Source organism: Poecile atricapillus, chromosome 9 (genome assembly GCF_030490865.1).
Source record: "Poecile atricapillus isolate bPoeAtr1 chromosome 9, bPoeAtr1.hap1, whole genome shotgun sequence".
NCBI classification, from domain to species: Eukaryota; Metazoa; Chordata; class Aves; order Passeriformes; family Paridae; genus Poecile; species Poecile atricapillus.
The window spans coordinates 5305650-5449297 of NC_081257.1; the positions used below are offsets into that span (position 1 = coordinate 5305650).

The 143648-nt window shown below is 41.5% G+C and overlaps 2 protein-coding genes and 1 non-coding gene across 4 annotated transcripts in view; all 3 read left to right on the forward strand.

The window, feature by feature from the left end:
- Positions 1-11290: 11290 nt before the first annotated feature.
- On the forward strand, positions 11291-102349 carry IARS1 (isoleucyl-tRNA synthetase 1). Of its 2 annotated transcripts, none has more exons than XM_058845512.1 (35): positions 11291-11398; positions 13042-13131; positions 15425-15544; positions 16045-16201; positions 16677-16796; positions 19503-19585; positions 27176-27293; positions 29846-29993; positions 31173-31260; positions 35124-35184; positions 36773-36868; positions 41258-41380; positions 42855-42946; positions 46934-47032; positions 57228-57354; positions 62100-62173; positions 62551-62745; positions 66815-66901; positions 67571-67654; positions 71096-71243; positions 74009-74129; positions 77815-77906; positions 78255-78332; positions 78723-78844; positions 81432-81534; positions 81654-81737; positions 85588-85762; positions 86669-86772; positions 87051-87146; positions 87933-88109; positions 91037-91148; positions 92081-92206; positions 96598-96741; positions 97598-97750; positions 101751-102349. In XM_058845512.1, the coding sequence occupies exons 3-35, from the start codon at positions 15426-15428 to the stop codon at positions 101831-101833; spliced, it is 3789 nt and encodes a 1262-aa protein (XP_058701495.1). In that variant the 5' UTR covers positions 11291-11398; positions 13042-13131; position 15425; the 3' UTR covers positions 101834-102349. The 2 variants fall into 2 exon arrangements, with proteins under 2 accessions (XP_058701495.1, XP_058701496.1); XM_058845513.1 differs by lacking the exon at positions 11291-11398 and adding an exon at positions 11960-12078.
- LOC131582380 (small nucleolar RNA SNORA84) lies at positions 13663-13796 on the forward strand. The gene has a single exon (XR_009278327.1). It is a non-coding gene; the product is annotated as a small nucleolar RNA SNORA84 (small nucleolar RNA).
- Positions 102350-119357: 17008 nt separating the features above from the next.
- ATP2B2 (ATPase plasma membrane Ca2+ transporting 2) overlaps positions 119358-143648 on the forward strand; it is a 398648-nt gene continuing 374357 nt past the window's right edge. The window contains exon 1 of the mRNA XM_058845506.1: positions 119358-119475. The gene's annotated coding sequence lies outside the window, so the exon portion shown is untranslated. The remainder of the gene's footprint in view (positions 119476-143648) is intronic.

Here is a 143648-nt window from a genome sequence, read left to right on the forward strand (position 1 = left end):
TTTGTGCTTAAGCTTGGCTGGCTTGTGATTATTTTTGATCCTCACTTCCCAAACAGTGGGAAGGGAAAGCTGTTTCTTGTTCTGATGATCACCCTCTCTTACAGTCCCACTGAGAGAAGGGTTTAGTGTGTAGGAACTGTAAGGAGAACAAGACAATGAGAGATGTAAAGGAAAGGGGAGAAATGGGATCTTTAGGAATTGAAGGGAAAGGAGAAGGCTGGAGCAGGAGGGTGCTAAAGCAAATGGAGTAATGTGAACACAAGAAATTATTTCCAGAAAACAGAGATGTGAGGAATCCCTTCTGATCACTGGTGAGAAGGCTTGCTTCGGCTTTTTAAGGCTGGATTTGTACCCCTATAATGACACACATTTAGGCAGTTATCCCTCAAAAGAGCCCTGAAAGGGGAACAATTTTACTTCTAAGCTTCCTCTTCAAGTGTACCCCAAAATAATCAATGAGTATAAAATCAGTACTAAAAGGAAATCTGATTTTGTCAGTGTCCAGCTTTGTTTTTTTTGTAATTAATAGAATTTTGATTGACACTCTGAATCCTGGCCTATGAAGGGATCATGAGAACACAGCAACACTTGCATTGTCTGAGTGGCAAAGGTAGAGTAAATCTATGGCTCTATTACTTTTCCAAGCCCTTTAGGACCAACTTTCCTCATGTAAGTGTTAGCAAAGAAATAATCCATGCATGCTTATTGCTTCTTTCATGCTTGTGTGATTTTAATGATAATTAAATAGTACATGTCTGAGATCCAAAGGCAAGCCAGAGTCAAGTGTGCCTGACTCATTTCTCCTCTCTGAACAAAAAAGAGAAACATCAAACCTCTGTGTGAGGCTGTCTGATGTTCTGGAAGGCTCCTAGCTTTACCTTGCTTTCTCATGTAGATATCCTTAGGTAGATACCTGATACTTGCTGAATTTTGTAGTAATTGGTTACAGGAGGGGAAAAAATGTGTTCTCTTGTGCACAGAGAGAATTTCTTGATGGTCTGAAATGTGCAACTGCGTTTTTTCTTATCTGCAAAATGCATTGAAGCAGGTCTGGAAATATGATTTGCCTTTTCTCATAACATGGGTCAATGAAATAGGGATGCAGGAAAACTGATGTAAGCAGCATAAAAGAATTTCATTTAGTCTAACATTTCCTTGGTATTTTTGAGACCTGCTCAGAATGTTTCTTTACTCCTGTATGTAGTGTCCCTCTATACATGCAGCTGCTCTGGTACTGAGTAATGGTATAGATGGATCAGGACTAAATAATGAAATAATCCATGGCAAAAACAGGTTTCAGTAGGGATGGCACCTTCTTGTGTGTGCTTATAAAGCTGAATACTGGAAGTACTTTAACACAAACTACAGGATAATAACACTTGTGAAAATGTTTTGAAATATGTGTTATTATTTTTCGTTTCTAGCTTTGTCTCTTGGGGATTATGCTGGTTTATGTGTCCTTTCTTCTGTCCCTTATATTAATTTGTGAAGCCAAATGTAGAGATCTCAAAAGCAGGACACACCAGTAGTTTCTGTTCTGTACAGAGAAATACACAGACTGATGCTGCATTAAAGAATTCAATATGAGCTCAGCCTGTGCATCAAAGAACCCACATGAGAGACCCCCAGATTCACCTCTCAGTTAAAGTTTTTCTTCTCTGTCAGTTTTCAGACAGTCACAGAGAGGGATGAACTCATGATGCTGAACTGTGATAAAGACAAGGGAAATAATTCAGTCAACAACCAGGCACAAGCCTGCTGGAAAGCAGGCTTCAGTGGCTGCTGCTTCCAGGGGTGAATTTTAACTGGAACTCTGGTCAGCCCTGAATTTCGTCCAGCAGCTGAGGCTGGGGTGATGTGACCCTAGGACTGTAGTGTGACAGGGAAGTGTTGCTCTCTCTTCCGCATTCCCCCTCTGGCTTCTCAAATCATTATAAACAGGTTTTCTCTCTATATTGGGTATTGATAAGGACTACCACCTGCGAATTGTGATTTTACTTTCCTTCCTGCTTTTTTTCCCATTGGGAAGCAAGTACTTTCTGTTTGTTTGCAAACTGCTGGATCCACTTCCACGGTCTTACATAGGAGATGGTAAATCCAACTGGGCACCTACATTCAGTTAATCATAAGTTCTTCGCCTGGCAAGCATGCAACATTTGAAATATTCCTTTCTTCCTGATGCTGAACCAAAATTCTCTCTGTTTAGAATCACATTTAGTTGCATTTTCGTCAGAGACATCTTGTTGGAAGCTCTTTTTTTAAAAAAAGGGAAGCATTTATTCATTGCAATTGATCTATGGTAAAAATAATTTACCAACCAAGTAACTTTTTTGGTTGTAATGAAGTGATTTCAGTTTTAAAAGATAGCCTTCCTAGGAACAAGAGATTTTCAGGTACAAATCACCTGTGATTTTACAAGACAAAACACAAAGATTGCATTTGTAGATAATGAATTTTTAGATAGCATTGGTGACTCAGAGAGAAACTGATTAGAAAGTCTGCAAGAGGACATGCAACCCTTGCAACACTCCTGTGTGGATCCCAGAGCTGATCAGTGTGAGAAAGAGATGATTATGCCAGAAGCCTTCAGTTCAGCAAAGAGACAGTTTGGAATGCAGGAGAGGTTATAAAACCATCGGTGAGGTGAGATAAAGACTGGCTGTTCAGCAGCTCCTCTAATACAAGAACTCTGCAGGGATTGCACAAGCCTGATGGAGTCAGCACATGTATCCAGGGTGAACTTGGGGAGCTTATTCCCAAAGGGTATCAAAGTCCCCTTGTTTTGTGGGAATGAAGTGTTACAGGGAACAGAAATGCTGAGGACACAGCTGATTTTGAGCATGGTTTTGTTGGTTTTGCTGTGCAGGAAGACTGCTGGGCATTTGAACCAGAGTAAACACAGTGAGACTTCAAGTAGGTGCCACATAGCTGGGCTGTGATCATCCATCTTCCTGTTCCTCTGACAGATTCCATGATCAAGGGTGGGCACTGTGGACAGGCCAAGGGTGACAAGGATGATTTCACTGTGCCTGGCAGGGGAACAGCAGAATCTTTCACTGATCTGCTAAATGGGCTCAACTGACAGCCCTGCTCCATTCAAAGTTGGGCTGAGGATCCTGTGGCAACAAGTTGTGTAAACACAGGAGGCAAAGAATGTTCTCTGTGGTTCCCAAGGTGGGAAGGGGCACACCTCGCTGGAGATGGCACAAGGGGCACTCAGGGAGCAGGCCTGGGGCTGGAAGCAGCACACTTTGTCTGCAGGATTCCTGCTTTGGGGCTGATAAGGACAGGAACTGCACAACAGAGTTTATTTATGGAGGGAAAAGGGGTGGAGCAAGATAAATGGGAACTGCTGGCCTGGACAAGTGTCTGTGGTGGCAGCCAGGAGGAAACTCTCTACTTTGCCCCATTCTGGCAGCAGCAGCACTGCCCTGACTCACTTGAGAGGATCGATGACTGGTACATTTTTTACCCCTGACTTCACTCTTGCAGGAACCCTGGAAGTTCTGCTAATCAGAATTAGCACATTTCCTTGATATTCTGTGGCCTTCAACACTTACTGAAGCAAAGATCATTGACTCAGTTTCCAGCTGGGCTGGGCTCTCGAGGGATACTGGTAGGACAGAGCTTCTCTAGCACTTCCCTGTTTGAGTCTCCTCACCCTGACTGAAGTGCTCAGGCAGGCCAGAAGGAAGCTCTTTTTATTTTCTTGGCAGAAGTTGCTGGTTTATATTTAAAAATAACTATTCTGGAGCTTGGAATTTTAATTATTTTGAATCAACTTTTGATTAAATTGTTGCTATTAAATAAAGGATTCATCATCTGGAAAAGCCCTTTAACTGGCTGGGAATAACTGCCAGACTGTGTTTATTTATTTCAGTTTAAACCTGCTGCTGTTAGAATTTGGGTTTCTTTTCGTGAAGAAACACAGGGAGGAGGGGCACATAAATCAAAATTTCATTCTGAACTAATTGCCTTGCTCTGAATTGCATAAAACATTTGATCTTTTTTCACTATAAAATTTCAGGATAGAAGGATCATTAACATTAAAGATAATATGAAATGCAAAAGTGTTTGTTGAACAGGAGATGAAAGCTTCTCTTCATATGATACTTTGCTTTTCTTGTTTCACAGCTAAAACTGGCCTGTTGTGGCTGGGTGTGATGTAGCAGCACTACAGCCAGGAGTGGTGGTGAGCTGCACCCAGTTTGATTGAAGTTTGTTTTTTTTCTGGATGGTGAAAAAGGGTATTCTCGCCCAGCAAAAATAAATTACACCTAACGTGAATTTTATTAGCCATCAGTTTTTGCTTGGAAAAGAATAGAAGAGCTAAGAAAAAGTAATCAGAGACATTTTAATGCAATTGGAACATATGACAACAAAATGGTCACTCCTATTACAGCAGACAGTTAAAAATATATATATTTTTCTTGCCCCATGTTGAACTGAACATCCTCAGATCCATGGCAAATGCACAGCTGGAATGGAGGGGTGACAAGCTGACCATTTTCTTCCAGTCATGGTTATTTTTCTTCTAGGAATGTGGCTGAAGACCTTTCAGGAACTGTGCAGCATGTCTGTTCCTCAGCAAAAGCAGCATTTCTGCCGTGCTGGAGACTTCAAACAACCCCACAAACTGCTAATGCACCTGCTCAGCAGTGTGCTGAAATGGCAGGAATGAATAATAAATGCTTCTGCCTCCTTCATAACATTACCAAACCCTTCTTTTCTCTGGGAAAGTACAAAATCCTAAGTCATCCTGTGCCCAGTCTGGCCATAAAAATACCTTTCACAGGTTACAACAGAACCCTTTGTGTTGTGTTAACAAAGGCCTTAATTTTTCTTCCTGTTTGCTTTGGACTTCCCAGTCATTTGGCTTTATTTATAAGTGACTTCCAGCTGTACCCCTAACAAAAATTTACTGATGTAAAGACTTGATATATAAGGTTGTGGTAATCACATTTGCTTAAATTTGTAAAGCTCAGCTGTATGAGAAGTGTGTCTATAAAGGAAAAATCCTAGGAATGTATAAAACTTGGTTTTGTAAAGTTTGAGTTGAGCAAGTTTGTTGGCCACTGGGCTGATAAGTGATCTTCTGGAGCAACAGCTTTTGGTTTCTTTTCCCAGCCTAGATGTTGAGGCCCTTGGTTATATTTTGAATTTCAGCTTTGTTAAGTGTTTGTTAAGTGTTTTTTGTGGCTGCACTCATTACAAGGCAGATACTTTCCAAACATTCAGGAAATTCCTAATTTGAGTGAGAAAGGAAGGAAACAGGAAAAAAAAAAAAATTACAATTAAGCCAGATCTAAGTAACACAAGTAACATACCAAGGAAAGGTCTGTAAGAGAATTCCCTCTGGGAGGGGAGCAAGGCTGGTGCCTGGCTGTACTTCCAGGGCTTCAACATGAATGGATCATTCATGGGAAATCTATGGTGGAGAGAACACAGGGCTCCCTTCCCCAGTGGAAAATCTCTGTAATTCTGTCAGGCACTGTGTGACCTGTAATTATGGCCCTGTGCTCTTTTATTAATTTATACTTCTGCTTTACTATTATTAATTTACACTTCTGCTTTACTTTGCTTGTGTCCAAGCACATCCATATTATGATGCAAATTCACCAGCAGCATGAAGGCCAAGTTCCAAGTAAGTGTTCCTAAGGGAGTTTTTGTCATACCTGTTCAAATCACGAGTCAGGGAAAAACAAAACAAAACAAAACATGCATTCAAACCATTAATTTAACATGTTAGCACAGATCTGGATTCATTAATAAAATACAATCTTGCTGATGACCAAACTGATGCAAGCTTAGGTTTCATTTACTTGTGTGAGAGGTTTATTTCTCCCCGTGCCTCTCCTGGAACTTCCCATGGAGTAAAATTCCCAGAATAAGCACGGCTCTAATGCAACCCTACATCAAACAAACTGAAATTTGTATGTATAGATTACTTGGCTATTTAAAAAAAAATAAACTTGATGTTGGTCTTAACATATTCAGCAGCTTTATTTCTTAAGAAGTGTGAATAAAATGGTGTCTTTGGACATTTCCTTTCATAGGATTGGAACTGAGGTACTACAAAGTTTGAATATTTTGTCTTAAAATGCTGTTTCTTTTGTAAGGATAACAGTTAACTCTCATCTCTGTGTCTGTAATTGCAAGAAACATTCCAGAGAACCCCAGGTTTGGGTCGGAAGTGTCCTTAAAGATCATCCAGTTCAAATCCCCTGCCACGGGCAGGGACAACTCTATGTGCAAATCGACATCACACCTTCCATTTGTCCTTCTGGCACACTCCGATTTCACCGTGTCTGCACGTGGGGGAAAGCAAAAGGCCCCTGACAGCGAGCCGAGGGAGCAGGAGGCACCACGAGAAATGATCCAAATACGGTCCTGCATCTCCTGTTTCAGACTGTTAAAATAATGTCCCTCTTCTCCCCTGGCAGCAAGTTCCAGGAATGTTACCTGTTGTAGTTTTTAACTGTTTGTAGCTAGAATTGATGCCTCCTCGTTCCCTTTTCAGGGAGGTGGTGAGTTTAATATTGAACACATCTGCTCCCTGCATTCAACTTAATCCTAACTGGCTCTGGCGAAGTTGTTTCAGCCCTTCAAATCTCTTTCTAGACATTTCTCCCTCTGCTGTAGTTGGTAAAAGAGGAATAAACCTGCTGTAAGGAGCACGGGGCAGCCATGGACGCTACTCCCAGGGGAGCGGCGCGGGGGTGCGGGCAGGAGCTCCGGCCAAAGCGCCCTCAGCATTCCCCGGCGAGGGAGGGTCAATGAAGACCTGCAGGGCCGATCCATGGCTTTGGCGTTTCCTTTCCCCGCTGTGCCCGAGCCGGGCCGGGGGGGCCGGGCAGGGCTCGCACCCCGGACCGCTCGGAGCTGCTGAGGTTCGCGTTGTTATCGCTCCCCGCCTCCTGCCGCTCCCTCCGTCTCCGTGTGTCAAGGGCCGCTTCCTTGGCCGCTCGCCGCGATAATTAAACGACTTTGCCGTCGTAAACCAGAATCGGGGCGAGTGCCAGAGAGGCGTTAAACTTTTCCGCCGTGACTTTGGCCGTCACCGCCCCCCGCCCGGTCACTCCCCGTCCCCTCCCTCCCTCCCGGTCTCTCCACTGCCCCCGACGGTGGCTCTGGCTGTCCCTACGGTCCCCCCTCTCCCCCCTAAAACCCAAAAAGCGCGACCCACTTTGATCTCGCCTTCTGAAAAGTTCACTTTATTTACAAGGGGGGCGCCGGGGGTTCCCCCCTGTTTACACACACACATTTGTAAATTTAGCCAACCCCCCTGACAAAAACGCAAAGGAATGGCTGAGAAATAAATAAACCTCTCCCACCCTCCGAGGCGGAAAGGCTCCAAGCCAGCGGGGTTCTGCTCCCCCCCTCCCCGGCCCGGGGCTCAGGCGATCCTGCTGCAGAACTCGTCGAAGTCTCTCTCCATGAAAAGCTCGCTCTTGATCACATCGTCCTCCGAGGGGAAGTACTGCTGGCTCTCCTCCTGCGGGGAACCCGCGGCCGCACCGTCCCCGGCCCCAGCCCCGGCCCCGGCCCGGGCCGGCGGGGAGCGGGCAGCGGGTCCGGGTTCCCCCGCGCACTCCATCAGCGCCCCGCGGGCGTTCTCCAGCACCCCCAGGTACGAGTCCATGTCCAGCGGGTCCATCTCGCAGTCCGACCCGCCGCTCTCGGTGCCCACCGAGTCCGAGCGCAGGTGCATGAGCTGATACTTCTCCCGCATCAGGAACTGGTTGGTGTTGCGGGGCGCCCGCATGCCCGGCGCCCGCCGGCCCAGCACATTGACGGGCCGCAGGGAGAGCAGCACCCGCGGCCGCGCCGGGCGGTGGCAGCGGCGGAAGGCGCGGCAGTGCTGCTGCTGCAGATGCTGGTAGTGCTGGAAGTGGCTGTACGTGCGGCTGCCCAGCAGCTTCCGCGCCCCGCCGGGGACCCTCTCGCGCCGCCCGGGCGGCCAACGGGAGCGGCTGCCGCCCCGCCGGGGCTCGCCGCCCTTCAGCGGCGTCGGGGAGGCGCTCCCCGGCAACCCCTCGCCGCGGGCGGGCTCCCAGGGCGGGCACACGATGAACTCCGCGCGTCGCAGCATCGCGGCCCCCCGGCCTCTCACATGCTCCGAGCCGCCGGGACGCCCCCGCCGCGCTGCTCCTGCGCCGTCGCCTCTCCGGCGCGTCCTCCGCTTCTCTCCGGGCTGAGCGGCCGCTTCCCAAGAGCCCTTCGGGGGCCTCTGCGGGCGCCTCTACCTTTTCACGATCCGCTCTGTTTTTTTCTTGAGCGGAGCCCGTTGGCAGCGCATAGCCTGGCTGAACGGCTGCGGGCTGCGGGGCAGCTTGACGGGTTACAAGCCGCCGCTTCGGAGATGGTCTCGCCTACTCCCCGTCCGGGCGCTGCCGGGCTGTCAGCGCTGCGCTGGGCACGACGGGCCGGGGCAGGGCCCGGGAGCGAAGCGAGCAACGGGAGGGGAGGGCGCCGAGGCTCAGGGACCGCACAGGGAGTGAGCGCACCGCCCGCCGCCCCGCGCCCACTGGCGGCGCGCTCCCTCGCAACCCCTACTTATGACCTCCGGCGCAGTCCAACTGCCGCCGCGCCGCGGGGGGGTTCCGGAGCAGTACAGCCCCTCCTCAGCCGGCCTGTCCCCTCCAAACTTCGCCCTTCTCGTCCGAGGAGCGCGGGGGTCCCGCGTCACCGCAACCCGCGCGCTCGTATCTCCCGTGTTATCCCGAGTTATCCCGGCATCTTTCCCCCATGGGCGCGCTTTGGCTTGGCTCAGAGCTGCGGGCGCATTTTGTTCATCCCCTATTCACGAAGGCCGTTTACGCTCAGCTCCCCGCGCAAGCACCGTTGCCCTCCCGCCCCTTGCAGCGGCGCCGCGCAAAGCGCGTACGGCGCCCGTCCCTCGCAGCGACTCTACGTAAACCGCTACGCAAAGCGCGTACGGCGCCCGTCCCTCGCGGCGACTCTACGTAAACCGCTACGCAAAGCGCGTACGGCGCCCGTGAGGGGCGCTGCGGGGATGGCGGTGAAATGGCCGCGGGGCCAGCGGAAAGGGAGAAAGGGAGGCTTGAAGCCGGCATTGGGTGCTGGAGATGCCGCGACGCTCGGTGCCAGTGCCCGCGGCCGCTTTTCCTCTGTAGCTTCAGGCTGCGGCCGGCGCCACCGCTGGGGAGCAGTGACCTTCCCGCGGGTCCCACAAAATGGTGCCCATGCTTTTCCCCTCAGCCGCTTCATGCCAGGGGAGTCCCGTCCTGATATTTCACGGGGGTTTGTTTTTTTTTTTTTCCTCTTTAACCTCTTCATCTGAATCGGTGCTTTTTCACCAGTATAGAGCGAAAAATGAGAGCAGAGACATTCATTCTTGTAGTTTAGGGAATGCTCCAATTACTTGTGCTGGGCCTTGGTCTCTACTACAAATTTCCTCTGATTTTCCAGTCTGTTCTGGGTGGGGGATTTTTTGCCCTCTATGTAACTAATCTGACAGTGACTTCCCTGTCCACCCCTTCCCCATGGCTAACATTTTCATGAAAAAAAAACCTCAGTGTTGCCCAAATAAAGGCTGTGCATGAACAAGGGACAGCAACTCCCATGCAGGTAACATTTTATTACAATTTAACACTGAAGGGCAAAGAAGTACAAAATATACAGGGGGAGACAAGGTAAAAATCCGGATTTGGGGTAACTACAGAGTTAACGTTGCCAAAAACAAATTGGCAACATTTGTCTGTTTCACTGCTTTAGAGTGTGTATTTCTAAGCAATATATGTTTCAAATTCCATTCAGAAAGTATATGGTATTCCATTTAAACTCAGCTGGTGTTATCACCTGCATGTTTTACAAACTAAAGGCCAAGATGGAAGGAATTGGTACTGGAGCAAGTAGTAGCTGTTTAAAGTTGTCTAAAATCTGCAGCATCTGAGATCTGAGGGAATGTGAGAGCAGGGGGAGGCTGCAGCTCTTTCAGAGTTCATGAGGGTGTTTATAAAGAAATGCCACGTCATGTGGTAGAATCCATGTCCCGAGTTGTCACAGGCTTTTTCATAGATGTATTAGGCAGCAGCATGGCTTGAATAAACTTCTGTCATTCCAAACTTCCCTCCTGGATACAGAACATCCCAGAACTCTGTGTTTGTACGAGTGACTCTGCCCTGGCAACCACATGCACCCAGTCTCTCCTGTCCAGCCGGCCAACCCAGCTTAGTCTGGCCTCAGTTCCCTTTTTCTCTTCTGTTTCTCTGAGTTTGGTGCAGATTGAGTCTGCATTTCTTTTAGCTGTTCTAAAAGGATGTAGGAAATTTTGTGTAGAAAGGAGATTGTGTAGGCGAGAATTCCAGTTAATATGCCTCCCTTCACATCTGGATTATCTCTAATCCATACACTGACACTGCCCTGCACAGACCAGTGAATTCATCCTGTACTCAGTACTGCAAATCAAAATCTAAAGCTTTTACTGAAAACTTTAAAGGTTCCTACATCTCTACTAGTAAATAAGTTTTTATAGCAATTTGAAATCATTACCTGGAGGCAGATGAACTGTTTATGCCATTATTGACCCGGCTTTCATCTCCCAAGCTCTGTTCTGGTCAGGGTTCAGGTGTGCAGGCTGGGAAGAGCATCATCCATCTCCCTCCCTCACCTTCCTGGCACACTTCTGTTTTTCTCTTTTCACAGCTGTTTTCAGCTCTGGAAAAGTGGGGAAATGTTTTGTAATTTCTCAGTGGTTGTCAGTCAGCAATAATATTTTTTTGAACCCTAAAGTTTCCTTTGATATGGGGGAACCCATCTAAAAGTTCTTTGGATTTTTTTGTTGGTGTTTTTTTTTTTTTTCTTTTTTTAAAGAAAAAACCAAAAAGCAGTGGAGGGACTTCTGTTGTAGTTATAGCCTTAGAAATTGCTTGAGATATTTAAGAGTATCCCTTTAATGGAGGTAAGGTCGAGCTCCCGAGAAGAGTCTGGCAGAGGCCCTTGGTATCCAGTTACTGGGAGAAGCCCAGCGTGCTGGTGTCTCTGGGTTAGAGCCGGATGGGGTTATCCAGGACACACAGCACAGCTCCTGCCCGGATTTGGGTTCGGGGCCCGCAGCTGAAGCCTGTCCCCAGCCCATGAATGGGGCTCTTTTCCCCCCGTCCCCTCACGAGTTTTGCCCGTGAGGGAAACGCCCGGCCCCGCCCCCCCCCCCCCCCCCCAAATCAGGGGCCGCGGGGCGGGCGCGCGGGAAGAGTTTCCCGAACTGCCCCGCGCCGCCGTGACGCACCGCCCCGGGAGAGCTTGCGCCCAATGAGCGGCCGCATTACAAAACTCCTTTGTGCGGGCGTAGAGAGCCGTGCGCTGATTGGCCGTGGCGCCGGCGGTGTTTCCGGCCATGCTGCGCCGGGCGCGATTGCATCATGGCGGGACGGAGGTGAGCGTGGGGGGGCACGGCCCGGGCCGGACTCTCGGCCCCTCACGGCGCCCTCACGGCCCTGCCGGCCGCGGTTAGCTCAGGCGGACGGCGGGCGGCTCCGAGACGCGAGGGCGGGGCGGCTCCGGCGGCGTGTCGGGGCGCTTGGCGGAGGAGCCGGTGCTGGGCGGCACCTTTAGGGTGCCCCAGGAAAGCGGCGGCTCGTGGCCCCGCAGGAGCCTGGGCTGTCAGCGCCGTAACGGGGTCCGGCCTGGCTGGCAGCTCCCCTGCGGCGTTTGACATTATTAGCTCGTGTTTTGTGTGTAGAACGTCACGTTCATGTGTGTGTTTCACTCCCGGCGTGCTGTGCACATTCTTTGCTTTTTCGGGGTTACTTACAGCACGTGCTTATTACAGGTTAGCCAGCTGTCTTATTGCAGGGCTTAATACTTAGCAAGTCTTGTTTTCATTATTTGTACAAAGAACTTAAGGTCCCTTCCAACGTGTAGTATGTCTCAGGTGTTCCCTTCAGCATCCTTTTAATGGGGAGGGTTGATGAATGCACCCTTTTTATTGCTGCAGCTGCGGTGGCTTTGATATCTCCAGCAAACGTTGGCTTCCACACCTCGGGAGCCTTTTGGAAACTGCAGAAAGCATTTTTATTCGGTTTGGTGGTGACATGATTAGAAAGCAGCTGTCAGGTAACAGAATTTAGTTGTCACATAAAAGCAGTGTTCAGTAACTCAGCTGACACTAGTTTCTGAGTTTTTATTAAAAAGACGTAGTTCAAAGTGTTTTCAAGATAATCTAGATTTATTTTTTCCACAATGATATGTTCCATTTTTAATCAAGGTAGTATGATGATGACAAAAATTTTTTAAGCCATAACAAGATACAGTGTAAAACTGGGTTCTTGCATAGCATGACGTTTTTGTATCTAAAGACAGTATTAATTGATGAGTCTGCTTGTTGCTTTAGCATTGTTTTAATTGGCTTTTCAGTATTAAAGGAACACCTTGCAGGGGAACAGCTGGGGTAATGTTGCAGTTTTATTCCCCATATAAGACACTAGCACAAGATTTTCAGAAGCACTTTTCGTTCTGTAGTTCAGCATTCTGTTCCTGACCATTGTTCCTTTTGCTTTAAACTTGGTTGTTTCCATCCCTTCTAGAAATGGAGAGTTTTGATTATCAGGTGAGCAGTTTAGACTGATGTCACCCCAGAATAGTACCTAAAATGGCAGAAATGGGATGCCAGGTGTGTATAGAAAACAGCATTGTTCAGCTTTGGAGAAGGCATCTGTAAGTAGAGAAAGGAGGCTCCTTGTCTTTGGAGGGAGCTTTGGTCTCTTTTACAGAATAGTTTGGGGAGAAGGTGACTGGAACGAGAGTAAGAGACTGATCATAAACCCCTGAAAATCATAAACCTTTTGTACACCTTCAGCTCATCTCAGTCAACAAAATAATTAAAACTCTGAGATCCACTTTATTTTTCTTTAATCATACATCTAATGCATGAAAAGTACAACGGTATTTTTCAAATATGGGTTCACTTTATTCATGGTGTTTTAATTGAATTTTTATTGATTTAAAAAAAATATTGGTATTTGAAAAAGCACATGTGAACTTGATTTATGATTTTAATGCATGTTTTTTTTCTTGTAGATAAGAAGCCCAGCTTAAGTCTCAGACTGCTGTAGTACAATCTCCAAACTTCAACACCTTTGCTAGTGAATGTTGTTATCCTCTAGAAAAGTGAGTGTATTTAATAAAAACTTGCTTAATGGTGCATTGTCTTAAACTCTAACACTTCTTGTCAGCAGAAAATGAATAGAGAACCATCCTTGTGTTACCAATCTCTGTAAATGTGTTGTCTGAAAATGTGGTTTTATTAGATGCGTTTGTATAATTTCTGCAATATGGTTTGTGATGTTTTCTCTCAGTCTGTGTTCGAAGTAATGAAGTTATCCTTGATTATTTTGTGATTTAAAACACCTATATTGCTTATAATGAGCTTTTTTCTGTGCTGTAGAGATATTCATACCTCTGTCTATAAAATGATTTTTATATCTTGGCCTTTTTTCTCAGCTGAGGTTGAGCTATGGCAAAATTTTCAATGTGCCTTTTTATCTTTTACGTCAGTCTGTTTAAAATTCTGCTTTGTAACTTGGAAAAAAGAACCGGTAGTGATTGTTGTGTATTAATTTCCAGCAGCGTTTCTCCCCCCGCCCCCTTGCTTCTGATGCAATAAACTTGTGATGTTGCTGAGAGTGTGGATGGATTTGTGCCCTGTGGTTACTGGACACTGCTGTGCCCGTGCAGTGCTTCAGTTGGGAGGATGGGCCCACAGTGACTCTGTGATTTACGCAGGGAGTCTGTGATCCGTGAGCAGCCTCCACAGCCCGGTCACAGGCACACCCCAAAGCCCCAGCCTGCCTCTGGTTTGTTCAGTTATGCAGACCTGACATCTGGCCAGTCTCCAAACCCTTTGCAGTTATCACTGATTTGGGGCGGCTGAGCTTGAGCTGAGTAGAACATGCAGATCCTTAAACCTCAGGTCAGCTGGCTTGTGGGAGATAAAAGCTTTAAAGCTGAATTCTTTTATCAATTTCATTGTCTCTGTGATCAAATCACTGAGAAATGACACAGCCTAATCAGTGCTTTGAGGCAGAATGGTGAAAACTTTCCTACAGGTTGTGTGTAGAGTAACTCACTGTGCTCAGGCTGGTTGTTACCTTTCTAGAATACATCCAGGCCATGTCCATGTGTTCCTTGTCAGCCCCTGATTTCCCCTCCACATGCTGTGTTGCGTGTGCACCACGTTGTGGGATTCTCAATTATAACAATATAATAATTTGAAAGGATAATTTGGGTTTATTAGTGGAGAGAATGATTTGTCATGAATACAAAAGTGGTGGAATTGATCTGTAGCACATTTTTTCATAGGGGTTCAAGCCTTCAGCTGGCAATTTTTGTGGTGTTCTGGGTTCTATTTAAGCAAATGTTTTGCAACTTCAGCTGTAACTGGAAGAATTGTCTTCATGCATTTGCCTTTGTTGCTGCTTTATGGTTAGTATTTATAAACCTGAGTAAATCACAAGACTCAGGCCTTGTGCCATTACTTGTAATTCTCTCATGCTGAGTGAAGCTCAAGGCTGTAGTAGCTACGTCTGGTGTAAGTGTGCTCAGGAGCAGCAGCACTAAAGTGAGAGGTGGAAGAACCCATTTATTCTGTAGCATCATTTCTGACAAACCTCATAACCAATTTTCTGTTGGAAGCTGCTATCTTAAAACACCCTTATTCCCCAGAGCTTTGTTCAGTTCTTGCTATGGCATTTGATTGAAATCTGACCCTTTTCTATCTCATAGCAGGTCTGGAACCAGGCAATTGTTGTGTGCTCCTAATTATGTTGAGAATTCCTCTTCCCTGTGTTGCTTGTACAGCATGGAAGTGGCCTGTTGGGGCTTTGTTTTAATATACCTCAAAAACTCGTGTTCATCTTTGCAGTGTTTTTCAACTCTGTGCACTGTGGCTGCTTTTAGGGGCATCTGAGATGAGCATCATGAGGAATAGCCTGATGGAAAATGCTATTTTAAACATTTAAACAGTGTGAATAAATGTACAGTGAAAAGGAGCCCCTTCTTCAGTACTTTCAAGGGAAACTCTCTGATACAAACTGGTGCCAGAGGGTCAGTTTGAACTTGGAAGCTTTTCCTGAAGAAAAAATCCCAAACCTGTGACCAAAGAATAATTTACCCTTTGACTGTTTTCTCTGGGAAACAGAAATAAAAATATGATAAAAGAGGGAACAATCATAGTTGAATGAATGGAGAATCCTTTTACTGTTCCAAAATTTTGGTGCCAGTCAAAATTAGGCTTTTTTTAGAATGGAATGGTTGCTTCCATGCTTGCAGTGAATCAGGCTCTTTGGAAAACTGAGCTTTGGATTGGTGATATGGATTTGAAAGATATAAGTTGTATTTGTGGAGTTATTTTTTTCTCACTTCTGTTCAATATATATTCTCTTCTTGATCCTTGTTGGGAAAGAATGGTTCAACAAGTTCCAGAAAACATAAATTTTCCAAATGAAGAAGAGAAGATATTGACGCTCTGGAAAAATCTTAATTGTTTCAAGGAATGCCTAAAGCAATCAAAGAACAGACCTAGGTAAGAATCTGTTAAAAGCTGTAGCAACTCCGTGTGGCAGTGCAGGGTTGGCTTGGCTGTAATTACTCTTTGTTTTTCCTTGGTTCTGTAAACAGTAGCTGTTCCCTTTGCCAGCAGCAGGCCTGGCTCATGCTGCTGTCCCTTTATATTCCACTTGGTGGAGAATCAGCAGTGTTCAAACAGTTGTAATGAACCTGTAATTTCCTGCCTGGTGGATTTGTAAGAGAAATGAGTAGGTAAGCAAAGAACTCTTCCAGGTGCAGGCCTGTGGAGCACCATGCTGGGGTGTGCCATGGGAATCCTGGTACAATTGGCAGTGGCAGGAACTGAGCAAGTTGGAATGTTCCCCTCAGTCCCACTGCCACCTGTGCTGACTGATCATGGAAGAGGAAGGAATGGGTATTTTCCTAGTGAAACACAAGTAATATAAGCATAGAGTCACCATGGCTGAAGGCCTGCTGCTCAGTTTTTGCTTTAATGAGGAATGTTTTGTGTTGTAGGTTTAATTTCTACGATGGCCCCCCGTTTGCCACGGGGCTCCCCCACTATGGCCATATTCTTGCAGGAACCATCAAAGACATCGTGACCAGATTTGCTCATCAGAGTGGTTTTCATGTTGACAGAAGGTTTGGCTGGGATTGCCATGGCTTACCTGTGGTATGTGTCATGAATTTACCTGCAGATGCTTCTGTTGGTTCCTCTTTCCCTGTTCCCTGCTGATCACTCATATTTCTATTGCTTTTATACCTGACATTGTTGCTAAAAGAGAAATGGAAGTTGTCCAGTGTGTTTCTCTGGCTTTTTGGGTTTTTTTTGGTGAGTTCAGGAGCTTCCTAGTGATCACCTGCACTCTCTTCAGTGCTGTGAACCTTTATTTAGTTGGTACGTTTTTCAGAAACTGTTTTTTTTTTTCATTTTTCTAAAGATGCTAAAGAAACAGTCATGCCAGGGTGAGCCTTTGAAATCCCTGCCTAGTTCATGTGCAGCTCTCATGAAATCTCAAAAGGTTAAAAGAGGCCCCTGAACTTCATTAGAATGTATAGGACATAAATAAACTATCCAGGGAAATCCTGAAAGCTTTTAATAACAGGATGTTTGTTTTGTTTTTTTTTTTCATTTTCCATGCTCCCAGGAATATGAGATTGACAAGACTTTAGGCATTAAAGGGCCAGAGGATGTGGCAAAGATGGGGATTGAAGCTTACAACAAAGAGTGCAGAGGGATTGTGATGAGATATGCCAAAGAGTGGGAGGTGAGTGAAGGCTCAGTCCATGTTCTGCTGAGCATTTCTAAATGCATTTGTGCAGAAGTGTTTCAGGTGGGGTGAACTTCATCCTTTTGTCTGATTATGTGCATAAATCTGATGTCTTTAAGCTCCTGTTTCACCCTGTGCTCCTGAAAGGAGAACAAAAAGAGCACCATTGTGGCTTGGAACAGAGATTGCTGTGCTGTCGAGAGAAGGTTACTTGCAGGTTACCTGGAGCTCAAAGTGTCTAATGAGATACACTGAACAAATAATAGATATGTTGAGCATTGCCTCTTTCTTTGTGTCTTTTCTTGTATAGAAAATGGAAAGATCTGTCTTTGGTTTTCAAATGGAGCCATTAAAGAAAATTAACATTAACCTCACTGCTTTTCTGCTCCTCCTTCCCCACAGTCTTTTCATTGCCAGAGTGCAGGGCAGCAGCTTCTATTTTTGGAAGAACAGAAATTCTCACATCTGGTTTTGTCACAAGAGGTGTGGGTAGACCCTCAGTCTTCCTGGAGAATATTGGTGTCAGCTTTGCATCCCAGGAATACAGGGAGAGTGTTAGTGTGTGCAAGTTTGAAGAAAATGATTTTAAGTTAATGATATTTTTTTTTTTTTTTCCTAGACAGAACAGTCCTAATTATTTTAATTTTTCCTTGTGCAAAAGCTCTTCTACTTTATCACACTCCTCTGCATGTTTCTAGTTATTCTGTATTTCTTTTCATGGAAATAGCAGTTTCTTACTTGAGTATCACTTGCCTCAAAATGCCCTTGGGAGCATTTTGAAGTTATGACCAGTGTCTGAAGAAACCAAGTCAGAGCTGCTTTGGGTAGAGTAACCTCAGTGAGTGGCTGGATGAAAAACAGTTTGGTTTTTTTTTTTTTGAAATTCTACTCTGAAATGTTGTATTTCAAACCCATCATTGATAATTTTGTTGCTTTTAGAAATAAAAATAGCATGATTCATTCTGGTTTGTTGTGGTTTAACCCCAGCTGGCAGCCAAGCACCAATGAATGGACATAAGAACAGTTTAACTGAAGCAAAATAAAATGTTATAGTGATGCTAACAATAATAGTAAAAGAGGAGGAATAAAATCCAGGAGAACCAAGTGATGCCCAGTCTGGCTGCTGAGTGATGCCCAGCCTGTCTCTGCCCAGTGACTCACAGCTCCTGGCCAAGTGCCCCCAGTTTCTCTGCTGGGCACGATGTCCTGTGCTATGGAGTGTCCCTTTGGCCAGTTTGGATCAGCTGTCCTGGCTGTTCTCCCACCCAGCTCCTTGTGCAGCTCCTGGCTGCCACAGCCTGGGAAACTGAGAACTCCTTGCTTAGGGCAAGCACTACTCAGCACCTAAACCAGCAGTGGGTTAACAACATTATTCCCATCCTAAATCCAGAACACAGCACTGTGCCAGATATGAAGAAAAATAACTCTATCTCAGACAAATCTGGAATATTTTGTGTTCATTTCCCATACCTTTTAACTTGCTGTACTTCAGCAACTGGTGTTTTTGCAGTGCTGGTTAGACCCAGCACTTGATCTTCTGAGTGGTGAATGGATTTTGTATTTTTTTTTGTTCATAAACTTGTACATATATGTGTCTATTTTAGATTATAAATAAAAATAATGACATTTGTTTAATTATCTTTTGACTTGTAATAAATTCAAATATTTTGGAATAGTGCTAGGAGAGGAATTACCAACATTCCTGTTAGATAGTGTTTATTTTCTGCCTGGAGTGGTTAGCAAATATTTGAGCCTTATGAAAAAACAGAAAAGGTTCCTTGGCTGTGTGAGATCTTACAATGCTGAGACCAAACATAATGGTCCAACTTTGTGGATCCTTGTGCTATGGAACTTACTAGTGGAGTGTCAGAGTGGCTTAAAGGTCAGGATGGAAACTGACCCATGTCAGGAGCTGAATCAGGTGTTGAATGAAAATGTAGAGGTGAAAGAATGAATGTGTTTTGCGTTCACTTTGCTGGTTCGGCATTCAGAGGGGGCTGTGTGTGACAGTGTCAGGACAGGTGTCCCTGGCTTGGCTGTCTGCAGAGCTGGGGCTTTGGGTGGCTGGGAAATCCCACTTGTCCCAGTGAATCCCACAGCTGGCTCGTTCCTCATTAGTGTGTGGATGTGACCATGATGTGTCCTGGGACAGGGGCTGGCCCCTGTCACTCCGATGGCCTTGACAGCTCTCATGTCTCTGGGAAGGCAGCTGGCCCTGGAATAGTTTGATAACTTGTCACGTATCAGTTTCTTTCAGCATTTCTTTGTCTTCAAGTTACATCATGTTTTCATGGAGCTGAAAGCTGATAGACTACGTCTTCTGGGTTTTCACTGTCTCTGCAACAAGTAGTCTTAAAAATAGAAGTGAGATCACTGTAATGAAAAGCATTTTTCAGGCTTTTGAACATTGGCTGAACCTTGAGTGATCCACCATTTCTATTTGATGAATGATCCAAATGATCTACCATTTTTGCTGTGTTGAACACATTTGCCTGTTGTGTGACCTTGATTCGAAATAACTGTGCTCATGGTTTCATTCCTACCTTATTTTTGCCTGTTTGAAACTGTTATCAGGCTAAAATATTTTATAGATGTATTTCACTGAGATGGGACAAATGCTGCACTTAAAATCCCAGCTGATTTTTTTTTTTTACAAAATAAATACTAAGATGCCTTTCAATCTCTGTGTTTGTGTCTTAACAGTTCAGTGTTACCAGATTAGGACGCTGGATTGACTTTGAAAATGACTATAAAACTCTTTACCCTGAGTTCATGGAGTCTGTGTGGTAAGTGAATGTGCATTGCTTTATGGATTTGAAATGTGAAAAAGGTTTTACTCATTGCAAACATATGTTGGTCCATGTATCACCAGAACTGTTCTGAAAATGTTAAATGCAGATAAAACATCAGGCAGAGTAATTAAAGTGATGTGTAATCTCTTGATGTCCAAGTGATGGAATTAATTGTCCCATTTTTTCCTTCTCCAGGATAGCAGGGCTTTGCAAAATAAAGCTCACCAACACTGCCTTTAGTGAGCCCTGAAAGTTTACTGCTCAATGTCAACTTAAAAGCAGTTCTGAACATCTATTAATATGTTCCTTGGTTGGTTTAGGAAATTACATTCTATCTCTGCATTCTTGATGTTCTTCACACTGTCAGCTGTAAATGGGCAAACTGTCCAAGCTCAGTTTAGCTCCAAACCTCTTCTTCAAGCCTGAATTTAGAGGCTGTGAATCTGCTGTTATCTTTTTCTTGGCAGCGCAGTTTGACATCTGTCTTGGACTCCTGGTGTAGAGCTTAATAAAGTTTGGGTGTTTTGGCAGTGCATTCAGGGTGCCTGTTGGGATTTCAAAAGACAAGACAACTTTACAGGTTGAGGATAATCAGATTGGTTTAACACAGTAAAGAAATGGCAGCTGTGAGTCCTTTGGGTGATAGAATGACAAGGTTAATTGCAGGGAGAGGTTTAACAGAATGTATGCTGACAAAAAGCCATTGCAAAGCAAATTATGTGCATAATAAAGTATTATTGAGTATTCGGTATATTAGCTTTACTGATCAGTTTTAATTGTATAGTTAATTTCATAAAGTTATGACAATGGATTGACAGACCTTTTAGACATCCCTGAAGCCACTGCAGAGGGCTGAAGTGCCAGTGAGATTTCAGTGAGCATTGGAAAAATGGTGGGAAGGCAGCAGATGTTTAACTCACTCAGCTGAAGAAACCCTGCATAATTATAAAGTCAAAACTGACAAGAAACCTTCATTTTGTAAATTACAAAAATACTTAGTGGCACCTCAAATCCTGTTTAACTGTCAGCTTAAAAACCAAACCTGCCTTGAGCTAGCTGCAGGGTCTCTCTTTCAGCAGCCCAAGCCCTTTTTTTGTGGTTTGTTTCTCCCCCTGCCTCTTTAAAAGGTATTTTCTTTCACCTGGGTTACAGAGAATACCTCCTTTAATGCTTGCTTTGATACAAACTCCAAATTATTTTGGATCTGAAAACTCAGTGAGATTTCAGGAAGTATGTAGGCAGACAGCCTCTTAAATTTGTACTTTTTCTTCCTTATACTGTTAAGTTTCTGTTAAATTAAGTAATGAAAAGCATTTTCTGTTTTTAAAAATTGGGGTTTTTTTTTTGGAAAGTCTTATAGGACTGTCTCAGGGCTGTAGGAGACAATGCTTGAAGAGAGCCCTGTCACTGCAGTTGGTGCTTTTTTGGCAGGGTTATTTCCTAAAAATTAAATAAATTGGATGGTTACCTAGGCAATCATCAGACCCACTAAGTCTTACTGAAGTTACTTTTCATGTCTGTCAGGGGTGTGAATTTGAGCTGTAGGTTCTAGCATGCTTCTCTCACAATTGATTACATGTTTTCTGAGCTCCATTTGAAATACTTTAAAAGAATTTTAAAATTTAGTGTCCAGCTATGTACGAAAGGGAAACTGCAGCTTAATTTCTGCATTGAGTGCCATGGAGACCATATTGGCCTGTCCAGTGGTTTTACCTTGTTCCTGTTCTGTCTGTGGGAGTACAATGTTGATTTTAGGCCCAGAAAAAAACCCCTTGTTATGAAAATGGTAGTGGGCATGGCAGCTGTAGGTTTTGTGGTTAAAATATGGTAAGGAGTTTGTCTTTAGTCATATAATCAGATAAACCAGTCTGTTTAGGTTATTTTTTTCTCTGGTCTGTAGCTCTTCCTGCAGCTCTGGAGTGGCCTCACTGGAATTTCTTTCTGACATGTGGTGTTTTCTTCCTTGTTTCTGTTGAGTTCAGTGATATAATCTAGTACTTGTGATAAATGTTGTTTTCAGTGGTGGCTGATTTGATCAAAATCATTTAGATTTGAAGTATTTAGGACTCAGACACCAAATACATCTGTTGTACAGTTTCTCTACAAAACAGTATTAATAAGCTCAGAAGGCTAGAGAGCATTTCTTTTTCATCTTTATAATTGTTCTGGTGGAAATGACTACTTTGTTGGCATTTTGATGCTATGTCATATGATGACTGACTAAACTGAATTTTCAGCCTGCTAAATTTTGACTTACAATGAAATATTCATTGGTAGAATTGTGGTGTCCTGGCAGAATTTTTCAGGGAGGATTGAAACTTGGTGTCAGTAAGAGGTGACACTGCACTGGTTTTGCATGTTAAGATCAGTCACCTCTGCACATATTAAATAACTTAAACAGAACTTTTAAGTTCTAATTCTGTACAATTTGTCCTGCAGCCAGCTTTGATCTCAATTAAAAAGTGCCCTTCCCTGGAACAGTGCAACGAGAGTGATGTTCTTGAGCTGGCATGGCATAAACATGAAATATCTTCTTGCTTTTTTTTTTTTGTGCAGTCACAAGACATATCCAGTGAAATGGAGAGGAGTTTGATGGGAGCTTAAACTTCTTACTGAGGTGGTCTGAAAGAAACCTTTGGGAGTTGGAATAACTATAGATTACTGTCTTCACTGCTGGGTTGTTGCATAAGTGTGGGCTGGGTGTGAGTTTGCCCTAGGGGAGCTCTCCCAGGGCTCCAGGGAAGCTGCCGGTGGGATGAGAGGATGGCTCTGCTGTTTCTGGGGTGATGCCAGGGCTTGGCCTCTCCTCCTGCTCCTCTGAAGGGCGGCTTGAACAGATTCTTGTCACCATCTAGTGCCCAAACGAGCAACTGCGGGCTGAGCCTGTTGCAGACGGTGCTGAGCTCCCCTTGGTGGCAGAGCTCTGGGACGAGGTGGCAGGGAGAGCTTGGCTTGCACCTGACCTGCCCTGAAACAGGCCCCAGCACTCAGTACTAAACCAGAATGATCTCAGAACAACAGAGCTCTTAGAATAGAAATTCTCCTAATAGATTTCTCCTAATAAGAATCACTATTGTGTTCTGTATTTTCCAAGGCTAATGATTCTCTAGAGAGATACTGGTGATAAAAAATTGTAGTTTGTCCATTTTTTAATGAGCTACCTGTATTTTTTCCCTCATTCATGTATTTCTTTTGTGCAGTAAATTCTCTTGGTTGTTTTTGTGCATAAAGTTCTCTTGTTGTTACCTTCTCACTGTTGCAGTCCTTGTTGTATCTCCTTACCTGTGTTTTGGAGGAGGAACACACTGCACTCCTATGGATGATCTTGGGATAAACTTAGCATCAGTTTTAGATATTCATATTTTCTGTTATACAGGTATTTTGCATTTCTGGCTTGATCTAGAATCTCTCAACAAACACACTGTTCAGAAAATTACATCTTGGAAGGTAGACCTGGAGCAGGACAATCTCTGTATGCCAGGATTTTAAAGTAGTTGAACACAGAATTTGACAACTTCTGTACTCAACAATTCCTAGGCCCTGGAACAAAGAAATAGTTTTACTGATTTTCTTAAGGAGCTGTCTTTCCAAGATGCTGTTCTAAAGATAGGCTGTGTTTTCTATTGGAATTCATGCTTCACTTAGGTTTATGCTTATTTTGATTCACATCCAGTGTTTTTTGAGTACTTTTTTAGGTTGTTTTTTTTTTTGTCCCTAAGCATCTGTTTTTGATTCCTGCTTTCATTTTTATTTCCTCATGTTTTTCAAGTGATGTCCATGAGTTGTAGGAAAACCTTTTCCTCAGAAGCTCTGCTTCCCATAGTGCTGTTGGGGTGCAGTGTTTGCTGAACTTTTAAATGACAGAGCTTCTTACTTAGCATGATGTTTGTGCCTGGATTTGTTTGGTAGGTCTACAGAGGCTATAAAATTGTCCTTTTACCTTGATACAAACTGATGTGAGGTCACACAGTAACAATTTTATACATTTTACTTAAAGTATCATGGATATGTTGAAATCATAGACCTCTAGATCCTGCTGTCATAATGCCCACAGAACTGTTTACAGTTCCTGCTGTTTTTTCTTTAAAGAGGAAAAAAGGGGGGGAAAACAGTTTATATATGTTTGAAAATAAATCTCTGTGTTAGTTATGAGTTAGTTCTCTGGAAAGGTTGGAGTTCTCAAACCCTTAGAAAACCCTTAGATACTGATCATTGCAAACAGAGCTCCTTTATCCCTCAAAGGAATGGCATTAAGAACTTGGGAAGCTCCAAGATCAAATCCTTCTCTTTGATGTGAACTGGATGTACATGTTCCAGAAGTGCACTTGCTTTTGCATAGTGAGAGATACTGGATTCTGTGTGGGATGCCAGGGGTGTTTGGAGCGCTGCATTGACTGATTCAATATCTTTTGGAAGAAAAAGCTCCCTTTGCAGGAGTTTGATTATATCCATGTGGTGTTTGTGTGCTGTGTGTGTGACTTGGATGAACAAATACTGCAGGAAGGTTCTGGTTTTTTGGGAGTTCTGGAGAGAGCAAGGCTTTGTTATTGACTGAGTTTGAACCTCATGACACTTCAGGAGCAACAAACTCTTGTCACTTCAGAAGTTAAACATTCGTTGCACCTTTGGGGACCAGATTCTCTCTTAACAAGAAGCTGAAATATGCATCTTGAATTTCACCTTTTCCCAAACTGCATTTTTCTTCAGTAAAGGTCTGAGTGCTGCTCCCACAGCCAAGAGGATGCAACTAAATTTATTTATGTTTGAGGAGAAATGTAGCAGAATTAAATGAACAATTTCTTACTTCTGTGAGTAAATGTTTTGTTTGCCACTAGAAAGAAGCTCTGTGGTTTCCTTAGAGTACCATTTTTTTTCAGAAAGCACTGCATTTTCAATTTTGGTGTACAAACCTGCGGCCTCTTTCTTGCAAAATATCAACATTTTCCAAACATAAGGGTTAAACCACGTTCTCTGAGGTTATTGTCTAAAATACTGTGATGAATTTTTAATCAAAACATGACCTCCACTTGTAAGTGACTCTTACTGCTAGAACCATCGCCTCTTTGGCGGGTGCTGTGTTTCAGGTGGGCACTGCTGCAGGGAGCTCTTTGGGAATCATCTCTGCAGCTCTGGTGATCACACACCAGCAGCTCCCAGCAGCTTTTTCTTGTTAAGGAGACTATTTTAGGTGCTTTTTAAGGCAACAAAAGAGTTTGTGTAGTGGTAATGAGGGCTATGGCATCAAACAGCAGTGTTGACTCAATTATAATTCTATTTATTCTGCTGGAATGGCCGTGTGAGGGGACAGGTTGTGGGAAACTCCAGATGAGTGCTCGGTGTGAGGAGCTCAGGGGAGGGAATGTGGTCTGAAGCCCAGCCCTGCTCTGCAGGGCACAGCTGGAGCTGGGCTGTGCAGTGGGATGGGATTGCCACAGGAGGGAGATGCTGGCCTGGATTAGGAGTTTGGCAGCTCCATGTACTACTCACCTTTCCTGAGCAGCTCCCTGACTTTACAGTTATATTTACAGCTGAATTAAAGATTCAGTGTTTCTCTGAGTAGTTTTTGTGTGCTGTTAGTAGGCAGTGTTCTATAGAAAGTAAAGTAGAGCCTTTTTCTATAGGTATTTTAGTTACTGTTTTTGAAAGGCAAATAGAACACCTTCAGTAGGAATGCTGTCACTTGTCACAGGCTGCATTAATTGTGCTCTGAGGGGGTAAGCATACATTTAAAGTTATTTTAACTCCCACAAAAACTTGTGCAGTTAGCCAGCTCAAATTGATATGCTGAAAGCTGGTGAAACTATATTCAGGGATCATTTTTGTAAAAGACGGATCTAGGTTTATACAAGTCTAAGTTGATAAACTTAAAATCTCCACTGTAAAATAGTCATTCACTGCTATGTTTCACATTTGGGTTGGGTGTCAGGCAGCCAGATCTTGCCTGTGGGTGACATTTCTTGGTTGAACAAGGTTTATTTGGAGTTGTGTGTAAGGTAAGGCACCTTTGTAGGAGTGCACAGCCCTGAGAGACTCCTGGGTTTGGCTCCTCTGTGGCAGAGCTTGATGCTGCTGAGGGTCTTGGAGGCTTTTTCTATCTCAGACTTTGGATTATATAACTTTTCTGATGTTAGTGACCACTCATAGGAGAGTTTTGGACTTTTACTGGAGGCCCGTGGATGAATCTGAGTGGACTGCACATCTTTTCCATTTGACATTCTGTATTTTCTCCAGCTGCCTAATCTGCAGCATAATAATTATTCTGATTAAGGCACCACAGGACTTCCATGTCAGCAAGCCAGGGCATGTCTTTTGATATTCTTATTTTGGGCCACAGATAAAATCAGTGCAATAGTCTACTTGTGTTTTTTGTTGAAGATGATAATTACAAGCATAGAAGACAAGACAGTGACTGAAACACAAGTCCAGATTCTCAAGCACAAAATGACAGCCTGCAGAAAAAAGTGCTGCTTGCCAGGATTGGGTTGGTTGCTTAGCAATGAGCTATTTATCTGCAAAGGGACCCAGAAAAGGGATCAGGATGGTTTGAAAACATAGTTTGAATAAAGGAGCTTTTAAAGTCAGCAGAGTTTAACAGTTTTTCTGTGAAATTCGAAAGGATGAGGCTCTGCAGCAGCTCTGGTTTGTGAGTTGAAGTTGGCAGGATTATTTAAGGCTTGCCCTCTCTTGCCTTGCAGCCTGCAGGCTGTGCCACTGAGTGTGCAAGTCAGCGAGACATGAGAAGCTGATAAATGTTGATGATCCTTGAGGAAACCCTGGAGTATTCAGGCTTTGTCCATCACCTGGACACCTTGAGTTGTTGTGTGAAGTGTTTCTCTTCCAGCTTCCATTCATTTTGAGCATTGACTTGATTTGTCACTTGTAATATTAAGTTCTGTCTTGCTTATTTCAAGAAAACATAAGGATCCAGTCTATGCTACAGGCTGTACTGATGATTTCCTGGGCAGAGTTAGACCTTGGTGTGAGACTGTGATCTTGGAGAGGATCTAAGTTCAAAGGAGAACATTAAATTGCAGCACTATAAAACTGAGTTCATTATTTTTCATGGTTAACTGTGTTCTCCTGTGGAAAATGCTCTCAGATTATTGGGATTTACTTGGGGTGGGTTGCAGGTGGCTCTGATCTGTGTGTCTCTGCTGCAGCAGAAACTTAAGATCATGTGAGAAGTGAGCAGCCATGTCACTACAGCTCTTCTCTAAATTATGACTGATTTTAGCCCTGTTAATTGTTCAAATTTCAGGTGATCTTTGTATTCAAGAAATCTGAGAAGGTATTTAGATGGACCCAAATCCATATTGCTGATTAATCTCTGTGCTGTGCAGCCAGTACATGGAATACCAAGCTGGTAGAACCAGCTAAAGCTACAAATCTGCCAGAAATGCAGTTGCAATCAATTACCTCTTTGCCTTTTGACTTGCAAATATTGTCTTTAGTTTATGGGGGACTTCTTTATAAAAAAGAGGTGTCATTCAGAAAGAAACTCCAGCTAGAACAGAAACCCCATTTTGCAGTTTATTTACTAAATGTGAAACACCAAATTATTCCTTGTTCCTTGTGTACTTCCAGGTGGGTTTTCAAGCAGCTCTATGACAAGGGACTGGTGTATAGAGGGGTTAAGGTTATGCCTTTTTCAACTGCATGCAACACGCCCCTGTCCAACTTTGAGTCCCACCAGAACTACAAGGTAAGTTGCAATTGGATTTCTCTATTTTCTTCTGTTTGGATTTGAAAAGCTTTGGTACTTTTTGCTTGGTGGTACCTAAACATATCATTACACTCCAAATTGCTAGTAAAAGTCTAGGTAAATGGATTAATTTTGATCATGTTTTGCTGTATTTGTTTGGATCACTTGATTGTAGACTTCTTCCTTGGTTACTACTTATAGATGTTTAAAGTGGTAATATAGATGTTTTGTTGTGGTAAATTGCTCCTTCTCTGGGCTCTCCAGGTTTTATTCCAGTGGTGGATTTTTATGCTGAATTTTCAGAGGAGAGCTGCAGTTGTCCCTGTCTGTGCACATCTGAAAAGAAGAGGGTCTTTGGCAGAGTTTGAATCTTCTGTGCAGGGATTCACAAGTTATGTCAAAGACTCTGTAGCTAGAGGATAATGGTTCTTCTGAGACTCATTAATTTAAATTGGGAGACACCAGAAAATGTTTTACCTTATATAATGCAGGGTTTACTGTGGTTTATAAAATATTCCTTTTAAAATGAGTGACAAGATAAAGCAAGTGCAGCTTCTCACTTGCAACAAGCTCATGTTCACATACGTGAATGCAGAACTTGTGTCCCAATTTTCCAAATTCCATGTTAGTTTGCAGATAGAGATTTTGTATCCTTTCCAATCCTGACCCAGGCCTCCATATCCTTATACTGTAAATCTCTCACTTGCATTGTGAGAGCAGAGAGCTAGCACAGATTGTACATCTGGTCTCTACATCTTGCCTAAAAAAGGATGGTTTTCTGGCCAAAAATAGTGTTTTTAAAACAAATGTTTAAATAGACTTGGAGTACAATGCAGCTTACAGATACCAGAGAGATACCAGGGCTTTCAGTATTGCTGAGGGGTATTTATACTGAAGAAAAAATGATTTGTGATTTATGGAAGAGAGATTTGCAGATATCTTGATATTTGTGACTGTCTGACAGCTGAAATAATTACTTCTCTTGTCCTTACTGACTGTCATTTCACACATGCTCAGATAAATGAGCTTTCTTTAGAACAAAGACCATTTTGGAGGTTTTGTGTGCATTTGTATCTGTGTTCTCTTTTTTCACAAAGCCGAAGTTCTTTTCTCTTCTTGAGTCTTAATGAAATATTTAGATGCTGTTTCTTACTCTAGAACCAGAGGTGTGTGTGGGTGGGTTCTGCTCTGCCACTCCAAGCAAAAATTATCTTTCTCATCTGCTAGAAATGGTGTTTGCAAGTTGTGAGTCTGTGAGCTGATAGGATTTATTCTTGGTAAGCACACTCATTTCTGGGTGTGAGGCAGCTGCTGGCTTTCTCACAGTGGAAAGCAGCCTTTGGCTGCTGTTTATTGATCCTCTGAGAATTGGGACACAGATCAGGAGCAATAGGACACAAGGAGCACGTTCGGAGCTGGGTGTCCGATGCACACCTGAGTTAACAATGCCAGCAGCTGGCACTGCATTAAACTGAAGAAGCAGTGTCTGCAGGTGAAATTTGAACAGCTACAACACTACACAGTGCCATTACCTGTCAGCCTGGATGGTATTTTTTATGCTTTGCTAGTTGTTTTTATCTACTTGGTGAGCTCAGTGCTTCAGAAAGCAAAGTGAGTAGCCTGCAGTGCTGCCTCGCACTTGGTACAGACAGAACCAAGAGCTCAATCTCTGCCTGGTATTGAGCACAGGCCATGGGTTATGTAATATTTTTGTTTTACTGTTGACTGCACCAGATGTTCACAGAAAACTCCCTCTGGAGCAGCCCTCAGCTCAGACATAAATAGCTGCCTGTCCCATGATACCATTAACTGTTCCATGATGCTGGATGGAAACCAGAATGCCTCGCACGAGACATTTCTGGGCTTCGGGTCGGTGTGCACGGCACCCTCTGAGCTGGCATTTAAAATTTCCTAGTGAAAATTTCACATTTGCAGGGTTAGACTTGCTTTTACAAGCAGCTTTTCATCATATGTGAAATGTGAAGTGACTGAATAGGGTTGTAGTTGGCTGAAAGAAAATCTTGTTTTCAGGGGATTTTTTGGACTCGTTTGAAGGTGAAGTTTTGTCGAGCAGCTGACAAAGGTCTTCCTTCCCTGAGGTTTTTTTTGCTCTTAAATAGTGTCATATTCTTGTTTTTAAGTACCCCAAACAGTTTCACCCCCTCGTTAACAACAGCTTAATTAGAGCTGAATCATTTTATGTGATAGCTGTTCTTTGTAATCCCTGGCTGCAGAAGAAAATGTGGAAAAGGCTTTGTTTAGCAGTATCTGAGAAACTGCTGATTTTCCTGACCTTTGAGATTGGTTCTAAACTTTGAAAATGGGGTTATGAGAGGTACCAAAGGAGCTGCACTTGCCTTTCTTTGGTGTTTTGGCAGCAAATCCCCCAAATCTCCCTGCTAATGGGAGATTTTCTCCCTGTGGCCTTGTTGGACTGACGGACTGTACTGGTGTAATGAGGAACTCAGTGACTGGGGCTCTATTCCAGCTTTAATGCTGCCACTTCACCTTTTACATTGCAGACAAACATGGCATGTTAAATTGTTTTTCAGGATGTTCAGGATCCTTCAGTGACCGTGAGCTTCCCACTGGAAGAAGATCCAAGTGTTTCTCTTGTTGCCTGGACCACAACTCCCTGGACCTTGCCCAGCAATCTGGCCCTTTGTGTTAACCCAGAACTGCAATATGTAAAACTGAGAGGCAAGTGTTGAACACCTCTTCCTTCAGTGCCTGTGAATATGTACCTATGTTTTGTATTTTAGACTGGTTTATGTTAAATTTACAGAACTTTTCTGGGGTTGAACCAGTGGTAGTTTGAAGGATGAGATCCACTTTGGATGTGGCTGATGATTTCCAGCTGCTCTGCTCTTGTTATTTAACATGAATTGAGAGGACTATTCCTTAAAAAATACTAATAGATGAAATAAAGAATAATAAAAGAAAGGTGTGTGTGTGTTTGTAGTCTTTAATTATACCTTCATCTACAACCACCTCCCTCCCTTTTTTTTAAAAATAAAATCGTGAGTAGGATTTTCCAGTTTCAACATAACCACGTTAATCTGTTGTGTGTTAAGCGTGAAGTCATGCAGGCCTTTGCAGTGAGCACCACGTGTTGGGGTTTCCTTTCTTTGAAGAAAACTAAGTATGTTTCAGTTTTCAAAAGTTTTAACATAAACTTGGTCATCTTAAAAAGAAATATTGGGTATTTTCAGAAATAACCTCACTTGCCTGAGGTGCTGAGTTGGGTTTGGATGTCTCTGGCTCAGTGCTGTGGGACAGTGATCCTGAGTTGGCAGGGTAGCAACCTGAATAAAATTTGTCATTGAAGTTAGGAAATCGGGTGGTTTGGGGTAGAAAATGAATTTTCTTCATATCTTTTCACTTTTTTTTGATGTTAACTTCCTTTGTTGGTATATACTTCTTCTATAAAGAAATCCAAGCATGTAATTGAAATAGCAAATTTCATGAAGGCTGCATAAAGTGCAATCATTACCTTACAACTTAATAATATTGATTTTATGTAGTCATTGTCCATCTTCCAATTGTTTCCCTCTGTTTCAGATACAATTTACTGAAACTTCTCAATTACTTTTTTATTTTACTCAGCAGTAATAGACAAGGTATTTCTGCCTCTGCAACAACAAAACACACTGAAGATCAGTGGCCTGGGTTTCATCCTGTGGTTTCTGTTTAAACTTAGCCTTTGGAAAGTGTTCCTTAGCTGGCTGTGTGGGGAAAAAGTAGCTGGAAAGTAGTAAAGGATTATTCTGGGCAGTTTTACTGTTACAATATCTTGCATGTATTGAAAGGTTTCATAATGGTGCATACAAGAGGATTAAACTGAGATTTGTGAAACTCCTGTTTTATTTTATATTCTAGATAAAGCCACAGGGAAGATTTATATTTTGATGGAGTCCAGGCTGGTGGCACTGTACAAATCTGACAGTGAATATCAGATACTTGACAGGCAAGTACATAAATTATTATACTTGCTAGCTTTCAGTGTTTTTCTAGATCAGAAGTTAAATGTTTTTAAGAAGATGGATTTCTCTGTGCCTGTGTTAATATTGCAAAAATCTATAAAAGGAATTGAAATTTGCTGGAGCAAGTTGGTCTTGTATGTCAAGCTACAAATAGAAGAAAGTTTCATTGGGTCCTTGTATTGTGGGGAAAAAAGGTTCCATAGTCCACCCCTTTCCTGTGTGCTTACATTAAGGTAAAAGTTTGAGAAAATGCTGGAGGTGTGCCCCAAATGCTTTCTCCTACATATTATGTAAAGATATAAAGGGAAATGGGCAAAACAATCCCATTGTTTTTAGCAAATAATTATTAGTTCTGTAGTTAGTGGCAGTCATTGCTTTCTGCAGGGTGCTTATTCATCTTGGTTAGCTGGAAAAATAGAAATTATTTAAGAAGTCACACTGGGCAAGGGGTGCAGGTATTAAATTCTGTATCTCTTTTAGGCAAAATGCGTGTCTTGGCTTCTCTTAAACCTTTTGTATAAACCAGCAGCCTTTTAAAGAGGTCAAATACAACAAATATTTGTTCACTTTCTTCAAACAAACAAAGCAGATAACCCTTTAAAACCCTACATAACCACAATAAAGAAATATGAAGACTAGAAAAGTTTTTGAGAATAACACCTCTTTTTCACTGGCATCAGTTACTTCTATTTTTGTCTTTTTATCAAGCAGTTGAAAGCTTTAAATTGAAAAAATGGAGGTTATTTCAGCTAAGCAGTTGCATGTAATCATTAAATTAGGGAAACACAGAGCTGGAATGTTTAAGATGTTTCCTGTTCTGATAGCTCATACTGTGACAGTTGAATAATTTTACATTTCTGCATTGATTTCCGTCCCTCCCCCCTCTATGAGAATGCTCTTAATCTGTCACTTGGCCTGTACCAATTCAAGCTGGTGTTCAGTTTCTAAAGATGATGTTCAGTGCTCTCATTCTTCAGGCTTGGCTGAACTTCTGATCTCTGGAGTTTTTTCCTCCCCTCTGAGTCATCAGTGAAAGCACTGAACAGTGTCAGTGTCAGGATGGTCCTGCCAGGACACCACTGGGAATTTTCTTTTGCTCTGATACTGAATTAACAACAACTTTCTCTTGAAGTGGTGGCATATCCTCCAGTTCAAGTATTTGTGCATGTTGGAATGATACAGTGTCAAAACTCTCACTAACATTAAGACCTAAATTTGATCTGCTTGCTTGCTTGCTATCTAAGCTGGTTAGTCTGCCCCAAAAATTTTGGCTTTGTATGGCTTGCTCTTGACAAATTTGCATTGAATGTTCTTTATCACTTCACTTACTAAAAACTCTCAATCATTTGAAGTTGAATCAGGTTGTTGAACCTGTCTCGGTGGTTTTTAGGTCCATCAGTGCTTCGATTCTCCTGGGAAATGTAGATACTCTGTTCCTTTTTGGTCTTCTTAAACTTGTTCAGAGTGTCTAAAAACTAAGTCTTCTATCACAGCCATTTTATTTTGTTGCATATTTTTTAATACATTTGCTTTAGGCTGAAAAAAGAAGCAAGCTAACCTGTATATTAAATTTGTTGATGTGTTGACTTTTGTTTCCAAATTCTTCTTTTAATACAATACTTCCAATTTTACAAATTTAACTTCAGTGTGGCTGCAGTCATTCTATATCCAGGAATGCACAGAACATTTTGGTCTTTTTTTGATGTGTATCTTCATCAGGAATGTGAAGAACCTGTTCTTTAAGGCAGTCATACACATTTCAGGTGTTCTATTTATGTCCCTGACTAATGGTATTTCTAACACCACCACTCATCCCCTCCAATCTATGATTATTTTTTTAATTTTCTTTTTTTTAACCTCTGCCTATCTATAAGGCTGCTAGCAAATCTCATTGCAGAGCAGTATATTTTAATTATTTTTGTATTCGTGCTATGGTCTCTTTTCAAGCTGATTTCTTTTCTGGTTTTGGTCATGCTCCATTTTTTCTTTTATGTAATAATTAATTTTCTCAAATGTGAAATGTGAGACAATTAAAAGGTAGCTGGTAGTAGAATGGATCTGTGAAAGATTTAGATCTGTGAGTATCTTAAGTTCATGGAAATGAACTTCACCACTCTGCTCTTAACTTCTGCTCTTAACCTTTTTCTTCCTTTAGCTCACTTTTAAATTCTAAAGCAGTCAGGCTCTTGAGGGAGAAATTGATGTAACTTAATCTATACCAGGCATCAGGCTGAGGTCAGGGAATGGTCTGATTGGAAATATTTGGTGTCTGAAGTCCCCAGAAGTGGCTGCTTTGCACTCAGTGGCTTGGTCTGGGTGTATTACCCTGGTTTTGGCCATCGAGTGGCTTCTTGTTTTTTTTTAGCAGTGGTAGATAGGATGTGATGAGCATTTCCCTCCCCTTGTGACAGATTTCAATCCTTTGGTATATTAAGCATTTAATTTCTTCACACTGTTTTTTCCCTTGTTGTCTCTTTCTGGATTCTAAGGAATCCAAACCAGAGATTTCTGATCTCCTGAGAGTGAAGGATTGCTGAAGTGATTTTAAACAAGTCTTATTACTATGACTTAGGTCACAAGAAGGCACCATTGCACAAATTTTCAACCTGAAGTTCAGGACTTTAACACACAAAGTATTTCAGATCCCAAAATGAAAATCAGGAATGTGATCCTCAACCTTTACCTTTCTCTGACTTGTCTTAAATAAGAATATAGCTACTTTTTTTTTTGTTTTTTGAAGCCAGTTCTAGTGCTTCACATTCTGTGTGTGACCATTCCCATGTCTGTGTAGCTGACCACTGGGCTGCTTTTCTCTCATCTGATCCTGATTAAGCACCTCAAACATTCCTAAGGCTGTTTGTAATATAAAAACATATAAAACATCTGCAAAGCTGAGGCTTAAAATAGAAATCTCCCCTGTTCCTAGAGGATATTGTGTGTGCTGAGTTGAGGGGTCGTGCTCTTGAACTTGGCAGTAAATGCTGCTCCAGGTCCTTCCTGTGCAGTGAAACAGCTTTGAAGAGTCCCCCACTTTGAAGGAGTCAAGTGTTTTATGGTTTGACCATTGTTTGGAAGTTGTAGATCAAGGACAGAGTAGGGAGAGACCACAGCTGGGACACAGTCAGAGAGCCAGCCCATCTATTAGATTAAGTTATGTTTTAGCTGGATTTTCCCCCTGAAATTGGACGATTTAAGCACTTTTGGGAGAGTTCTGAGCTGCAAATCCCAACCTAATCACTGCCTTTGTCAGCTGCTGTCAAAAGCCTGAAGGGAGCCAGACCTGCAGGCTCCATCTCTGCCTCACATTACGGGTCTGGCTCAGCTGGTTTTCCTCAGCCAGTCTTGTCTATGTTGGATCATTCCCTGAGATGCCTGTGGAGAGTTTGGATACCCAGTTTTAGAATAAGGAATGAAGCATCTGAGCTTTACAGGCTGCAGTACCCTGTGTCACAGTCTTCCGTACATAAAACTTCAGGTGTTTTGGATCATTATTTGGTTCTCTTTGACATGCTAAAGTTTTAGAGCTTTGTTTTTATTAATATTGTGCTTCACCCAGCAGGTTCTTGCCCAGCTTTACCATAACGAGCTTGTCATTAATGCTTAATTCCTTTGTTAATTTACATTGATTGTTTGATTGAAGTCCATCAGGTACAAGTTGTTGACTGATAGCAGAGATGCATGAAAAGACATGGTTTTTTCTCTAAGTTACCACAGAGGTGGGAAGTAAAGTTAAGGAAATTCTTTTCATCTTCTGAAATCAAATTCTGTCAGGGAGGTGAAGAAGGAGATAGGAAAAAAGGCAGTTTTCAAGTTGTTAATTTATGTTCTTGTAAATATTTCTCTTCAGGTTTCCTGGTATTGTTCTTAAAGGCAAGAAATACAAACCACTCTTTGAATATTTTATTCAGGTAAGATGAACCAGTTTGATGTTTGATACAGGATATAAGGACAAAAATAAAATTCATTCTGAGTATTCCTTGTTTATATTATAAAAAGATCTTAGGTTCTAATAACAATCTCCAGGTTCACATCTTATTAAAATACCTTAAAATCCTAGTGAAAGTTTGAAAAACAGTGTCTTTTTTCACTAAATATTTTTGCTAAATATTTTCCTTTATGTTTTAAATATACTCAGAGTAAACACTGGATGATAAATAGAAGTTTGATTTCAGATTGCAGGGGAACTTCAGTACATATTAATAAATACATATTAACAGACATTCTCTCATTTTCTCATCTGGTGAGTGTTGTCTACCTCCTAAGTCCAGAAGCTTTGTCTTCACAAGGGAACAACTGACTTTGGATAACAACCAGAGACATGTCATGTGTCTCACTGAAGAGTTAAAAGCTTTTGTTAAAAACCTCCCAATGTATCAGATTAAAAAGATGCAGCTTTTAAGCACTGCATTAGGTCTGACATCATAGATGATAAAATAATATGTAGCAATAGGAGAGTGCATGGAGAATTTTTCTATTTTTTTTTTTTTTTTAAATCTGATTAAGAACTGATGACGTTTTTCAAGGAGGAGAGATACAGCACTGCTGGCCAGGCAGCTGTGAACTCCTGTAAGGGATTTGGTCATTTGTGACACTTTCTGTTCTGAAAGATGTGCAGGAGTCAGCAAAGGTGGGAAAACCTCTGTAGTGAGCAAGGTCTGATATTTCTAGAGGAAAGTCAAGCACAGCTGAATCTGAAAAATTGGACCGTGCATCTGAGGTTTGGAATGGATAAATTTTGTGAGTCCTGCTGTATTTCTAAGGAGCAGATGGGGCATCTACAATTTTTTATTTAGAATGAAGATCTTATCTCAAAATAACTCCCTTCAGAACAAGCCAGACCTAATATTTTGTAACATATTTGGTTCAGCTGTGACTGCAGTAGTTGTTTTTTTTTTGCTATTTTTGTTTTAAGGAGTAGTAAATAAGCCTTTATTTTTCATTATCTCTGTACTGAACACACTGAAAATTGACATATCTTTTCTTAGCAAATTTTTTCTGGATTTTCTCTCCTCTCTGTTTTCAGTTGGTTTTTACCATGCTCTTGTTCCCTGAAGGAAATAAAGAAAATGTGAGACTATAAAAGCAACCTTTTTTTTTTTTTTTTTAAATTCAGAGGTATAGGGGACATGCAAAAATGGAGAGAAACTTGTGTACTTTTCTTGGTTGTGTCCTCACGTTCAGGAGTGTATTGATTTGCAGTCTGTTAAGCACAGAACTGTGTGAAGATCTGTGGCTTGAAGAGTAATTGACTTGGAGGCCTTCTGGAGAGGTGTGAGATTTAATCACACTTGACACTCTTTAAATGAAGTACACAGGTGTCTGGGCTATGGGAAGTCATTAAGTCATGTTAGGGATGTCACATTTTACTGTGTCACTGATTTTTGATGCAGTTCTTTCCTCTTTTGTGCGGCTCGTGGATCTGCCAGGTTCTGAACAACTGTTTTTCTGTATGTGTGTAAATATATACCTATGTAAACCCATATTTTTGTGTTACAGTGCAAAGAAAAAGGTGCCTTTACTGTGGTAGTGGATGGTTATGTGAAGGAGGAGGAAGGCACAGGAGTTGTCCATCAGGCTCCCTATTTTGGTGCTGTAAGTGTGAACTACACATCTGTAATGCTGATTTTTGGCTGGCACACATTGCTTGGCTTTCCAGGTCCTGAGGACTCTCTCAGGGTGATTGATGTTAAACAGTCTTCCCATTTACTGCTTAAAGGTGTAAGAATATCATGTAGCTTTGTTTTCTAATGAGCTCTTCCACTTGGTGCTGTGCTAGACTGGAGATTTTTGTGTCCCTGGCTTTGGTTTGTGTTGTGGTGTGCATGAGCTGAACTCACCACTGTATCTTTTGAATGTCATTGAGCTCAGCTTTTCTCAGAGTCTGAAGTTAGAGCTTTGAGAAGGGCTGATCTGTGGCACTGGCAGTGAAAACAGGCTTTGCTAAGTGATAATTTTGGTTGGGAACAGCAGTTCTACTCAGCACACTGCCCCTCTTCAGCGTTTCAATTTCATTACTCTCTGGGCTTATAGAGAATGAGAAAATGCTTTCACTGCTTTTGTCCTGAGACTTTATCCCTTGGTGTGAAAGGATTTTGTTGCACTTCATTCTTTTTTTTTTCTGTCTTTATTGTCCCTTTCCCTCAGTCTGTTCTTTTTTAAGGCTAAGGGGAATAATTTGTCATGGATTTAATAATTTCAGTTTTTAGACACTTGAATTAAATGCACTAGTTTAGGCTCATTGTGCTTTTTGTAGAGTGTCCTGTCTTCAGCCGTTATCCAAAGATGCCCTCAAAAAACTTGCAGTGCCTAGCAATTAGCAATCCCTGGACCACAAGCTCTGTCATAATTTCCAGAGAAACTTGGCATTAGCAACAGGCCTCTTTGTATTCATGTGAAATAGCCCATCTTCTTCCATCCTTTTTTCCCCTGCATTTTTCTGAAGGGTACATCCATTGTGGTGGTGTTTCCCTTGTCAGGATGATCACTGATATGAAAAGCTGTTCCAGCTTAATATAGCTCCGAATAAAGAAAATTAGAGTGGGCTTTGTTAGCAGTTAATAAAGAAAATGGTGGTGGCTGGTCAAGTGTCCTCAGGAGGGTAAATCCTGTCACACTTCTGCTCCTCAGACTCTTCCCTGGAGATGAATCTTGGATGTTCCAGAGGGGTGAGAGTTGGTTTAGAGTTGGGAGCTCTTCCTGTGGGAGACAGAGGGAAGGAAAGGAAGAGGCTGCCAGCAGGGAAGGAGCTCTGGATGAAGCTTTCCCTGGGCTGCTCTAAGAGTGGTTTTGTGTATTTGCACAGTCCTGTTAAACTTGTTGGAAACAGCTTGTTGGAAAGGTTGACTGACCTCTTAGAGCTAAGATTATCTGCCCTCTTTTATTTAAAATTTTTTAATAAGCTCATTAAGTTTTGTAAACACAGAGGAAAAAATATTTTTCTCTCTCTCTCTCCTGGGAAATCAGTGATTACCTGAGAGAAACAGTTAAATGCTTCACAAAGAAAAAAAAATACATAAAACATTGTGTGAGGAAAAAGTTCACAGACATCATAAACAAAACCTTGCAGTCTCCAGGGGAGGTTTGAGTAGATAACATTTGGTGCAGGGGCCTAAGTCAACGGGCTGTGCTGACTTCAGAAGTGCACAGTATATGTTGCACTTAATGCTGTTGCCTTCTTTTTGGGGTGCATGTAATTCAGTTTTGACAGCCCCCAGATTATTTCAGAAAAGCTCATGGAGGTCCTGGTGTAGGCTCAGGATTTCATTATTATACAGTAGGCTCTGGGTAGAATACTGTTGGTATTGTGTGTTGGCCTTTAGACAGGCTTAGATGATAGAAGGGAGATGCTTCATGGCAGACAGGATTGTCTTCCTGGTTAATTGGCTCCTCTGCACCTTCCTGTTGAGTTGAAGGTGAATAGAAAAGGAATAACTGGACCAGGATGGTCAGAGGAGAAGAAATAGAGCACAGTCCTTCACAACAAGCCTCAAGTCTTGTCTCTGTTCCTTGCCATCAATATAAGTGAATCCCTTTGATAAATAAAGTTGGTAAGTTGGGGGTTTAGTTATTTATGTGTTTGTTTGAAATCATACATACTGATACATGTTCTGTGTTGCTGATAGCTCAGCAATGTATCCTCCAAAAAAATTGAAAGTAAAAATTCACCTTCATTTAGTTCTGGATGTAGTTTCATTGTCTTATGTGATGCCTTTGCCAAATACAAGCTGCCATACCATATCAGAGCGCTCTATTATTTCAGTTCAAAAGAGATCAAAATTAAAGCTCACAGAACAAGACAAACCTGTATTAAAAATGCTGTAAACTCACTGTACCTCTAGATTAACATGACACTAAAATTTATCTGCTCAGGCATTTCGTCATATGTAGATGTACCTGCAGTCAACTTAAAAAGCTTTAGTAACACTTGAATTTGCATACAAATTTTTAATTTGCAGTACTTCTAGTGCCTGCTCAGACTGTGACACACAAGTTTCATAGATCTGTTACTGATGCACTTTTTTTTCAGTACCTGACATTTTTGGCAAAAGTGATGCTGGTTTTTGCTAAGATAGGCCGAAGGTGAACATTTGACTTCATGTTTCTGTTGTTTTGTTAAAATTTCACACTAAAAAGCTTTTGATCTCTCACAAATGAGCTGTTGAATAACTTCCACTTATTAATTTTGTGTACTATGACTTCTGTGTCTAATCTTTTGAGGGATTTTGAAGTACAAGATCGACCACTGTAACTCCTACCCTGGAAAAAAACTGATGTCAGTCTTAGCTTTTAGTTGAGCTTAGCACTTGTGGACTCCTTTTATGTGCCTGAATACATTCTTGCCTTGCGGTTACTGAAGGAAATCTTTATTAAATCAAATGGCAGCTGAGTCTGGAGAGCTTCCATTCAGGTTCAAGTTGTTCAGAAGCAGGGAGCTGACTGCAGAAAGGCAGAGCAGCAAAGCCCTTTGTGTACCCTTGGCTGCAGCAGCGCTGCAAGTGGAGCTGAAGCACCTCTTGAGCGAGGTGCTGCCCAGGGGAAGGCTTGTTGTGCTGCCTTAGCAGGGCTGTGAGCATGCCAGGCTTTGTAGTCTGTGCTGGCTGTTGCTTCAAAGCCTTTAACAGCTCACTGCCAAATCAGGGCTGACATCAGCTCTGTCATCTGGCCTGTGTATTGAACCCCACGGCTCCCAGTCCCTCAGCAATAAAGGGGCTTATCCCAGTGGTGTCTTGGCTGCAGGAGCTGGGTGACCAAGTGCAGGGTGAATAAATTGTATGGTGCTTTCTGTGCTCTGCTGGCAGTGCTGGAGCTGGAGGGATTTGTTGTTTCTATGTGTAAAGCTTTGATTCATGAAGTAGCCAACTTCCCTGTCTATGGATGAGTTTCATCCTTGTAAAATGTAACAGGTCTGGCTTGGGGAGCTGGGAGCCACGGGGATGGATAGTGGGAAGGACTGAAGGGACAGGATGAGGCCACAAAGGACATGCAAGCCCTGCCCTGGTACTCCAGAGCTGTGTTGGTTAGGGTCAGGGAAGGAGAATTCAGGGAGCTGTGGAGCCCTGGCCTATGAAATGTGTATTTACACGCTGGTTCTGGTGAGGTGTCCTTGGGCAGGCTGAGAGGGTGCTTTAGATGGAGCTCCTGTGAAACAGCTGCTGTGTATCCTGTAAGCCATCACTGTACCTGGCTAAGATACAGCTTTACTGTGACTTCAGACTTAAACTCTGAACTTTTCTATCCCCCTACTATTTTTGTTTTAATCTTGTTTTTGATGCCATTATTGTTTTGTCATGTTCAGGAAAGTCTGAAGCAACTCTCTCTCTCTTGTTTTTTTTTTCTTTTTTTCTTTTTTTTCTTCTTATTGCTACAGGAAATTAAAAATTTAAGTGGAGACTGGCCAGGAAAAAAACCCATGATGTTGTCCATGTGTGGTTCTTGGTCAGTAGCATTGCCTATAGGCCAAAAAAGATTGAGAAATACAGGTTTAAAGGCTTTGTATCATTAAGATATTCAGAAAATGGGATTGCTTATATGAAATGCCAGAAGTAGATTGATTAAAACAACCTGCCTTCTGAAAAATGCAGTGTTGGCTGGAGAGCTGGGCAGATTGAGGCTCTGCCTGGGACAGGAGCAGGATGGAGTGGTTGGCAATTCTTTTGCCATAAAATGGTTGCATGAACTGTGTACTCAGGCACATAAAATACATGTATGTGTATATGCATTGATGTCCATAGGAAAACATGCACATATCCCCTGTACTAGTAGGTGAGAGTCTGAAGAAATCATAATCTTCTGCATGAATAAAGCTACAGTCCTATAAAGCAGGACTTTCTCCTAAGTATTTGGGATTAACGAAGACTGAATATTTGGCTATTCTTGTCTAGTCATCATATTTTCTGTTTAAAGCCTAATTTCTGTTTCAAGGGGTGGATATTTTACCCAGTGTTTTGTATTCTTACAGCTTGGTGCTTGTCTCTTTTGCAGGATGATTACAGAGTCTGCATGGATTTTAATATCATTCAGAAGGACTCTGTGCCTGTGTGTCCTGTTGATGCATCAGGCTGCTTCACAGCAGAAGTGGCTGACTTTGCTGGGCAGTATGTGAAGGTCAGTGAGCTTGGAGACAGTAAATTACTACTTTATTCAAGATACATTTTATATATGGTAGAAGCTTTCTTTTCTTTCCCTAGGTGGGTTTGTTTTCAGTGTGTGACTGGTATCTGGATAAATTAAAATATGTTTTAACATTGGCAACAAGGTTGGAATTGTTTATTAGGCAGCTGAGAAAAAAGTTGAGATAAAAGTTAAGCTTTTTAAATCTGTAGTGAGAAGGCAGAGGAGTATCCTGTTTGCAGCTATTCTAGAGACACTCTCACTCTGTGCTTTTTCCTGACAGAAATGTCATGTCCAGAGTCTCCAGGCACATGTGCAGGGCCTCCCCTCACCTCTGGATGACTCTGCATTCCCATCATTAAGTTTCTCCCAGCCAGTTAATGTAACGTGACCCACCAGAAGGGAGAAACCCAGTTATTTCCTCCACTTGTGGGCTGTGTTGCAGTGGGAATTTACTTGTCAATCCATGCAGGAGAATCCCTGGAAAAGGAACCCACAGGAACTCCACATTGCTCCAGATACAAATCTGTCTACAATCCCTAGCAGGGAGTGTCTCTTAAATTCCATGTCCTGAGAAAACAAATTGCTTTTAGCCTGCTGGTACAGTTTGATAGCAAAGCATGTTCCTGTAAACAAATGCAATACAAGATTTTAAAGTCTTTTTCAATTAAGTTGAGGATTCAATCAGCTATCTCTCCTTCCTGCTTTATGCATTAAGGCAAATAAAAGGACACTGGAGGCACCATGTTTAGCTTCTTGCTGGTGGAAATCTGAATTTAAGGCTCTTGGAAAATTTTCTTAGGATACTGAATTTTTCACTTGTAGATATTTGTGTATTTTTTTCCTTAATGTCATATTGACACGTGTATGTTCAGTAGATTGTCTTAAATTATCAGCTTTTTTTAAAAATATAGAGCTTTCACTTCCACCTTAGCATGTAAATCCCTGTTAGTTAGTGAGGTATTGTGAAATATGCTTCAAATTCTGAAATTTAGTCACTTTAGAGGAATGTGGTATCAGGATGTTTAAATATTAGGTAAAAAGCACTATGTGATTTCCTGCCACAAAATTATAAGACTCAATCATTAGGATATTAAATAATGTGGTTCTAGCTTGTACTGGTGCTTCAGAAAATTTGAATTTTACACACAGTTGTATGTATGTGGAAAGAGAGTTAAGGGTAAAAAAGGACTGATGCTTTAATTTATGAATTTTAATTTACCTAGATAGCAGAGACACATTGAAGACACTGTAAATAAACAGAGTTTGGAGAGCAAATAACTTTGCAAATTTAGTGTTTTACAGTGCCCCTGCAGGAAATGTATAAACTTGATAGAAACTTTCAGTGTGTGTATGTAAATGCTGGGCTATGCATAGTATTTTTTAAAAATAATTTGAGTATCTGAGACAAATCCTGTAGTAGCTTACTGAGTGAAACGTGTGTTCCAAGGAAAATCCATGTTTTTAGGATGCAGATAAGCACATCATCAGATGGCTGAAGGAGAAGGGCCGGCTGATCCACAGCACCACCTTCCAGCACAGCTACCCTTTCTGCTGGAGGTAAGCACAGACCTGCACCTGCCTTCCAGCTGAGCTTTCTAACAGAAAAGTTCTTCAGGCTTCTCCCATATCTTCCCCCTCCCTTCCTTAATTCTCCTGGCAAAACTAAAAGTAACACAAATTTAGATTATTTTTAGATCGAGGATTTTTTCTTGTTTTTGCCATAAAACTGGTAAATTTAGGTGTAGTACTGAAATTTAGTTTCTGTTTATAATTTTTAAATGTGTGTTTTTATACTTTGTGTTGCTCATTTCATGGTGTAGAACTCTTGCCTTGCTACCTCGTATAAAAAAGGTTATTTTTTAAGCAGCTGAGTAATGGGAAAGAATTTCTTTGATACCCTTTGAATTGTATCCAAATAAATATATCACAGAAAATCTTTATATGTTTGTGTTAAAGCTTCGTATGTTTTGAATAAAATGGCTAAAATATAGTTCTTTTTAACCTTGTAAGATGGTTTATTTCTTTGAAAGAAGCCCAGTTGCTTAAAATGTGGAGACATCCCTAGGTGGATGTCTGTGGGGGAAGTCTCCATGTGGAATTCTCCATGGGCCTTCAGTATCAGTGAACAAACAAATTTTGGTTCTGAGGAATACAGGCTAGACAGATTTAATCTAGAAATGAAGCTTGTTTTTATTAGTGACCCTCCCTGGTGTTGAAATTTCCACAATTGCTGTTGTAAAAAATCCCCAAACAATATCAAATTAAAAAAAAAAGTGCATCTTCAGTAATCTTTTAGTAGAGTATTAAATTCTTATTATGAGCAAAGACACACTTAAAATAAAATACCTAATTTAATTATCTGAAATGGCTTGAAGATTTTAAGTCCTATCTGATGTATACAGCACCTGTGCTGAAATAACTGTGATAAAAGCTCATCTCTCTGTCTGGCTCTGACTCTTCTGGGTGAAGTGTTCTAGCAGGGTACATTTATCTTTAATTTATAGCAAAAATAACCTTTGCTTGCTCTTGAGCAGAAGGATTGGTTTGTTTCTAGCAGCTGCCTAGAGGAAGAAGGGGAATTGCTCTTCAAGTGTTATGTCCTTGATGATTTGGGACAATTTTTGAAAAATGGCAGCTCCAAAATCAAGCAACGCTTGTGTTTTTCTTGTGTAGCAACTCAAATATCCAGTCATGGCCTTCTGAGACAAAGCAGGGATGCAGAAGTGCTGATTCTGTAGAAGATCCTTAATCCTGCCACTCTGTTGACATTTTTGTTGATTGATGATAAGTTGCAGGCAGCACCTAGCAGCAAATTATCCGGTGGGAAGAACCGAACAATGGATTCTACTTGAAAAGCTCATTTCACTGCCATCACAAATCAAACCATAATTGGAATATGCTAAAAGTAGAAGAGTAGTTCTTAACTTTGAACATAGTTATAAGTTATTTTGATTAATGTAAGAAAACTTTGAAATCAGACTCTTCTTAATGTACTGCTGCTTTTCCCTGAAACCAAGCAGCTGTTTAATCCTTGTCATGTTGAGAAATTTTCTTTCTTTTTCCACATATCAGGAAATCAGGGTCCTTCTCAGTGTAGTAATCTTCTGTCAGCTAAACTTTAAAATGTGAGAAACACAGCAGCTTGGTAAGGATGCAGTAGATAGTTTTCAAGTAGAATTTGTCTTTATTGGAACTGCTGAAAATGGAGGACGTTGATCAGAACTGCTCTGTTCACATGTGAGATCTTGGGAGTCTGTGTGGCCTGGGCAGCAGTTCAGCAGCTGTTGGAGTGTCCCCCACAGCTCTTCCTGCCATTCCTTTGGGAACAGTGTTGGGAAGCTCTTCCACTGGCAGACTTGGAGCTTTGACTTTTCCAGGCCAGTGAAGGCAAAACCAGGAAGTATCTTTATGACACGGGCTCAATTATTGATCATTTAGTTCCCAAATTACAAGAAAACGGAATAAGATCACAATTAATGTGATTTGATTCTTCTGATGTGTTTCTAAAGGATCTGTCTGTAAGGGGAACAAACCTTTGTTCAGTTGGGACAGAGAGGAATGGTCAGGCAGGAACTTTGTAAGCATCAGACTTTGGTTTAAGGTCTGTGTGGGTGGTTTTCCCCTTGTGTTGATGGAAAACAAAACCCAGCAATAGGTATTTCTCATTTGATTCTACTGTAAATTCCAGTTGAATCCGGATTCCTCAACCTTCTCACCAGTCAGGAGGGGCAGAAATGTGGGAGGTGTCACTGCTTGGGCAATTTTAGTGTTCTCTGGAGTCCCGTGCTGCGGCACTGCTTGGTAGTACAGCCAGAAGAAAAATATTCAGGGAAACTTTGCCCTCTCCCCTTGTTGCCTTCATGTAGGAGGAGCAGTGCCCTGTAGGTTGTCAGGTGTTACAACCTCAGTGTTGGGTGGAAAGCCTGGGAAATGATTTCCCTGCTTGGCCTTTGTCATGGGTCCTTCCAGCTTGAAGCCGCTCTGTGTCCCTGGGCCTGTCTTAAATTTGTGTAGCAAGCAGTCAGTAGGTTTGCATTTAATGGCTAGGACAGAACTACATTGTTACCTGAAACTGTAACCATTTCCTTCAAGGTTATAGGTACTTTAAGGCTTAAGCACATTGAAACATACAGGTTATAGTTACAATGAAAAGTCTTTTGAAATGCAGTGTTAAAAGAAACAATGTGATTTTTATTATTGGGCTTTGTGCACTGCGAAACAACCTTTGCTGTGGGTTTTCTTTCTTTTGTGGGTTAGGCAGGTGCATCTTTAGCAAGTGCTGGCACAGTAGCAATTTTAATTTACACCATCATCTGCAGTAGTTGGTGGATTTCAAATGTGCTCTTGCTGTGGATATAAGTAAAATGAATTAAACTTTGGCTGCTTGTAGTGCTGACTGCACATGGGAGATAACAGTAGTTTCTCAGGGTCTTTGCTGGTGAATTTTTGTGTATTGCCGAGTTCTTAGCCAAAGTAACTTAAACAAAAGTAATATTTTCAAGAAACATTTTGTGGAGTGGATTGATGCTAGAGGAGAATGAGCTTATTGTCACAGTGTTGTTTGCCCCACTGTACCCATAGACAGATCCTATCTCCTAGGGCTTTTCTCCCTCATCATAATGGAATAATGGGATGGATGTGAAGGATTAGAAATGTCTGAGCTCCTTATAGTGACCTGTGCCTGCTCTTGGATCCCAGGATCCTTTAGGAGGATGTGCTGCCTGAACAGTTACTCAAGACCTTAAGCAGTTATTATGGAACTGATAAATCAGAGACTGGGTTGGGACACTGCAGTCAGATGCTTGGAGATACTGATTTTACCAAGTAATTTAGGAAATTGCTCAATCTGTGCACTGGCCAATTGTGTTTCCTTTTCTAAGCAATCCCAAGTTGTGAAACTGCTCTCCTCCCATATGGATTTTCTTTTATTGCTTATTGAAGTCAGGAATATGTTAAGATATATTTAAAACTTCTTGTATATGCTTATCTGGATTTCTTGCTTTCCCTCTCACCTGGAATGGAACTTGCTTCTGGTTAACCCTGGGTGCTGTTACTTTTTTATGATTTGTGATTATTATTTTAAATGCAAATAGTAAAAACATAGCATAATGTTCCCAGGCTTTTCAGGCTCATATACACATAAAAAATGATTCAGAATGAGCTCATGTGGAAGACTGAAATATGACTCATTTTAGTAGTTACTGAAGTTCATAATGTAGGAGCACAAATTTCAAATTCAAGTATCGTTTGAACATTTTCATGATTGCTCTTGCTATACAAATTCCTTGAATTACTGGGTTTGAAGGCTATAAATTTTTTTTTCAGGACTGGATTTCAAAATAGTAGTTCACATAAGTGTAACAGTTTATGTAATTTAACAAACCAAACAGACCCCAACCTTTAACTGTGATGACATTTCAGCAGCAGTGAACTCAGTCTGTGGAAGGGGGACTGTCATGTGCAAAACTAAATATTAAAGAGCACTTTATCAAGAATGTAGTATTTAAGAATGTTGTTGTTTGTTTTATTCCCTTCCTTGCACAGGTCAGATACTCCGCTGATCTACAAAGCTGTGCCCAGCTGGTTTGTCAGGGTGGAGCACATGGTGGAGAAGCTGTTGGAAAATAATGCCCAGTGCTACTGGTAATGTCTCCTTTAGAAATCTGTTTTATTCCTTTCCCTGGAGTTGAGGGTGTAGGGGGTGTGTGCTGGAACTCTCCAAAGCTATTCCACTGTTCATATGCTCACTTTGCTTCATATTTCCACTCTTTCAGCCAATGCTACTGGGACCAGTTCTAAACAGTCTTTTATCTCAGTTTCATCAGGGTTGAATATTTCCTAGTAATTTACAGGGAATTACACTACAGAATCATTAAAAATGCCCTCCAAACATGTTATGCAAACCTAAACAATTCAGCATGAGAGAAACTGCAGAGGAGAATCATCCTGCAGAAGCTGGGATGTGCTTCCCAAAAAACTCCACCCGAGACAGTAATACAGGCAGCTTAATGCTATGTTGTATATTGTTCCAAATTAAACTAATTTTTAGACAAGTCGTGGGTTTTTTCCATCTAATTATTACAGATAAGGTTATTTCATCAAAGGTGAATTTGAAGAAAAAATCCTGCCCTTATTGTTGTAGATAAACTCATTCACGCAGGTTTAAAGAAAAAAATTCTATTAAAGGTAAAAATCAAATCTTGACATGCATATAGGGAGTGTGAAAAATACTTGTGTGAAATTTGTGTAGGAAACAGCAGATGAGCTTTAGGTAACAACTTAAGTGCATTATTAAGTGCAGTAAAAGGTAACTGTTGGTGTTGGTGGCCTTTTAAGGTGTCAGTCCTGGGTTTGTGGTGTGTTAGTAACGAAAGGACCTTATCTTCTGCACTCTCATAAACTGCATTTTTATATCCCTTCCTCTCATCAATCACTTCTGCCTGGGAGGCTGAGACCTCACAGTGAGTGAGGAAAACTTGCAGATTACAACCTCATTCAGTCTTTCCATTTGAGGACTGCAGGGAGAGCTGGGATTCCTCCCCTCTCCCACCACAGTTGCCTCTTGTAAAGAAGGTGACTCAACCTTCAGTGAGCAATTACAGCTTGTGCTGCTTTTTTTTCATGGACAGTAGCTGGCAATTAAATTCTCCATGAGCAGCTTTTGCATAACTGCTTACGTTGTACAGGCACTGTAAATCCTGGGATCTGTGGGAAAAGTCAGTGATCCATAATTGAGCCTGCCCAGAAATGCTGCAGCCTGGCTTTGCCAAGCAGCACATGCCCAGTCTGGCTGTGTCAGGAGAGTTTAGAGATTACTAAGTGTTGTTTTCTGTTTTCCATAGCAGAACATACTGTGATCCTCCTTTGGGGCAAAAAATAAGCTGGAGAGGGGGTGAAAGTGTTTGTTCTTAGCTTTAATTAGCTTCCTCAAGATGCTTTCACTTGTTGGGATGACAGTAGACCTGCATACTTAATTTTCACATGAACAGAAGAAAAAAAATGTAATGATCCTGTTAAGGAAGTGCTTGAATGGTGGGTTTTGCTTTTCCAGAAGCAGAGCTTCAGGGACAACCTGCTAAGTGACCTCCATTCATCCAGGAGACACTAATTAGTAAGAATTACTGATCAGTTTGAACCCTGCCTCATGCACATATTTGGGTTTTCAGTGGTGCTTTTGGTAAGTGCTGAGTTGTGGGGATACAACTGGAAGCAAATTTTGGAGCTGCTGTTGCAAAGGTTGGGTGAGAAGAGCAGGCAATGACATCATTTGGCAGTTTTCAAAATGCTTGGGATTACAGGAAGCATTTGTCCTTTAGGCAATTCCTGAATCTAAACACAATTCCATAATTGAACATAAAACTGATTCCTCAGGACTCCTCCTAAAACCATGTGGTCTTAGGAATTGTGGGAAGCTTTTTGTAGGGAATATAGCTACAAGTACAGATGTATGATCACAGAATTATTAACAAAGAATATGTATTTCCAGTATGTGATTTCGTAGTAATTTGAATACTGGGTAAACTTGAAGTTGGCTTTTAAAATCCAGCTTTTATAAAGAATAAGGGAGTGTTTTTGAGGTTTTCTTCCTGTGTTCTCCATTGATGCCAGTTTTGTTTGGACTGTAGCTTCTTTAGTTGGCATTGAGACTGCTGGCCTTCTGCGGTATTCATTTATTTAAATTTTGGAAACTCCATCCTTCCCAAAACCTACTTTTTCTGCTTTTGAAGAGACTTGATCTCTCAAAGTGTCACAGGAATAATATGTAGCTTTTAAAAAATTTATTTTTGGACTCTCTGGGGCTTCAGCATGTCCTGAAAATGAGAAAATTTGGGATAAATGCTTTTCAGACTATATTAACCTTTACAAAATGGGTTTGACTGCATTCCTTTTTTTATTCCTATAAATGACTGATAGGTATATTGTCCCTTAAGAATAGCTGCCCTCTTGGTAGATATCCTTCCTGATGAAATAGATTAAACATACTTGGACAAAGTTTGCAACCTGATTGCATTTCTAATTAGTTTTTTAGTGAATTACCCAACTTATAAGGCCACAGCCATTCAAAATTTATTAAAACCACCAACTCTATTTTCATTTTTCAAAATTAACTATCACTTCCAATAATGGTTACATGAGTAATGTGGCAGCATTTTTGTAAAATCAGAAGCCAAAAAATCCTCTCTATTCTGTTGCATCCTTATTTCAGGCAGACTGGGAATTAACTTGTGTCAGATGTTGATGAAAATGCTCAATTGGAACAGTATTTAGGGGGCTGTGTTTCAGCCTTTAATGAAGTTCCCTTACTGAATGTTCTTTACTGTGTAACTGAGATTATTTAAAAGAAATTTTAAATTAAAAAGGTTATCTTCTGTTTGGCATTCAGGCACCCACTACTGTTGTATTTGAGATGAAGAGGGGCAGATTTGGCTGCTGGAAAAGCTGGGCTTGTCAAACCTTGGCTTTCTATTCTCTTGATAAGGAGAGTTGGATGCAAAACCAAGGTGCTGTCTGGATTTCAGCCTTAATTGTTGTCACCATCATTTTCTCAAATTGTTTATTGAAAGAGCATTTTTTATGTATCCACAGACTAAACCAGGCCACTTAGATTATAATTACAATATAGGACTAATTCCTGTCATCAGTGTTCAAAGTTGGTGTAAATTGAAAATTCATAAGTTACTGTAAGCAATGAATCTATACAATTTATAGTGCAAATTCCAAACTATTGTAGCTCATCCTTCTGGCAGTGGATGTTATATTTCTATTCTTGCAGACTGATAGAAAAGATTCTTTAGTTTGTATTTAAATATCAGCTTTGAACTCTTTTTTTTATTATATTTTATTTTAAACCTCCCTCACTTAAAGTTCTCCTTCAGTAACTCCTAAAACATTCACCTGTAGCTGTTGCCAAGTTTCTAATGTTAAAGACATTGTGCAGCTCTGACATTGTTTGCATAAGATGTTCAGCACTTTGAGTAGTGGAAAAATGAGCATCAGTGGAAGGAAATCAGAGATGGGAGACAGTCAGGGACTTCAAAGAAGCCAAACCTTTTGTTCTGGCATCTTCTCACCACTGAAGAATTCAGGTGTTGTAATAAAGAGCTTGATGTAAGGTATTATTTTCCTGACTTCCACCATAACTTAAGCTGTTAGTTCTTGCTGGAAATGCCACATTTCTGTGAGCGAAGTTAAAGTTTTGCGTGCGCTCCCTACAGCTCCTGTGTCAGCCCAGGTGTCTTCTCCTGTGTCAGTCGAGCACATCAAGCTTTGGAGAAGCTTTTCATCTTGGTCATTTTAATCTTTCACCACAAAACTGTCTCCCACCTGTGGAAAGGTGAGATGTGATCAAGAATAATGCCTGTTTGTGTCAGAAACCCCGAGGCTGTGCAGAGGATGGGGCTGTGGAGCCCATCCACAATAGAAAGCAAATGTTTATTTTACTGAACTTGTCATTTTTGCTCAGATGAGGAATCAGAGTCTGTAGCAGGGCAACAGAATTTTAAATCATAACAGAATTGTAGAGCAATGGAAGAAAATCAGTGAGTCCTTTTTCCTTCTTTTGCTGCTTGTTTTTGTTTTATAGAATGTCTCAGGACATTTTCTTTCTTGATTTGTTAATATTAATACATTTCATCTGAACAGTTTTAAATGCATGGTGTGTGTAGGTTTGTTTCTTTTTTTTTTTTTTTTTTCTTTAGTATCACCATGCAGTTGTAACTCTTCTTTTTGAGTCATCAGTCACACTTTTCCTACTGGGGAATCGTGAATACAGATGAGATCCTCCCTCTAGTACCAATTGTGATGTATACAGCAACGTGGAGTCACTAGATGGCAACATTTCCTGAGGAAAAATCCAAGTCAGTGGCATTGCCCACAGCAGGAGGTGGAAAAAATTGCTGCAGGGTTAGCCTTGTGTTTGTCTAATTTAAAGAAGGTTTTATTACTGTCTGTTATCAGACATGGTTGAGGATTAGAAGTGAATTTGGAGGCTTGTTCAGTGGATTTTGATGGCTCATGTTCTGCTGTGCCTTAATTTTTCTGTTTCCTCAATGAGCCTCCTGTGCAGAGATCACTGATGATGCCATGAATGCAGAGGTACCTTTTCAGTTTGCCTGAAGGGTCACCAAAAGCTTATTTTTTGCTTCAAGGAAAAGCTTATGAAGTAAACCCCCCAAATGCCAGTTCACTAAGCAACTCCAGCATGATTTTCTTGGGCAGCTGATAGATCTGTGACATGAGTAGTGTGTGGAATGTCTGCCACTGTCCCAGGAATGCAAATGTATCGATATATGTGGATTGAAATGGATCCTGAGTGCTGATGCCCTACAAAAGTACTTTGTGCCAGTAAATGTTAGAGTATTCCCAAGGAAACTGTGCAGGGAGAAAAAAAGTGGAAGCTTCCCATCTCCCTGGCTTCAGGCTGCCAGGATTGTTGATAAGATAAGGAATTTTAGCAGCAATTAGCAGGGTGCCTGGGTCGTAGAAGGGAGATGGAGCAGGGTTTTTAGTGGGACGTGTGCCAGCATTGGAGGTCAGGGCTGCGCTGCCGTGTCCGGGAGCAGCGGTGACGGGGATGCGTCTGCAGCAGCATTGCAGTCACACCACAACGTGGTGGTTACCATGGGAACCAGGAGAAAAGAGGGAAGAGAAACATTAGGAGATCAAAATGATTGAAAGCACAGTTCATTTAGCCCCTGTAAGCTGCACCATAAGCAGAAAATGCAGCGGTGGAGGTAGCCCAGGCTGGTGTGGGGTGTGTGGGGTTGCATCATTCCAGCAGCTCTCCCAGGCTGAGGAGCAGAGGCTGCTGCAGTGGAAATTCTGCCTGGCACACACTGACCTTTCCTGCCTTCCCCTCTCCTCCCTCCCACCTCCCCCCATGTTTAATTAGGTCCATGATATAGATTGGCGCTAATTAAAGTGTCAAAAGGGCATGAATAGTTGCTTATTTTATCTCTTTGAATTAAAAACCATTAAAAATCAATTTGAGGGCATGTTGAAGGAGGCTTGTTATTAGAGTAAATTAACATAATGGAATTTAAGCCTTTGTCTTCTAAGGGTTGGTTAATGTTTAAAAAGAAAGCCAAATTCTACACCTAAAATAACCCCCCCAGTTGATATGCTAGAAATTTAAATAAATCTGAGCATATTTAATTAGATGACATAGAATAGTTACTTCATCACCTTTGGTGTTTCTGATACAACTCAGCTATCTTCTGGAAGAGTAACTTTCTCTTTTCCAGACTTAAAATTGATTCCTGATTTCAGGTGGCATTTAAAAAGTTACCAGCTTGCCAAAGGACAGGACAGATCTGGGAGCATCCTCTCAGAACGAAAGCTGTATTAGAGTTTTTAATCTGGTATTAGGTCCCCTAATTCCCACTACTTAAGGTAGTATTTTGTTTATCAGCTTTATAGTATTAACTCCTTTAATTAGCAATTATGAAGTAAATCTTACCCAATACATAAAGGTGCTGTGTTTTTTCAGAGAATATCAAGAAAAAGATTAGCTGGTGAGAAGAAGATGAGAATGGTGATGAAGAGTGAGAAAAGATTAGCCTATCTTTATGTAATACCTGAAACAGCTTTTAATGTTGAGCTGATGATAAAACACAAGGCTTGTGCAGGGGCAGTGTATTATTTTGGCAGTGCTGTTTGTGTTTACAGAAAAGAGGAATGATGCTGCTTTGAGACAGTTCCTGCATCCCGTGACTGGGGCCCGGTGAGCCAGCTCAGAGCACATCTGAGCTCGCAGATGGAATAAGGAGCTGAGTTCAGGATTTGCAATTGTGTTATGAGCACAAGAAATACGCTTCAAAATATATCTACTGAAAAGGAACAGATGTCTTTGTCCTTTTAATAAGTTTCCTTCTGGATCATGTAATAATTTAGAATATTTTTTTATTTGCATCCTGTACATTTTTCCTCTGGAGACAAAGAGTCAGAAAGCAAATTTATTTATTTTAATTGATGCTGTTCCTTGAGTATTTATTGGTGCTGAGAACCCACTGGCTCAGCCTTTGGTAGCTCACTGTCAGCAAACTCAGTTCTGCTGTGGGATTGAAGGTGGTCAATATTTGCTGTTTTCAAATCCATGCCCACATTGCTTGTGTGCCTTGGCTGCTGAGTGGTGCATAGACTGAGAAGGCAAAGGAGAGGGTTCCTGCTGTAATAAATTAATAGATTTTGTTAAAAGACTGGGTTTTGCTTTGCTCTTCATGGGTTTTTTTGGCTTATCAAATGGAATTTTTATTTTACACTAAGACGCTAAGAAAATGAGTAGCTACCAGGAAAGGATGTGGGAGTTGACTGTGCAGAGGACTTAGCAATGCATGAATTAAGCAAAACCCCACATCTGCTTCAAAAATAGGAATAAACAGTCAAAAATGGATACAGAAATTTGCAGCAAATGAATAATTTTCATTATCTCTGACTTGTACGATAGAGTTTTGATGCTGGGAAAGTAAGACAGACATGAGCATTCAAACAGGTGTACTGATGTACTTGGATTCAAAATCTTCCTAATTTATGATTTGGCAAAACAATATTCCTTTGTGTTGTGGAGTTGAATTCCCTGAACTTTCCATCATCCTGCAGTTTATTTAGTGCCCTGTCCTGGGTGCCAAGAGGAGAAATTGCAATTGTCCCACACTGTTCCACACCCATGAATCAAGAGCTCCCTGACTTGCTGAGGCAGCAGTCTCCTTAACCTTGCTAAATGTCAGAGAAAGAAGTACGAAATCCTATCTGTGTCATTTTGCAGAGAAATTTGAAGGTCAAACAAATTGTAGGCCAGTTGGGAAATAAAAAAACCTGTTTCTCACAGCTCAGTTTGAGGAGCTGCAGCACAATGGCTTTGGGAGAGATGTGGCTGCTTTGAATTTTCACTTGCAGCCTGAGGGAGCTGTTGGGAGCTGGGGCTTGATCTTTTCTGAGATGTGAAGGTGTCCAGTGCCTGTCCAGGGGGCTCTGAACTGGTAGAACTGGGCACTTTGTGGTCACACCCAGCTGCACTCAGTGGTCACCAGCAGGAGCCCGAGATCTGTGCTTCCAGGCTGGAGGGAGTTTGTGATGGATGTGGGGATAAACATGAAAAATATGTGCATTGGCATATGGGAGAGGGCTTTTCATTTATCTTCCAGATGCTTTGTAGATGGAAGAGTAAAAAAACGTGTCCTCAACTAATATGTGCCTGTGGCAAGATGGTGTCTTCATGAAAATTTAGCAGGAGAAATATGCCAAGAAAATATCTAAGAGTAGGATTAAAAGAAACTGAAAAACTCTAAGAACTCTAACCTGGAATTGGTGTAAATAACGATCGGGTGTAACAACATCATTGAGAATACTGTTTTTTTCCCAGCCTAATCAAATATTTAAGTAGAAGGTACCTCTGGTTTTATTTTTTTCCCTTGTGATATGTAGGTAGGTGTTAAACTGAGCTATCTGGAGCTAAATCTAGTGAGAATAAGTAAAAGAAATGGGCTCCAGACTTGAAAGGCTGTGCCTGGCATGATTGTTCCTGCTGCAGATCACTCTTCCAGCTTGATCCCAGCTGCAGGCTGTGTTTGCCTTTGGGCAGCATCTCTGCAGAGGCAAAACCCAACTGCTTTAAGTAACACTTCCTTTGAGTGATGGGCTCAGAATGTGTGTGAGATACAGGCTCTTTTTATTAGATTTGATGGCTGTGCCAGCGTTATTCCTGTGTTGTACCTCTAAAGAGCCATAGATCATTGTTGCAAATGTGGTTCGTAGATGAAGTGGTTTGTGTTTTATGTTCCACTGCAAACTGGCAGCAGGGTCAGACAATTTTACCAGAAGAGGTAAATTATATGCTTTCATAGCTCAGAGAGAGAGATCACACCACATACATTTTTGTGGTTAATGTCCACTTTGGGGATAAAATTAATTTTTCATGCGTGTTTTGAGGAGGCAGAATTGAAACTCTTAGCATTTTAATGTCATTGGGGGATTGTCTCAGCCTCTAGCTATGTTAAATGGGACTAATAATTTCAGCTAATCAGTGTCTAACAACTTCTGAAAAATGGAAACTAGTTTAGGAGTGATGTAAAGAGAAGTTTTCCACATTAGTGGAATGTTGGGCAAATGCTAATGAACTTTGTACAGTTTCCACTTGTGTTTGGCGAGAGGGTCTCCTGAGGTCAGGACAGAAAGTTAATAGTAATGAGTCCCACGCTGAACCAAATTGGGAAAGCCTGTATATGTTTCTAACTTTCAAAGCAGGGCTACAGATGTCATGTGAAACATGAGTCACTGAGTTTGTTTAAAATTTTTTTATATTAGATTTTTGTTCGAGAAGTGTTACAGAAGACAACTTTGCAGCTGAAAGTAACTCCAGAAATAGCGAGGGATGCTGATATTTAGTAAGGCTTTAAAGGGTAGTTTTTATCCACTTGAGACAATATTGGCAGCAAGAGGCCTTTAGATCTCTACATGGCTTCATCATGGGTAAAACTTTTAAAATAAGAGAGTGGCTTTTATTTTCATCAATAGTTTGCTTTTTTTTTTTATTCACATTTATTTCATGAATCTCCTGCTGCTGGGCCAAATCCTACCTCAATGTATCATGTGAATCCATTCTTCTAATTTTTTTCCTCTAAAGGAACCTTTCATCTTTGTTACTCTTGGGACTGATCTGTGATTAAGAATCCTCAAAAAAAAAACAACTTGACAAGAGGACCAAGAGCTTCAAAAAGAAAAGCGGAAGAGACCCTGTGTGCTCCCCCTTTAGAATCCATGGCTCTCCTAATCCAGCTCAGACTCTGGGAAGGGCCTTTCTAGTTAGACTGGGAAAACAAACCCAGCCAAACTTGCCATAGGTTGCTCAAAGCTCAGTTCCAGAGCTACTTTATTGTTGTGAGCTGCTCATTCACAGTTTCTATGTGTCACACTGTCTTAAGGTTGCTTTTTCTGTGAGTTTCATTTGAGTTTGGTCTTTTTAAATGCACCTTTAGGCATGAAGTGAGCATATTGTTGACCATGAAACCCATTGCTTTCCTTCATCTGCACATAATCATTGGATAAATAGTTGTTTGTTTACATCCTGGGAGAAAAGGGTTGTAATGATTCTAATCAAACCACCAGACCATTTAGCACAACCAGGAACCTCGCAGGGCATTGGATTCTGGCACTTTTGAGCTCCAAAACACTTTCATACAATAAAAATTTGTCTTTAACATCCTTCAATTCCCATTAGTGCTCAAAATGAGGTTTTAGCAAGCATTGATAGGGGTCTGTGGTTGGGGGCGTGTTTTGTTTCTTAATTGGGTAATTCAAAGTGAGATGATAAATAGCTTGGGAAGGGTTTTTTGTATGATCCATCAACCTGAGTAATGTGCATATACCTGGATGCCCATACATAATCCAAGGTGCCTTTTAGTGCTATTGCTCCAGGCTTTTTAATCTTGGGAATTTCAACCCCAAAATCAGTGGCTGTTCCTTTTTCTGTGTGTGATTTAATCATAAGTATTGTCATCGCCATTAGCCTCCACTGTTGGACTGTCCTGAGGACTTTGGCCTTTGTTTCATCCCTAATGAATCTATTTTATGTTGCATGTGTTTTCCTGAGTTACAGTAAAATAAATATGGTGTTTTTCACATCAGCAGCTTACCTGGAGATCAGACAAAGGCAGTTTTGGGTTTTTTAGCAACACCTCCATAGGCCTTGCAGCAGCCAGTGCTATAACATGAATGTGCTCCAAGTCAATCAGTGCTGAAATGAACTTCTATGGTGGATAAAATCAAATATAATCAATTCTTACTAGCTTTCTTTTAAGTGGAACGTAGTGATACATTAATACTTTGGGTTTTTTTGGCACAGGGTTCCAGATTTTGTGAGGGAGAAGCGCTTTGGGAACTGGCTGAAGGATGCCCGAGACTGGGCCATCTCTCGGAACCGCTACTGGGGGACCCCCATCCCTCTGTGGGTCAGCGAGGATTTGGAAGAGGTGAGCAAGGAAAATGAAAGGTTCTAGTTAGCAAAAAACCCTGTCTGTACTTGTTGTTTGCTTATTTTGGTATATCTTTGGCTGCTGCAGCCTGAAGTCCTATTTACATGTTTTAATAGCATATCTGTATAACCCATCTATATGTGTATAATAGGTGATAGATCTGTGCATGTTTATGGGTTCATTTGTCTGCCTCTGCAGGCTTTCTTTGCTTTTGCTTGGAAACTGCAAGCAATTTTTCTTGGTTTTTACATTAAAATTAATCTTGTCTTTCCCAGAAGAATTTGCAGTGATGGCAAATCTAAAGGAAATAATAAATGCAGTGAGAAAATGGCAAGGAGGAAATTTATTTTTTAAAATTTTTTTTTGGTAAAAAGACTCCTTTAAGTCTGCTTTTGAAATTCTGGTGGTTGGTTGCTTCAAGCCAAATGAGTTGCTGAAGGCATAAAAGTAAGTCCACCACAGCAGAACAGTGAAGATACATACTTGTAGTGCCACAAATGTGAATGTAGCAGACTGTAAAAATACGAATCTAGTGGAATGATGAAAATAGTATAATGGTAGTGCTAGAAATGAGCTTTGTCAAGCTGCAAGGTACCCTGCATTGGTAGCATCATGCAGAGGGCTTGAGTGAACACTTGACACAATTTTGATGGTTTTAAAACTCTTTTTGAAGGTAAAGTGGGTTTGGGGTTTTTTTGTGTGATGTTTTCCTTTTCTCTTCTTTTTTTTTTTTTTTTTTTTTTTGTATTGGGTTAGTTCCATCAGACACACATGATAAGCCTTCCTCATGCTGAGAGTAGGAAATGGTAATCAGTGTCAGGATGTCCAGGGAAGGTAAATACTGATGGCAGCATCCCAAGCCTTTATTTTTATCTCTCTTGATTTGAAAAAGTTTTACTCTTCATTTTAGACCTGAAAGACCTCGAGTAGGAAAACATCTGCTGGAGAAGTATATTATGACCTTAAACTTGCTGTTGCTTAGATGTGCACCATAAAACATTTTTATTTCCTCTTCACTGGGAATCTTGGTAGGCAGGGAGGTACTGGGATAAGGAGGGAGCTACTCCTGCAATTAGGATTTAAGTATCTAAGAAAGCTTTGGCATTTGGATTCTATTTGTGCTGTGAGTGTGTTTGTAAATTACTGACAAACCAAGTGCTTCTGTCTCTCATATAACAGTTAAAGTTTAGTTTGAAGACTGACAATTTATACACACTTTCTTCACATTCATCTAACATTTCTAAGTCCTTTGTTTGATCTAACAATTTTTTTTACGTAATAAAAAGGCTTTCAGTGTTGTGCCTGGGTATTTCAGTCTACAGCTGAAAATGATTGTGTAACGGTTTCATTACTTCCACTCCTTGCCTCTAATAATATTTCATTTTCTGTTCAGTCTCCCCTTATCTGTATTCCAGTGTGTACCGATTTTTTTTTGCTTTTCTAGGTTTGATTTGTTAGTTTTTAATAACAAAATGATGTCTAACTTGGAAGATTGACCTTTCCTTTGAAACGAGCTGCAAATGTTCCTCAGGGCTTGGTGTTCTGAATAATGATGGAAATACCAACAGGTCTATTATTTCTATCCATAGATGTCACACATTTCTGTTTGCTCCAGAGCCTGAATATTGTGCTTTAATAGATGAGTACAGCTTCTGAACTGAGCTAAATTTCAAGTTAGAAGTTTTTAAAAAATATTCACTCTTTTTGTGTGTGTGAGATATGGCTTGAAAAACAAATAGTGCTGGAACTGATGTAAAACTTAAAGCCTAGGTGACATCTGTTCTCCCAGTAATGATATTCCCTCAGAATTCCCTGACTCCAGTGTTACTGCAGCCTGGTGCCGTGTGGGATTGCAGAGCAGCCTCTTCATGTCTTGCTCTCAGAAGAACGCTTTGTTGCACGCAATTATGCTTTGCATATTAAATCCTGGAGAAGTAATAACCATTCCTTATTTAATATACAGTAAGGTGAATTAATTGGTATTAAAGTGAATTTTATTACAGATCAATAACTGCTTTTGCACAGTTTTATTTTAGTTTTCTTTTAGCATAATTATCAGGTAGAGATGCATAATGGAAGTTAAATTTTGAAGCTTGTGTTTATTGCCACATTTTTGCAGACAGTTTATCATTTTAAGCTTTCAAATTCCAATGATTTCCTCAGTGGAGGAACACATCTCATTTGGATTAGATAATAAAATTTTTTAATATAACACCCAAGTTGGTAAAGCAGATATAGGCTCATTTTATAGAACTTACATATAAACACAAATGATAGTGTTCACTATTCAGTGATGCTCTGAAGTTCCCTGATTATTTCCTGGCTTGTCACTCATGGTAAGCCTGCCCTGGGCTGGGTGCCCTCAGTTTTGGCCAGCAGAATGAGAGGGCTCTGGCTCTGCTCTCCTGAGGGTGAGGGAACCTCTCCAGGTGCATTTCTGGGCTGCTTTGAGGCTGCATTAAGGCCACTTCTGGCTGACTATAGCAGTCATTTCTTCTCCTGTTTCATATTCATGAAATGTTTTCTGGTGATCCCAGGCCATCTTTCTGACATACTGTGCAGGCTTCTTCCTTTCTGTGGGCACTCTTTACTCCTCAGCTGTGGTGCTGAACAGAGCTGAAATGGCAAACTGACAAAAACAAACATTTTTATTTAGCAGGGGCTGCAGGGCTGTGCCACAGGAACATGGAGATGCATGAATGCTGCTGGATGCCTTCATGCTCCTACTGACGTGGATAATCCTGGATGTAATGTTCATTTTGTTAGCAGGGGTTAATCTTGACCTCTGGCTTCACCGTAGGTCTTGGAGGTGCTGACACAGCCCATTAGAGTCTTTGCTGCTGTTCAGTGTTGGTAGAGCTGTTTTTGGAGCTGGTGTGAGCCATAAAATGGAGGAGCAGCAAATGCCTGGTAGGCAGAGGGCCCAGGCTGTTGGAGCAGCCATGGCTGCTGAAGGGATGTATCGAGCAGAAGCTTTAATTGGAGAGCATCAGCCTGTGTGTGCTCTGTGCAGAAACGAGGGGGTGCGGCCTAATGAGGGATGGAATTTGATTAGCATCTGTTTGCTGCATTCTCTTCTTGCCTTTCAGCATCTAATGAGCTCCCCTTGGGACAGAGGAGCTCCATCCTTCTGCCTTGGACAGTGCCTTAGTGGGGGGGATCTGTGTTACTCTGGGGGTTGGTGGATTGTTCACGTGAACTTGGGTTTATTTCTTCCATGAGTGATTTCTGGGTGCAGTTCTGCATCAATATTCAGAATTTTGCTTCAGCATTGAAGCACTTGTTCAAAAACCACCAAATAATGAGCAGCTTTTCTACCTTAGAGAGAGAGCTTAGTGTGAAAATATATTCAAGTACAAAGGTTAGAGAAGGTGTATCCAAGGGCATTTTTTTACCCATTTCTCTATTAATACCTTTTCTTCATCCAGCAGTGCTGAACTAAGCACCTGCTGCTGCTCACTTGTGCCTGTGTGTTTTCTTATGGGGCCACATGAATGAAGAACAGATCTGGGTTAAAAATAGTTTGTTGATGAAGACGTATTTTTACCTGGGATCAATCCCCTGGTGTAGTTTGTGTGCATTCTGCAGGCTGTTTTACCTGGCTAGTGGAATCATCAAATGTCCTGCCTCACTTCCTACAGAAAAAAAAAAATACAAAAAACATAGATAAGCAATGAAAATGTTGCATTTCCAAAATACTTTAACAGTAGAAGATGGTGATTAGTAATGCTGATCAGCACTTGAATCAGACTGGGAAAATCATGTCTTAAAACCCAAATCAGACTGAGTTTCTGTCTTCTCTGTAATTCCATGACAGTTTTTTGGAATTAAATACACCAAAACGTTTCAGTTAGTCAGAATTTCCATGTGTATACATATGCATATATTTAAGACTAACTATAGGAATTGAGCAGTGCTCTGATTTTTTGTATCTTAAGAGCAACTTACAAAGTTATTTCATGTGAAAAACGTCTGGCCTATTTACAGCTTCTTTATGGTGTTACATTTAACTCCTTCTCTGTCAGATCTGTCAAACCCTGGGGTTTTTCCATGGCAATTCTAAATGGGAAGGATGGCATGTGGGAAAGCCTCTCCAAAATCCAGGTCTGTACTGCAGCTTGCGGCTTGTGAGTCCTGCCAGATGAGAGAGGCCACAGGGCTCTGGGAGGGCTCAATTTGAGTAAAACCTGAAGCAAAGAAAGCTTTGCTTTCTGCTTTCTCATGCAGTTTTTCAGAATCATTGTTTCATGATGTCATTGCAAGTCTAGTGTGGAAATCTGCATTTTTCTTACTAGCGTGTTGATGCAACAAAACCAAGAAGAGTAGCTGTGACACTTTCTTCACTTTAAATAAAAAGCCTTTAACATGTGCAGTTTAGTCTACCTGGGATGGAACACGTATGGATAATGAGCTGGTTATTTTAGGAGAGGAACCTGGAATCTGAAACTCCTATTTGTCTGCTCTGGAGAAACTGCCCCCCCCGCCAATCCCACATTTTTTTGGTAACCTGCCCAAGATGCTGCTGCTTCCAAGTCTCCAGTTCTTGTAACATGAATTGTATTAAATCAGTGCAGTGGTCTCTAACATCATTTGAGGAAGGAGACCCTTGTACAAAATTTTTATTGTTTTTTCAGCTCTACCAAATACTAAAGGAGATACTGCAAGTCTCCTGCCTGATATTGAAAAATAAAATAGCTGCTGAATGCAATTAACTGGCTACATTTCTTGAATTTCTCCTACAGGTTGTTTGTGTTGGTTCAATGGCAGAACTGGAGGAGCTGTCTGGAGTGAAAGTCACGGATCTGCATCGAGAAAGGTGGGTCACAGACTCTTCACTGCGTATTAGAAATAGATAGGCAGATATAAAAAATCCTTGTGGGTTTTTTTTGCCCAAACTCTGGGAAACAGATTTAGGGAATAGAAAAGTTGTGACAGGACTTGCAATTAACACATATAAATTTCTTGTGTTCTGTTAACAGAAACTTTAACTCTGTTAACTTTCTGTTTAGTTTCAACAAAGTTGTTGAACACTCTTAGTACAAAGATTACAGAGGGTGTCAAAGGAAACGCTTTGAAGGACCTTTTTGAAGAGTCATTAAAATGACAGCCAAAACTGCTGTCATCCTAATAGACCAGCACATGAACTTCTCCTAACCTGGTTTTGTTTGGGGCTGCTGGCTGTTTGTCCCGCAGCATCGACCAGCTGAGCATCCCGTCGCGCAGCGGGAAGGGCGCCCTGCGCCGCGTGCCCGAGGTGTTTGACTGCTGGTTCGAGAGCGGCAGCATGCCCTACGCACAGGTCCACTACCCCTTCGAGAACAGGAGGGAGCTCGAGGATGCTTTCCCCGCTGACTTCATCGCCGAGGGCATCGACCAGACACGAGGATGGTAACTTTCTGCCATTTATTATGTCAGGTTATCACCCTGTGACTAACACTTCAGTGGTTTTCTATCTACTTGAATAATTAATATGTTTGTTTAACAGCATTTTATAATGCAGTTACTTCTCATATCTTTAATGCTGTACAGATAATTTGACTGTTTCTGTACAGGTAAGTGTATAATTGGTTTTTTAAACTAAAACACAAGGTAGTCTAAAGCTCGGTGACAAAAAAGTTGTTATAGAAATAGAGTATTAGCAAGAAAACTTCCCAGCTTTTATGGAAGACATCATTAGGTAAAAGGCACATCTTTGGCCTGGTAAGGAAAAGTCTCAGCAGCTGAATGATAACAGAACTTGAGTTATACACTAGAGACAGAGCTGCACTTGAGTCAGTTGAAATGGAAGTCAATGTGTTGAGGATTTCAAGCCAATGTATAGCATGGTAATTTCTACCCCAAGATTAAATTTGAATTTTTGGCTTATGTGAGTGCAGAAAAAAAGTGAAATCAAATCTTACTTTGTTAAGATTGTATAGTTTGCAGAAAAGTCAAAGTTTTTAGCTGTAAACTACATCTGCTTCTTTCACTCTGGATAAATCCTTTTCAATCGTTGGTGAAAAATTTTCTCTGATTTTCTGTGGTTAATGTTCTCATACATACTTGCATGCCTACATACAGTTTTAGCTTTAGCATTGCAAAGTGTTTAGTCCATGTCTGAAGTTTGAGGTTGACTGTGAAAATTGACAGATTAAGATGAATTTTTGTATTTTCTGGATTAGTGATTTTGACTGTGTCCAAGCAGAACTTTTCCATCCAGTAACTTGAGGTATTAGAGCTAAATAAATGCATCTGGAATAGAGTTGGCACTTCCCTTTGCCCACTCCTCTACTCCCCCAACAAACCAAGCAACCAAAGCAGGCAGGATGCCAAATACAACTAAATTTCATGATTGTAGTGAAATGTCTTTACTTTTCAACCTCTTAATTGTGATGCAAAAAATTATTTAATACCTTAGTATACAATCAAATATTGTCGGGTAGCAAAAAGAGAATGAAAGACTTACTTTTACCTCTTCATTTTTTAATCTGGAAAAAAATTAGAAAACAGTGGGTTTTTTTTGGTTTTTTGTTTTTCTTTTTTTCATGGAAGAACTCGGGTTGAGGACATTTGGTGTGAGTCCTCAGACTTGTGTGCCATAGTCAGGGTGCAAGAGGAGGCTTTCTCTTTTCAGTCTGGGGCAGATTGCTTTTTGTTCTTAGCCTCAGCATAAGAGTTCCTGAGAGTCATACCCAGAGCCAGGTGTGTTTCACTTCTTTGTGGATGGAAATCAAAACAGCTGCCTCAATTCCTGCTGCTCCCACCTTTCCCAGGTTGTTAATGAGCTGGGGCTTTGCTACCAGCAAGTGTTGGGTGATTTGTAGTAAAGCACTTTTGATGTGTGAGAGACAGAAGGAATTAAGATGTGAGGTCTAAGAGAACAACGAGCAGAAGTGTTGAGAGCACAGGATGTGATTTGTATTTGGCACATCCCGTACAGAGTGTGAAGATTGAGAATGGAGATTGGTTTTGTGTCAGGTCAGAGACTGCAGCTGCTGTGAAGTGAGGACTGGGAGATGGGGAAAGGCTCAGGAGGTGCAGTTCTGGTGACTTCTCATTCACTCCATGAAAGAGGAGGAAAAATCAAGGGAGACAAGGGGAAAATTAATGTGACAAAGGTGATTGCCCAGGAAAGTGATATTTTTGATGACTTTCTGCATGGATAGAGAGGCAGCTGAGTTATATTTGTTAAAGCCACAGGACAAAATCTTAGAGTAGCTGTGTTGCATGACTGGCAGTCCAGGCAGAGTGGTAAGGAAGGCTCTGCCTCTGTATAAGGAAATGTAGCAAGATTTGTGGCCATGGTCTGAATGTGGTGGCCCACAGGCAATTCACAGCTGGAGGGTTTGGCATGAGCCACAGGATCATGAATTTGCCCACAGTTGCTCAAGAAAAAAAGGAGAAAAGATTCCCTCCCTGTTCTCTCCTAGGTGGAACATAGAGCAAAGGAGTGAATTTCTGTCCCTGTTACGGTTTTTTTACTGTTGTTTGACTGACAGCTATTTATCTACAAGGATATACCTAGAAACAGTCTCAGATTTGGTGAATGGAAAGTGAAGCAGCAGAGAAATTGAGGAAGTTTTCAGGAAAGAAATGTGTCTGTAGATAAGATATTTCAAAAATAAGGTGCAGAAAAACACTGCTTTAAAATATTCAAAGTGAATGAGGTGAATTTTAAAAGCACAACCCGAGGAAGAATCAGAAGAGTTCCAAAGAGTTCCATCAGAATATGTGGATCACAGGTTTTCAGAGACAGTCTTGTAGCTGTCATCAACTCAGGCACCTCATGCTGAGGCTCCTTGGGTTTGACAATTTGAACATAAAATTTGTGATGTATCCTTGGATGCAATTTTCAGTGCCCACAGTCTGCCTGTACAATTTTCCTAATACAGGGAATTAGGAATTCCTAAACAATATTGAAATCTCTCCTAGCTGATTCTTCTTTGTGTTTTTTACCTGCAAATTTGGGAGCTCTAATAGGAGAATTTGTGACTAGTTTGCAGAAGGTGCTGGGAGTTTGTCAATGAGGAACTTTTTAGTAGGTACAGAGGAAAAACTGCTGTGTTTGTAATGAACTTTCAGCTGTGTAGGCTTGAGGTGTCAGTCACCTGAGTAAATAGTCAGATTATTTGTGTTTAGGGGTTTTCTTTAGAAAGTTAAAAATCAAGACAGGGAATGCAAATGTTTGTGTGCAGGTGGAAGAGTATTGGTTAAAATTCATGAAATTAAACTGCAGTTTAATAAGGAGAATTTGTATCCTGCAGTGTGAGTTGAGGTGATTTTGAGAGTTAGGGCCCTGTCTGAGACAAGTATCAGAGCTGTCATGGAAGTCACTTAATAAATGTACACACAGCAACCTCTGCAGAGGACCCTCAAGTGTCAGAATAATGCTTTTGCAACTGTAGGCTGCTTTTTGATAAAAACAACCTTGGAACATACAGATGGATTTTTTTTTTTCCCCCCACTGAGGTGTTTCTCCTCTAAATCTTCATGCAAATACATAGTTCTGAGACATAACCTCCTGTGCCTTATTATAGCTTTTTTATAATCACCTCTTTGAAGGTTGCTAAGCAGTTGTCAGTGTGATGCCTGTTTTGAACCAGGAAAGCTGTGGCCCACCCTCCAGTTACTTTCTTAAAAGTAATTACCAACAGTGCAGTTCCAGCAGCTCACACATCCCTCCTTTGGTGAAGGCTCTGGCTCCTGAGTGTGAAATTATCACATCATCCTGCACTTCCACTTAATTTCCCAGACATAATCATATATCAGCCTGTGAACAATAGGTTCCTGTGCTTGCTCCAGCACTGATTTCCAAAGTGTCCCAGTTTATAGAGTGATTATAAACACATCAGATAGAGCAGGGAGGAACCACTGCTGCCCTTTGTTGTGAGAGCATTCTCTTATTTCCTGGTGATGGCTGATTTAAGCAGGCAACCACAACCTCCTTCCAATCAAACCTTTGGCAGGATTGGAAGGAGGCTTCTCCCATTTTTGGGAACTTGCTTTTATACTTCTATACTATGTTCCATTGTCTGTCAGGCTGAAGAATACACAACACACAAACACACAAAAGTGTGCTGGTCCTGAGTGCTGTGTTTGGTCCTACTGATCCTGTGCTCACAGGTTTGCAGTGAGCCAATAGGAAACTTGTGTGGGAGCAGAATTCCCTATTTTGTACTAAAGAGGGAAAATGCTGCAGTTTTCTTCCTCATGATCTTCCTAATGCTTCCTATTAGAATTTTTCTGCCTTCCTGGACTAATAGATCCCAGCTAAGCAAACAGCATGACACACTTCAAATAGGAAGATCTACTTTCAATAAGCTCCTCTTCTGACTCTGCCACATAAATGTTCCCCAGACTTAAAATTTATCTTTGCTGGAGGAAAGCAGCATAATGAAATATTTATTTTGTAATGAAGACACATGGGCTTTAGCTTGGTGTATTTATAAAGGCACATTTATGTTGTCTCTTGTTTCAGGTTCTACACTTTGCTGGTGCTGTCCACTGCACTTTTTGGGAGGCCTCCTTTCAAGAATGTCATTGTGAATGGCCTTGTCCTTGCCAGGTTGGTGTCAATCAGCTCCTTCCTGAGCAGGTTTTTAGTCAAAGAACATTTCAGATAAGACCTGCAAATTGTAAATGGAATGTGAAATGGACTTTAGAGCTGTTAAGACTTGCCAGGGTGATATCAGTGCTGCAGAAGATAAGAGGCATCTGAGAGTGAGAGGCTCACACATCCCAGCATCTGCTGCACTGGGTTCTTTCCAGCAGGATTAGTCCTGCCTTGGGAGAGAAAGTGAATAACAAGAATTGGAAAGAAATGATACCTGTTATGCAGAGTAAAGGGGATGATAAATGTAGTTTTAGATGTAATTTAAAGTTAATAATATTTGTTTCCCTTTATTTTCAAATGAAGCTTTGCCAGTGGGCTGGAGGGATTAATTCAAAGGAAGTGTATCTTTCCTCAGCTTGGGTAGGAAGGACAGATTTCCTGCTTAGATTTGTAACGTGGGAGCCTCTTGGGTTGGGCTTTGGGTTTTTTCAGTTGTTTTTTTTTAAGTTCAACAGTCCTACAGAAACAATGTGCTAATATATAGATATATATAATTATGTTCATGCCACCAGGGGTGTACTAGGACAGAAAAATTGAGCTGGATATGAAGGGCCTTTTTTTTCTTTATCCATGTATTACAAGAGTTCTGGGAATTGATGCCTACATTCTGATATTTTCTAGTGATGGCCAAAAAATGAGCAAAAGGAAGAAGAATTATCCTGATCCGATGCACATTGTGAACAGTTACGGAGCTGATGCACTCAGGTAGGATTTCTTTGATGGATGTTCAGTGGGATGTATTGGCTCCCTGCTCATGGTAGATTCATACAAAGAGGCTGCTTGGGGGGGGTTTAAAGAAACAGGAAGCAGGAAGAAAGTTAATTTTAGAAGATTCTAGACCACAGTGACAGAAGTAACTGCAAGAGTGGATGACTCCAAAGAGCTGGCGATGGATGCAGTGCGTATCTCCCTCCCTAAAGCCCAAGGGATCTGCTTCTTCCAGCACTGATGATCTGAGTTGAGCCCATGAAAATGTGAATAAAATAATTGATAACACCACTATACAAGGTCACTGTTAAATCACTGGCTTAGAGACAGGTCTATGCTTAATGAACAAAACATTTGTTTCCTGTTTGCACTAGACATTTTCTAGAGAGGAAGTGCTTTGTTTTTGTGGATGTAAATACATAATTTGCACCTAATAGTAGTGGCACTAGAGAAGCAGAAGTGGAGCAGCCTAATGTGTGTAGATAAATTGTCCTGGTCAAAGAGATTAAATACAGTTCATGTGGTTCATTAAAATTACAGGAACATATAAAGTAATTACACAGTCACTTGGTACTCTGGCTTGGCGCACTGATACATGCATCAAGTGGTACACTGAGGTAAACGTACATAAAAGACATTTTAATAACTTCAGGAATGCACTACAGAGCCCTGTAATTCTTGTGTATATAAGAAACCCTTCAACTCACACACTGTGTTACAGCTACACACAGAATTGATGGGCTGAATGGAAGCTGAATGTTTATTTGGGGAAGACAGTTGTTACTTCTGGATAATTTAAAAGAATCAATGTGAAGTTCTAGTTGTTTCAAGCTTTAGCATTTAAAAGACTTAGTACATGTTTACAATGGAGAGCTGGGTGGAGTTCTTAAGTTTAATCAAGGTTGCTCTTTACAAATAAACAAGGTGTGTTAGCAGGGTAGCACTGAGTTGGTAGCTGCAATAATAAGAGTGAAAAGGGTTGGAGTTACTCATACTGGAGATTTTTAAATCACAGGTGATGTTTCTGTTGGGAAAAAAAGAAAACCTACCTTTTTTATAAACAAACCAAAAAAACTTCAAACATCAGAAGTTGCAGTTCCATTATTCATGGGTTTTGGTGGTTTTTTTTTTTTAATTTATAAGAAGCTAATTCATTTTTCTGCCAGTGTACTCATTCTTTAATGTCACATTTATTTATACCTACACCCACACAGAGAGTAAAAAGCATTGCAGCCTGGGCTCATTTCTGGAAGGAGCTCTGCAATTCAGTTTTCTGCCTATTCTGAGGTGCTTGATGTTCTCTGTTTATAGCAAAAGCTACAACTGAGGTTTTTTCCTTGGCACCGTTTCCCTGCAGAGTTTCTTAAGCTTTTGCAGTACACAAATATATATGTATATTCTAACTGCAGCTTTGAAGTATTCTCAGCAGCAGCTTGATAAATAGATCAGTGGAAAATATAGATATAAGTTGGTGAACTGAATATGGAATTGAGTAGAAAGGGCAACCAGCAGAAATAACAGCACAGTAAATTCAACAACTCAACTTGAGGCTTCATGAGATTTGAATCCTGAGTGAAATCTGTAAGAAGGGCCAAAACAGTTGCATTTCAGTATTGCTGAGACCTGGGCTGGAGACCTGTCCAAGCTGAGCTATGTCAGAAAGCATTTGCTGGTCATGGTATTTCCAGGCCTTTGCTTTCCTCTGTCCTGGGGTGAGGATTGCTGTTACAAGTGGGGAGTTGCATCCTCCTCTCAACCTGGTCTTAAAATGCAGAGGAAATAATGCAACAAGCTGCTGGTTTAGAGGGGTGAAGAGGAGATTACTTACTTTTTTCTCATGCAAACTCAGTAACACTGACTTGATCTGAGGAAGATTTTATTTTCTGCCTGGTGGGTAACTTAATGGGTGTAACTAAACTGATGGAACTCCTGTTTTCTTGTGTGCCTTATTTCTTTTTCCATAGATTGAATGTGTCTTTGAATTGGAGTAATTGAGGAAATCGCTCTTCTTTTAACATTTAGATATTGTAAGGTAGGGTAAGGCTGCTTTAATGAAACAACCACCCCCAGAAAACAGTACTACAGCACCACCAAACTGGCACATAAATAATTGTGATAGAGGGAAAGTGTGATTTAAGGATAGGCTTAAATTCTAGTTTCATTTATGGACTTACTTACCCATTGCCATTAATTGTTTGGTACTTCTGTAAATTTATAATTCGAGTTCAGGTACAAATTCACTTGGGTGATCTTTGGGATACATTCCCACCCAAGCTATTCTATGAATCTGTGCTTAAAAATGGTTTGGGTTTGTTTTTTTTTTTTTAATCCAGTACCGAAAAAGCCCATTTCTGTGCTGCACTACTGTCTGTTTATTCTGGCAGCTCCATTTTTATCTATTAGTTTTAATGCAAGAAGCCCTCTCTCCTGAAGAATTTATGGTCTGGTATTCTTGAATGTGCTGTGTCAAACCCCATTAAGATTTTAAAACCTCCTAAAGGAAGTGCCTGTAAAGTTGTATTAGTTTAGAGTCATGATTTTAAAAGTTTAAAAATGTGAGAAAATGGGTTAATAAATTTGGATTGAAAAATGCCACAATCTTTAAAATGAAGAAATGTTTGGTTGGGTTCTCATATTTGGAAAATTAACTGAGGTTAATAAATAAATAAAATATATTTTTATATATTATAAATAAAGTTTTTGCTTGTTTTTTTGTTACCTGAGTAAGGCCTGGTTTCTCTTTGAGTTAATTTGATGGATTCCAGTTTATTTCTAAAGACAGGATGTTTATTTGGGGAAGAAGGGGGCATAAAGCATAAAGATTTTTTTTTTTTTTTTTTTTAAACTCAGAGACAGCAAAGAAGCTGAGGGACATTTCTGTCCCTTGTGTAAGTAGTTGGTGTCACCTGGATCCTCTGGTCCCTCAGAGCTGCCTCTGGAGCTGAGGCACATTTGTATTGTAGGAGGTACATCCTTTGTTCCCTTCTGCGGCTGTCTTTCTTGAAAATGTTGATTTCTGCTCTTTCTCTTGGAATTGCCTGTTTTGTTTTGCTCCTTAGTTCTGTCAAAGCTTTTCATAATTGAGGAGGTGAACAAGAGTGAGTAGAAAAATACTGGATAGTGGTTAAGGAATTAAAAATACTACCAAAACAATAGTTACCATCCTAAAGATGAACCATGCAGCGTCTGCTTGTTTTATACTCTGATGGCATCTGAGCATGTGTTAGCACTTCAATTAACTTCTAGAGTGAAAAAGAAAATTTCAGTTCAAATTCTGGATGCAGCATCTTAGAAAAACTCCTGTAGCAGTTACTAGTAAATGGTTTTAGGTTCAGTTTGTTACATGCCTACAATACAATCATCTTTGGAGTTTTTCATGGGAAACCCTATTAGTATTTGCAGTTTTAAGCTCTGAAGTATTGTCCTCTAATTTTGCAGGTTGTACCTGATCAATTCTCCCGTGGTAAGAGCAGAAAACCTGAGGTTTAAGGAGGAGGGAGTGAGGGATATCCTGAAGGATGTGTTCCTGCCCTGGTACAATGCTTATCGCTTCCTGGTGCAGAACGTTCAGATCCTGCAGCACAAGGTAAGATCTGGGGGGCTGAGGGCAAGGGATTTTCTGCTTCTTCAGGGTTAAAGCGAATCAGCATCGTAGGGAAATTCAGATTGGAAGGGAGGTCTGGACTCTGGAGGTCATCTGATCTTTGCCTCCTTGGTCTCAATTAGATCAGGTTGTATATTATACTCTCTCTGAATTTGTTATTTACTGTTTGTACCATGCTTTATATTTGTAATCACCTGCATCTTTCTCTTCTCAACCGAGGTTGTTAAATAGAAAGGAGGAGAGGTAGGTGGGGGACTGCCAAGACTTGACAGCTCTCATTTCTCAGATTGGAGTACTGTTGAGTCCTTTTTATATCACATCCCTGGGAAGCTGCTGCATTCAGACTTGTGAAATTGGAGATCCAGACCTGGTGTTTGTAGGGTCAGGAAACACTGAGCAGTTACCTGCTGCTCCTCATCCCCTGGGAACACCAGTTAAAGCCACGTGTGCTGGAGTGGATCCTTCTGAGATATCCTTGCTAAATCTGGTGGGTTTTCCTGGCAGTGTTTGCAGAGCAGCTGGAGGCAGCAGTTCCCACTGATCCTGCCTCAGTGCTGCTATTTTTCTTTGCTGTTCCTCTGTGTGGTGTGACCAGCCCAGCTCCTGTCCAGGAGGATCTGTCCTGCAGGGTCTGTCACTTGGGCTGCAAGTTCCTCTGCACTGAGATCAGTGCTCAGCACCACACACACCTTGAACATGAGCAGAACTGCAAATCAGCCAGGAAAGTTATTTTCAGTAGTGGCTGCTGTGACAATTTCTTGAGCTAACTCATTTACAGGAACTTTAATTATGAATCTGCATTAAAATGCTTAACTTGGGAATACTCAGTCCTGAATACATTAGCCACGGCAAGGAGATTGTCTTCTGTAACATGACAGTAATTTTTAAAAAAGTTATATTTAAATGCAGCTTAGAAAAAAAATTTCAGAAATGGAATGGAAAGAAAGGCAAGTCACAAAAGCAATAATGCTTTAGACTTGTAGATTACATTTGAAGTCTACTAAAAATGCTGGATGAGTGACAGGAGTTTCTACACTTTCAGTGTGCAAGCAAGATTAAAATTTCTTTCTTATAGTAATTTTTCATTAAAATTGAAGATTTGATGTGTATATTGTATAGTTTCTATTGAAACCAATTTTAATCTTTCAGCTGAAATTAATGACAGCAGGTTTAGTGCAGAGTTTTATGGAGAGTGGGAGCTAAATGAAAAGTCCAAACCTTGTACTACATGTGCAGTTGCAGTGCAGTGGTCACCATGGAGCTGTCATTTGAATCAATAAAGGCAGCTGAATTCAGAAATCAGTAAAGTAAACAGCTGACTTAAACAATTGGGCTTATCTGTGTTAGCAATGTCTTTGTGGAAGAAAGTTTGCTAACTCCAGATTCTAATATTTAACAAGTCTTTTTTTTAGGATCCCTAGACAGCATTCATCAGACAAACTTAGATGTCACCCCCAAAATACACTTGTTTATTCTGTGTGGCCTTTGAATTGTCTAAAGTGAACTTTATAGCTTTTTGCCATGATCCTATTGAATCTTGCAATATCAGTTCAGTTGGGGATGGAAGACCCCACTGGAAAAACCAGGTGCTTAAGGAGATAGGTTTGGTCATTCAGTAGATGGATTTTTTTCTTTCTAAATAGCAAAATCCTTCCTATGCACCATATTAGGCAAAAGAATGGGCTACTGGAGGAGATAATGCTTAAATTAGATTTCATGCACAGGTTTAAGCAACTCCTTCATTGTGTTCTGCTTCCTGTGAGAGAGAAAGTAAAATCCCAGTGTCCTGGATCAGGTATAATAATGATTTAATGTTTATTGTAATTCTCCCTTTAATTGTAGTTGGTTAATGACTGCTGACCTCACACTGGGACTGCTCTTCTTCTGCATTTCTTTCCTATGAATCTTCTCCTTTGTGCTGTGAAAGTGTATCTGTAGTTCCTGGGTTGAACAGTCCAAACAGATTATTTTTCATCTGGACTCTGAGGGAAGAGAAAGTCTAAAGGCTTTTAAAACCAGCTGTTAAATATTGTTTGTAAAAAAAACAAACCAGACGAAACCAACCCCAAAACCTGTTTCCAACCTGTTGTAAGAATGTGGGAAAGAGTCAGGGCAGGCACAGACCTGGTCCTGCTTGGGAGGCCCTGCAGAACCAGCAAAGTGATGCCGTTTCTCAGATGGCTGCAAACACCATGAGTGCTCTGGAAAGCAGCAGAAATGCACTGTGTGCCTGTTGGATGCTAAAAATTCCACCTGTTTTTTCAGGTTGCTACATTCATCTGTGTTTTAATGTGTTGAAATTGTCACACGTTCTTAAAAAAGTAACGGTCTTGTTTCTAGGCCTGCTCCCCAAATAGAATCCATCTGCATAGTAAATTCCTTAGAAATGCCTCAGATCCTCCTGGGTGAAGGAGCTGTGTAAATTCCAGGATCCTATCCTGTGTCTGGAGACTGGGGCTCATCCTTTCACACAGGTGAAAGGATTGGTACTGCTTTTTATCTGCTTTAGCAGGCCCAAATCAGCAGCCTCTTTTGCAGTTAAAGGTTGTGGTGAGGCAGCAGTGGGAGACAGGTTTTCCACAGCTCCCTCTCTTACATACCTGCATCTGGAATTTAATATTTGCTGGTAGGAAACCAGTGTAACTCAGGGAAGATGCCAAAATAGTGGTGGCTGACAGGTAATTGGATATAGAGGTTTGATTATATACCCTGATGACTTGGAAATGTGCTTTGTGTTTTGATGATAGGATGAGGGAAGAGAATTCCTGTACAATGAGAACACAGTTAAGGAGAGCAATAACATCATGGATAAATGGATTCTTTCTTTCACCCAGTCTCTCATCCAGTTCTTCAAAGCTGAAATGGCAGGTATGCATTTTTGCTCAGGGGGTCTGGGGGTGTTTCATGTTTGATTGCAGAACTTGCCTTTCTATACAGAGATTCCCAAATTCCATGAGAGACTTTGATAAAAGGAAGGAAATCTTTAACCAGCTACCATAATCCATGGAATGCTTCTTTCATGGGTGTTAAGTCAGATTTTGCTATGCTTGTTCATGAGATTTCAAAAAGTGATGAGGCTTTTTTTGTCACAGCTAATCCTGTGAGCTCAGTGATGGAGCTTGTTGCTGTAACAACGTCTGCTGCAGTGCTTGGAGCAATTAATAATATTATAATAGTCACTGAAAGACAGCAGTGAGAAGGAAGCCAAATAGAATTTGGAGAAGCTGGGAAAAAAGGGATAAAATGGGCAGTGCTCAAGTCAGCTGAATAAAATAATTTTGAGAGGTACATGAACACTGGCAATAAATTTTTCCCTGGTATAGTTCCATGGGGAGGGTTTCTTTGGAATCATGCTGTGGGAGTGTGTGCAGCAGAATGGATGGTATTAGGATAGCTGTAAGAAGATATTGTCCAAGTTTTTTTCCTTGCATGTTGTCTTTTTCATGATCCCATACCTCTTGATGTGCCCACATTACACTGGGGCACTTAATTGCAAAGAGGAGATGCTGCAGGGACCCCCTGAAGTAGCTGACAAACTTGCAGATAAAGTCACCATGGAATTTGAAAAAGCTTTGGTACATTTGAGGGCACTGGAAGCTCAGGTTTTGGGAAGAAGGTGGCTTTGGCCATTGTCACTTCTGTTCATGAGTAAACAAATAACCCCCCTCAACGCCTGTGATCTTAAGTTGCCCTCAGAAGAATTTTTAGAAGCTGTGGGCTTGGGAAGGAAGGTGTTAAGAGGGAAAACAGATAATAAGGAAATAGCTAAATGCCAGATGTGAGTTCATGAGGACACAGGCCAATCCTGCACTTCCTTATCTCTTGCTTTCCCCCCTCTGACTGATGTGATGGTCACTCTCAGCAAGACCACTACTGTGAGTTTATCTTGCTGTGATAGGTAAACTGGGTCATTTGGTATGAGCAGAATTCACGTGAGCTCATCTAAGAACATTTCATTAAAGGAAGAAAGAATCCTCAAGCTACCCAACCTAGCAGTATGACAAAAGCTGGCTCTCATTGATGAAAATGTGTCTTCTTCCTGCAAGTTGTTATCCTTGAAATTTGATGGTGGTTGTGTTGAGTTTCATGTATTCCAAGCAGAGCCTATGCAAGTTTATGTGCTGCATGTTAGGAGGAAAATACTCTGAGGGACAGCAAAAAATAAATTTGTGAGTTTGTGAACCTGGGATCTTGAATCAGTGCATGGTTTAAGCCAGAAAAATTTGTAGGAAGGTGAATATGGGGGTAGAAACTTGAATTATCTGCTCTGGATTTCAGAGAAGATGATGAATCTGACCAAAAGGGGTGTGTCTGTGACCATCTTTGTAAAGTAAGGAGATCCTTCCAAACAGAAGAGAGTTCCTGTTGGAAGATGACAATGTAAAGACTTTCAAGGCAGTAGTGTTGGTATGAAATGCTGTTGTCTTGTGTTTGATGAAGATAACATCGTGTGCTCATCAAATGAGTGGCAATCTCATTTGGAACGGATTAAAACCCAGAATTTTTCAATTTATTTTTCTGCATAAACTCTGGACTCAGTCAGGCAGATCTTAATGAGATGCAGTGAATTTGTGTACTGTGACACGATACTCTAATCTCTTTTACAAACCTACTTTGGAATTTTTTTTTTTGTTTTTAAAGATTTTCTACTTCATATTACTTCAAGTAGGAAAAATGTCAGGAAGAGACAAGGGAAGATTATAGTGACTGATACTGTCAAATGCTCAATAATGGAGATAAATAAAAACATAAATTCCTGCAGCTGGAGGTCATGGGGTATAAGAACACACAGGTTTGAAATTGGCAGTGCAGGAGACCCCACTGACCAGGGAAATGCTGCAGCTGGGCTCTGCTTCTTTCATTTCATCCAGTGTCCTTGAGTGGAGCTGAATTTTACACCCATCTCCTGCCTCTGGAAAAATGTTTCCATTAAGTCCAACTTATGGTAATTGTGCCCCAGTTTCTCCTGGCACTTGGAGAGGTGGCAGTGTCAGCCCAGGTGGGGTCAGTGTGGGATTGACCTCACCTGAATGGGCTGAACCTGTGCCCCCTCCAACTCTGGGGTGTTTGAGAGAGCCTGGAAAAACTCCAGAGAGGGGGATCAGCTCTCTGCTGCTCCTGGATGGGGAGAGTTTGTGTTCCAGGACTGTGTGCAACTGGAGGAGGCCCAGCCCCATTCCCAGTGTTCATGGAAAATGGCACAAGTTACATTCTGTTGAAACCTGATGTGTTTCAGGGGTGTTAAAATTCTGTATTAAAAATCAATAAGCCTTTTTAGGCTTTTATTAAATGCCCAATACAAGCACTTATTTTAGTACTTATTTACGACTGAAATGAAAGAAGTGTGTAGAGCCTCCATGTACATCCATGGCCTTTTCCTGTGTCACAAAAAAAGCAGATTTCACAATTTGGTTACAGCTATTGAGAACAGAAATGCATTTTTCCAGGCTAATACTATATTTCTTCTTAAAGATACACTGTCCCTGAAGGGTGGGATTTTTTATTATTTTAAAATTTGTTTATAATGGGTCTCCTAACTAAAAAAATGCATAGCTAGAAGAAACATTAGGATTTTTTTAGGATTACAAATTCCCAATAAATAATGTCTTCCCCAGCATGATGTGAATCTTCTGGGCATTTCCTTTTTAGGTTTAAATCCCAGTTCTCTGCCTTTAAAAACACTTCTGCTTTACAAAACACAATGAAAAGTGTAGTGGAGCTTTTAAAGCCAAGATCCGTTTTACTCAGTAGCTGCTTGATTAATGAAGCTACTTCAGAATGGAGCTCAAGAAGCTCTTGGCTTTTAGAGAAGTTGAATACAAGTTCTTCCTTAGCAAATTGAGTCCTGTGTAAGGTCCATCCCCCTTATCCTCCCAGACTTCTCAGGAAGAGCTGAAATTTGTTTCCTTGTTGTGTAGTGGTGTTGGTGATGACCTTGGGGCTGGCAGCTTTCCCTGATTTCAGTTACACAGAACTTGAAAATACAGCTCTGCTTATCTCTTACCTCATCAGCCTTGCTGCTGCTTCGCATTTTAACTTACTCTGTTAAGTAACATAGAAAAATAATGAAAAACTGTAATCATGGGGAGACTTGGTTGAAGTAGGTGTCTTATTTTAAATCTGTTGAGCAAAAGGAGGAAGCTTTGGCAGTAATTAAGAAAATTTTATTTTCTGGTTCTGCAATAATTTCTGTTCAACTTGTAGTGCCATGGCTGTGTTTGCAGCATGGGTGAATGGAGGATTTGCCCAATCCCCTGCCATTAATAGTCTCTTATCCACTATCCTCTTTACCAGTCAGATAAAAGCATAAGGCTCCCATAATGTCTGTTTGTGTGGGATTAGGGAAGCTATTTGGGAGGGGGGAATGTGTTTGTCTTGAGCATGAGAGGGATGCTGTGCATATGCAAAATACAGTTGTAAAATAATGAATATTTAGTTACTTTTTGTAGCTTTCTGCTGTGTTTAATACCAGGACTGTAAATGATGATGTGATTTCTAAGTGAGGAGCTTGCAGAGGGCAGATTTTACCTGCAGGAACCATTTTTCCTTGCAGCTTACAGGCTGTACACGGTGGTGCCTCGGCTGGTGAAGTTTGTGGATATTCTGACCAACTGGTACGTCAGAATGAACCGCAGGAGACTCAAGGTAGGGATCAGCTGCTGCACTCCTGCACTGGCAACAAAGTCCTGGCAGTCCCTGGGAATGGGATTCATGGCAGCTCCACACAAGATCTTGGCTTTAAATGCTGTCACTGTGCCTGAAAGTGGCACAAAATTTAACTGTTTTCTCTCCTTTGTGGAAAAAACCAACCAAAAAGCCCAATAATTCCATTATACTTGCTCAGTGGAATCGACCAAAGTTAATACAATTTGGAAAACACATGTATTGTATTAACATAGCCTATTTGAAGTGCATTTGAAAACTTTTGAAGTCTATTGAAGTGTGTTTCCTGATCCTCAGATTGCTGCTTTTCTTGGTGAATTCTTCATTTAGGGCGAGAATGGGACTGAGGACTGCATTATGGCCTTGGAAACTTTGTTTAGTGTCTTGTTCTCCATGTGCAGACTCATGGTAAGGGAATTACACCCCACTCTCGGTAACACTTTAAGGCAGTTAATGTAAAAGCATATTTGTGTAGCACAGTTCATTTTCCATCTTTCCCTTTTATTTGCTTATCTGCCCCATGGTAGTAAAAAAAGAAGGCCTTTATCACCTGATTGATAAGGACACAATATAATTTCTTCCCTGATGCCCAAAAAATAACATTTAAATATCAGGCAGGAGGTAAATAAGTGGTATGAATTCCAGTGTTTATTTCAGTCTGCATTTTGAATAACATCCCACTTGCAGACACTTTGTAAGCATTGTTTTTGCTGAACTGTCCTTATGTAATTCATGGTATTACTGATTCATAATGTACAAGCAATAAAGGAAAGCTGGTGATTGAATGCAATATTACAGGCACCATATACTCCATTTATCACTGAGCTGATGTACCAGAATCTGAAAACACTCATTGATCCAGCCTCAGTCCAGGAGAAGAACATTGAGAGCATCCACTACCTCATGCTCCCCCAAGTCAGGTAAGAGGCACCTCTTAGGTGGCAAAATTGGGGTTTGGTTTTTTTGGGGGGGATTTTTGTTCATTTTTGGGGCTTGGGGGTTTGGTTGGTTGGTTGTTTTTGTTTTTTTTTTTTTTATTTCACAGAACAGTGCTCCCTCACTTGTGTTTAAAACTGCGTAACAAGAAACCAGACTGCTTTCATAATGTAAATACTACTTTGTCTCTGAAAAACTTCAGGATGCTAGTGAACATGTTCTTTTCTATGAGCACAGATTGTTTATATTTTGATTAAGATCTGATGAATTTTAGTCTCTTTGCTGTAGGAGAATATTTCCCTTGCAGTACACTTCACACTTCACCCTCAGTTTTAGCTGGGAATTTTCCCTCCATATTCAGGCAGTAGATTTGTGTTAGCTTTAAGGACTTGAGATAGGAAGGAAAGCCAGTTAGGAGGAATGCGTGTTCCCAACTCATAATATTTTCTTGTGGTGGGCAGGAATATCCTTTTTTGCTCCTCAAACTGTGTGTTGGCTCAAAGCTGTAGTGTCTAACTGTGAAAGGCCCTAAAGGATCAGAGAGATCACTGGTATAGCAGTGGATTAAGTTCCTGCATTTAGTTCCTGCAGCACTGTCTGCTCTGGGTATCTGAAAATAAGAGAAAAAACTTCCCTTCAGTGTTGCAGCTCAGTGTGAAAACCTTCAAGGACAGGGGACCTGACCTTGATACTTTACAGTTTAAAAATTTAAACCTTCTCTAATGGTGTATCTTTTTATGGCTGCTGCACGCTTTGAGGAGGGTGTATGGTCTTTGTGATCACTTTAATAGCGAGAGTTACTGCAACAGGGAGCTGGAGATTGACATAATGATGGTGCTGATTTTCTGTTCCCTGGGCAAGTGCTGTGAAGAATATGTAATCAATGCCACCCTCATCAGGGAGCTGCCAGGAGTAGGTCTGGGCCCCTGCAGAAGGGAGTCAGGGAAGGATGGGGAGCTGTTTGCAGGGACTCAGTTCAGGCACGGGCCTAGCACAAGCACTTAAAAGTGGCTTAGTCACTCTTCACTGCAGTTACTGCTGACTTGCTGCTGCATCATGCAAATGTGGGATGTATTTGAGGCTTGCATCACTATTCCCTGTATTGCATTTTGTTTGGGTTTTTGTCTGTTACTAGTTTGTGGCATTTATTTATTTATCAGTTGTCCCATAGAAAAAGCCTTTTCAAATCCAGAGTGTCGTTGATGTTGGAGTTTCACCTGGAGTTGCAAAGCACATCACTGCATTTACTTTGAAAGTTTTCTGATACAGCATAAAGACAATACTGTCAATTAATAGGAAGAGAGATTTTTCAATGCAGTTACAGAAAATACTCACTTTGGTGAGTGCAGATAAAGCTGGAGGACTTGGCCACTTTCACAGCTGAGCTTGACTCAACACCTGTGTTAAAACCCCACCGAGGTCGTGCTTGGTTGCTCAGTGTCTGAACAGATGGGTGACATTAAATCTTGTGGATTTGCATTCAGTCTTTGAAAAATACTCTTATGTTGTGGCTCTGCAGTGTTGTTCAGTGCTATTGAAATACTGTCACATAATCCTGTATGAAGCTTTCTGGGAGCAAAATATTCCATCTTGTAATTTCCACATTTCCAAGTTGTTGGAGGATCATCCTCAGGGACTGGCTTTTGGAAGAACAAAAGCTTCAAAAGATGTGGAACCAACTCAGTCTTAATGCTGCAATGGGCATATTTCAGTTTTAAATTTTGTTTCACCAGCTTTGTTTTTCTGCAGTTGTGGTTTTCAGCCCAGTACTTCTGCTCCTTAGGTTACAGCAAGTACCTGTGTTCCTTTAATTTATTCATATCTGTCTTTTTAACCAATACCTCTGCTCTTGCTTTGATACCTGAGTGGTTTTAAAGGAGCTGCCCAATTAGTGCATCTACTTAACAAATCAGGAAAAACATATTTTCAGAACATTTCACTGCTTGTACGCTTGAAACAAGATACAAATGTCAACTGCCAAAAAAAAATAAAAAAGAGCCAAAAATTCAACCCAAATCCTCTCCCCACCCCCCAGAAAATGCCAAAAGGCAAAAAAATCCCCAGTCCTGCCTTGCCTCAAAATGGAGGGATGTTACAATTATTGAGCCTGGAAAGATGCTAAAAATCTAAAACATCAAGCTCAAATATCCACAGTTTCTGGAAAAGATGATAAATTGAGATCCAGTAAATTGTTGTTACAGGGAATTCATTGTTGCTATAAGTACTCTATTTATAATATCTTTCTGCATCTTCTTATGATATTATTAATGTAAATTGTACTTTTTATTGGCTATTACTAGAATAGGTTATATGACTCAATCCTGTGCACCTTGTGAGAGGTGCTAACAAAAGATGTAAAAATAGATCTGCTATTTGTTTTCAGCAGGTTATTTCCTCCTCATCTTCTCCACAAAGAGAGAGGAAAAGCCTGTTTGTTCATTTTTCAAATTGCCCCAACCAGGGCATAATTGAGTCTGTGGCAGGAAATGTCAGGGAAGGGGGTAAAATGTTTTCAATCTGCTCAAAGAGAGGTGATGAAAATGAAGCAATTATGTTTCCTTTTTAATCTAGGGAGGATCTCATCGACAAAAAAATTGAAAGTGCCGTTTCTTGTTTGCAGTCTGTGATTGAGCTGGGACGAGTGATCAGAGACAGAAAAACCATCCCAGTCAAGGTTAGAACTCCTCACATCTCCTGTCATGCCTTGGGAATGTGCAACAGCTTTGTAACTTTGGGATAAACCTGGGGAAACTGAGTAGTTAAGATTCTGTTTTGTTTTTTTTCTTTCCCCAGTATCCTCTGAAAGAAGTAGTAGTTATCCACCAGGATCCAGAGGCACTGGAAAACATCAGGTCTTTAGAGAAGTACGTACTTGAGGTAAGAACATCATGTTTTATGGGGATTGTGTCTGGTGGTTACCTGAACAACCTTTTCTGTTGACCATATTAACAGGTGAAATGAATTTCCAGGAGAGCTGTAATGAAAGGAGGTATCAGTGGGTGGTGTGCCAAAGTCAGTTTAGTGTTGAGAAATACTTAATCCTACAAACTGACCACACTGGACTGAGAGGCTGTTAGAATCTGACCCGTTTGCATTCTCTAAAGCCATGAAATCCATCTTCAAGGATCAGTGACACAGATTCTCGTTCTGTTTCCACTAAGCACTGGCAGTACAGGATCTGAGGAGGTTTTTCCTTGTGCAGAAATGGTGTGGCCCTTATCCTGTGCCTGTTCTTGGCAGCATGAAGATTCTTTCTTCAGTGAGGTATCTGTAACAGCAGATCTGCTCATGTGCTTAAAATATGCCATTGTGTTGTGGTTGAAGTTGCCATTGTCAAGGTCACCTGCTTTACCTTGACAAACAGAACAAAAATGTGCATCTTCCCAAGGAGAATCAGCTCACCTCACCTGTCTTGGTGAGGGCAGCCATGTCAATTAGGGAATTCAGGAGATGAAGCACAGGAGGACCTCTGAAACTTGTGTTATATATAATTCCAGCAATGTGAGCTTTCCCCAAACCTAGATACACATCTGTGAAAAGTCTCTAAAAATTCTACTGGGTGAATGAGCACTGGCTCAGGAGGGCACAGCTCAGTGCACGGGACATCAGTGCTGTGTGCTGCTTGCATTTAGTTACTGTGGGAGTTAAATGCTTAAGAATTGTTCACTAGAGGAATTTTAATTTAAAAGATAGTAATTGATTTGCAAGTGGGACTGTAAAGCTTTTCTGTCATGTTAACTTATTGATTATTGCTCTTAGACTTGGCACTTATGATCCCTTGCCTCAGAATTGCTGTTATTATTAATTATAATAATTCCAATATCTGAGTCTCCTCAACAGCAGAATTCTGTGAAATTTAGTCTAATGTCTGTCCCATTTTTTGAATCTGAAAAATGGATTTGTAGATTCTAGAGAATCCAGCTTTATGGGAGATGAGTTTAGCTTCCTCAAATTACTTCCAAAAGAGTGGTTGCTAAAATTTGTTGTCAGCTTCTACAGCTAATGAAAGGTAACAAAAAAAAGGTAACAATTTTTAAATTATTATGTAATTGGATTGTACATGAGTAAGTTTTGATTTGTATTCCTTTGCCTACTGCAGACAAAAGTCTGTCTTCTGGAGAGATGAGTTAAAACAAACTCAGATGCCTTTGTGGAAGCACAAACACAAAGTACTGTCTATTGTCCTGGTTTTATTATGTGTCTTAAAATTCAACAAGCTGCTGCTGGAGCTTAGTGTGTGTTTTATTGTACTGCATGGCAATCAATCCTGTTGTTTACTGGATGGTGCAGAGCTAAAGAGGTCAGTGATTACAGGCAGGCTGGGCAGCATTGCTTGGACTGCATTTGCAGCTTTGTTCATCAACCTCCTGCCTATTCAGAGCTTTAGAACCTTCAGTGATTGCCAGGAGTAAATTTGCAGATGCCAGAGGTAATGGGTAAGGAGAATTACACCATTTAATTTCGTGTAGTTGCTGACAAAAGAATTGGAAAAATATACTTGTCAATTCTTCAGAAATTTCATTCATCGCTTTTGCAGTAGGAGCTGTAGTCTTTGATCTGCAGTGCTGCTCTCTCATCTTCAGAATACAGAAAGTCATTTAAATAAATGGATTTTAATATTAGAACTTGCCTGATTATAGAGTTGTCATGCAAAAATAGCCAAGCTCACAAAATGAAATAAACCCAGGAGGCTTTTAGCAACTGGACACAGTTGCATTTTATTCATTTCTGTTTGAGGCCTTTTACAAGCCTGGGTCAGGACTTCTTTTCCCAGCTGCTTCCAGGGAAAGGTTTTCTCTGAGTAAATTTCACTCTGTGCACAGTCAGAATCTTGTTTCCATCCATCCTTTGTATTCACTCCATCCCCCAGCCCTGTGTAGGGCTGCTGTAAAACAGAGAAATTCGGCTCCTACATCAAACCCAGGGACTGATCCTGTGATGGGGCTGAATTATCTGACAGAGGAGCTGTGGCTGGGGGGCCCAGCAGTTTTTCATTTCTTACACTATTACATAATGAGTACTTTCCTTTTCAGGCTGCCTGCTTAGAGAACCCAGCCCAGCTGAAGCATAGCATTTCTGACATTTCAGAGTCTCTGTTCTGAGGACTGGGCATAGCTGGGGTACATGGCACCAGCTAAAGGCTCTTGTATGTTCAGGCATTCCATGTACAGCTAGCTCTTCCAACTGGTCATGGGAAGGGCTGGTTGCCTCAGTATGTCCACATGAGATTTGAAAGATGTGTTAAGGAGCTAATTTTGAGTAATTAGGAAGATAAAATTAAGAATTTTTTAAGTCAAAGCACAGAGACTGATGTAAACAGACCTGAGATACAGATTTGCCTGTTTTTCTAAGACTCATTCTGGGTTTTTAAATGGATAATGTGTTCAAAAAGAATGATTTCCTAATCTAATTAGTACAGAAAACTTGTCCTGATGGAGTTGGCTTCTCTGTGATTTATCTAATCAGGCCCAAAGTCATCTTTCAATTTGTGCTAGTTTTTGGATTATTATTTCTTTTCCCCCACGAGGTTGTCATTTACAACTCGTAGGCTCATTTCCAGCAGCACCCCATTGAAACTGAATTTCTGAAGTGCGCAATTTTCATTAGATTTCCTAAAAGATGTATTAAATAAAATTAGATTCAGTTGTGTTTTTGGCTCCTCATGTCAGTAGGACTTCCTAGGGAATTAGGCTGCAGCTCAGAGGTTGTATTTAAGCATTATTTCTCAATCCAAATGTTTGGCTACTTGCTAGTCCTGTCATGCTGATGCTGCCATTTACTTCTGCTTCCTAAATGCCTTGGAGCAGCTTGTTTGCCAAGTGCACCTGGTGATGCTGTAGGATGGTGATGGGAGCTCTGACCACCATCCAGTGGGCATTAAATGCCAAATGTTTCAAATACTGGGCAGCCTGGCAGGCAGAACCTGCTGGATTGCAGTGAAATGCACATGCAGGTCTGTGCCTGATGTTTTCCAACCCCAGTCATATCCACCTTCAGCTTTCTTCTCTCCGAAGAGTTCCAGCCTTGGTCTTTCCTCATATGAAAGCAACATTGTCCTCTCAATCAGTTGTTGTGTAAAACTTTGCACAGCACCGCTATGTTCCCTTCAGATATGGGGACAAAAACTGCACGTGCAAGTCAGAAAAATGGGCACACACATTCCTGCAGTGTCTGGGGCCTCTCCTGGAGTCCATGCAGGTTTTATAAAGCTGTTTTGGCTGCAGGGCACAGCCAGAAGCTTTTTTGAGCAGGCTGGTTTTGTGTGCAGTCAGGGGCTGGAATGAACAGGTAAGAAGGAGACAAAATGAGGCCATTTGGTACAACCTCAACCATGAAATGGTTGGTTATGGTTTCCTGGCTCAATGTATTCTGAAAGGACTGTTCCAGCAGGATTTTCCCTCCTGAGCTCTGCCCAGCCATTGACTCCACCACTGCACACAGAGGGAATGGGTTTAGTTCTTCAGGCAGCTGTGAGGGGGAGGTAAAAAGGGCTGTTGAGTAGGGGGATGATTTGAGGTGAGAGCTGCCTGAAAATAGCAAAGAACTGCTGGAGGCTGAGGGTGAGGATGGGCTGTGCTGCTGAAGGCGGGTTCGGTCGGGTTTGTTTGCTCTCCCAGTGCTGGCCAATGACCTGGTCCAGAGATAACTCTGTAAAAGCCTCACATCCGGGCTCTCACACCTTCCCTGGCGCTGTTGTTGAGCTCATGTCCCGTGTGTGTCCCTGCAGGAGCTGAACGTGCGGGCGCTGACGCTGTCTGCGGACAAGGGCAGGTACGGGGTGCGGCTGCGGGCCGAGCCCGAGCACACCGTGCTGGGCCGGCGCCTCAAGGGAGCCTTCAAGTCTGTCATGGCTGCCATCAAGGAGCTCAGCAGCGAGCAGCTGGAGAGGTTCCAGGAGACAGGTCTGTAGTGGGACAGAGCCCTTCGAGGATGGAAGGGTGTCCTTCTGCGGGCTTTGGGGAGCTTAAGGCCTACTTCCCTCTTAGTATCCCTATTCATATACGAGGAGAAAATTGGGTTTTTTTTGTTCCCAGTATTTTTCTGATGGTAAATTAGAAATGGCCACAAGCACTGATCTTAAACTGTTCTCCTGTTAAATTGTTCCTTCATGTCAGAGGATGTTTAGGATGGATAATAGGAAAAGGTTCTTGCCCACAGAGGATGTCAAGCACCCCAGGGAATGGGCACAGCCCCAAGGCTGCCAGAGCTTCAGGAGTGTTTGGACAGCACTGCCAGGGCTGCACAGGGTGGGATTGTCAAGGTGTCTGGCCAGGAGTTAGACTCTGATCCCTGTGGGTCCCTTCCCACTCAGGATGTTCTCTGATTTTAAGGGCTACTGTAAAGCCAAGATGAAGCAGAGAATAAGCTTTCTGTGAGACTGAATCAGATTGGAACTGAGTATTTGTGCAGTAGCTTTTATTCTAAAAGCATTGCTTCAATTCCAGAGTTACAAGTGGGTGTGAATTTTGCAGCTATATCTGTTTAGTGAATTGCTTAAATGGAAATTGGGAGTTGGTGGAGTATACAGGTTATTTTTAAGTTTTATTCCATTCAGATGGTTCTACACAAACACTTGCTGAAGTGCTTGTGTTTTAGTGAGCTCTGCTGCCTGGAGAAGTGCTTGTGTGAAAAATGGGAATGTGGGATAATCCGGTGCTGCTTACTAGTGCTTAACTACTGTTTGACTGCATTGCCAATATATGCATTGCACATGTTTGGAGTCTGATACTTGATTAAAGCTTTCTGAATTTAAAATTGGGGATTTTACTTGGATGGTAAAAGATGCTCTCCATCTGCCAATCCTGCAGGCAGCATTGTTGTGGAAGGACACGAACTCCATGGGGAAGATCTCCGCCTCATGTATCAGATGACAGAGGGATCTGCCCAGTTTGAGGCACACTCCGATGCTCAGGTATTTTATTGGTTACTTCCTCTCTTTTTTTTATTAAGGGAAGAGTTCCTCAGGAAGCAATAGGAAAATGGTGAGGTGAAAGCTGGCTTGGGTTTGTTAGTTCAGGTAGTGCAGCACATTTCAGGAGTGTGTGAATCCTGGAGCTGTTCAGTGCTCTCTCCCCCATCATATTTTGTACGTGAGGAGCTCTCTAAAAGTATCCTGAGCTCCTGAGAGTGTTACTTCCACTTTGTTCCCACTTTGTCACCTTTTCATCAGTGTTCTGTGCATTTGCTCAGGTTTTGGTGCTGCTGGATGTGACCCCGGACCAGTCCATGGTGGATGAAGGAGTTGCCAGGGAAGTGATCAATCGCATCCAGAAGCTTCGCAAGAAGGTGAGCAATCAGTGGGGTGGGACAAGGCATTTTCATTTCCTTTTCAGCAATCTGGGCAATATGCAGCAGAGACTGCATTTTTAATTAAATATGAAGTCCTGTATCGTTTACTCCTTGTGTGTGGCTTTCTGATTGGATTCCCTTGCAAGAGCTCTAAAGGATGTGTAGAGAAAATTTTTGTGGGACACGTTATTTTGGAAAAGATATCTGTGCAGTTAAGGCTGCATAAATCATAAATTAATAGAAAAGTCTGGGCTGGAAAGAACTTTTCTTTAGCATAAGACTGAAAAACTACAAATTTTTACCAAAATAGTAATTTTTTACATTATATATATTTAAAAATAATTCTGTGTAGATTTTATATATACACCTATATAGTGTTTTTTTAAAAAATATATATATTCACACCTATGTAGCTTTATATATTTTCAAGTTTTTTACATATGAAACTTGAGGATTTATTTCTGTATAAAAGATAACCAGGAAGGACTGTGGCCATGAAAACTCTCCCATGTGTTACTGGATGATGTACATTCAGTTTAATAACATAAAGCTGTAATTTATTTTCACTGTAATGAATATCAATATACTTAATCTTGCCTATATTCCCATGTTTTGAGATTCTTTGTGTTTTTACAGAAGGGTTGTTTTTTTCTAAGTCTTTTGTGGAAGCTTTTAAGAGCTGCTTGATAAATACCATTTTTTTTTTTTTTTTAAACTTGACAAGTATTCCTCTCTTGGTTTGTGGTTTTGGTGTCAGTAATGGTGTGTCTGTGTGTCCTGCAGAGGAACCTGGTCCCCACAGATGAGATCATGGTGTACTACAGGGCCCTGCCAGAGGGGGAGTACCTGGACTCTGTCATCCAGCAGCATGCTGAGTTCATTTTTGCCACAATAAAGGCAGACCTGAAGCCTTACCCGGTGCCTACCTCAAAGGAAGTTCTCATCCAGGAAACAACCCAAGTAAGGAGGAAAAGCACTGCTGGCATAGTTCATCTTATTTGCTTTCAACCCAACAAGCTGCTCCAGTTAAAGAATAATGGTGTCAATATTTATTCATGGGATAAAGCAGATACTGTTTTCTATTTATAACTTTCTGTATTAGTCTTTTTTGGTTTATAAAAGAAAGGAGTTGGGTTCTGTATGCGTGGTGTTTTTGAAAATCAAGCTGCTTGGATACCAGAGTAAATAAATGAGGCAGTTTTTTGTGTAAATTTAATACACAGTTATTTGTACTTGGATTAGTGTATTGTTTGAACAGCCAAAATGTTGTTGCTCTGATTTTTTTAGATAATAGACTTTTGTATTAGAACTACTCCTTCGAGGCTAAATTTGGCTTAAGACCAACTTGTTTAAGGATGTTTTTTCCTCTGCCCTGTGTTGCAGAAGTTGTCTGTTATAAAAGTGTAGTTTCACAGTTCAAATCAGCAGCAATTTCTGTTGTTTACTTTACTTCTTCTTACATATTTGATGATAGTTTTGCCATGGTTTTACTGAAACTTACTCTATTCAAAAGACATTCCTAGCAGAACTGTGAATGAACCATTCTTCAATGTAAATGTTCTGCTGGCCCACAAAGATTAATTCACACAAGAGTGTAGTATCTACCAGACTTGAAATTTGATTTACAGAATGGCTGGGAAGGCAGGGAATAGCTGCAAGGGAAGGGCACATATCATCCATCTTGATAGTGTGTGTAAAGGAAATGTTTTACAGTTATTAATGGCACTTCTGAAGTTGTACAGATTTGAAACAAATCCCTGTTTGGCCTTTTTCAAGATGATCAGTTTCATCTAGTGACAAAGAGGGGGAAAACACTAAGTAAATCCTGTGGTTGAGAAATCACTGAAAATCTTTAAGTTTCTTCTAAGTACTCATTTGATACTTCTGATGGACAATTTGATGTAAAGTCAACATCAAATCTGAATTGGAACGTAAAAGCAGCTGGAAATACAGTGCTGGGAAGCATCTGTCTGATTGTCTGCCTCAAATCACCTCTACCTGAGTTTTAGTGCTGGTCACTGTGGCTTTCCAGGAAAACTTTCATCTCTGTGCTAGTACAGTTCCCCACACACTTAATTTAATCTTACCTACATCTAATTTAGTGTATTTTAGTGAAGAAAACCATTGTGGAAAGATGAGTGTTTTGGTTTAGTCATAAATAATGCTCTGTGTGTGAGATGAAATCCTACCCTGACAGCAGGCACTTGACCTGGTTTTTATGGATAGAACTGATAGCTGTCATCTGGATGTCAGCAAAAACCAGGCAATCCTTTCAGCTGTGGAGATGATGAGCTGGTGTGTGACCCTGGGAGAGGTTTGTAGGTCAGGCCATGCATTTGCACAAATGTTGTATTTAAGACAGAGGAAATCTACAGAAATCCTCACTAAATAACCCTGTTCTGCCAGCCAGTTCTGTGGGGCTGTTGATAGCTCAGTTTAGAGAAATGCAGTTGTCTCATTGTGAGTATCCAGCTGAGAGGGCCTCCTGCCACCTTGAATCCTTGGCAGGAAGGGTGTTTCCATGAATTGGGCTTGTTCTTCTCCCTGGAGAAGAGAAGGCTCCAGGGAGAGCTCAGAGCCCCTTCTGGTTCTTAAAAGGGCTCCAGGAGAACTGGAGAGAGACTTGGGGCGAGGGATGAAGAGACAGGACACAGGGAATGGCTTTCCACTGCCAGAGGGCAGGGTTAGATGGCATTTGGGAAGGAATTACTCCCTGTAAGGTGGGGAGGCCCTGGCACAGGGTGCCCAGAGAATGTGGTGGGCCCTGGATCCCTGGAAGTGTCCAGGGCCAGGCTGGACAAGGGCTGGAGCAAGATGGGACAGTGGAAGGTGTCCCTGCCCAGGGCAGGAGGAGTGGAAAGAGATGGTCACTAAGGTAAAGTACCTGCCAACCAAGCCACTACAGGATTCTATGAAGTGCTGCAAGTGCTGAGGGGATGCAGTCTGCATGTGGAAAATGGAGTTACAGAAGAACAGAAGTAATGCACTTGCTCATTATTATTTTATTTTAAGGAGTCTCAGTTACAGAATCATAGAAGGGGTTGGGTTTGGGGGGTGACCTTGAAGATCTTGTAGTTCCACCCTCTGCCATGGGCAGGGATAGTCACTCCAGAGAAACTCCTTGTGGAGGTGCTCTGTGCCTGCTGCAGCCTCTTCTGGGCTTGATGTGCCTCTCAAGTGTTTGTCACACACTTAGATTGTAAAATAGATGTTGCAGAGGGAAACAGATGACTGAGATTTCAGTGCAACTGTCAAGTGCTCCTTGGAAGTCTCTGTTGCTGGGCCTGCAGAGATGGATTGCTTAGGGCAGATGCTTGACTCTGTGTTCTGCTGCAACTCCTTTGTCACAACAAGAACAGTGACATGAGAAAGCCCTTCCTGACAAATCCTTTCATGTGAGTGTGTAAGTTAAGGCAGCTGTGGCAGAATCATTGCACCAAATTTCTGGAAGTTATTCAGAGGAGTAACAGGAGTCTGCTTGATGTTGAGTATGTGTGAGGACTAGAACAAAAATGAAATGCACTCTGTCCTTTTTGCATTTGTTGTGATTACATTCAAATCATTACTTCTGGGAAATTATCTGGAATAAATTTTTACAAGGCTTTAATTCTGAGCTCCTTTCCCAAAGACTTGCTCCAAGCCACAGCAACAACAAAAAAACAGTTTCTCAAACTCTTGGGGCAGAAAAGCAGGTACTTGAAAAATGAATTTTGGATTGTTGGTAGACTGGATAAACACAGAATGGCATTCTGAAGAAAGATGTGGGAAAAATCCCTATTTTATGGTAAATAGCAAGGCAAGATCTTAGTGTTGTTTATTGAAGAAAAATATTTTGCTGTGTTTGTTTAATAAAGCAATATTGAAATAATGTTAATCTCTTTCCTCAGCTGAAGGGATCAGAGCTGGAAATCACACTGGTCAGAGGTGGGGTGTGTCAGTCTGTTGGCCCAGCCTGTGCCTACGTCAACCTCAAAGTTTGTGTCAACGGGACAGAGCAAGGTAGGAATGAATATCCCCAGCTTGATTTGTCAGGGCTGGTGTAAGAGAGAGTTTGGAAAAGGTGAGGTGAATGCTGGAGCCTGAATCCATTTGAAAGATGCTGCAGCCTTCCCTCCAGCAAGAGCTTTAAATTATTCTTGAAAATAAGTTTATTCAGAGCAAAACCATACCTATCCATGATTTCTTTTGAGGGAAACTCTCCTGTGTGCACAGGAGTTGTTATTCCTGCTCCAGGGAGAGTTTGTGTCTGAGTATCTGTGGGGGGTGCACTCTGGATTTGGGGCTGTGCTTGAGAATTTGTAATTCCTGCTGTAGCACTGTGCAGGAGGTGAGGCCTGGATGTGGAAGAGATGGTTTGATAAGCTCAGACAGGAATTACAGAGATTAAAGGAATCCTTAAAAGTAGAAAATAGCCTGACTCTGTCTTGGGCAATGGACATGAGTGCAGTGATGTTACAAGGGGGAGTTATATATATTAAAAAGAGAGAAAACAAAATGCACTTGGGGAGTTTTTTTCTTACATGTATATTGACAGTTTATGTATGGAAATAAATGTGCCTTGTTGGATGTGGTCACAGAGCTGCTCCCTGGGTGAGAATGAATCCAGCTGGAAAAGCTGGTGACCATCTCAGAGGGCACAGTCTGTCAGCTTTTAACCAATATAATACTGGGTTGTGCTTTGGTAACATACAAATGGAACTGCATTGTTAATAAAAACAAATATAACTTCTGCACGATAAATCTGAAGTGCACATCAGTCCATTTCTCTGTTTTCTTTCCCCTTTCCCAGTAAAAAAAATTTGGGAAGACGCAGTGTTGCCAGTTTTAAATTGGCTTAGATACTCATTGGAAGTAATTAGCATCATTAGAAAATCATTAGAACTTGGATATTGCTTCCAAACTGCATTTTAATTTCTTAATTTTGGTTTTAGATGGTGTGTTGCTGCTGGAAAATCCAAAAGGAGATAATACCTTGAACTTCACTGGACTTGTAGATGCTGTCTCCTGCATTTTTGGTCTTAAAAATTCCAAACTGACAGTTTTTAATGGAAACACAGGTAAATGGAGTATGACAAGGAAAATTGAAAGTCCTTCTAGCAGCAGCTAGGAGTCATTTACTGTATAATTATTTACTGTGTAATTTATATCTATCTAGCTAGCTATATCAAATTGACAAGAAAATGGGTAAGGAAATACTCCATTTTATAGTACTTAGCTTATGAAACTGTGTTTATAGTCACATCAACATGTTTCCAGAAGCTGCTGCTAAATGGTGCTCATCTGTTATCTTGCTTCCACTGCGGTTCTCATCAGGACAAAATGTGATTTATTCCAGTGTTTCCACTGGGCCCAGGCTATGCTGGATCTTGATGGCGAGCTGCCATCAGCCTTTCCATGCTTTCTTTTCCCTAATGCCTCAGTAGGCAGGGTGAGAACTTATGCTGAATGCAAACTGTAATCTGTAGAAGAAAAATGTTGCCTTTCCACCCTGAAGAACCTTGAGGAGCTCTGCATTTCTTCTTTCTTTATTTTCTTCTTTTTTAGAATGTTTTTGCAGCTTGAACTTTGTTAATGCACAAGAATGTAAAAAAAACCAAACCAAAACACTATAAAAATGGTAATTGGATGGCTGCAAAACCTTTCATGAGTGATTTTTTCATGGAAATATTACTGAAGCACATCTGAGGGGGAGGTACTTGAATTGGCTGTTTTGGGGTACCCCCAGGGCTGCTGAGGATCACCAGTTAATTTCCAACAGTGACATCCATATAGAAATAGTCTGTGTGTCACTGTTGTCATCTCAGTCCTTAGTTTCCTTACTTGCTCTGTCCTGAGAATATTTCTGGGAGGGTTTTGGGGGTTTCCCATCTGGTGTCATGCATTAGCTCACTGTGATAAATCTTCCAGATCGTGCTCAGCTGAACAGTCCTGTCATACAAAAGGATTAATCTTTGCTTTCAGTCCAAGGAGATTTAGAGGAAATCCTTTAGTATCTTCCTCATGTTCCAGTTGTGTTTTGAAGGAGGAAATGGTTTTCCTTGAAATCCTTTTCAAGAGTAGGAGGGATAACAGTGTGGTCTGTGCCTGCAGAGGGGGGCTGTACTTGTATTGTTCATTGTCACCACAGATAGTAAGAGATGACCTGTAAAAAGTGCAGAAGAGTTGGGAAACTCCCATCTCACTAGGTTTATAAATAGTTTGACTCAGTATTTGGGGGTTTTCTGCCATTTATAGGACAAAGAGATGCAGCACAAATCCATTAATGCCAAAGTCCTAAAGGAAATGGTGGAGACAGCTGAGACCTTCCCTCTTCCTCTGCTGTAGTAATAAAGGCTTTATTCCTTTCCTTTCCATGTCACTTTTGCTCCTTGGGAATCATTTTGGGACTTCCATCTTGGCATGCTGATTTTCACATTTCAGTATATGTCAGTGGTCTGGGCAGAGCAGGGTATTTTCCCTGCCCATTTATTAACCATATGGAAATGCCCTTGGAAAGATGAAAGATTATCAAATTGGCTTTTGTTGCAGTTTGTCACATCTCAAACATAATTGGTCAGCAGATGTGGCTCCCTGAGGAGTCACAGTTCAAGGCATGTGCCAGGAAAACCATCCTGCAAGGTGTCAGAGAATAGAACCAGAATTCCAGTGTTTGCTTTGGATACAATCCATCTGCTTTATCTGCTCAGCCTTGGGGTGGATAACTGCAGGTGAGGTCTCCTGGTGATTCCAGGGCCTCTGTAGGTGAGCAGGGGCTGGAGTCAGCCACTGTGTCCAAGAGGAATTGCAGAGAAACTTTGTGCACCTCAGACAAGTAATTTCTGAATAGTTCCCACGTGTGTTAATAAAATTGGGACCCAGTAAAACCATATTTTTGGCTCCTCATTCCCTTCCTGTGGTTTCTAGGGCTCTCCACTTTACTTGCAGTAATTTATTATCTTGTTCTCTAATTACAATGAAGGTTTCCTTAGGGTTGTGCTGTGGCACAGGATCAGGCAGTTCTTGTATTAAAGGAGGCTCAGATGTGTCCTGTCCCTGCTTTTCAGCACAGCATTGGAATAATGAGATAAACATTTCCTCCCCAGCAGCATGTTAAGGTATTTTGAGGAACTGTACAATCCCCAAACAAGGCTCTGGGACTTGCACTGACCTTGAGAAACTGAAAATAGAATTTGTCTCTTTCTACATAAACAGAAAACAACAACAACAACAAATTCAAAGGGAAGAAGCTGGGCTCAAGTCAGATGGTAAAAAAAGTTGTCTGTGACTTTTTTTCCCCTCTAGATTGCTAGAAAGGCTCAAAACTTCTTGTTTGGGATGCTTGTAGAATTGCCCTCAGTTTTTATGGAAGTAGCTCATATTGAAAAAGATTTATTTAAAACACTTTCAATATGTTTGTTTATGGGAAGAAATGCATCTGTAGATCATGTAGGGCTTAAAAAATAAGGGAGGGGCAAGGAAGGTGGGGCAAAAATCCCCCTATAAACTTTTTGAGACATGTCTTATTTCATCTTTATGATTTTCAGATGGCTGATTTTTTTAATCTTCAATTTTTAAAAGGCTGTGAGGTACCTTAGGGGAGAGCATTACAACTTAAACCCCAGCTGCAGGGAGAACTGACTTTTAAAGTGATTTTGATGAGCACTTGTAATACCTGCTTGCCTTCAAGTCTATTGATATATATGAAAAAAGGATCCATTTTTTCTTGCTCTTATGGGAGGTTTCTGTGAACAGACTTCTCTGACAGTGCTATGCCTGAGCTCTTCCCTGGGAAAATGTCAGTGCTCCTGGAGTTCCAAATGCTAATTTGTTAATTGGGAAACCCCCATTACTGCAGCTTGGGCCTCCTTGCCCTGCATGGGTCCACAGGGATGCTGCCAGCTGAGGAATGGCAAACTGGGAGTTACTGGGGCCAAATATTCCCAGCTCTGTCACCCCCTACTCCCCTGTGCTCTCTCTTCCCATGACCTGGAATTGCTGCTTTAGGTCTGTGCTGGAAAAAGCCTGCCCTGGCTCCTTTCCATTGGATGAAATCTTGGTAATTCATCTCCACTTGTTAATTTGCTTGTTTTCTTGCTTTCCTGAAAATAAAACCAAAGGTAAATCCCCTTCCTGTGCTTGAGCATGTGCCTGGCACCTCAGACAGGCCAGAGCAGCACTTGGCTTTTGGTTTCTTTTATCTTTAAACCATTACAAATTTATATACAAATACATAAAAGTTGATATTTAAAATACACATTTCAGAATCTTAGGTGCAGCCCGAGGTCTTTGTGCTTCCTAGCAGTCTTGGAAATGCTCTCCAGTGCATCCCACTCTGTTCTGTGGCACTTGACAGAATTTTGAGAGCTTGTAGCTTGTGATTGTTGCTCACCTTTTTGTGGGATTAGGGTTTTTTGAGGGTTTAGGGCTTTTTTTTTGGGAGCTGGGTGGTTAGTGTAGGGTTTTTTTATTTATAAGTTCATAAATCTACAAAATGTATACATTTATAACTTATTCCCATTGAGACTCTTTCAGGTGAACTGATAGAAAATGAGCTTTGTACAGCTTAGGCTCTGTGACATGCAGCAGGGCTGCTCTGGAATGAAAACCTGTTTGCTGGAGCTGACAGGTGTGCCTGTTCCATATGTACAGGAACACACAGTTCTGACAAGAAATTAGATGCATCAGTTCTCCCTGGATTTGATCTCTGGAGCTCTTTGCAGCAGAGAGTGATGTTATTCCGGTGTATCTTGAGTACTATGCCCATCAGTAGCTCTGTTTGACCTCAAGGCTCAGGCAGTGCTGTAGAATTAATTTTTGTCACAGAAACCTCATCAGTTTCTCCTCCCAGCACTTTGAAGGATTGCTTCTGATGTCCTTGGAGACAGGGCTCCTGGTTTGGGTCTGGTCTTCCTCCATTCTCTCCATCTGCCTGGCTAGAGTCATGTGCTGGATCATGAGCTATAGTGTCATTACACACAGATACTCGTGTAGGGGGCTTTATTCATGAGCCATGACTTGAATTTTTTTGGTTTGTTTTTCCTGGAGTTTAATATATTTAATATTAATAAATATCCTGATGTTGCATAGTAACACATTCCCAGTGCTGCTTTGGCCAGGGGAGTCTGGGTGCAACAAAGATCACAGCTCTTCATTGTAATGATGTAGGAATGGTTGACTTGGGTGAATAATTTCTTGCTTGTTTGAAGCTAGCTAACTGTTTCTGTTGCATAAGTCACTATGTGCATAAGAAATGTTATATAGGAGCTAATTTCCACAGCAAATGAAGCACCCCCTTTGTATTGTTATGAAAACCAAATATTTCTATACAAGTTCCATTTTTCCAACAGAGAAGCTCTTTCTTGAGGATGGGATTGTGAAGGAGGAGGCACTGCTGCAGTGGGGTCAGGAGTGAGACAGCCTCCTTGTCAGCTCCTGGGGGTGGCCTGACTGCTGTCACTTTCTGTTGCAGAGCTGATAAACCAGACAGACCTGCTGGGCCTCAGTGGGAAGACTCTGCAGGTGACAGCAGGGTCAGCCCCTGCCCTGCCCAGCTCCCCCAGTGCCCTGCTCTGCCAGTACATCAACTTGCAGCTGATCAATGCAAAGCCACAAGGTACGTGGGATGCTCTTTCACAGCCTGGGCTTGCTGTCATGCAAGTGCTGGCCCTTTTCACTTGCTGGTACACAGGTGTAGGTTTTCATCAGTACATGGTGATTTTCTTTATTTTTTTCTTAGTGTGTACTTACTTATAAAAACAATGTTTATGCTTAGCTTTTCTCCCTCTTCTCCAGAGAAAAAAAGAGAGCGTATTTGAGATAAGGGGCAGCAGTTAAACATGAGTCCCTGGGCATTGTTGCTCTCTTTCTGACCATCAGCTCACCTGTGCAGCTTGTTGTAAAAGGCTGAGTCTAAAACAGACCAAATTTGAATGAAGAGCCAGCTCTTTACCAGGACATTGGAAACAACCTGGGAGACATTTCTTAGTGCTATTTAAAAGCCAGATGAATTGTATTATTCACCTACTCTGGGGTATAAATATATGTGTGTGTAATTCTGTTTCCTACTTGCTAATCTGGCATTCTGAAAGCTCACCTGGGAGCAGCTGGGTTGTTTTAGTAACTTGCTCTTACCCTGTGCCCTGGTATGAGCCCTTTCTGACACTACTGAGAGTTTGCAGGAGCCGAAAATGTGGTTTTTACAAGGGATTTGATCATCTGTAGGTGCTTGGTGAGTTTCTGCACGTAGTGGTTTCTATGTCATGTTGAAATATTTCATGTTTCCCAGACTCTGTGTTATCCTGTTGACCCATGTAAAGAAATTTTCTTCTGTTGGCATTGCTAATTTGTCTCTCAGTACCATGAAGAAATAGAGATGAAATGGAAGAAGAAATCCTAAATTTCAGTTTACCCAGATGAATGAAGTGATTTCATTTCTTACAGTAGTGACTCAGCTGTTTTATCTTGTCCAGAGTGCCAGAAGGGAACAGTGGGAACTCTCCTAATGGAAAACCCTGTTGGTCAGAATGGATTAACCTACAGAGGTCTTCTGCATGAGACAGCAAAAGTTTTTGGGCTCAGAAGCAGAAGGCTAAAGTTGTTCCTGGATGAAGCACTAACTCAAGGTAAGCACAAACCTTTGGATTGCTCATCTGAGGATCCTTGGAATTGATTGTTGAGGAGCAGCTCATGTAACCTGAGATCCAGTTTAATTACTAAATCCATACTGTTCACACACTGGTTTGTAATTTTGCCCAGTAATTCAATATTAGCATAACAAAATCCTTTAAGCAAACACATAGATTTAGAAGTTCTAAGCTGTAGTGCATTCCCTTCATGAAATGGCCAAGGCAAGTTGTGTGAAAGCTTTTTCCTTCTGCAGTAAAGGTCAATCAGCAGCGGGAATAGCAACACCCTGCTGAATGACTGAACAGTGAATCCCCTCCTGGAAGTGAGTCTACAGGAGGAATATTTAAAGAATCTGTTCAAACTTTTAACATTCATATTGTTGCATTGTCTTGGAGAATTGGAGTGGGTGGAAAAGAGTGTTGGATCTCTGGTATAGTGATGTGGGTAGGTCATACTCGGTAGGGCACAGCCATTTGGGGTACCTGGGAAGCAGGAAGCTTCAGCACATGCTCTCAGGTCTGAAATGCTACAGAACCTCCCAAAACCACTGAGAGATGGTGGTCAAAAATCTCTGATTCATGAGGAAGGTGTGACTGAAGCTGGAGCCACCTGTGGTGCTCAAAAATTGGACCAGAGTGATTTGGGTCTTCATTTGACAGGGAGAACAGATTGGAAACTACATGGTAAAAACCCAAACAACTCCAAACAGGAATTCCTGTATTCAGGAGAATTCAGCTCTGAATGAAACGATGCCAAGGGTTCTGTCTGCAGTGTTGTCACAGTGATGTGGTTTATGAGCTGTTTGAGAGGGATCCATGACATTTATTGGTTTATCACACATGACCTGAACAGAAGTTGGCCATCCTGCTCAAACTGCCCATCTCAGGGTGGGCTGAGCTTCCTCAGGAGGTGCTGTCAGTGTGGAGGGCAGGAGGGGCAGCTCTAGTGCAGCTGCTGAGAGCTGGGTTCACTCAGGTATCCAGAGGATTCAGGTGGAATAGGTTGGAATCTGAGCAAGGAAGGGTGGTGGGGGTTTTGCTGTGTTTTTTTGGCTGTTTGGGTTTATTTTTATTTCATATGACCTGAAGTGCGTGTATTCAAAAGCCATTTTTGTAACTCAGATGGATCTCAGATGCTGATGAAACTTTCTGGTGATAGTTTGGGCAAGTACCAGAAATAATGTGCTGAGTGGTGTTAACAGAGAACTGGAGCCTGGAGTGTTTCAGCACAAGGAGTAAAAACCAAGATGAACCAGACTTGGTTTGCATAAACTAAAAGGTATTTTTGTGTGTAGCCTTGCCCACCTTGAGCATTCAGGCATTCAGGAGCAAGGGATGTTAGGCACAGTTCCTCTTTGATTCCCGTCACTGATACAGCACCAGATGATTCTGTTTGGACACTGAAATAACCAGTATGGGAAACTGCAGAGCTTTGAAAGAGGCAAGGAGCTGACAGGACAGGAAAATGTACAGGCAGAACAGCCTTTAAGGTTCAGTTGAAGTGAGGATTTTTACAATGCCTTCACTTGAAAGGGGAATGGGTTAAATCACTGTAACTTTTGTAGTATGGATTCTGTAGAACTGTTTAAACTTTAATTAAAGTGTATGAAGTGGCAGTTCACAGTTACGTGAAAGATGAGGTTTGATAACTCCTCCAGGGCCAAAACAACTGATTTGGTCTCTTTTAAACTCAGAACAGAGTGCTTGGTCCTAGAGGTTTAGTTTTGAAGCTAATGTCTTGTAGCCACACTTCTGCTATCTCAGATTTAATTCTCAGCATTACATTTTATAAGTAATGCTTATAAAATGCATTTATAAGTTTAAACACTGGCATAGCTGTATTTTATCTTCACATCTCTTTTTTGTATGATAAATAAGTGCTGCATATAAAAACGCTTTGATGCCTCTAGAAAACATTAGTCAAATAATGTTTATCTATATTGTTGCAGCTTTGTAATCCCCTATTCATCTTGTGATCAATCTGTTCAAGGTCTTACCTTCAGAACAAAGTTTAGTCTCTTGAGTAGGTTTTTTGTGGTTTATTCTAAAAATAAAAATGTACTTCCTGTTAACTGTTTGAAACATTTGATGAAAATAACCCATGAATTGGAAGGTTGGTGCCCGTTCTATAAAAAGGAAAAACAATCACTTGGTGGAAAATGAGTTATTGGTTTTGAAAAGGTTATTTTTGTAAATGTTTTCAGTCCAGGCAGCTGGGCATCTGCTGTCTATTGCACAGAAACTCACCAGCTTTTCGGAAACAAATGTGGTTTTCACTCCTCCTTTGTAATGTTGGAAAACACTTCAAAAATAAATGTTCAAGTGGTGAGTGTTGCTTATTCCTGAGCTGGAGAAACACAGGTTCCAGGTACCTGATTGATCCACTCTGGGGATGATGGGGACACTTCACGTGCTTCCCTGCAAAGCCCTTCCGTGGAGCAATTGGCACAGAAAGGAGGGTGTCCCTACAGTCTGCTGATAAATCAAATTTCCAGTTTTTAAAACTAATTGTTGTCATAAATAATTCTGGAAATAGGTTCATGTATGTTCCTCATTTTTCAGGATCTTAAAAATAAATATTTAATAGGAGACTTGGAGACCCAAGTTGACAGTTTGTGTGGCTGCTTCTGCAGACCATACTTTTTTACATCCTGATAGAACATGTTCCTGGGAAGGAAGGTTAGTGAGGGAATAAGGCCCCAGTTGCTGAATTGGATTATAGCTCCACTCTTCTACCTCTGTGGATGGGTATTGAGTTCCTTAAAGAGGAGTATTGCAATGGAGGAGGACTCCTGGAGAACACTGTGATCCATGAAGACTTCTTAGTTCTCTAATTAACAAATGGCTTTCAAAATCAGTGCAGATTCTATGTGTTTAGTCTAAAAAATGAAATACTTTTGGGGCAGGACACTGCCAAAGAGTTCCTCCTGAACACCCCCAGCCAGTCTGGGTGTTATTAATGTGTCCTTTATGCTACCCCTGGTGCCAGATCTTTGCATTATCTTGTATTTGCTCGGATTGTCTGCAGGGGTTCCAGGCTAGACAGTGACACTGTGACTCCAATCCTTGTTAATCTGAGTTTCACCAGTGTTCCTGTGCTTCCACCTGCCGAGTTTCTTACCACTCTGAACTTTCTTAGTGAAGAGGCCTTGGGGGTGTTTCTTACTGGGGTGACTTTTGTTCCAAGGCTGTACCTCCCAGTTTTCCAAACACTCTGCTCTCAGTGGGAAGTTTGCTACAGCTGATGTGCGCTGGAAGTCAGCAAGCACCAGGCTTCTTGGGAAAAAAATCATATTTTGCAATGTAATAGTGAAAGATTTCCAGCTCCTGCAAGCTTTGCAGGTGACTTTCCTTAGACACGTGGAATTACTCTGTGTTTCTTGAGTAATTACAACCCTGAGTCAGCCTGTTGGAAGTGTGCTCTGTCCTTCAGTGGTTTGTTGGGACTTTATCCTGTTCCTGTTCCAAACTCTGTGCAGGTAGCTATGAGAAGACTTAGGGAATTACCCTGTATGGTAAGAAATTCTTCAGGCATACTCAGCAAGATTCCAGCAGTAGTTTTTCAGCAGGTACTGGTACAATCTTTGCTTTACATATGAACTGTTTATGAGGGACTCTGGCTTTCAGTGCATTGTGTTGTGCTGTTCCTGTTGACTTCATATCATGGTGTTAGAGTTTTGTGAACTAGATGCTGCTCTGTCAGGATGTGAAGGTGAGAGCTGGGGGCTGATGCAGACTTTCAAAAAGTTCTACTTTGGAAGATAAAGCAGGCTCTCCTGCTCTTGCAGGGACACTCCTGACACGTGGTGACCCTTCCTTTCATGCCCTGGGCTTTTAACAGAAGGGAATTTCAAGCTGAGCAGTTTCCATCCCAGTCCTGCTCTGGTGGAACCAGCAAAAATGTCTGAATAAAGCAAATTTAAAAAAAAAAAAAAAGTTCATAGTTTTGGTAAGCAAGAGCACTAACTGTTTTTTCTCTCTTCTTTCCTTAATTCAGAAATCACAAAGGATGTTTCTATGAAGAACCTGAATACGAAGACCCTCTATGTTCACGTCATACCCACCACAGCTGAATGTTGAGAATTCCAGATCTATGACCATCTAGACTTTTTTCCATAAAAAATGAAGTCCAAGGAAATTATTACGCTTTTAGTTGAACATCCAACTTGTGTATGGTACTTTTAACATCTCTAGTGGCACACAGGATGTTTTCTACCAGTGCATGTCTAATATGCTGCTCTTTGGTTTCAAATACAATGTATTTTCATTCTGTTATCTTAATATGCTGTAAAAGCTGTTCAGAAACCTTAGATATCTATGCAGTAACTTGCCTGAGAGAAATGGGACTTGTACCTCAGTGATGCTGTTCTCTGCCCGTCATTTGTGCAGAGGGCATCTTTTCTAAACCATGAAAACTTGTTACCTACAAGGCTCTCTGATATATATCCACCATCCCACAACAGCTTTGTAACTTATTTAAGGGTTATCTGGGTTTGTTCATTTGTACTAGCTGGGTTTTCATCAAGTGTGTGGCTGTTAATTTCAAATGCTCCCTAATTTCAACACTTGGAACAATAAATTTGCTTCATCTCTAGACTCTTGCTTCCCTGAGTTCAGAGTACTTTGCTTCCTTAGGATTTCTGAAGAAGACTCCTCTAAGAGCTCTGTATGGATCAGAGGCAGCCAGAGACACCTGAGATGTGACAATGCTGGACACCAGTGGCTCTTTGGATTGTGGTGCTGGCAGGTTTGGGGGATTGGTTTGTTCAGAGGTTTGGGGGAGAGTTGTTCTGATGCAGAGCCAGTTTCAGACTGAAAATAGTGGGGCTTTTAATTGTTGTAATAAATACCCAATACAGCGTGTCAGTGTTTCAGTGTTCACTCGTGTACCTGCCAGCAGGGGAAGTAAGAGCCCACCTTTGGCAGTGCTGGGGGTGTTTTTGCCTGGTTCAGCTGGGGATTTAAGCACACCTGGGTGTTCTGCACCTCCCTGGGTCAGTGTGAGCCTTGGCCGTCCTCACCCTGTGCTGGGCAGGAGCTGCTGCTGAGAGCAACGGGACACTGCAAACAGGGAACAGTGGAGCAACAGCCTGGCAGAACAGAGACTTGCTGAGCATGTTTTTCCATTCCTCTGTGTTTTTCATCTTTACACTGTGAACAAAACCCAAAGCTTGCTCCTGATAACTCTGTATTAGTTGGAATAACTATAAATAGCTGTTCTATGTAACTCCTGTGCAGTAGTGGACTGTACCAAAACTGTAAGGACTCCTTTGAAGTGAACCAACTTCCTGGCACCCAGCTCACAGAAAATTATTTTTATCAGTGTTAAAAATGTCTGTGCCTCCTGAATCACTGGCCTGTTCAGGTTAATGAATGCTGGACATTGCCCTCTACTTTTACCTGGAAGTCATCTGGTTTTTACTGACATAGTGACATGGAAATCCAATTTGTATTGGTTTGTAGGGTTTCTTTGTCACATTAAAAATGTTCAGGTTTCATCTTCTGTGATAGCAAGATTGCTGTTCCTAAGGTAACTTTGCTTTATTATTGATGGAGAGTAAAGGGAGATTTCAAATGATTGCAACCTAACCTCATTCTTAATGACCCAGTCTAAGGTCACAATATTGCTTGCAATTTTAAAGAGTTATTTAGGATTTTGATTTTTGTCCTGTTTCATCCTGTTTCATCTCACTCTCCTTTCTTCCCTGCACACACTTCACTTTTTCTTTTTTTTTTTTTTTTTTTTTTTGTGTATGTGTGGTTGGTTTTGTTTTGGGATTTTGGGGTTTTTTTAACCTGGTTGCTTTTAGTCTCTCAGCTTTCTCTCCACATCAGCGTAGTGCTCATGGGTTGTGATGACTGGAACAGAAACCCTGGTGTGCTCCAGCCTGCTCACATCACAACGATGGAAATGCCCATAGATGCTCTTTCTGTCTGGTAGGATCAGTAGAAACTGGCAGAGGGGAAAATTCAATATAGTTAGGACAGGTAATGGAAGAACAAGACTAGAGTTGATCAGAGGACACTGGTGGAAATGCTTCTGGGTCCATTAACTTTACATCAACATTTACATAAGTAGCATGTAGTTGAAAAAAATCGTGGCAGAATTATAGTTTAATTTTCCTTTCAGGTGCGACTGTTAAATGGCTCTGATCTCTTACCTCCAGAGCAGTGAATGTTAGGAACAGGCTGTGACCCATTTGGGTGAACTTGTGCTGTCTCTGCCTTCCATCTCCACATCCATTTTTAGTATTCCTTTTTTATTATTCTGGATAATATCTAATCATTGCATAAGAGAATTTATCTCTTGGGATCTTGAAGTGGGGAATGTTTCCTAGTAATTTTTTTATTGAGGTTTCTTAATGCACTTCTATAACATTATCTAGGTTGGGCTAATAATAGTCTCTTGGCTTGATGTGATATTCTTCAGGATTTATGTACTTCAATTAGCTTCCCTCTTAAATAGCTTGTTACACAAATGAGGTCCCTGACCACTGCTGCATAGGGAAGCCACGACCAGGGCACTCCCAGAGCTGTGTCACAGCATTTGCTGTACCTGGAGGAGTTTGGATCCTTGAATCCTGATGTTGTTGTGTCTCACCTGGTGGCAGTCCAGCTCTCCTGCCTGGAATGTGTGCAGCACCCAGGGCTCTGCAGGAGCTGGGCTGCTGAGCCAGCTTTGTGCTGCTGGGGAGCAGAAGGTACTGACACAAACCAGCTCCAGTGTTACATCCAAAACTCACCGTGCTGGAGCTCTGCAGAATGGAGACATCCCCCAGCACACGTGCACGGAGCTGTGTCTCTCCCCACTGGGGAGCTGGTTTGAGCTCTGAGTGATCTGCTCTGTCCCACTTGCACCAGGCTGCGATTCTGTAAGTGATCCTAATTGGCACCCTCGGCAAGGAGAGGGCGTGGCACTGAGCAAGGCTGGGGACAGGAGGAAATCCTCAGGCTTGGCTGAGCTAAACCAGCAAAGCTGTGTGACAGGATAACAGCAGGACTGCTCCCTGTCAGTGCAGTCCCTGTCATTCCTCAGGACCCACCAATGTGAGTGTGAGCCAGGCTGGCTCTAGCCCAGAGTCACCTCCCTGCCTCCCCCAGCATGAGGGACAACAGGCAGAACTGCATTTCTGTCCTGCCTGGACACAGGGAAAAGCAGCGGCTGTAGGTCCTTCTGCAAGTAGCTTCCAAAGAGAAGAATGGTGTAAGGAAATGGTTTTAAGAAAAAATAAACAGGTTTCTCCTCATCCTGCAATGGGTTGAGTGGCAGCTGATCAACTTTTCAGCCCTTTTGCAGCTCAGAATTTTTCTGATTTCTGCCAGCAGTGCTGGAGTTCAGTATCCTCATCATTACTGGTTAAGCACAAAGCAATTATTCAGTCTGTTAAATAATTTCTTGCTCTTTATCTGATTTCTTAAAGGCTGGACTCTTGACACTGATTAAACAAATTGAAAATACACTGTCTGCAGCTGCATTACAAAAGGTGACCTGCAAAATAGCCTCAGATGGTTTCTTTTCACATTTTTCTTCCCCAGCATGAGCAGCACAGCACCATCCACGCACAGGAGCAGCTTTGCACTGGGAACACAACTTTGCTGAGTTAATTTTACTCTTGCTGTGTTGTGAGTGGTGGGGAACTGGGGTTGGAGGGAAGGACTGTCTTCAATTATCTAATGTTTTCCCCAGTTAAAATGTTTATGTAACAAATATAATTATAGCTTTTATGTAATGGGGAGGGGGGAAGGTTCCTATTTCAGTATGTCTGGGTATTTCAGCTAATTTCTAGTCTCTGTCTGTACAAAGTTCTAATTAGGGGGTCACAAAGCTCCTCAGAAGACTCCTAAAGCTCCTTGTAGATGGAATTAAACTTGTTCTAAAGATACTTAATTTTTAAGACTTTCTTGGGAGTTCTGTAAACACTATCCTAATTCTGCAATTTGTTCCAGTTGTCTTTAGTGTTCAAAACAGTGAAAACAGTTGAAATCTCACAGACAAGCAAAATGTACCCTGGCACTGAATATTTGCTGTGTTTGATCATGTATGACAGCTGGACAGCTGTGCAGAGGGTGCTGCCATGGAATATCATTTGTGGTCTGCCTGAAGGACAAATACCCTTTAGTTTTCAAGTCAGCAGTTTTACAAAGGTAAAGACAATCAAAATGTAGAGCTAGGATGTGTGTTCTGTGATTAATGTGCTGGCAACCCCCAAACTCATGGGATCTTTGGGACTTCATTGCTTGTGGATGTCGTGTGCCAGGCAGTGCAAGTGGGAGGAGATGAGGAAACGTGGAAAAATTGAGATCTTAGGCTGCAAATCTTGCTGGTGATACAGTCTAAACAAGGATGAAGGATCCTGAATATTCCTGAAGACAGTGTTTGTAAGATGAAAAAGAGAAATTGCTTAGCTGAACGAGCCAAAACCCAGGCTCAGGCTCTTGGAAACCAAGAGCTTTACAGCAAAGGGAGTTGCCACGGATTAGTAATTGAACAAGGACTAATAATTCCATATTCTTGCCAAAGAACACAAGTACCAAAAACAGCAAGTGCTGTGCTGCATAAACAGGATTGTCTGGGAGATGATGAAGTAATCTTTCCACTCAGTTACTGATAAGGCTCCTCCTGCAGCCCTGTGTCCAATTTCGGGAACCCTGCGATGAGGAAGATGTTGACAATTTGGAGGGAGGCCCGTGGGGAGAATCAGGAATAAAGTCTGGCAAAGATGTCTTGTGGGGAAAGATTGAAAGAATTGGCATGTTTAGTCTACAGCAGGGAAGAATGAGGGTGAGATGTGACAAGTCTTCCAATAAATAAATACTAATTGCAAAGAGAATAGTAATGAACACGTTTTCAAGAGGCTTGCAGTGAAATGGGATGGGAATTTAGACCACACATGAGGGGAAGCTGCTTAAGAATTAATCTGTCCCTAGGATGGGTGGCATGGGACAGTGACAGGATTTTTCTGACTCACTTTCAAAATTTATTTTGTCACTTAAGGAAATAATGGACTTGCAAAAAAAATTCTTGACAAATTTCAGCCTGTCATTAGCTCACCCTTAAAAATTACTGGATACAAGGAAAGAAACAGGTTGTTAGCTCTAAAATGTGGTTTTCTTTGGATATCTATAATAATGTGTTGATCACATTGGCATCTGAACACCGCTGTGGCACTCTCACCAGCTACTGGATGTACAAGCCGGATACACAAATGGATTTTGCTGGCAATATTTGGGTACCTTCAAGATTCTGTCATTCACTTGGTGTTAAACACCCTCTAATTTAGACCAGCTCTGTAAGAGGAATCAAAGTGACAGAAATAAAGGCACAGAAAGGGGATTAAAACCCCAGAACAACAAAGGTTATATTTATTTCTGTGATGGCTACTTGCCCCAAAGGGCAGTGGAGGGGACAAATCCAAACTGGAACATTTACCTCATACTGCAAATCCCTGGATGATACTATTAGTCTTGGACTTGGCAGAAGTTTACTCCCAATCTTAATTCTGCAAATTAATTAGAAAAGTATCTCAGGTTCCCCTTTTTTAATGGTCTTTGTAAAAAATGCCTTTCTCAGCTGCTTTGCCCTCCTCTCAGGGATGTAAACTCACAGTTCAATACTAACAGATGGGATGAGGTGGTAAACAGCCACAGGTGTTTCTATTTCCTCCACCTAAAATTAAATTAAGGAGGACTTGAGTATCTCTTTGAGGAAAAAAGTCCCAAAGCAACCATGTAAATGTGTCTGACACAGCGATGGTGTGGGGGATGTAAGCACTGGTGCCATGGTACCAGCACATCTGTATTGACTTGTTCCAGGTGTATTGATGGGCAGCACTTGGATTTTTTTCTAACCTCTGTTTTCTGCTTGACTGCCTGAATTTTGTAATACTGAGTTCTGAATCTCAGTTTTACAGAAGGCCCTGGACCTCTTTCCTTCCATGGCTGAGCTGCTGCCCTGCAAATCTGTGCTTTTGCTTTGATGCCTTTTTTGGACTACCTAAAAACAGAGGCCAGACAAAATTCAGAATATAAAAAAGCAGTTCTATTAGTTGAAGGGCCTTCAGATATATCTCAGGCAGATGAGGCCCCCCAGGGACTGCACCCAAAAATGTGCCACAGTTCACAGGTTTTCCACTTTTCTAAGTTGGGTCCATTTACACATTGGGGTTCATCTCCCAGTTGCAGCTGCAGGGAATGAAGTAATTTAGGGCAGCTTTGCTGCCCCCAAGTCCCTTTTGTTTCCATCTCTCAGGCCTGGGGCAGTGAGGTGTCCTTGATTGCAGGCCTGGGGAGGAATTGCTGTGTCTGAGCAGGATGGGGAAGCAGCAGCTGAGCCTGCACATGGAGTTTGGAGTCAGGCACTAAAGAACTGCAGCAGTAAAAATGTATGAAAAAGACAAAAGCTGAAATCCTAAGGCATCAGCTTTTAGCACTTGTGTATATTAGCCAAAAAACACTGACTATTTCAGGCTATACGTATTGCAAAGAGATGCCTTCCTCTCCCAGAGGAAAATAGCAAAGAACCAGTAACATCCATCATTTAAGAAATGGAAAAACCTACAAACAGAGACTGCAAATAGAGACCTAATGGTCTGTGTCCAAATCCCATTCTGCTGTTGGTACCAGCAAGTACAAGACACAAACGGCTCACTGGGAAGAACAAGAGCAGTCTCAGCTAAACAGAGCTGCATAAAGTTGTCAAATATTTAGTTTGACTTGGATTATTGTGTGAAACTGTTTTCAGCTGCTCTCTTGGTGGATGCACAGGCCTGTATTGGGTAGATTCGGTAGATGTGCTAACTCAAGGTTGCACAGCACAGCCCTGAGGATCCCAAAGCGCTGCTTCCCTGCTCTGTGTTTCTCTGAGCTGGTTGGCTCAGGTGGGAATGTTCTTTAAGCTGGTTCTGGCACTGGATTTTCATTCCTGCCTTTCCATTCCAGTTTCTTGTGTATGGACTCCAGGGATTCTCACTCAAGGCTACATTTGCCAAGCAGGACTTGTCTGTGCTGACACAGAGAGGCACAAACATTGTCACTGCTGCCAGAGGGTCCAGCCTTAACACCTTTTTATTTTTCTCCCCTCCATCAGTGGCACACCTGGAACTTCTTAAGGCTGGTACTTATTTTATTTTGCTGTTTGCCAGAAAGGCATTCTGCAGCTGACAGTTCAATAATGTGAATTTATATTTTTAAACATTAAAGTGTCTCCTTGAAGACCAGGCTCTTGGTATGTCCCAGGGCAATTCCTGCTTTCAGATTTCTTTTGTGATGTGCAGAGAAAAAGTCAATAAACTCATTAATTACATCAACCATAAACAGCGAAGTCACTGAGGGGGAAAAATCCAAACCCAAGATTTCTTTTAAGGCAAAGGAATACGCTGATTTTTTTGTAGGTTTGCGTTTTTAGAAGTGAACACAGGAACTTGAAGCCTGTGAGACTTGTCCTGTTTTTCCTTAGCTCAGTAGCAGAGTGCAGGCTCTGGCTGCTGGATCCTCCCAGAGCTGCCATTCAGAGCCTGTATCCAAATTAATCTTCGTTAGACGATGTCAAAACAGCAACAGAGAAACTGACCCAGGAGTCAGTGGCAGCAGGTTAATTCTTCAATAATTTCCATCACAGTAGGAGAGGGAAGGGGGAAGGAATGAAGTGGTGGCAAAGTGAAAGATTTTTGTGCAAGTGTATATAAGAAAGAGAAAAGGAAGGGCACCAAACACAGAGTACATGAAGTCTCTTTATTACAAGGTTGTCTCCTTAAGCTGCTGGTTTTTTAAGGTATTAAGAGTTGCAAGAGGCCAAAGTAATTTACATGGAGCAATAATATCAAACAGGTTTTATACACCTTTGTAATAACATGCCTAAAGTATTGCCAGTTTAAAGCCTTTTCTTGCATGGAATAATCACTTTGAAAAAATGTATTATTCCCCAGCAGTAAAACCATGGAAAAGCTGCAGTGTGTTATATTAATTCAGACATGGTAAAAACAGAGAGTGTGATACAAAGAGGTGCATTTGGGGGAATAAATTTTTATAAGTGTTGGTCAGACCTACATAACTTAGTCAGGAGTTCATCCTTTGGAAATCAGGAGCTCTGTAATAATGCAACACAACACAGTAATGTGTACAAACAAAAATACAGTACAGGTGAGGAGACACTAAGTCAAGGAAAATGAATAGTTGCACAAATTAAAGATATTTTGAAATGAGTGATTAAAGGTGAAGGAGTTGAGAGCTGTGGTTACTGCTACACGTGCACTTGTCTGAGTGTCATGTATGGTTTCTGTTCCACAGCCCATTTTCCCCAGTATAAGAATGGTATTGAAAATCACTTCCCACAACTTACCTGCATTTACCATTTGGGAGACAACCATCTATCGTCCTTCATCCTCTCATTTTTTGCATGAATTTGTAAGGAAAACTTAAACCTGATCTCCTTCTGTCAGCTGAAGGTGAAACATTGCCCAGGAGTTCTCAGCAGAGCTCAGTTACTGAAGTAACTTTTTAAAAGCACAAATACAGTATCTTTTCAGGTATTGATAAAGAAGAATGTGATTTTTTTCAACTCCTTAAACTATTGCCTCTCACAGATGAATAAACAGAAGCAGCTCTTGGTGTTCCTTGTGGGAATGGAGGGTTGGTTCATGGTATGTTGTGTTCTCCATTGCTACACAAGAACAGGGAATAAAGCAGGGAGTAAAACATTCTCTTTTTGTGGTGCTGCAAGGATGGGAGTTTGTTCTGTCCTTGGTTATCTGTATTCACTTACTTTTTGCTTTGCCCTGTAGCTGATAAGGCCTGACATTAAAATGAGATGTAACAAATGATGGAAAGGCAAAGTGAGAACCCTCAGGTTTGTGTGCAGCCTGAAAAGGGACAAAGGGTTGGGGTTTTCCTTCCCCTTTTTCACCTCCTTCTGTCCCCTCCCTCCCATTTGCTCAGCTATAAAATGCTGCAGTATTTCACAATCATTAGGACAAAAATTGGTGCCTGGGAACCTTTGCAGAGCCTTTGTTGTTGAATCCTGTCCTGCAGAACAGGATTTATTGGAGGCTGCAGCGTGGTGAGGAGCATCTGAATATACGAGCACCACTTTGCCATGAGGAAGGAGAGTTTACTTGTCTTTGCACACTTTAAAGTTGAGTCATTTCCTATAAATACACTGCACATAACGAGGATTTAGGCATGAAACAGTCTGTACTAGTGTTTTAAGAACCAATTTTGTACTTTTCATACACTTGAAATACATGCCAGGCTAATCTTAGAGTGCCTGTTCAAGCTTAGCAAGGTCAAATAAGTGCTTTGTGCAATCACACACGTAAGTTGTATTTAACTTTTCATTAACTTTTCAGTGCACTAAAAAATATGCCTAATTCATATCGCTCCTGTTTTTATGTAACCATATGATAAATGAAGAGGAGAGGGGGGGAAAGATGAGAGGCTGATGAAGCTTTGTCTTGTATGCCTGGTGCTGAGGAACCACTAGCCCTGCCAACTCACAGATCCCAGTGAGTTACGTAATTAAAGGAATATTAGTCTGTACTAAGTACATCTACCCCAACACCCCCTTGGAACTGGAATAATTACTGCTTTAGTAGAGACTCTCTGATTAATATATGTCAGTGCAGCCCATGAAAAGCAAGTAATGTGTGTATGTAGTCTGTGAGAAGTTTTAAGGAGTAGATGAAAATTTCCTGGGGTTTTTAGGTTTGTTTGTTTTGTTTTGTTTTGCTGGGATATGGAAGGTGGATGTTTTCTGGTGTGGGTTTTCTCTTGTATAATAAAACAACCTTTTAAAAAATGTTGTATCTTCTTGTATGTGGGTTTGTTTTCTTTGATCTTAAATTACTGAATATACCCTCAAGCCTGTCCTCGGTGCTTTTAGGCAGGTTCCAGGATGGTTGTAACCTCTGGGCAGGTGCTGCTCTGCACTCTGAGTGAGTTGATGTGCTGCCCCATCTGCACCTCCAACATTTGCATTAGTGCAGAAATTCCTGGTTTTTCTTTACAGAAGCTCCCCTAATGCTGACTCAAGTGTGTATTTTCAGTTCTGCCAATTGTTGGAGACTAAATGCAGACACAACTAATGAGCATTGGTTTAACCAAGAAATAAACCAGAGACAGGAGAGAACTGAAAGAGGAAACAGAGATAACTTAATTTCCAGGACCAAGGCCTGGCTGCCTCCTTCTGCTGGGAACAGCACAGTCCATCTTTGGGACCTCACTCTGTGCAAGGAACTCGCTCCTTTCCTCCTCACAGAGAAAGAGAAAGAAAGGAAAAAGTCTGGAGCAACCAGAGCTACTGGGGAGAAAGTGATGATGCTTATCCCAACCTGTTCATTCCAGGCAAAAAACAAATTACAGAACTGCAAAGGGGAGGATTTCTGCAAGACCCAGCGACTTTTTAGTCTGAGCAGTCATCCCAGAACTTTCTGGCAAGTAGTCATGGAAGGACTGGCAGCCCACCCACCACGAGCTTTTCAAGTGTTGTTCCAGCTTTTGTTTTCCAGCATCTCCCAGTTCACTCCTGCTGCTGAGATCCAGGCTTTCTGTGCATAACTAGGACAGCTGGCTGTGTGTAGGAGCATTTGTGGTTCCCACGTTCAGGAAAGATGGGACATTAGATTTAATTTATTTATTTGTTTTTAAATTCTTCTATTCAGTCAAAAACTGTTTATTTTGGTGAGAGCTCTAGATTGTAATATGATGTATAAAAGTGATATTTGCCTCATCAGGAAGTGTTTGTGGGTGAGGACAGAGTGTGCATCAGCCTGGGAGCAAGAGCAGCCCAGCAGGACAAGACCATTTGCAGGGGAGCCTAAACCATTTAAGTCCCATTGCAAGAGAATAACACTTCCCCCAAGAATTTATTCGTCTTGGGACTTCACTAAAATATAACAAAAAGTTTAAACCATCTCTGAGACGTTATTAAATCTTAAAACTTCAGGGGCTGGGGGAATATTTGTGTACAATGCATTGGAATTCTGTGTCAAACACTATTCCCAAGGTAATTTGGATCCAACTGTCACTGAGAAACACTAAAGGGAGTATTTTCAAGATCAATAAAACTGCAAAAACTCAAACCACTCCAGAAAAGCATTTTAAAATAAAACTCGTCCCAATGTTTATCCATGGTTAATTGAAAGTTTTGTAGAAAGTTATACTGATAGAAAAAACATGTTTTGGATGTACTTTTTCAGCATATTGTTGTTGCCAAAGTTCAGGTTTAAGGCTTTAAGTGATAATTTTAATATTTATAGAAATAAGAAAGAATCGTAATTTATTGGCTGAGAAAAAAAAAATCAAATATTTTTTAACTGGGAGTAGTTTTTTCTAAAACTTTTAGATCAATATAAATCAATATGCTGCTAAAATGCTGTATGAATACAGAAGGTTGAATGAAAAATAAGAAAAGGTTTGAAATTCATCCATCTGTGATGTAAGCCACATGTACATTTTTGCCTTTCTGCTGTTTGCACTCATCACTATAATATATGCCCAGGATCATTAGACAGATATATGGATTTAATTATAAAACAATATCAGAGGTTAATTCTTAATTAATCCTTAAGTGCATAATTTAGGTGTGTAGGCACCTTAAATTCTCTCTCCAGATAATGGTGAGGTGGAAGTGGGGATACTGAAAGGTCTGAGGAGATCTGGAATTGCCATCTGGGTGTGCTTATTTATCTTTTTATTGTTTTATGTCTGTGAGGAAATAAATATAAATATAAATATAAATATAAATATAAATATAAATATAAATATAAATATAAATATAAATAGAAATAGAAATAGAAATAGAAATAGAAATAGAAATAGAAATAGAAATAGAAATAGAAATAGAAATAGAAATAGAAATCCCACTCTTTTCAGAGCTGAAGGCTGCAGGTGAGGCCACACAAATGCCAGGTCTGCACCTGCTGAGCCACGAAAGGTCCCACTGCTGCTCTTTGACATGAGTTAAACCTCATCAACCCCTGGGGCAGCTCAGCCCATCAGGACAGAGGCAATTGTGGCATTAATTTGGGAGTGCTGGGTAATTGTGGGATTAATTTGGGAGAGTTTTTCTGGGAGGTAGCAGAGTCTGACAGGAATGGCCGTGTTCATCTCACCTCGGGGCTCGCTTGCAGCGAGGAGCTCCACGGTGATTATTTATAGAGCACAGTGAGAAAAAAGCACTGCCTTCACTCACAGGGGTTTTGGCCAGAAACTGGAAAAGTGAAAAAGCAGATTTCACTGCTGAGAAATTGCAGAGCAGCCCAACAGCATTGTTAACTTCCTTTTAGAGTGACATGGGTCTCCTGAGTGCATCCAAGGGCTTCCTGATTGTTTTTCCTGGCATCCACGACTTAAAGCAATCACTTAAAATGCATGTTGGCAGATTTGCCTTGCCCTGGTGCTGGTGTTAATTAAGATTTGAAGTATGAAAGGTAAGTGGGCTTCCTAAAAAAATAGCAGGACTGTAATTTACAGCCTTCAGTCCAAAGAGGATACTGTAAAATGTTGTTATTCTCAAAACAAGTGAATTATTCTGACCCAAACAGCAGCAAGTTAAATCTGGGATTTATAAAATGACCACTGGGACCACGTCTAAGTTTGGTTGCTAAATTCACTTTATTTGCAACATGAATTCTATGTTGTTGATAAATATTTTCTTTTAGTTATTTTTGTGTAGTATTTTTTCTGGGAATTTCTGCTACAACTGCTGATGACAACTAGTATTTAAATCAATTATTCTGCTTCCCCTTGGGAAGCTGCTGTAGAAAGCAAGGACTGACTTTTAAATTTATAGCAATGTTAAGACAAATTTGCCAATACTCAGCTGGTTTTCCAGTACTGACCTTTAGCTGCTGCTTTGTTTTCACTGCTTTTTGTGTGGTTTTTTTTGTTTTTTTTTTTTTTTAAATTTGATTTTACTCTTGCTTCTGAAATGCCCTGCATCCCCTGTCCAAGGATTTAATGCTCTGCCACATTCAGGATCTTTGGTACTTGCACTAATTTTGCAAGCTGGTGCCTATTTAAATCTATCAGGATTTTTCTTGGAAAAGAAAGCAAAAAAAAATAGTTAAAAAATCAAAAGGAGAGGATCATGTTTGATATTATTTGTGATTATTATACAACTTGAAGTGGTAAAATAACAGTGCTGTGACTTAACCTTTGGTAATTCACCATCTTTCAGCTCTCAGAATGTTTTCAGAGTTCTTAATCCAACTCTGGGTCCAGTTGAGCATTTTCCCTCATGTACTTCCATGTTAATAAATAAATAAAACAAAATATCTAAGTTGTTCTCAAAGCAATGCCATCCTTACTAAAGCTTTTTCTTTTGCCAGCTGATTTCTCACAATAATCTGTGGGATGGCTGGTATATAAAATTTGGGATTTTTTTAAAGCATAACTTGAGAGGATTATCTTGGTCTGTTGCAAAAAGGTTTGGATATTGCAAAAAGCTCCTTTTCACAATTTACCCTGGGTATATAAAAGAACTGTTTGACTGCTAAGGAGTTCAGGGGTCAAAAAGGTTATTCAGTCCCCTTTTATATACATATAATTAACAGATTGTGACAAACCAAGTCAGATTATGCATCTGGAAAATCTAATTTATGGTCCTTTCAGAAAATATATAATTGTAATATTATGTTGTCTCTATCCACCATATTCTTCTGACTTTTTTGTTGAGGTGGCTTTGGGTTGACTGGTAGGGGTTTTTAATTAAATTTTCTTAATTTATTTTTAATAAAGGTGTTGTGGACCCCTCTATCCAATGAGTTCTAAATGCAGGAGAAAATGGCCTTTTATGCTGTTCCTGACAAAGTGCTTTTGGTTGCAAGATCATCAACTTTACGTCACATTTAACAAATTACAGCTTGAGAATTCTTTCTGCCGGGGAAAGCGCCAGGCTTGTTTTGATATTTGTTAGAATTGATAGAGAAATCAATTGGTAACTTTCAGTCAATCTTATTCCAAGCCAGGGTGAGCAGTACCAACAGCGCTGGAACTTTGTGTCTGACTTGTAGAATTGAGGAACATCGGGTGGAAGTGGAAGCTCCTCCACTTTTTGTGAGGCTGAAGCTGGGCCACAGCAAGGTCATTTCATGTATGTGCAAACAAAATGTTCCCATTGCACCTGACTATTTCTGCTTTGATGCTGAATTAGAAGAGAAAAATGATGGTTCCACTGTATCCCAATACACCTAATAATCCTCTGGTCAACCTGTATTTTTTCAAAATAAAGCAGAGGGCGGGTTTTTGTTGTCTTCTCCCATAGTGCATACGATGTGGAACCATGAAATGCACAAATCAATTTCCTGGTTGCTGTAAGACATCATGGCAGTACCACAGAGTGTTTTACTGACACAGCCTTTGTCTGGCATTACTTTTGCTCTTAAAACCAGCAGATATTTAGGGCTGGCTGGCTTTTCACTGGCAGGCTGGTGTGAGGGTGTGAAATTACTGCAGGAGATCTCACTGGCGATTCACAGGGATACATTTTCTGCTCTATCAGATGCTGGACTTGTGCCACGGTTTGGTGGCACTTGATACCATGGGAGTTTTTTCCTCAATAGAAGCTACAGCTGGGTCTGAACATTCTGGTAATGAAATGTCCCAATTTGTTAGGAAAGAGTTGGCCTTGGGGGCTGGGAGTCCAGAATGGGCTCCCCAAATCTCCTCCTGCTGCTGGTGCTCCCCACAGCTCCGTGGTGTTGGGTACCACTCCTGGTACCACTTCTGTGCCTGAGGACAGCTTTGAGGATTGCACTTTGCTCTCTTGGACCACAAACTGCTGCGTTTTTGGCAGATTAAGTATTCCTCACTTTCATTCTCAGTGTCGCTGCTTGGCACCAAGAGCGGTTCAAAGATAAACTCTGTAAGTGCATGAGGGCTCACGGCATGGAAGATGTTATATGTGCTGTCAAAACATCCTAGTTGTGTCCTTTCACACACACATCTGGCTTTAGAAATTCCCTAAAGGAGGCTGAAGTACAAATAGCTGTTCTGTTCTAATGTAATGCAGCCAAAATGCGAGTTGCTGGACTGGCACCCATTATCACTTCCTTTCTGAAATTTCCTTGAAAATCTTCTCCTGTTTTGTTAGCGTGAAAATTAAGCTCCAGGTTGAGAAAATTAAGTGAGGCTAAATCCTGAGAAGAACTGTCTGAGGAGGATAAGTCACCATTAGATTATTCAAACTTGAGGTAAGCATAGTGCCAGAGTTTAGTGATGACATGATCTCTGCTCCTTTACATTCCTGTGGTAAAGTAGATGAACTCCTCTATGCACATATTCCCCCCTTGATCAGGAAAATGAGGAAAGAGTTAAAGGAATCTCTATATGTCACCTTAGGTGAGAAGAGGTACAGTGAATCTAGGGACAAACATAACACAAATGGTCCTAATCTCTAAAATATAATAAGAAGTGTTAAAAATGTAGTCATTAGTTGATGTTGTTACTGTTAACATCACACTTTAAGTATTTTTAAAACCTCTATGCAAGAGGTTGAGTTCCTAGGAATGTTGTAGTAACAGAAAAGACGTGCTGAGACCCCTGTCATGTACTCTACAAAAATACAGGAACAGCTTCTAAAGTTGGCAGAAACATACAAAATTCTACTTCACTGTCTGCATGGGGAGAGATTTTCAAAATGAAGGAATGTGCTCTGTCATTCATTGCTTATCACAAGAGATAAACAGCCAGACACTTCTGCTGTTTCACCGTGATTGACAAAATCACTTGTCGGGGCTAAACATCTGAAGATGGGAGCTGGGAAAGCAGTAATTTGTTTGTGCTGCTCTGGTGTTATTAATTCCAGCTGCAGGAGCTGACCCACTGAGGGTGTTCTGATGTGAGGAATCACATGATTGAGGCTCCTTCTGTGTGAGATTTACACCCTGAGCTCTGCACCGTCAGCCGTGGTACTGAACAGGTGTGGCTGCGTGTGGAATTCAGTATTTCTGTGAAAAGAGTCTGGAGGATGTAAGGTTTTTGTGCAGCACAGAATTACCAGTGAAATGCATTTGCAGACAGCTAGTAAGGATGCACATCTAATGCTTTTCAAATGGCACTCCAATCATCTGCTTTAAATGATTAATAAGCACAAGCTGAAAATAGCACCGCATTTACCTAATGTTTGCGTGATTATTTTTGTAAACATTTCATTCAGGCTTTCTCTGCCATCTTTCTAAGCATTGTCAAAACAAAAATTGCTGCTATTCTTGATTAGTTTTTCTCAGTTGGTTTGATCTTCCCCATGACCCAGGGAAATGTAGCAGGGGAAAGCACCCTTGTTCACTCTCACTTGACAGCAAGCATGTGGTTTAAGATCAAATGAGAAAACCAATCTAGATATTTGCAGAATACTTACAGGTTTCTGGTTTTCTTCCAAAGCTGGTAACTGAACTTGGTGAGACCTACTAGTCTGGATTTTGTTAACAAGCTTGTCTGAAAGCTCTACAATTATACTGTAACATCTTCTCCTGGCTTTCAGTAAGTAAGAAATAGTTTTAAAAGATGTGGAGGGATTTGTACTTTCACACTGGCTGTCCTACTTTTTCCTTTAGTCCTTGCTGAGATAAGGTTAAAACTGGAATTTAAATGCTGTTAAGGAAGAAGCCAAGATAGTAATCAGAATATAATTAACAATGTATCATCTGTCAAACAACCGGGCCAGGGCAGCGCTGCTATTCACCAGTAAAAAGTGGTGGAATATTTCCAGTTTTCCAAGTAAAATGCTGGGGTTGTTCGCTGTGGCAGTCTACAGGTGTTGTGTGATGTGTGTGCATCCTTTACACCACACAAAGCCCCACCCCGCCGACCAAATACACCTTCCTGCTCTTCAAAATCCCCTCTGTTCAACTTTGGAGTCATCTGGTAACTGGTTTTAATTCTCAGGGTGAAAAGATAATGTGGCACAAGAGAACTGTTATGAAATCTAACTTAAACCTGTGTGTAAAACCAGAACGTGTTGGTTAAATAGCCGGCATTAACTCCTTTGGCAGCATTTCAAAGATGCCATCCTCTTTGCGAGCAAAAGTAGTATCTTCAAATCTAAGTCACGGGGTGGGGTTTTATTACTGATTTTCTAAATCTGGATTGCTCAGTCTGTGGAACGCATATCGCCTCTACATCATAATTCCATTTTTTGTACTTCCCCAGGTGCTGTGTCCCAGGGCGGGACCCTCCAGCTCTCAGAATCCGCCTCAGGCTTTCCCCTGGGGATTTTTGCAGAATTCTGGCAGAAAACTGGCGAGTGTTAAGGGGAAAAACAAATAAATAAATAAATAAAGAATAAATCCAAAGGAAGGTGGTGGTGTTAAACGCTCGGTGCGGAACAGACGCGGCTGAGACGCTCCGGAGCCGCCCTCACCTGCGCGGAGCCTCGGCAGGGTCCCGGCCCCGCCGAGCATCCCCCGAGCTCCGCGCACCTGCGGGAGCCCTGCGGAGCCCTGCGGAGCCCTGCGGAGCGGAGCAGCCTCTCCCCGCTGAGGGGAGCCCCAGCCCCGCCGGGGGAGGCTCGGCTCGGCTCCGGCACCTCGCGGGGTGGGGAGAGGCGCTGCCCGCCCCCCCCAGGGCTTCCCCGCTAAGTCTGACGGAGCCGCCGCCTCCCGGCGCAGCGCAGCGGCCCCGGCGCAGGAGGAGGCGCCGTGCGCGGCCCGAGTCCCCGGGCGCTGCCGCCGGTGAGGGGACAGCGGCGGCTCCGCGCTCCCGGCGGCTCCGCTCCGCTCCCGGCTCAGGTAGGAGCGGCAGCCGCGACCCCCGGGGCTGCCCCGAGCCGCGGTGACCTTGAGGGGGGCGGCGGGAGCGGGAGCGCTGCCGGGGCCGAGCCCATCCCGGGGCCGAGCCCATCCCGGGGCCGCGGGCAGTGGGATGCGGCCGGAGGATGCGCCCGGCGGGGGATGGAGGCGGCTCCGCGGGGCGGGCGGGATCGGCGGCAGCGGCTGCGCTGCTGCGGGGAGCCTCTGGTCCCGGTGCGGCTCATGCCGGAGGGCTCTCCCCGCCAGGAGCGGCTCGGTGCCGGGGTGGCCGGGGGCTGGGAGGCGGCGGTGGCCGGGTCTGGCAGCCCCGCAGTGCCCGCCCCGGCACCGCGCCCGGCGGGAGCCCCGGCGGTACCGGGGACGCGCTCGGGGCTCCGGGTTCCAGGAGGTGACGCTCGCCCTCGGGATATTAACTGGAGAGAGTCGTAAGGAGGTTGTTTCCCGCAGCCCTGCGCTCTCGGCGGGGCTGATGGAAGGAGAAGCGCTCCCGGCAGCGCCGTCCCCGGGCTCCTGCGGTGCCGCTGAGCTCCGCTGCGGCCGGGCTGGGGCTTTTCTCCCCCCTTCTTTTCCACGGGGGGATTTAAATCTTTTACAAGCAGCAGTTTCCAAAGCCTCGCAGTACCCCAGCAGCAGCGTTTCGAGCGCCTCAGAGCCCGAGGAAAATGCGGCGGGAGGTAACTTTGCCCGGGTCACGCAGTGCAGGTGCCCCTGGATGCCGGCTGAGGTGGCCGCTGTAGTCCCGCTCGCCACCACCTTGGCATGGATGTCGTCAAGATGTGCTTTCCTACCGTCACTGAACATAATGGGTTCTTCTCCTAAAATCTTGATTTGAAGACTGTACTAGAAACGTGAAAGGAGGGGCACTGTCTTCCGTTCTGTATCTTTGAAAGGCATCCTGTATTGTAGGTGGAGAAAACCTCTCGTTTGCTGAATTAAACTGTCCAAAAGTTTGCTTCTTTCTGTGTATTTCTTGCTGATTCTTTTTTGCTTGTGGTTTTTTTTTTTTCCATCTTACTGTGCAGTTTTATCATGTTACACCAACCTGACTCTGTGCTAATACTTTCTTTACTTTCTTTTTAATTAAAGCGTATTTTGTAGTAAAGTGCTATTTGAGAAGCATGGGTACCAAGATAAGGGGCTGGGAAGATAGGCAAGCTGAAAACAGTGGTGTAGAGTAGGACTTAACTGCTCCCAAAATAAGCTGAAATGTAGGTTTTTAAACAGTGTGAAAGTTGATAGTGCTGTAACCCAACTCCCAAACAGTAAAAGGGAATCTTTTAAGGAATACTGTGTGTGGCTGGTAGATACTGCGAGCCCTGAGTTACGTAAGCAGTTCTTTGAGTGGGTCTGCACGCACACTGTCATGCTCTCAGCAGCACTTTGTTTCTGATCCTGTCCCCTCACCTACACGTGACTGATTTTCATGTGCTGACTCAAACAGGGTTCAGCATTTTCATGACTTTTCTGTGGAGAAGTGGCTTGTCTGTGGTGTCTTGCTAAGAAACCAGCTCAGTATTCTCTGCAGTGACTTCATCATCTGATGTTAAGCTCCATTTTCAAAGTGAACGTTGCTGCAAGCTCTTCCTAAAGCAAAAGAATATGGGTTAAATGTTCAGTTTAGTGTCAATATTAGTCACTTTAACACTTAATGGAATGAATGCAGAGTATTCTATTACCTTGAATTCCTATTTGATACCATTACCAGCACTGTCCTTTGCTCCCATGCTGTAAATCCGGAACCACAACCTCTTGATTATCCAGTCCATTGAATGTGATATTGATCCATATGTCTGGCATGTCTCTCTACCCCAGCCATATCTTTTAACCATTCAATTGTCTATTTCCTAATTATGCTAAGTACATTTTTATTTGTTTTGACAAGCTCCATGGGGAGATAACAGGGGTATTTATATGGTGTCCTGTGATGCTGTCACCTCGATGGATTTGGTTTAGAGGAGTGCAGGGAGGAGACTGAATGGAGCACTCTCACAGCCAGTGAGTTTGGTTTGGTTTGGTTTGGTTTCCCCTAAAAGGTGTTTGGTGTTATTGGAGAAGCCTCAGGGTTCCACTCCTGGCCTTTGGCACTGTTTCAGAGGGCTGTGAGTCTCCACTGTGTCATGTATCAGGCACCATGGGGCACCTCTGAGAGTGTTTGCTGTCTTTTCGGAGCTGGCTGAGTCAAACCTGGTGCGTTTATCTGGCTCCTTATCCTTGGTTAGCCAAGAATAAAACACCTCAGGTCATTTACCACAGAAACTTCAGTGATGTGACTGGAAAGTTGGACTGTTTATCTGAGTGTTGATAATCCTCTAAGTGCTTGGGGTTTACCTGCATCAACAACAGCTGCATATTCTGGTTATTACTGTAGGCAGGTTCAAGCATAGCAAGTGAGGTTAGAAAGAAAATTCTGATACTCAAAACACCCTAAAACTTGCATTGTAGATTAAGAATAGGTTCAGGACTGCTGTTGAGAAAAAGTCATCTGGATTAACCATGAGGAAAAAACAGAGTAATTGTACAAGTGAAAAATGATTGTTTTAGTGGCAGTCTGATGGGAGATTATAGCAGAGGAGCTAATTGGGAACAGAGCGAATGTTTACATTTAAACAAAATTGTGTGACTGCTGAAATCTTTTAAAGCAAACATCTGAACAAAGTTCAAACTGCTGGTGAAGCTTATCCTTGGAACGTGTGTGTCAGACATAAGAATTCTGTTTCCAAACAGCTTTACATTTAATGTACACTGTGCAGTAAATGGTTGGAATTTGCAAAGTTCAGAGTGGAACTTAAGTTGTCCTTTGAAAGAAAAAGCTTGAAAAAATTAAGATAAATAGAAATCCAGGTTATTTTATGCATAGAAGTGGCAAATGCAAGAGGATAAATAGTTTTAATTATCTGAAAAGAAAAAAATATAAAATATTTGAGAAAGGAAAAGAGAGAATGAACAAGAAATATTTGCTTGTAATAGGATGACAGAGATGACAGCAATGAGTGTCACAGTGGCTGAGATCCAGGCTGGCCTCAGTATATTCATGCTACAGAATTGTCAGTTAAATCTTATTTATTTATTTTATATTCTATAATTTATTTATTTACTTTATAAGGCTTATTTATTGCCAAAGCCTATTTGAAAAAAGTTTCATCTCGTAAATGGAGTTATTTAGTAGTGAAATATTTCAGGCTTCCATTTTATGGGTGTGACCAATTTTTTCACATCTATGTGACCTAAGACAGCATTTCCTCAGGGATGTGTGACTGCCCTATTGCTCATGACCCCAAATCCATCAGCATGGGCTTGTATCTAAGGGTGATTTTGTAAAAGGCCATGTTTTCACCTATTTTGAAAGTTATGCTCACAGTTCTTGAATATTTTGTAACGTCTAAATAAAGTAACTGGTGTGCTGCAGGGACTCCCTCCACGCACTGGAATGTAAACCAAAAAAAGATTTAAATATTTCTAGGAGGCAGAGGTTGCTACATTTTTAATTAGTGCAATAGGAAGGGTGTTTTGGAGAGTTCATTGGACACCTTTAATTGTGCAGAAGAGGCATTTCTGAGAGCCTGTTCAGGTCAGTTCCCTCAGAGCCTCAAGAGCAATTCTCTTGTGGATGTTTATTCACAGAATTCACAGAATTAATAGAATTCACAGAATCACTGGGTTGGATTCACTCCAAGACCATCGAGTCCAACCCAGCCCTAACACCTCACCTAAACCATGGCAGCGAGTGCCACAGTCTTTTCTGAACACATCCAGGGATGGTGACTCCACCACCACCACCCTGGGCAGACCATTCCAGTGCTTTATCACTCTTTCTATAAAAAACTTTTTCCTAATATCCAGCCTATATTCCCCTTTGTGCAGCTTGAGGCTGTGTCCTCTCGTGCTCTCGTTATCTGCTTCCAGCCTTTCTCTCCTGTGATCCAAAGGCTTGCACTGCTGCTGGTGAACACCCTCTCCATCCCTCCCATTCCTATTCACATCCCAGGAACTGCTCAGCTTCCGAGCTTGCCACCTTTGGGGTGCCAAAGGCTGGGGAATGCTGTGGTGCAAGAGCTGAACTCCATGTGAGAGCAGCAGCAGCAGCAGGGCTGTGTGTTGGGCTGTCCAGTGGCCATAACTCAGGAACCTCTGAATTCAGGTGAGTTTATTCCCTGGGTGGAGGAATGCCTTTAAATGAAGTGGGGCTTTTCAGAACCAGACCTGCCTCATTTCACTGGTGCTCCCAGGTACTTCTGCCTGCTGTAGCAGTGGGATTATGTATGTGTGCAAACACAGAAACTGTCACAAGGGCTTGCACATCCATCAAGGATTGATACTAATTGTTGAAGGGACGGGATTTGGAGCTGCAAGACTGAATGGCATTTCCCTCTCACACTCCACAGAAGAGTGACCTTGGATGCACATTTCAAGCTCTGAAAACCTTTTGTGCTTTGTGAAGCCAGAATAATGCAGCTGTCTCTGTTCAGCGTTTCTATTTCTAAGATTGATAAATCATTAATTCCACGGTGTTTGGGGAATTGTCTTTAGCCTGATTTATTTATTAACAAGGCTAAAATAACTTATATTGAACTTATGAATATTATGCCTACTCTAAAATCATCCATCAGGGATGAAGACTGCTCAAAGATATTGCAGCTGCTCTCCACTCCAGATGCATTTCTTCATGAAATGCCTTAGGATTCATGAGTTTTCTGGTGAACAGGATTTCTTCTGATGGTTTATCAGTGAGCCTAATGCCCAGCACATTCCCTTTTTTTTTTTTTTTTATCTCATTATGAGCAGGAGATTCCAAGCCTCTGGATAGCTTTCCAGTGCAGAAAAAAGTCACCTTGAAAGTATTTGCTGATCCTGTATATTCTGTCCTGCTTATTGAATAGCCATTCTTCATTAGGGGAAGTTATTCCCACTGATGGGAAATCTTCCATCCTGGAAGGTGTGATTGCATTCAGCACAGCAGACAAAATAGGGCCATATTTTAGATGATCCAGCTTTCCATTTTTTGTGACTCAGGTAATTTCTTGGTATTTTAAACCTTTTTGTACTGTTGTTACATTTAAAGAGGTTAATACTGTCTAAGAGGATTGAAATAATAGGAATTTTGTTTTTAGGGAATGTTCTCTGTAACCCATACTGAAAACTTCCAATAGTTTGGTGGGCTCCTGGAAGGTGTTCCAATAGACATTTCAGAATATTTTTAAGCAGAAGTATGAATGAGGAGACTTATGATAACCAAGCAGAAAACTATTCTTTGCTGTCATCAGATTTCTTTGCAACTGCTGAAACTGAAAGTAATTACTCCAGAAGAATTAAGATTTACATTCTTTGCTGTCTGAGGAAATGGATATGTGCATTTTTAAATGCTGGCCTACAGTTACAGGAAGAGCAAAATGGAAGTTTTGAGAAGAAATTTCCTTATTTAGAACTAACTGGTGGCATTATTAGGTGTATTTACAACTGCTTTGCTGCATTGAACTTCTGCTCTTAGGTTCAAATGCAGTGTTAATGCTTCACTTTAGTCTACAAAATCTGCATGTTCACCAGCATTTTTCTAACTTGTGAAGTATTTTACAAACTTTAAATCAGTTTATGTGAAGTAAAAATAGAAGGCTGGCATGAGTTTTGGCCTATAAACAGTAGAAAGTAATTACATGGAGAAAATGTCAAAATTTTACCTGGAAGAAATCTATTCCACATCACTGGGTTTTTCTTAATTACGGAAAGTGTCCAAAAAGCCCTGACAAAAACTAGGCCCATTTTTTAGTTAAGCTTGAAAATGCCACAAGAATCAATCTGGAAAATGTAAGAATGATTCTTCCTGAAAGGTTAAATACTCTGAAAAAATAATGTGCTCTATCCAGTAGCCCTGGTGGTTCTGTGTCAAGTGCTAAAGCATTGGAGAGCAGTAGGAACAGGAAAATGCCATTACAGCCTGTGAAGGTTGGTGTTAATGGGTGTGTTCCCTCCAAAGATACACTATTACACTGCTTTTTTGTGTGACCCAGCTGTGCTCCCCTCATATTTCCCCTTGGCACTGCTGACATTTATTGCTCCACAGCTAAACAGGATGACAAGACAGAGTTGCATTTACTGTGAATTTTCTTGTGATTTTTTTTTCCCCCCCTCCACTCATGTTCTGTGAGTTTCTAGACAGTGGAGAAAAATGGAGAGGTTACTGAGTGGCAATCCTGCTAGACATCCTGGCATGAAATATGCCTTTTTAAAAATACCATTTTACTGTTTTCTACTTATGGTCAACGGTGGCTTTTAGATCCCTTCCAACAGAACTCATCTCTATTTAGTGTTTTTCTTGATGTCTAGATTTTCACTCGCTCTTACACTTCACTTTTCAACAAGTTCTTCAGTGCTTTAAGTTTTAATTTGAATTTTGACCTTAAGTTTACTTGTGGGCTGGAGGTGATATGGACCCAACCTGTTTACTTCACAAACATTTTTCTATCCTGGAATTTTCTGATGTGTACAGCGAGTTGTGAGATGCATTCCATTGACAGTGAGTTTTAGCAATCACTTTTAATTTGGGTGCTTGTTTGGGTTTTGATTTTTAAAAAGAAGCCCCACCCATTAAACTGCAATTTCATATCAAAGCCCTTCCACCCCATGAAAAGATCACTCTGGCCAGTGCAGAAAGCCTTACTGTAGCCAGTCTAAACTGCCTGATACTGGGGTTTCCTTCTGGAGTAGCCCAGTTACCACATCAAAAAGGAAATTTCATTGCTTTGACGTTCTGATTATTTTCAGGCACTTCACCCTTGAGGTACTTGTGCGGTGATTTATGGTGATTTAACTTGTTTCAGGTCCTCTGTGGTATCAAATGGAGGTGGCTGGGTTTGCAGTTTCCTCAGTTTAGCCTTGCTCCTCCTTTTGAAGCTGCACACTGCTTTTGCCTCTCCACTGTCCTTTGGGAACTCTACCCTCCCTTTGTGCATGATTGAATATAATAGCTAATGTTTGGGGATGGCTTTAGGTAATTCCTTAAGTACTCTGCAGTGAACTTCATCATTCTCCAGCAGACTGAGTATGTCTGGCTTCTTTTGATACTTTTTAGCCTATTCTTTCTTTTCTTCAGGCCTCTAGTCCTGTCTTCTTCGTGAAAATCACTTTAGAAACATTTTTGCTTTTCATTATCCTTCAGATGGAGACATAAAAGAATATGAAGGAAGTACTGAATGCTTCAGCTTTCTCTTTGCCATCTGTTATTTTCTCTCCTTTCCCATTAAATACTAGAACCTCTGCTTATCCTTTTCTCCCACTTGCTTCTGTTGTATTTATAGATCCTTTTCCTATTGCCTTTTTATGTCCCTCATTAGTTGTTGATCCTTTTTGTGTGTTGGCTCATCTGGATCAGAACTGAGCCGTTTGTGCCATTCTAATTCTTTTTCTTTGTTAAATGTTCTTGTTTCACCTTTTGTACAATCTTCTGATAGTCAAAGCCTTTGAAGATTCTGGGTGTAACAGTCTCTTCCAGTGTTTCCTATATTCCCCCTGCACTGAGATAATCTCTTGCACTATTTTATACACTCTTCATTGGTAATTGTCAGCTTTCCTGAATTCCTTGATCCTCTCTTTAAGAGATGTTACAAATTGTGTGACTGAGTTTGCCGAAGTTGCTGCCCTGAATTCCACTTCTTCTTTGTGCTTCCTTCACATCTTCCTTTCAATGTGTTACTGGTGAGTTCTCTTGACTTGGGATAATGCTTACTTGAAAAGTATTGCTGCCCTTAAGATCCAATGCTTTCCCATTAATCAGAATAAAATATAGCTGCAGCTTTACCAGTGCTTCCATGCTCATACCTTTATTGATATCCCGTGTTTCCTCCTCAAGGAAAGACTAAAAAAAATGCAGGTATGTGAGGGCTGTGGCATGGGATGGGAGAACAAATTGTGTGTTATTATCTGCCTTGTTAGGGGACATTTTTTGCCCTCACACACATTGCTTGTCCTTGTGGGCTGGTGCTCCAGATTTCTATCCCAGCTGTTACAGTGTGCAGGTAACCTGCCTGTTCCAAGGGTTAATTAATCACTATTTGTAAAACTGCTGGGAATTGTGGATAGAAAATGCTGCTGGAAGTGCAAAACTCTGTTTTTTCTGTGCAAGATATTTGTAATGTTATTCAATAAGAGCATTAAAGCCATTTACTTATATAGATGTGAAGTGTGGTATGTTCTACGTATACACAACCAACCAAGTCTGTTCTCTACATGCAAATACCAGGATTTTGTTGTTCTTCTTGAGGACACCTTTCTGAGAACCTTTGTATTTCATGTAGAAGAACCTGTCTAGAACTGGATGCCCTGCAGTTAAGATTTCATCCGGCCCTAGGGAGAGAATCTGTAGACTTAGCACCAAGGGTTGTGTTCTTGTCAAATAACATTTATGGCCTGATTGTCAAATAATATTTATGGCCTGATTGTCAAATAAGTTATAGATAATGCAGTAAGAAGGTTTAATGTATTAAGGGCAGGATTTTTAAAAGGGGGAGGAATGGAAGCCAAATGGAATTTTAAGTCCTGTTGGCTTGTCAGTGGGATTTGTGCATCCCTAAGTTGGATGATTTTGAAAACAACACTGTAAATTGGTGACTAATAGAGATCTTTCCATGATAATGGCTTACAAGTTACCATTAATAATTCAGCTGAAGGTTATTGCAGTCCGACTCAGTACCTCCTGAAAATGGTGAAAAGCTTCTCTCTGTGATTTTAGTGGCTTTGGGTTATTGGGCACTGATGAAATAATGTGCTTTTGAGGGATGATTTTGCCCCTTTTCAATGCATCTTGGCAGTCTGAAGTGAAAGTCATGAATTACAGGAGAAATGGCTGCTGGAGCCTTCTTTGAAGCTGTTCAGGTGTGAGTGTTTGCAGGGATGTATAAGATCCTGTCCCCCTGAGCGCAGGAGGAATCAGGCAAAGCGAGTTCCTCTGTGGAAGATTTCCACAGGCAGAGCTCGGCAGTGGATTTCCTTGGGAAGTGGGAAGGGCTGTTCCTGCTGTGCAGCACGGGCTCTGCATCACATGGCCCTGCATCCCCCTGCCCTCCCTGCATCCCTGCCCTCCCTGCATTCCCTCCTCTCCCTGCATCCCCCTGCCCTCCCTGCATCCCTGCCCTCCCTGCATTCCCTCCTCTCCCTGCATCCCCCTGCCCTCCCTGCATCCCCCTGCCCTCCCTGCATCCCCCTGCCCTCCCTCCATCCCTGCCCTCCCTCCATCCCTGCCCTCCCTGCATCCCCCTGCCCTCCCTGCATCCCCCTGCCCTCCCTCCATCCCTGCCCTCCCTGCATCCCTGCCCTCCCTGCATTCCCTCCTCTCCCTGCATCCCCCTGCCCTCCCTGCATCCCTGCCCTCCCTGCATTCCCTCCTCTCCCTGCATCCCCCTGCCCTCCCTGCATCCCCCTGCCCTCCCTCCATCCCTGCCCTCCCTCCATCCCTGCCCTCCCTGCATCCCTGCCCTCCCTGCATCCCCCTGCCCTCCCTCCATCCCTGCCCTCCCTCCATCCCCCTGCCCTCCCTCCATCCCTGCCCTCCCTGCATCCCCCTGCCCTCCCTGCATCCCCCTGCCCTCCCTCCATCCCTGCCCTCCCTGCATCCCTGCCCTCCCTGCATCCCTGCCCTCCCTGCATCCCTGCCCTCCCTGCATCCCTGCCCTCCCTCCATCCCTGCCCTCCCTGCAGCCCCCTGCCCTCCCTGCATCCCCCTGCCCTCCCTGCATCCCCTCCTCTCCCTGCATCCCCCTGCCCTCCCTGCATCCCCCTGCCCTCCCTGCATCCTCCATCCCATCCCTACACCCCCCATCCCATCCCTGCATCCCCCTCCCTGGCACTGCTGCTGCCGCAGCCGCCGCTGGCTCGCACGGCTCCGTCCCCATCGTTCCCCGGCTGCCTCTGCTCTCTGCCTCCCTTCTGGACCGATATCAGCATCACTGCTCGCCCTGCACACCATTCCCATTCCTAAGCACCCTACATTTGCTCCGGATTTACGCCGTTCCCAGCTGCCTCAATTGAGGGATGACAGCTAAACCTGCCGGTTTTCTCCTGCCGGATTTTCCAGCATCCCAGAGGCACAGCGCTGTCTTTGGGTAATCTGTGTACAAATACAGAAAAACAGAAAACCCATGTGCATTTTTATGGGGGCATAAAATCTGTAAAACAACAGCAGTATTTAAAAAAAAAACCAGATGGAATATCGTGAGGTTTCTGGGGAGATGTGGATCTTTTGTTACGATACCAATATCTGTGAAAAGACATTAATTAATCAAAACAAGGATTGGTGAAAACATGTTAATTAACACTGAAAGATGAGCTGATAGGTCCAGATGCCTCTGCAGTAGGGAGATATATTTTTCAAAGTGAAAACACAGAGGTGCTGGTGTTGAACTGGAAGTCATTTGGAAGTATTTTTATCTCCTCAAAACACCACTCAGAGCCTGTTAGCAGTCTGCCTCTGCAGCAGCAAGGGGTGCTCAGCACTGATGGCTTTTCAAGTGCAATAAAATCGTGCCTCAGACATGACTCTGCCTGAATTTCTCCGTGGAACAGAGGATTGTGCAGCAAAGGACCCTTGGGGAAGTTGGAACGAACACTTCTGGGTGCACACATTAGTGTTTGGTTCCTCTGTGAGTGCTTCAGTGCTGGGGGTGGGATGGGATTTTTTCATCCTGTTATTACATACAACTTTTGACTTCATGACTTTCCTGCCATTCAGCCTAACTTTTTTTTTTTTTTTTCATATTTCTGCGTAAATATGACGAAAAAATTATCTAATTATTGTGTAAAATTACGGAGCTTGTAACATCCATTCTGATTTTAAACCTGTTACTTCTGGAAGAAGATTGCAGCCCTAAAAGGTTTGCTGTGTGAGGGGAGGGCATACAGAAGGAAAAGCCATAGGATGACTTCAAGTGTTGAACAATAAAACCGGAACAAAAAGCCTGCTATAAATAGTAGCCTGGTCCCAGTTCAGTGAAGTACTTAAGCATATGCCTAAATCCCTCCTTGTTGAGCAAAGCACTTACATGTGCACTTGGATTCTGCTGGAATGAGGCATTAAACATCAGGCCTGAGTGCTGGGTGGAATTAGGGGCTGTGTGGACAGGGACAGACCCCAGGGAAGGGAGGTTTCCTCCACAGCCCCCCGGTGTGCTGGGGGCCTTTGTGGGGCAGTGATTTATAGGAATTTCTGGCCCCTTTCACTGACCAATTAACCTGGAGAACTGCTGGGCATGGAAGTATTGCAGAGCAATTGTGTCCTGATATTCCAACAATTGTGTTCTTGTGTTTGTCAGTGGCTCAGGCTTAATGATAACTGCTGCTTTGGTGATAGTAGGACCTGTACTATCCACCCAAGTGAATTTCCATTTGCTTTGTAAAACTAAAGCAGTGAGGATTTTCCTCCTGACATCAGTGAAGCATCTGCACTCAGGAGTTCAGAGCATGGGCTTCTCCATCCAGATATCCCAGGTCTTTGAGTACATCTAAAAACCATTTGGCTCTCAGTTGTAGTTATTTACATAAGATCTCTTACAAAGGCCTAATTTCTCAGAAAATACCATCTCTTTTTGTATAATGAAATCTAGTTTGCCATTTCAGTTTTTCAAAGTATTGCCCACTATACAAGTATTCTACAGGGATCCCAACTATTGACAGCTATTTTTAGTCATCTTTGGAAAGACTCCACATAAATTCCATAGTGGTTGTTGTGTCTGGCTGGATCCATCAGAAAGTGAGAATTAAAAACTGTATCTCAATCAGGTGAAAATAATGAAAATACAATATATCCTGTTTTTTTACAGCATGGACATATACAGTGAAATAGAATTTTTTTTTTCATTTGTAGGAATATGAAGGTTGTAAAACTTACATTTCCACTGAGATGGAAGCTTCAATGTGTCAATCCCTCATCAGGGATTCTGAGGTACAGATTGGCTTTTGAGAAACCTGCCCTGAGTCCCTGCTCTGACTGACAGCGCAGCTTTCACATCTCAGATCACTCAAACTTAATCAGCCCAAGAGTCCCCAAATGCATTTCAGAATATTGGTTACCAGTCACCTTCACAGCTGGGATAATTCTTAAAAGTTTTATTTCCAATGGAAATCTGGTTGAATTAATGAGTGGTTGGACTTTTGATAAAGCAAAGGTTTGAGCAAAAAATATTCTGATGTTTTGATGAAACAGAGTAACCATGCTGATTTGGTGGATATATATACACACAAACACACACACACACACACACATGTGTCAAGTGTATTTAGAAGACCACTTTCAAAAATCTTCTTTGGAGAATTGTGACTGTTTTTTTAAGAAGAAGTCTGTAAAGCCCAAGTCATACCTGGTGCTAATTGTCAGTCACAGTGCTGGGGCTGTTTACCTCACTCTTTCTCTGTTGAGCAAATCTGTGTACCTGTTTCGTGGGGGTGCTTTAAATCTCTACCAGGAAAAGCACACTGTAAGAATGGTTAATTCAAATGTTATACATTTGAGCTGATTAAAGAAATTCTAATCTGGATCCTTATGTAGGAAGTTATAAAAGGCTTTCATAATTTAAACCAGATCAAGTCTATAAAGTCATAATAAGCTCATGTAAATCTCCCCAGGGTAATAGTTGAAATTTTTCAATTGTATAATTAAAAACACCCCTCTGTAAATATTTGAGTGAAAGTCCCTTTGCATTCTGTTTGATTAGAGCAGACAGAGCTTTGAGCAAGGGCCATTTTGGGCTGGTTCAGCTGTTACAAACCCTGGCCAGGGTCAGGATGGGCTCTGACTCCATGGGCTGCACTTTGAGCTACACAAAATGGGCTTCATCTTTGTGAGCTTCATACTGTGTGAGGAGCACTTTCTGTACCAAGGATCAAAATGTCTGTTAGAACCAAGATCAAAATACCAAAATCAGGCTGTGGAATGACACATAACTTCTGTTCAAATTAATGGAGTTTCACTATGGGATGTAATTAAGCAGGTTGGTGGACAAGAAACTAATGAGCTGGTCTTCGTGAAATCTGCAGAGAGAGTAACTTCCAATGGGATATTGCCAGGGAAATGACGGATTAGAATGGAAATAAACTGATGAAGTAGTTGATGGTCTGATGTTGAAATGTGCATGCACTGAAGCAAAGGAGTTCTGCAAAGGATAACTCTCTGTCAGGCTTCCTCTGCGCTGAAAAGAACTGCAGCATTTTTAATTAAATGTTCCAGAGCTGTTTGGTTAAAGCTGCATGGAAAATAAATTCTTTCATTATTTGGTTAATGGTGGAACCAGAGGCCTTCAAGTCTTGCCTCCAGGAGAAGGGAAAATATTTTAAGCTATATAAAAATACCATTATTAATTTTCAATACAAAAAATAATTTGTAATTTTTATCCAGAAAATTTATCCAAGAAATGGAATCACTTTCTGTTCCTTTTAGGGAAAAAAACCCCCAATTTTTCAAAGACAGAATTTTGTATTTTAGGGGGTATTGCAAACAAAGTTGAACAAAATGCTCAGGCTTGTTTAGTTAAAAAAAAAAAAAAATTAATAAAGGGAAGAACATTGGAGAAACATGACCAGTCATTAATTCCTTTGAGGTGCCTTCTATGCATTTTTTTCTGCAGAAAGTTTTCAGCAGACTTTTACCTAAGCAGGGCTTCATCAGCTGGATACATTCTCCTCTCTCCCTTCCTCGGGCTCCTTGGGAAATGGAAATCAAATTGCATTGTGCAGCAGATTAGTGGTGAGTTGAGTAATCAACTTGCAGGGCAGTGATGACCTGGAAGCTTGGCTGAGTCCTCCCCCTCCCCCAAATCCAGGGGCTTTTCCTTCCATCCTTCCCTTCTATCCCAAACCTACAAGGGAGCCTGGAAATGCACACACAGGGCTGTGCACAGGAACAGGAGGAGAGAGGGTTCTGAGGGAGGAAAAATGTATCTGTCAACTCAGAGCAATTTATTTGCTCATTTCCAGGTTTCCTTTGGCCATGCTCTCCTTCCAGCTCCTGTGTGCCTGTGCTGGGCTCATGCTTTAGGAGGGTGGCATTGATGGCAGCTTTTTGTATTTGCTTTTCTCATCCTCACCCAGCAGCATCGTAGATGTTGAAGGGGCAGTGACAGTGCTCAAAACAGCTTTGGTCTGAGAAACTCAGCGTATTTTCAAGTTGGGGTTTTTTTTCTCTCCCTCTCTCTAATATTTTTTGTTCCCATTTTGTTATCCAAGATGCTTTTTTAGCACCATCAGGGTTGGTAGGAATTGAAGATCTTCACAGTTTAGTCCAGCTGTGGTAATCTTTGCTGGATTCACAGAAATAACACAACACTGTTGTTGCTAAATAACTATTAATGTAAATAACATCTGTTATTTATATGAATAGTTGTGTGAGATCATTATAAGGTCATGACTTATATTTAAATACATCATGCATTAAACATACACTTCCTAAGATGCTTATTAATATGCATAATAATGTCTCAGCTTTCTAAGGGCAAATAACTTTTCGTGTATGTTGAAGTAGGAATTGCAAGGAACTTCTGTGAAGCACTTCCTATAAATATTTGTGAAACCCTGTCCAGCTATAAATAGTAAGACAGGCTGCAGGCTGGAGATGTGATCTTAGAAGACACCAGATTCACTGAGGATGGTGCTGGAGTTCTGGAGCCAATGAGGCACCAAAGAGGTGCTTTTTATAGATGAGTATTTGGCCCTGATGACACACACAGATTACTAAATTGATTAATTTTCTGTTTCTGGCACAAGATTTTCTCTGCATCATCTCCATCATATGTGATGTTTTCTTGTAAGTTGTAGTTCCTGGAATCAGATAATACTGTGAAAACATATTTTTCTTCTTTTTTCTTTGACTTTCCTTTTTTAAAAAAAAAATCCTTTATAATTGTGTAAGAAAGTATTTTGAAATGCCTCAGATGTTGACTTAAAAATAAACAAATAGTCAATTTTTCCTCCTTCTTCCTCATTTTTATAAGGAATGACCAGATTAGGATTTTTTTTTTTTTTCAATTTCTCAATAATAATGTCTTTACAAGATAATTCTGGGGCTGCATTGGAAGCCGGTTCTCTGCTACAGTAGTGAGCATTAATACAGCTGCATGAAATTCCTAGTGAGTATCATTGCCTTTTTAATGTTCAGTTGAGAGTGTAAAGTAGCATTTAAACTCACTGGGGCAGGAAGTGCAGGAAGGTGGAGTATCCAGTTGCCAGCAGGTTTACAGGCACAGAATCATTTAATGAACTTGAGAAAAGTAAATGAAGAAACTGCATATTAAGTTGAATCCTTGGTGTGCTCTGTGGTGCTGTTGTACTGGAACAGATTAGAGAAATCATGTAGGAGAATTCAGCATTTTCCTGTATTTAAAAAGAAAAAAAGACAGCTCTTCTCTATAGAAATTAAATCCCAAGTTCTGTTAGATAATCTCAAACTTAGTATTAAAGCCCCATAATTAAAACTTTCTTATCAGCTATGTTACAGGGAATTTCAGGGTGATTACAGCAAGCAGAAACTGGTGTTGGAATAAATCCTCCAAACAGTAACTCTAATTGCAGACTTAAACTTTCAGAGAGTTCACCTTTTAAAAATAACATTTTCTATATACAAAATACATTATAGGGAACAATAAGGGTATACAATTGGACAGTCCCAGGTTAGGATCTCTTATAGTGCCTGTTTTCTGGGCAGCCTCGAGGGTGGCAGGGATCCCAGCTGAGCTGGTTATTCAGCACAGCCTGGATGACTTCTGTGTGTTCTTGTGCTACAAACATGACAAGGATCTCTGCAGACAGCAGAGCTCAGTGCATTGGGTGTGTTTGCACTGGCAGAAGTTTCAGCACTGATGACTCTGTGAAGTGGATGAAGGCATGAAAAATGAATTGTATTCCCAGGGCTTCTTCAAAGGAGGGTGCAGGGAAATCCTTGGCTGAGTCTGCAGATTCTCCCAGGTGTGGAAGAGCATGTTCAGTGTCTGCATCCCTCAGCATCCAGCCTCACTGGCCCTGACTTGCAGCACTGGAAAACAGAAAAAAAAATCAGTATTTAGAAAGCTGGGAATAAATAGGCCACAGGAACTGAGTATTTACCTGGGGCAACCAGGCCAGGGCAAGTGAAGGAGATGCCCTGACCAAGAGAAAGTTGGTGGTGTAAGATGGTTGGAAAATTTTCTTAGTTTTTTTTTTTTTTTAATCTCAACTCAGATAGAAGATAGCCCAAATATTCCAAGAATTGGATAAAAAGAAAAATACAGTCATGGAGGTTGAGAATCTTTTGCAAAGGTCTTTATTGAATTGTTGACATGAGTGAATTCTGAGGAGAATAAGAGGAAGAGGCAGCTGATGAGGCAAAACCTTCACTGGCCATCATGCCTAAAACTCCACAAAAAGCCCTCACAGGAGCAGAGGGGAGTGGCAGGGGTTTATCTGCAGCTATTTTTGTGCTGGGTTTTCTTTCTCCTGTTCAACTGAAGATGGGAAACTGCTTGAGAGACCTTTGGGGGGAAGATGGCACACAGAGCTGAAATGTGCCTGTTGCAGCTGCTCTCCTCTCTGCGTGTCCACACTTATTCCAGGTATGGTTTTCCCATTTCTTCAGTGTTCTGGGGACTGTAGGAAAATGCAGATAAAGGCACACTCCTAAGTGCCTTTGAATTGGGTGGGCATACTTGATATCTCCTCACTGTTTATGTGCTTTGGTGTTTCTGATAAATCAGTGCTTTTCTGCAGCAGAAGAGTTTTTCTAATCTGGTGCTTTATAAAGTCTCTCCCACGGCCATCCGTGGACCAACAGAAGGTCAATATGCAGCATAAATTAACAATCTACTGTGTTATTTCATTAGGGAAATTGAAAGTAATATGAATAAATGTTATCTTTGATAGATAATTAGTATGTAAAGTGTACAATGAACAAAATACTTACCTGCAAATAAGTGCTGACACCAAGAATGGTGATATTGTTAGGCAGAGACATTAGTGTGTGTCAGAATCACATTTTAGTTGCAATCTTTTTTTAGGAAACCTCAGCATGTTGTTCTTCTTTTGCCCACCCTCCTGATGATGTGATCTTTTGTAGTTCCCATAAAGAAGCAGAGAAGAAAACAGTTATTCATCAACAGTAGGGTAGGAACATGGCAATTAGGGCTGAATGCAATTCCAAGCTATTGAATATGTAAATGGAATTTTCCATACATCTTATTTCTAACGGTGACCTGATCTCTGAGTCTGTACAGATGGACAGCCTGTTTCTCCTTCCTTAACAGTTCTTGCAAAAAATAAACTTTCCTTTCAATTTCTGCTGTTTAGCGTGCATTAAGTACCTTTAATTTTCAGTATAGCTCCTCTTTATGTAGCTGTTTTGCAAGATGAGCTATAAACATTTATAAAACGTAATTATAGAGACGTTTAATTGCTGTATAAATAAATGGGTTTGAAGACAGACACAAGAATTCTCCATGGAGTCACTTGATGGTGTGCGTTGACTCTCAAATTCATTTTCTGGGTAAGAGTAACTGGCTCGGAAGTGCAGCCAGTCCCAGCACAGCAAAGCTTTAGGGGTTGCTGTAAATCTGTCAGTGCCTTTTAGCAAAGATTGTAACCTTAGTTTGCTTTAGTGCTGCTCCAGTCCCGTTGTTAACCCCACGTCAATGATTCAAAATGTTTCACGGCATCGTGAGCAAATTTAGAAATGCCAAGTTTTCAAGGAAATGATGTGAATGAGAAGAATAATGACTTGTATGAGCAGAGGGGATAAACCTCTGTGAAAGTGTTCAAATGACTCAAAGGCCTTGTGAATTACAGTTGCCAAGGCAGGACTCTGCTGTTTGAAGAGTTACCAAGTATTAATTGCAAACTTTTCAACCATGACAGATTTAGGAAAGCCTTAAACCTGGTGCATTTGGTCTTGCTTTAGTTGGTTTTCCTGTTCTGTTTGATCTGGTTTTCAGGGCTCTTTGATTTGGCCAAGATAAGTGTGTGTGCACACAAAATCATTTAATTACCACTCAGGGTAAATGGTGAATGTGTGCATGCACATAAACACACACATGCTGTCCTCAGTATCATCTAATTACCACCCAGAGCAAATAATCTTCCTGTTTTCTATGTCCTAGGGCACGAAAGGAATGTTTTCCTCTTTTGGTTTGTTTTAGGGGCAGTAGGCTAAGTGTTTTTCTGGAAGGAGTCATTTCATGTCTGAGCACAGAAACATAGTAGAAGTGACTGTGAAAATTAGAAATACATTACACTTTCTTGACATTTAGATATTTTGTTTTGTATGAGATTGTTTTGTGTGTCTCCCTGGCATCTTGCTAAATGTTTGGCATTTATATATACAGCACCATGATTAAAAATGTTATCTTGCCTAGATACTATAGAAATATTGTGCATATTTATTATATGCACATGGACATAGACTTTTGTATATGTGTATCTGGATTTCTGTCTTTTCTTATCTGTTTTGGGTTTTCCCATTTTTGTTTCAAAGCTATTAACAGAAAGAATAAATGTCATACAGCTCTTATGAAATGCAATGTTTGGCCCAATCAGTGGGTAAAGGGACCTTGGCCAGTTTAGCAGTAAATAGATGTTTAAAGCAGAGAACTAAAAATAAGATTAGAAAGTGATCACTAATTGGCATCCTGTAGGTTGAGTAAGAGACTACTGAGACAGAAATAATATTTATGCGGTGCATGAGTACTACTGCAATAAAAATGAATAATGACTGAGCTGCTTTCTCATCCTCGGAAGCGGCCCTTCCCCTCCTGGGCTGGAGGGCTCTTTGTGTAGCTCCTGCCCTCTGGGGACTGCCCCTGCTCTAGGTAAGTAAGAGACTGCAGGCTGTACAACCTTTTAGCCTTGCTGAAATATTAATTCTCTTCAGCATTCCAAACTATGCACAAAGGAGTCAAAGTACAAGTGCTGATTGTTGAGGAAGGAGGAGTCTGCAAGAGAAGAGCTCAGAACTCGCTATACCCAGCAAATTTACAGCAGTATTGGTTATTTTCTGGCAGAACATTTATATTTTGCCCTTTTACTATTATAAATATTTAGGACTGGCAGCTCTTAATAACGGTAGTCCTTTGCGTTAGTTTTCCCTGCTGAAGTTTTGGGGTTGAGAAGGTGAATGCACCTAAGTCCTGGAATATACTTTTACCTGTCTACCTGTTAATATTCCTGTTAATATTCCTGGCTAAATGCCTGTTAATATTCCTGTCAGCTCTGCCTGCCAGCACAGGTAGCAGCTCCTGACCGTGTTCCTGTGTTAATTGTACAGACCCCTGCAGGATCTCAGTGGATGTTTTTACCCAGCTATGAGGAGCAGACATCCACACTGGACTAAAATCCCTGTGAATTATCCCTCAGATAAAGTTGGTAAATTTTGTCTGCTTTCAAATTCGTAGTGACTGAAACAAAAATTTTGACAGAAACAAAACCAAAATTGAACTGAAAGAGCAATTACAAGATTGTTGGAAAAACACTGCCTAAGGCTTTGCTTTTCAGTCTAAAATATTTGCTAGCTCAATTAAAACTAAATGTTTTCCAGATTTCCTTGAATTTAGGTGAATTTTGAAATGAAAACTTAACAGTATAAAAGACTTTAACGTGAAACATTAAATAATTGAAAAAGAAGCATTTCACTTGGCTTTCAAAAAGAGATCTTTTACATTCTGAAGCTTTTGCTCTCACATTTTTTCCAGCTTAGCCTCTTGGTCAAATACGACTTAAATGGGAATTGGTTTGAGTCATGACCTCTTCTGCTCCTGCACTGCCCAGCTCTCCCCAAGACAACCCTAATTTTCCCTGCTGGCTGTATTATCACTGATCCCACTGACTTCTGCAAAATGTTCCTGTGCTAAGTGAATGTCATTTGGAGGAGTGACATGCTCTTCACTGAGGTTTTCAGTCAACTGCATTTGGACTTCTCAAGAAAACTCAGCTCATTTGTTTCCAGCATGCTGCTTGATGAGTGATATGGATAACCCCTTCCCTAAGTGGTGAAAGGAGGAAAATCTAAGATGTCTCTATTTGTTTGTTCATATTCTAATTCTCTAAATGGATTAAAAATCTAAAGCGTGTATTATTTTTAGGTTCATCAAGAAAAGCACACATCCATAATTCAGATTAGAGCACACCTGTGCTCTGTGACAGGGGCTTTCACCTGAAATAAGTGCAGCTATTTCTTCATCCAGGGCATTTCCCGCCAACTGGTTATTGCAGTAGCTGTATGTGCTATTTATGACGTGTATAGGAAAAGCAACATATGTGCTTTTATCTGATAAGTAGTCTAAAAGTTTTGTGTTGGTGTTTTTTTGTTTGTTTGTTTGTTTTGTTTGTTTGTTTGTTTTGCTGTAGTTAGAAATTCTGCTGCTGCAGATTTGGATTAAAATTATATTATATATATTATATAATATAAAATATAAAAATAAAATAAAGGCTTAACTTTGGAAGAAATACTTAATAAAGAGTTGCTGAAATTAAATTTTAGGCACTAGAGGATGAGAAGAGGTGCAGTACAGAGCTTCAGTCTCCTCTTGTGCATCAGTGACCAGGGTGCTCAGTGGCATTTCTGTCATCTGCTCCAGAGACTTCTGTGCACGTTAATGCTCATCTATTAATGTTAATCATCATTCCTGGTTTTAAATGCAAAATCTTCCTACTTTGATCTCCAGGCTCTCCCACAGCCCTGCCTAACATTGCTCTTAGGCAGGCTTTTTACAGGCCAGATACTATTTGTCAAAAAATCAAGAGAAAATGTCTGCCCACAAGTTTCTCATTTGCATATTCATCTGGGCATATTCCTGGCTCAGCCTGGGCTTCTCGTTCTTTTCCTTTCATTAAAATCTTCTGCTGTGCAATGAGCTCATCACAGCACTTTTCCTCTCCCCAATCCTTCTGGAGAAGAATTGCCTGTGTAAATCACTGAAATGGCATCACTGATTGCCACAGTCTTGTAATGTAGCTGCAACTCTAAGAATGATTCATCCTTGGATCTGGTCAAGGTCTCCAAATATGAACAAAGAAGAAATAGTTTGAATTATATAGAGAAAGTTCTGCAGTGAATTCTCCACACTCCTTCAAGCCCACTGACTAACTCCTGCAGATGATCAATGTTGTCTATCAGGGCTTTTTTACCCAGCCATCCAATTATCTTTGTCTCCCAGTGATACATGGGAAAAATGAGACCAGAGTTTTGCTGGTACCTTCAGACTCTGCAGGTATGTTTTACCTGCCAAGATCCAAAAGAGAAAGGATTTTTATTTTTTCAAATTTGAACTATCACAAGAACAGCAAAGGACTTATCTAGAAGATAGAATTAGAATTTACTTCAGGAAATATTTTACAGACACCTCCAGGCCTAACAGAGAGGAGGAATGACTACCAGCTTTATCAGATAACCCAGAAAATGCTACGGCAAATCGCTGCTGTCATTGCCTCTGTGTTGGAAGGTAATTACAAAGAATGGAGCAACAGGATTTTAAGGGAAGTGTAGAGGAGTTGTATAATCTTCCCAAACCCCACAGTCAAACAGCTGAAGTGGAAGCTGTCACAAAAAATCCCTGCCACAAGTGTGTGGTGGGCAGTGAGTGCTCGCTCTAGTAAATGCTGATACACTTCTTTTTCATAAGTATTGGAAATAACCCTCCCGTGATGTGCCACACTGCTGGAAGTACCTCATCTCCAAAACACAACACCTACAAGACAGATTTAAAGACTTAAAATTCTCATAAGAGCTTTAACCCATGTCCTTTACTTATTCTCCAAAAGTTCTTGCAAAATGTAAATGTATTCTCCCATATTCCTCTCCCTGTGAACTGAGAAGAATCCAAAATTTCACTGCCAATAAAGGACAGAGGGGGGAACTGGATCTGAGGCAAACAAAAATGTTTTGGTGAAATAGGATTAGTTCTTAAATCTCAAAAAAGCTTGTGGAGTCATGCAAAACAGAAAAGAGAGGTTTAGCCTGCATAGAAACAGAATCACATGAGTGCAATATCATTCAGACTTTCACTCATGTGACGTTTGGTTGTTGTTGGAGACAAATCTTTGAGAAAAGAAGTACAGTAGTTTTTATAGATAAGGAGCTCAATTTCCTTAGGTTTTTGCAGTACGTGAAATACAATTATTGCAAGAGGGCTGGAGTGGGAATATGGAAAATACTCTCCTAATTTGGCTGCACGTGTGTTTTCTTTAAACAGTGAGTTGTTATTTTCTTATTTAGGGGGAAGTGTGTTGATTTGTGGGCTGTAACACCAGGTGCAGCATGCGTCACTGCTGGAGCTTCATGAGGGAGTGACAAAGCACGGGGAAAATTAAGAGCTGCCATAGCGAAGATGAGTTTAAAAAGTCTGATCCTGGGGAGAGTGGCTGGAGAGAATGAGATTCATTTGTTTGTGTATGGGAACTGCACAGCCCCTTCCGTCATTTTCTTGCAGACCTCTTTGAATAATTGTCCCCATCCACAGAGCATGTGGCAGGTTGGATCTCCATGGCCAGCAGCACCTGCGGAGTGCTCTGTGTTTGTTATGCTGTGCACAAGAAGGAATGAAGGATATTGTGCATTTCCTGGGGTTCAGCTCCTCTCAACTGCTCCATTCTCCAAATGAGTGCTGCGTGCCTTTGGACTGAAGGACTGTTTTGTGTTTATGGGTTGCTCGTTAGTTTTTCTTGGTGTTTTTATAAACCTGGCGCTTGCCTGGAATAAAGTTTACTGGTTCATCTTATCCAAAGGAGGCAAAAAAACCCACGTTCTATTTCCTGGGGTGATGCTGCACCTCCAGATTGCTCAGTATAGATTGTCAGTTGTATTGGAACTGGTCTAGATAATGCACAGGTATAGCAGAAGTCTGAGGGAGTTCAAGTGGCAAATTTCTCATGAAATGGTTTTATCAGAAAGAAAATTCTCCTGGTGCTGCCTACACTGTCTGCTGAGGCTTGTGGCAATTGTTGAAGGCACTCACGTTATGCACAGGGTCAGAGCTCGGGTGAAATACGGGGTCAGTGTTACAGGTGCCGGAATGGGCATTTTGTTCCCTTCTCTGCACTTGAATTTTCTCCAGCATAACCTGTGCTGCCTGTGTAGGGCTTGGGTGTTGACTCCTTCCCCTCCTCAGAGCCTTTCTGAGAAGAAATGAATGGGTGGCAGCACTTTGAGGTCTTCTTGAGGGTTCTGCAGTGCACTCATCTGCTCCTCGGTCTCTCGTCTCTAATTGAGAGAGAGCTGAGCTGTTTTGCTGTGTTTGTGATCCTGGCTCACACTGTGAGTGACTAAAGAGCATTCTGGTCAAACTTATCTCAGACTGGGTTCAGAAGAAACAGGAGAAAATGCAGAACTCACTGTCCCATAAGGCAAATTCTGTTTTAACCCCTGAATGAAAAATGGTGATCTCAGCACTGAATTCTTCCCAGTTACTCTTCCCTCAGAGCCTGGCATCCTCTGGCAAGCAGGAACATGAGTCATAACCATTCCTTTCCTTTGTCTTGCAGCTTGTACTTGGCATTTTGGGCCACTTCCAACGTGATAAAAGTCCACGTTACAAAAACCACTCCCCGTGTACCTTTTCCTGCCCCAAATTCAATTTTCACTTGCACTAACAAGGATTCCACTTGGAAACTTTTTATCCACCCTCATTATTGTGTAAGAAATAACATTCTGATGGGAATGTGATTTTTTTTTCCCTAGTGTATTGTACCATGCACTCCTAAATTCTATGAAACTCCTATGCACAGCTTCTTGCAGTTTTCTAGTTATTCATAATAACCTGTTGTCTTGCCTTGTCTCTGGTGCTAAGGTAACACCAGAGCAGATGGAAGGTAATGTCTTCTGAAACTTCCTCTCAGAGACAGTGAAAGCTAATGTTCCTCTTGAGTTCTTCTCCTATCATTACCTGATAGCTGGTATTTTGCTGATACAATTTTTTTTCAGTCTATAGGAGAAATACTTCATTTTTTTAATTTTTATTTTTTTCACCAGAAACGAAATACATATAAAAAGCAGATTGAGGCAGTATGGTTGAAGGGGGAAAAAATGTTTTCTCTGGTTAATAATTCTTACAGAAAAGTAAGTTCAGTTTGAAAGAATCACTGTTGTGATAAATTAATGTTTTATTTAAATAAAGTGATGCCACCAGCTATAAATTGCTTGGCAGCTCTGCCTTGAACATTTTTCTCTT

Bases quoted from the DNA above. Each gene is read 5' to 3' on its own strand.
- IARS1 (XM_058845512.1), top strand. From the start codon at position 15,426: ATGGTTCAACAAGTTCCAGAAAACATAAATTTTCCAAATGAAGAAGAG. The intron at 77,907-78,254 runs GTAGGGATCAGC...TTCTTCATTTAG, and splicing joins TGAACCGCAGGAGACTCAAG to GGCGAGAATGGGACTGAGGA. The intron at 96,742-97,597 runs GTACGTGGGATG...TATCTTGTCCAG, and splicing joins GATCAATGCAAAGCCACAAG to AGTGCCAGAAGGGAACAGTG.